The 127,831-nt window shown below is 36.4% G+C and overlaps 6 protein-coding genes, 1 long non-coding RNA gene and 1 other non-coding gene across 8 annotated transcripts; 4 read left to right on the forward strand and 4 right to left on the reverse strand.

Moving 5' to 3' along the window:
* Nucleotides 1-11,469: 11,469 nt before the first annotated feature.
* LOC144552356 (small nucleolar RNA R71) lies at nt 11,470-11,580 on the forward strand. Its single transcript, XR_013511090.1, has one exon. It is a non-coding gene; the product is annotated as a small nucleolar RNA R71 (small nucleolar RNA).
* Nucleotides 11,581-15,565: 3,985 nt separating this feature from the next.
* Nucleotides 15,566-18,295, reverse strand: LOC144551705 (uncharacterized). Its single transcript, XM_078299777.1, has one exon. It carries the CDS (start codon nt 18,135-18,137, stop codon nt 15,702-15,704), a length of 2,436 nt encoding a protein of 811 aa, XP_078155903.1. The 5' UTR covers nt 18,138-18,295; the 3' UTR covers nt 15,566-15,701.
* Nucleotides 18,296-19,372: 1,077 nt separating this feature from the next.
* LOC144551706 (beta-amylase 3, chloroplastic-like) lies at nt 19,373-22,991 on the reverse strand. The gene is made up of 4 exons (XM_078299779.1): nt 22,323-22,991; nt 21,287-21,497; nt 21,067-21,177; nt 19,373-20,697 (listed from the first exon to the last, which is right to left on the reverse strand). The coding sequence occupies exons 1-4, from the start codon at nt 22,847-22,849 to the stop codon at nt 19,903-19,905; spliced, it is 1,644 nt and encodes a 547-aa protein (XP_078155905.1). The 5' UTR covers nt 22,850-22,991; the 3' UTR covers nt 19,373-19,902.
* An 18,517-nt stretch (nt 22,992-41,508) lies between these two features.
* LOC144551710 (pleckstrin homology (PH) domain-containing protein) lies at nt 41,509-76,300 on the reverse strand. The gene is made up of 64 exons (XM_078299782.1): nt 76,018-76,300; nt 75,508-75,611; nt 74,855-74,989; nt 74,424-74,474; nt 74,114-74,208; nt 73,904-74,021; nt 73,449-73,550; nt 72,875-73,063; nt 72,296-72,456; nt 71,637-71,807; nt 71,451-71,543; nt 70,527-70,848; nt 70,035-70,139; nt 69,479-69,574; nt 69,282-69,349; nt 68,621-68,741; nt 67,504-67,707; nt 67,003-67,209; nt 66,645-66,754; nt 66,153-66,250; nt 65,937-66,034; nt 65,325-65,489; nt 64,966-65,040; nt 63,912-64,418; nt 63,367-63,717; nt 62,796-62,927; nt 62,401-62,514; nt 62,124-62,308; nt 61,857-61,965; nt 61,192-61,335; nt 60,405-60,707; nt 59,555-60,217; nt 59,138-59,320; nt 58,516-58,619; nt 57,855-58,144; nt 57,442-57,523; nt 56,794-57,072; nt 56,185-56,550; nt 55,492-55,981; nt 54,621-54,784; nt 53,963-54,125; nt 53,359-53,628; nt 52,794-52,982; nt 52,542-52,584; nt 52,291-52,412; nt 51,384-51,818; nt 50,289-51,005; nt 50,102-50,175; nt 49,640-49,982; nt 49,321-49,419; nt 48,787-48,945; nt 48,445-48,626; nt 47,485-47,967; nt 47,185-47,362; nt 46,573-46,709; nt 46,317-46,443; nt 45,804-46,025; nt 45,118-45,477; nt 44,572-44,730; nt 44,107-44,385; nt 43,732-43,935; nt 42,469-42,518; nt 42,205-42,313; nt 41,509-42,125 (listed from the first exon to the last, which is right to left on the reverse strand). Exons 1-64 carry the CDS (start codon nt 76,112-76,114, stop codon nt 41,790-41,792), a joined length of 12,891 nt encoding a protein of 4,296 aa, XP_078155908.1. The 5' UTR covers nt 76,115-76,300; the 3' UTR covers nt 41,509-41,789.
* A 10,943-nt stretch (nt 76,301-87,243) lies between these two features.
* Nucleotides 87,244-87,965, forward strand: LOC144551877 (protein FAR-RED IMPAIRED RESPONSE 1-like). Its single transcript, XM_078299975.1, has 2 exons — nt 87,244-87,784; nt 87,922-87,965. The coding sequence occupies exons 1-2, from the start codon at nt 87,244-87,246 to the stop codon at nt 87,963-87,965; spliced, it is 585 nt and encodes a 194-aa protein (XP_078156101.1).
* Nucleotides 87,966-88,003: 38 nt separating this feature from the next.
* On the forward strand, nt 88,004-88,522 carry LOC144551818 (uncharacterized). Its single transcript, XR_013510881.1, has 3 exons — nt 88,004-88,136; nt 88,230-88,354; nt 88,438-88,522. It is a non-coding gene; the product is annotated as an uncharacterized LOC144551818 (long non-coding RNA).
* A 13,998-nt stretch (nt 88,523-102,520) lies between these two features.
* On the forward strand, nt 102,521-104,654 carry LOC144551713 (Transcriptional coactivator/pterin dehydratase). The gene is made up of 3 exons (XM_078299785.1): nt 102,521-102,985; nt 103,391-103,583; nt 104,335-104,654. Exons 1-3 carry the CDS (start codon nt 102,524-102,526, stop codon nt 104,424-104,426), a joined length of 747 nt encoding a protein of 248 aa, XP_078155911.1. The 5' UTR covers nt 102,521-102,523; the 3' UTR covers nt 104,427-104,654.
* Nucleotides 104,655-113,488: 8,834 nt separating this feature from the next.
* Nucleotides 113,489-114,601, reverse strand: LOC144551878 (F-box protein At2g05970-like). The gene has a single exon (XM_078299976.1). It carries the CDS (start codon nt 114,599-114,601, stop codon nt 113,489-113,491), a length of 1,113 nt encoding a protein of 370 aa, XP_078156102.1.
* Nucleotides 114,602-127,831: the final 13,230 nt, after the last annotated feature.

Below are 127,831 nucleotides of genomic sequence, written 5' to 3' on the forward strand. Positions count from 1 at the left end.
TTTTGTAGCAGACAAACCAACCCCCGGTCAGCGCGCGATGTTGTCATATATATTATATTCTTCCGGAGACAAAATATAACAGTACCTAGCTAGGTAAGAAATATATCTCGCCCAACGCCCCAACGTTAACAAAACTTTATAAGTTGGAACTGTTATTTTTCAAAACCTAAATATTTTTCATAACATCAATGAATAGTTCTGTAACTAGGAAGGTTAGAAAACTATACTAGCGCTTGCATTGAAGTCTCTAGCTAGTACTGATAAGCGGCATATATATATATTTGGTGCATTTGTCTTAATTTGATAACTTGTTGGATACTAAACCTAGGGCATTATTAATCTGGGATGTCCGTTTGTAATTTGCTTCAGTCAGGTACCTGAGAGGATACGGATTTCTTTCAAAAGGACAATGAAGAATGGACGGCTCAGATTAATCCCAGCTGGGTCAAACTCAATTCGATATATGCCTAGCTATGAAAAATATAGGGAGTCCGATTTGAGATTCGTGCCAGGTTAAAAGAATGGTCTGTTGTGGGGTCAAACAATTACACCTCAGCTAGGGAAATAAATCTGTTGTTACTCCAAATAACATGAACCTGTTATTCCGATCCCAACTGTTCAAGCTTTTCTATGTGCGAATCTCAATGAAATTTTTCATGTGGATCGTATTTAGTTGTGAAGTAAGATGTGAAGTAAGATGTGGAATAAGATGCGAAATAAATCTCCTACTTCACTTTTAAGTTGTTGAGCAATAAATAAAATAGAATGGATAAGGTAGAGTAATAATAAAATAAATTAAATTATTTTTCTAGACAAATTAACTTACTCTATATTTGCTGTTTATGTAGGATCTGTTGTTATAAACATATTTATTTTCTAACATTTTACTGATACCTCTTGTTTCTTTGTGTATTTTTTTCTTTTCGGAATACAAGTACCGGTGCATATGCATAGAGCTAAGGTAAGGCTTCAAACAATTCTCCGATACTTGTTTAAAAAAATCGAATGCTTGTTGGTCATAGCTATAGCCGAAATTTTTATCTATAGCATAAAAAAAAAAAAAATCAAATCAGCTCAGAATTTTAGGAATTTGACTAATATTCAGGCTGCAGGGGCATTCTGCTGCTCCAGTCTGGAGTTCATAAAATGATTCCGCAGCTCCAACTTTTTTATTTTATTTTACAAAACATTTATTAACTAAAAAACAAAAAAGAAACAAAAAACACTTTGGTTTCTATGCCATTGAGGTTTTAGAATTTGACGTTTGGCGGCCAAACGGTTTTAGGATTTGATTTCTAATTTTTCGATTGGTTAATAATTTTTATGTAAGAAAAAAAAAGTTGGGACCGTAGAACTATTTTGCGGACTCAAGGTTGGGGCCACAGGAGTATTCTGTGAACTCCAATCTTTGGGGCCGTGATGTGGTCTTTACTACACAAGTAATAAATCCTAAAATGCGCTCAATTTGGTTGCAAGTGTACAACCTTATCGAGGAGTACTTTGGGATCGTCTCCACAGGGACAATTTGGAATATTAATTATAACCTAGCTATTTAATTTAGTAAAAGTGAATTAAAAAGGTTTGTGTTTGTTTAAGAGGTTTGTTTGTCGGTGATCAAACTGGATTAACTAAATTCTAAGGTCGAAATGTGGTTTTTAAGCAAGAATGAGAAATTAGGGTTTCTTAGGGTTCCTTAGGGTTCCTATCCACTAATGTCACGATTAATTGATTTATTAAAGTTGTTCTTATAATTATGAAGGCACAGTCGAATGTTATAGGTATAAAGTGATATCTCTATATTAATACCATCTTTAAATTAGTGTAAATGTCGCCTCTCGGTACTTGGTTACACTAATCCAAAGTCATTAAGTCCTTAACTGTCCCAATTGGTGTAGAAAGTTATTCGTCACCTCTCGGTACTTGGTACAATTTTCTAACCTATCGGGTTAAGCCCGTATAAGACAAGCGTCGCCTCTCGGTACTTAGCCTACCAAATACCCTATTCTTTATGGTCAGGACTAAATATTCAATCTCTCGATTGCAAATACCAAATCCTAGGGTTTCATGCAATTTCGATTAAGTCATCACAATCAAATAATATAAATAATAGATCATACCAAGGAACAAGTAAATATAATATAAAATCAACTAATTCATGACACAAGTTTCAAGCATAACCCTAATCAACCCTAGAAATGACCTTAGCCGATCATGGCTAAAGCACAAAAGAGAATAAACAAGTAAGAGAGTTCTAAAAGAAAGAAATCAATATAACCGCTCGAAGAATTCGCTATCTTCTTCTCCTTCCTTTTGTCTCCCCTTTTTCTCCCTATTCTCCTCTGCTTTTCTCTCTTTCTAATGTCTAAAATTCGTCCTTAAAAACAGTTATTCTCTTCCAGAAATAAAAACAACTAATAATAGCAAAAAATATCGTTCTGGAACTGTTTATTGCGGGCCGCAATAACCTCCATTGCGGGCCGCAATAATAATACAGAAATATGTTCTGAAAATGCTGTTCTGTCTGAGTTGGTTGCGGCCCGCAATAAAAGAGAAAATTCGCCAGACTTCGTGCTGTCTTGCTCCGTTAAGCTCCAAGCACTTGATTGCCTACAAAATAAACACAACTAGAGCAGTAACTTGAACTTTTAAACATTTCTAACCTAATTAAATTCTAATTTCAACAAAACTCGGCTTAATTTACACAACAAACCCTAGGTTTCAACATATATCATTTCGGCTTATCAAATTCCCCCAAGCCTAGTCCTTGCTTGTCCCAAGCAAGTCTAAACCCTCACGGGAATCCCCGGGTTTTGTTAATGTATTTTAAACCAAGTTATCTAAACTATCCTAATAACAAAGACTTAAAAAATAAAATTGGTCAGTCAAGGCAAATTAGGGTTCAAACAATTTAATTCAAAGCATGAGTGTGTCAAACAATTATGCGGGTTTCTTTCAATGATCTTCTTCACCTCACAAACGCACGTTTTGATTTTAATTAAGCAAGTTTATATCTATATGACACTTCAGAATTAGTTAATCTTAAATTTTTCTCCCCGTTCTACAAGTGACAACCAATTCCAGAAAATCCTTTGAAAAATTGAATTTTTGTTAGGGGTGTAGACTGTGCCTGATGCTTTGACTTTTTTTACTTGTGCATCCGTCTGTTTTTGGCTCACTCATTTTTTTTTTTTTTTTTATTTTTTTGTTTTTTTTTTGTTTTTATCATTATGCGGATGTATCTGTCCTAAGGACTTCAATCCAACATAGCTCACTTTTTTCAGCCTACACCTTTGTTCAATTAAGTTCAATTTGAAAAGGATTTCTGAGTCTCGCGCAAAGTCTCCTACGGGCACCAAGCCTTTCGGAAACTCTTGGCATTGTGCATCTGAGACTTGATTTTCAACATGTAGAGAGGTTCTAATTTAAGACCACAGGTACTAAGGTGTCATAAAACATAATCTCACCAACTATTATGCCAACTTGCGCCATGTGGTTATACCATTGAAATCCCCACTTAGATTTTTATATTTTCTCAAGGCTTCAAATTTAATTGTTTTTCCCCTAAAGAGCACAGAACTTACCATTTTTTTTTCTTTTCTCTTTTTTTTTATGCGAATAAACAAACAAAATAAATAAACTAAGATACAATTCCTACAATTTTACCCCCCCCCCCCAAGCCTAAACATTGGCACCGACTCGGTGCAATAAACAAGCTAATGAAAGGTAAAAAGAGGAGATGAGAAAAACTCACAATGAGAATCAGGCTGGTGGAGGTGGTGGAGCAGTCCCCTGAGAAGATGTACCAGTCGCTGGTGGTGATGGCCGCCTAGGTTGTCGGCGCCGCGGTATCGGGTCAGCGGAAACAAAGCCGGAGTCAGACATATGCCCGTAGATGCGGTCCGTCCGATGGTAAGTACCATGCTGCTGCTCAGCTATCTCATCTACCGTCCCTGCAAGGTTCGTGTACTGGACATGCATACACCCCATCTGTGCGGTGAGCTGAGTCATGTTGGAATGAGAAGTGCCGAACTGACCCGTCATGTAGGTCCGATGCTCAGTAAATTGCCCACTGATGGAAGCACGGAGGTCGGCAATCTGTCGGTCTACAGACTTGAACCGCTCATCTACATAATCTCGCAACTGTGTGTACTGCCGCTCGCTTTGATTGGCCAAATTTGTGATGTTGGTGTTCATGGTCTGCATCAACTCGTACATTTGCTGCGGGGTCACTTGGTCAGGACCGGGAGCCCAAAACGGAGGAGGAGGCTGAGGCTGCTCAGGTGGAGGGATCCCAAATGGATCAACAGCGGCTTGTGCGGCAGGCTGGTGTGGTTGTGCCACATTAAGGGGCAGAATCCAAGTGGAAGGATCTGCCCTATCGATCGGTATTGGCAGAGGTACAGGAATCTGCCGACCGTTGGAAATGAAAAAGAAAGAGTTTCCAATTCGAGAGAAAATACCGGCCATTTGAAGATACGCCATGTCAATGAACTCGGTTTGCTTTTGGAGGCGATGGGCAGGGATTTTGTAAACTGGCCCGTCTGCAGGAATGACCCCATGGTAGATGGCAAGACGGGTCACAAACCCACTGCAAGAGATCATACCTCCCGGAGTGGCATTTGTCCGCACGTTCAAGAGATTGTCAATGAAGAAGCTGCCAACGTGGGGTAATTTCTCGGGACTGGTCAGAGCATGGATCATGGCATAGATGAAGTATGTCTCACACTCGCCCATGGTACCCATCGTCTCACCGCGCGCAAAGATAGTGAAGGCGAGAGCACGCTGGATGTAGCGAAACACCGGGTGGCTGATCTGACTGGCTTTGTATGTCCGCCGAGGACCACCAATCAGCTGGCAGGAGAAGTCGTAGAAACAAATCCGGCTCCCAATTTGGCACTGTCACTGCCTCAGGCTGGTGAGGGAACCCCAGGAGGTTGCTGAGTTCCTCAAGTGTGATCTGGTACTCCGCACCGTCCAAATAGTACTGCAGTAAAGTATTATCCTCCATGTGAAGAGAAGATAAGAACTCATAAGTCAAAGTGCGGTACGCAGGAAATGGTCTGGTACAGTAGTCCCAAATACCAAGGGAAGACATGAGGGACTGGACCTCATCTAAAATGCCCAACTGCTGAAGGGTAGGTATGTGAACGTATTTGGGCTGGACAACCTTTTTGGTCTTAAGAATCTGAAAATTTTCACGTGCTTTTGGATGCACAAACCTAAGACCATAGTCAGGGTCACGGTTTTCAGGCCACTGACTTTGAGGTAAAGTGGTCCAGTCAGGCTGGTCAGACATTTCGATATCACCAGACCCACTAGTGGTACTGGCTCCTCCCCTATATTGTTTGGAACGCTTTGGGGGGATGAAATCATCCTCTGCTACCGCCTTACCCTTGCCCCTAGTTTTTGGTGGCATGGTTGGTGTTCAGTTGGTTCAATTCAAATACAATTCACACTCAATTCAATTACCAATTTGGTCGGTTGAATCACAATTCACAATTTTCTTCAATTGGGGCAATTCACAATTTACCAATTTGATTCAATTCAAGCAATTGAAAATAAAGAGAGTTTGAGATACAACCAAATGTGTGCAATCAAACCAATGTGAAGTGATGGAGTCGAGTAGAGCAACCGAGAAGTCCAAACGCCGAGTCGATGCTCCAAATTCCAGAAAAATCAGCAAGGAAATGCCTTCTGTGAGCTTAATTGCGGGCCGCAATAAACCTGGTTGCGGGCCGCAATAAGGCTGTGGAGATTTCTGAAATTGGCTCTGTCTTCGTCGTTGCGGGCCGCAATAAATGGAATTGCGGGCCGCAATAAGTCTGCGTGAAAGGTGGCTGTTCTGACTGCTGTTTTGCGGGCCGCAATGGTTTCGGTTGCGGGCCGCAGTTAGGGTTGCGGTGGAGAAAAGAGAAAGGGACGGCGGATCGGGTGAGATGGCTACAGTTTGTTGATCGGTGGCGAATCGGGTTAGAGAAAAGTGAGAGAAAGGGATGTAGAGAGAAGTGAGAGAAAGAGATGTAGAGAGAAGAGAGAGAAAGAGATTGAGAGAATATGGCAGGGAAAGAAGAAAGAGAAAGAGAAATGGGGAAGGAGGGGCCGGAGAGAGAGAGAGAGAATTTTGCATAAAAACCCCTCCTTTTATCACAATTTTCGTGCCTGTTGGGCCTCCATTGCGGGCCGCAATAAGTTAATCACGGGCCGTAATGTATTTTTTTTTTTTTTAATTTTTTTTTTTTACGCTCTGACTGCTTGATTGCGGCCCACAATAAATTAATTGCGGACCGCAATTCACCCAGAATTTGCAACTTAAGCTTCAGAAGTCTCTGTTTGCTTCATTTCGGCCCGCAATAAATTAATTGCGGACCGCAAAGAAGGCTGAAATCTTCTGAAACACCTAAATTAACCTATCTAAATGCAAATAAATTTTAAAATACGAAATTTAAAAATGCAAAAAGGTAAATTGCTTGGGTTGCCTCCCAAGAAGCGCTCGTTTAGCGTCTCGAGCTTGACCATCCTCCTCTTCTAGTTCGTTTGTGCATCGGTAAGGGAGATGTTAATCTTCCCTTCAACCGGTTCTCCATAATTGTACACCTTGAGCCGCTGGCCATTCAGTTTAAATGCGCCAGTTCGTTCGCTCCAGATTTCTACCGCCCCATGTTCAAAAACGCGTTTCACCTGAAACGGGCCGCTCCATTTGGATTTAAGTTTTCCTGCAAAAAGTTTAAAACGTGAATTGAACAATAAAACATAATCACCAATATTAAACTCCCTTCGTATGATGTGCTTGTCATGCCATTGTTTCGTTTTCTCCTTGTAAATTTTGGCATTCTCATATGCGCTGAGGCGGATCTCCTCAAGTTCATGCAAGTCGAGGACGCGCTTGTTACCCGCTTGAAGCATGTCAAAGTTGAGAGACTTGATAGCCCAAAACGCCTTGTGCTCCAGTTCAACGGGCAAATGACATGGCTTGCCATAGACAAGCTTGAAAGGAGTCATGCCAATTGGGGTTTTGTAGGCTGTGCGGTACGCCCAAAGTGCGTCATCCAGTCTCAAATTCCAGTCTTTTCGGGTCAAGCCTACAGCGGTTTGGAGGATGTGCTTGATCTCTCGGTTCGATACTTCAACTTGGCCACTTGTTTGCGGATGATACGGAGTCGCGACTTTGTGCCTTACGCCATATTTCTCCATTAGGGTTTGAAAGGAGCGGTTGATGAAGTGAGAAACTCCATCACTGATCACTACCCTTGGAACACCGAATCTTGGAAAAATTATCTTTTGGAAAAGGCGCTTGACAGTCTTTGAGTCGGCTCCTGGACTTGGTATTGCTTCTACCTACTTGGAGACATAGTCCACCGCTACAAGGATGTACTTGTTGTTGCATGAACTTGGAAATGGCCCCATGAAGTCAATGCCCCATACATCGAATAATTCGACTTCCAGAATGCTTTGTTGAGGCATCTCATGTCGCTTAGTTATGCTGCCCATCCTTTGACATTTGTCACAAGAGAGAACAAACAACCTTGTGTCCTTAAAAAGGGTTGGCCAATAGAAACCGGCTTGCAGGACTTTGGCGGCCGTTTTGTTGGTTGAAGCATGTCCGCCATAGGGTGATGAATGACAGTGGTAGAGAATCGATTGTACCTCATCATGTGGAATGCATCTTCTATGAATCCCATCAACACCAAGCTTGAAGAGATATGAGTCGTCCCAATAGTAATGCTTGGCATCCGCATAGAACTTCTTTCGGGATTGGTATGTGAGGTTTGGTGGTAGAGCCCCGCATGCAAGAAAATTGGCAATATCTGCGAACCATGGGTATTCGATCCTACCCACTTGGTAGAGCTGCTCATCGGCAAAAGAGTCATCAATGGGTAAGTCTTCATTTGGTTCAGGTTTGATGCGCGAAAGGTGGTCAGCTACAAGGTTCTCGGTACCCTTCTTGTCTCTAATCTCCAGGTCGAACTCTTGGAGTAAGAGAATCCAACGAATGAGACGGGGTTTGGCATCTTTTTTCGTGAGAAGATAGCGAACCGCGGCGTGATCCGTGTAGACTATCACCTTGGAACCAACTAGGTAAGGTCTAAACTTGTTGATGGCGAAAACCACCGCAAGTAGCTCCTTTTCGGTAGTGGTGTAGTTGACTTGAGCCTCATCTAGAACCTTGCTTGCATAGTAGATGGCGCACGGCTTTTTGTCAATTCGTTGCCCTAGCACTGCTCCAACGGCGTAATCGCTCGCATCGCACATAATCTCGAAAGACTCGTTCCAATTTGGTGGTTGCAGGATGGGAGCGGAGATCAATGCTTCCTTTAACCTATTAAAAGCATCTAGACAATCTTGGGTAAAATCAAATGGAGCATCTTTTAGCAAAAGATTAGTCAAGGGTTTAGCAATTTTAGAAAAGTCCTTAATGAACCTTCTATAGAATCCAGCGTGTCCTAGAATACTTCTAACCCCTTTAACATTTGTTGGTGGAGGCAATTTTTCAATTACCTCAATCTTTGCACGGTCAACCTCTAAACCCTTAGCAGAAATAACATGACCTAAAACAACACCCTCTTGTACCATATAGTGACATTTTTCCCAATTCAAGACAAGATTTACCTCTTCACATCTTCGTAGGACTTTGGATAGGTTTAGCAAACATTCATCAAAAGTGGTACCATAAACCGAGAAGTCATCCATGAAAACTTCCATAGATTTCTCAATTAGGTCAGAAAATATACCCATCATAGCCCTTTGAAATGTTGCAGGTGCATTGCACAAACCAAAGGGCATCCTACGATATGCAAAGGTACCGTATGGACAAGTGAAAGTGGTCTTTTCTTGGTCATCAGGGTGAATTGGTATCTGAAAGAACCTACTATAACCATCAAGATAACAAAAGAAAGAGTGCTTAGCTAGCCGTTCAAGCAATTGATCAATGAACGGAAGAGGGAAGTGATCCTTGCGCGTGCCGATATTCAGCTTTCGATAGTCGATGCACATGCGCCATCCCGTCACGAGTCGTGTTGCAATCGGTTCGCCATTCTCCCCTTCTATCACTGTTGTCCCTCCCTTCTTTGGCACCACATGGATTGGGCTCACCCATTTGCTGTCGGAGATTGAATAGATGATGCCGGCATCAAGAAGTTTCTGAATCTCCTTCCGCACCACCTCACTAAGGTTCGGGTTCAATCTTCGCTGTCCTTCAATGGTTGGCTTGTGTCCTTCCTCCATGAGAATGCGGTGCATGCAGATGGAAGGGTTGATTCCTTTGAGGTCATCGATGGTGTATCCAATGGCCTTTCGGTGCATCCTCAAGATTTGTAGAAGTTGTGAGGTTTGGTCTTGGTTGAGGGATGCGTTGACAATAACGGGATAGGTTTGGTTTGGACCGAGGTATTCATATCGCAGGGTCGAAGGTAATGGCTTTAGTTCAACCTTGGGCGCATTCTTCGAGGTTTCGGCAAAGTTGGGAAAGGTTTCGGCGGTTGAAACCTGAAAAATTGGGCTCAGAATAGGTTTTTTGTCAATCTGGGAAGGGTTATTGCGGGCCGCAATAAATTCTGATTTCTGCAGATTCTCTGTCTGAAGTGGTTGCGGGCCGCAATAACTGTGTGAATTTCTTCCTGCTCTGTCTGGATTGGCTGCGGACCGCAATAACTTTCACTCCGGGCCGCAATAAGGTCTACAGAACTCGTTTGGTTGGATTTTTCGCACTCCTGATCCATCCAATACTCAACGGAACCCTTCTCCAAGTTGTTCATGAGCTCCTCATCTATCAACCTGTCAAGAATCTCAACACTAAAAACACTTTGATCGTTAGATGGATATCTCATGGATCTTTTGATGTCAAATGTTAATTTTTCTTCACCAATGTTCATTGTTATAATTCCATCGTGAACATAAATCACAGCTTTTGCCGTATTGAGAAATGGTCGACCTAACAAGAGTGGAGTGTGAGTGTTCTCATCCATGTCAACCACAACAAAGTCTATTGGAACAAAGAATTTACCAATTTGAATTGGCAAGTCCTCTACCACTCCTAGGGGTAACTTAACCGATTGGTCTGCCAATTGGAGAGAAATTCTAGTTGGCTTAAGTTCCCCAACACCTAACCTATCATAAACCGACTTTGGCATGAGTCTTACACTTGCTCCTAGATCACAGAGTGCACGTTTGAATTGGACATTTCCTATTGAACATGGTATGGAAAATTTACCCGGATCATCCAACTTTTTGGGCAATTCATTCATTACCATGACACTACCATTTGAGTCTAAGGACACCATTTGGACTTCTTCAAGTTTACGCCTATTTGAAAGGATATCCTTGAAAAATTTGGTGTAAACTGGCATTTGGGTCATTACCTCAGTCAATGGTAGGTTCACATGCAATTGTTTCAACAATTCCAGGAATTTGGTAAATTGCTTGTCGGTCTTCTCATTTTTAATTCTACCAGGAAAAGGTGCGTATTTGTGGGGAGGGATGTAGAGAGGTACCTGCTGTGCACTTACCTTTGGCATCTCATCTTGAGAGGGCTTTGCTTGTTCCGCATGGCCGCTTGGTGCAATTGGTGTGTTTTCCTTCGAGGCGAAATCCTCATGTGTGGAGATGTGCTCATCATTGGTTCGTGCCTCTTCTCCTTGCGGTTGTATGAAGTCATGCTTTGGCATAGGTGGATCCTCATATTGCGTACCGCTGCGAAGCATGTGCCTAACCGCCTTGACATCCTTGGGATTGTTCTCGGGTTTTGGCGGGAGGGTGCCCGGTGGGCGAGAGAATTGTGTAGCTTGTTGTGCAACTTGGTTTTCAAGCAATTTGTTTTGGGTTGCCAACATGTCTACCTTTTTGGTCAATTCATCGAATTTTTGATTTTGACTTGTCATGAAAGTCTCCATCATCAATTCAAGACTGGATTTTGGTGGTGCATTAGAACCATACCCTTGGTTACCATAACCTTGATTTGGCCGATTAAAGTTTGAGTTACCTTGGGTTGATTGGTCATTTTGTCTCCACGAAAAGTTTGGGTGATTTCTCCAACCGGGATTGTAAGTATTGGAGTAAGGATTGTTATTTGGTTTGAAATTGCCTTGGTTTATGGCATTAACTTCCTCATGACTAACCTCATTACTTATACCACAATTGAGTGCTAAATGGTCGGTTCCACCACAAATTGAACAAGGAAGAGAAGAAGGATAATTTACCGATTTTACGCTCATTTGATCAATCTTGCGATTTAAAGCGGCAATTTCTGTGGCCATGTTTGAATTCGAATTCACCTCCTTCATTCCCCGTTGCAGGATGATCGGGGTCTCCCTAGGGTTGTGCCATTGGCTTTGGTTGAGAGCCATGTCATCAACCAACTTGTATCCATCAACAGCCCCTTTGTTCATGAGACTACCTCCAGCGGCTGCGTCTAGCATACCCTTGTCTTGTGGCAGAAGACTGTTGTAGAAGATTTGCAATAGGTTCCACCCCTCGATACCATGGTGAGGGCAGCACCTCTGCAGTTCTTGAAATCTTTCCCATGCTTCGCTCATGGTTTCATCTCCTTTTTGTCGGAAATTGTGGATTTGATGGCGCAAGGAGTTTGTTTTGGATGGTGGAAAGAACTTGTTGAGGAAAGCATTCGCCACCTTAGGCCAAGTGTTCATGTTCTCGGGCCGTTGTCCCCTTATCCAACCTTTAGCCTTGTCTGCAAGAGAAAAAGTGAAAGCCATCACTTTAAGATCATCAGGAGAAACAGTTTGTACCTTGATTGTACTGCAGATTTCTTCAAAGTTGGCTAAGTCTTGTGTGGCATCTTCATGAGGCAGACCATGGAAAAGATTACGCTGCACCATGCTAACCCATGCAGGAGGAATTTGGTATTCCTCAGCATTGATAGTAGGTGCAGTGTACCCAAGGTGGATTTCCTCAGCCCTAGGTGCCGTAAAGTCTCTCAAAGGGCGGTTGGCATCGGCTGCTTCAAGATTTTCTCTCTCTAAATTAGCTGCCCTCAAACGTTGAAGTTCATTGGCCATCCGATCCCTTTCTCTTTGAAGATTTTGAAACCTAACATCATCATTTCCGGTCGACATGTCTAACCGGCGTGGATTCAAGGGAAAGAAAGGTCCCCTTGTTGGGTGCTTGTTTCTTCTCTCATAAAAAAGATGAGTTGATCCTCTCCTCGAAAACCACTCAACCAAATTTGTGGCGTCTGGAGTTGGAGGTTCCTCTGCCAGATTTCAACCTAGATCAAAAGAGAAAGGAAATAAAAGAAAATTAAAAACAATTACTAACTAAATTACTTAGGTCTGAAATAATATTCACCGTTGTCCCCGGCAACGGCGCCAAAAACTTGATGTGGTCTTTACTACACAAGTAATAAATCCTAAAATGCGCTCAATTTGGTTGCAAGTGTACAACCTTATCGAGGAGTACTTAGGGATCGTCTCCACAGGGACAATTTGGAATATTAATTCTAACCTAGCTATTTAATTTAGTAAAAGTGAATTAAAAAGGTTTGTGTTTGTTTAAGAGGTTTGTTTGTCGGTGATCAAACTGAATTAACTAAATTCTAAGGTCGAAATGTGGTTTTTAAGCAAGAATGAGAAATTAGGGTTTCTTAGGGTTCCTATCCACTAATGTCACGATTAATTGATTTATTAAAGTTGTTCTTATAATTATGAAGGCACAGTCGAATGTTATAGGTATAAAGTGATATCTCTATATTAATACCATCTTTAAATTAGTGTAAATGTCGCCTCTCGGTACTTGGTTACACTAATCCAAAGTCATTAAGTCCTTAACTGTCCCAATTGGTGTAGAAAGTTATTCGTCACCTCTCGGTACTTGGTACAATTTTCTAACCTATCGGGTTAAGCCCGTATAAGACAAGCGTCGCCTCTCGGTACTTAGCCTACCAAATACCCTATTCTTTATGGTCAGGACTAAATATTTAATCTCTCGATTGCAAATACCAAATCCTAGGGTTTCATGCAATTTCGATTAAGTCATCACAATCAAATAATATAAAGAATAGATCATACCAAGGAACAAGTAAATATAATATAAAATCAACTAATTCATGACACAAGTTTCAAGCATAACCCTAATCAACCCTAGAAATGACCTTAGCCGATCATGGCTAAAGCACAAAAGAGAATAAACAAGTAAGAGAGTTCTAAAAGAAAGAAATCAATATAACCGCTCGAAGAATTCGCTATCTTCTTCTCCTTCCTTTTGTCTCCCCTTTTTCTCCCTATTCTCCTCTGCTTTTCTCTCTTTCTAATGTCTAAAATTCGTCCTTAAAAACAGTTATTCTCTTCCAGAAATAAAAACAACTAATAATAGCAAAAAATATCGTTCTGGAACTGTTTATTGCGGGCCGCAATAACCTCCATTGCGGGCCGCAATAATAATACAGAAATCTGTTCTGAAAATGCTGTTCTGTCTGAGTTGGTTGCGGTCCGCAATAAATTAATTGCGGCCCGCAATAAAAGAGAAAATTCGCCAGACTTCGTGCTGTCTTGCTCCGTTAAGCTCCAAGCACTTGATTGCCTACAAAATAAACACAACTAGAGCAGTAACTTGAACTTTTAAACATTTCTAACCTAATTAAATTCTAATTTCAACAAAACTCGGCTTAATTTACACAACAAACCCTAGGTTTCAACATATATCATTTCGGCTTATCAGGCCGTGAAATGTCCCTGCAGTCTGAGTATTTGTCGAATTATGACCAAACATAAGTATTTTGGACTCTTTTTTTTTTGTTACGGTAGAAATACAAATTTCGGTAGATATAGCGAGCTTTGTTTTCTCCTTTTGTCATTGTAATTCTTAGCAAAAAAAAAATACACTCGAACATACCTCCATTTATTAGTGAAACCTTGCAATACCAGAGTTCGGTTGGCAAGGGACTAAAATTTGACGAACAAGGGAGAAGTCGATCATTACTTACTAGTGAAATCTTGCTCCGAAATCTATAAAAGCGGTAAATGAATATATTATTGCATTATGTTAGGAATAGAAGAGACGAGAAAGATAAATTAGAAAGCTGACAATTTGAAACTGTGACTTTGTGACAATGTGAGAGAGACGCATGTTCAATTCTCAAGAATAACATTTAAGATATATTGAGTGGATCATGACTCTTTAATTAAAAAAAAAAACTTAAATTTTTTTTAATTTTTTCTCACATTCGCCACACGGCCCACACTCCCTTTTCTGAGGTTAAGCAATGCACATGAAAAGAAAGTTGAGATCTGATTCAGCAATCGTATTTGGCAAAGAAGATTCAACTAAAGATTCTTTGCCCTCTATACTTATCAGAAATTTACTGTAACGAAAGTTAAATTTAATATAAAAGAATATATATATTACGTAAAATATATTTTAGAACGAGATATATTTGTTGCTTCAATTAAACAAATGCTTCATAAATAGAGGGACAGATTATGAAACTTTAATTAACAATAATAAAATTACATATATAATTTACGATTTTTTTTTTACCAAAGAAGAAACTTAGCCACTTTCCAGCCCCTGATAGTACATACAAATGTAACGGATTCATGTTAAAAAAACAATTTACCCCTCCTAGTACTAACTTTTGAGCATAGCCTTAATGCTTCATAATCATAAAAATGCACAACTATAATATATCAACTTTTATCGAAGTTAGATGGCATTTCAATTTCTTACACAGGAAATATTATATTAGTTAAAGATCGGAAAGTAGTACTTGTAGATTCTAATTAATGAACAACAAACGACTCGAATTTAGTCTGTCTTCATGTATTAATTATGAAAGCCAATTAAAAATGATTCTGTACCTTTTCTCTCTCAGTACAAATTTCACTTATCCATCAAATCACTTTCTAATAGATTTTCCAATTAGATTAACCGGCATATTCATTAACGAACTCAAAAAGACCCACCAATAAAATTTCAGATTTATGTCATATAATTGAAGTTCAAGTGGGCCTGCTGAATAAATTTCTATGTCAGCCCACTAAACACAGGCTCAATCTTTTTTCTTTTCATTTTCTTTCGGCTGAGAAGAGCCACCACGTAATTCACCTTCGCATTAAAGCAACAGTGACAAGTTCACATCACGAAATATTTGCAATCCCACTCGAAACTCATACAATTCTTCAAATGTACCCTTCAAAAGCTGTAGTCTGATTTCGAATTATTTCCAAGGAAATAGAAACAATTTGTATTCTCGAGGGATGATTACATAATTAGCATGAAAAATCAATATAAATGGGTGAAGTAACCAACCTAATTTTTTTTTTTTTTTTTGGCACAGAAGCACCCTCATACAATATTAAAAAGTTTCTTAACTTCCTGTTACATAATTAGCATGAAAAATCAATATAAATGGGTGAAGTAACCAACCTATTTTTTTTTGGCACAGAAAAACCCGAATACAATATTAAAAATTTTCTTAACTTCCTGTTATTCTTCAAAATGAAAATAAAATTTTCCACTGGATGTACAAACTTCATCTCTCCTGTGAAGCACACACTGTACTGCAATAATGGTGATAAGGTGATGTTGTAACATCCAATGCGGCTCGGTCGAGATACAAACAAGGCCACCATTCATACATTTATTTATACATCTTCACGGGGCTGTGCTTTGGGTCTCCAATTTGACCCTTCCTGTTCATTCCCGGGTTGCTAAACCATCCCATCTCCATACCTATCCTGGCTTATCAATGATCAAATACCTACTCCTAATTGATTTTGCCTAAATAATGAATTATAGGTAATGATCATCAAAAACTCAATAAAATGAGACCGTGCGGAATCCTCCCTCGATCGGTCATTACCATCCCGGACCTCCCTCTGGGCCCAATCAATTACCTTCCATGTAACATCATCAAATCCTAACTCAGCCTCACTAAGCTTCCTTGCCCAAGTTAGGGCTCTATTATACATCCCTAGCTTGCAAAATTGAGAGAGAAGAACATTAACTGTAATAGAATTCGGTACAAATGCCATTTTCAGCAATCGAGCAGTTACAATAACTGCTCGGTCGAGCACATCACGGCAAAGACCATTCACTAAAATGGTGTATGTGACTGAATTTGGTAAGAAACCCATAGATTCCAGCTCGTCTAGCAATTTCATGGCTCTATTCATCATGTGATCCATACATAGACTATGGATCCATATATTGTACGTGTATAAATCTGGTAGACAGCCTTGCGAGAGCATCTTGTTGAGGTAGCCTATCGCATTGGTCATATCATGAGTCCCACAATACATATTTATGAAGGTATTGTAAGTGACAACATCTGGGGTTGGCCCAGAAGAGTACATTTGAGACAGTAATTTATTTGCCGTTTTTACCATTCCACACCGGCAAAAACCGTCGATTAATATGTTGGTGGTATAAATATCAGGTACAAGCCCTTGTTGTCTCATTCTCTCCTCTAGCTGCAGTGCTTGGTCTACATCACCAGTCTTGCAGAGACCGTGAATCAGGGAATTGTAGGTGAAATTGTTTGGCACAAGTCCACTGTGCACCATGTCATTAAAAGCTACAGCCGCCTCCTGCATACAATTAGCTTTGCAAAGGCCATTGATATAGGCCGAAAATGCAACTAAATCAGGGTTCAATCCGTACTGCTTCATATCCTGCCAACATGACATTGCACTAGTACTATCTCCAGCCTTGAAACATGCATCCAAATATATTGTGAAAGCAGAAGTGTTCACACAAAACCCTCTCTTCAGCATATCATCGAGCAAATCACGTGCATCTTTTAACATTCGAGCATTGCATGCTGCCATGATAAGAGCATTGCAAGTGGAGGCCGAAGGACTGAGACCGACATCCAACATGGTTCTGTACAACATGAACGTCTCCTCCTCCAACCCTTCCTTGCTATAACTATATAAAAGAGAATTAAACCCGGTAACACCAACAGGTACCCCATCTTTAATTGCTTGTAACAAGACTTCTCTGGCTTTATCCAGCTGACCCTCCCAACAGAACCTAGAAATCAACAAGTCAACATCAGGTGTTGTTAACTCATCCAAGATATTCTCCTTCTCTCCTACAAGAACCTTCCGAAACTTGTACTGACCTGATAAGAGAATGTTCAACGTACAAAGATCTGGTACCAAACCATTCCTTTTCATTTCCATATAAGCCAAATTAGCCTTTTCTACCTGACCAGCCTTAACATATCCATCTAACAGAACGTTATAAGTTATTGTGTTGTGCTTGATCCCTACCTCTGCCATACTATCAAAAAGCTTTCTAGCTTCTACCATCCTCCCTTCCCGACACAGTTTATCCACTAATATATTGTAAGTCACCACAGTGGGAAAAGAACCACCTTCAAGCATTACAACAAACATCTCAAAGGCGTCATCTAACCTCCCATATGCACAATGTGCTTTGATCAAGATGTTGTAACTACACGAGTCGGGCTCAAGTTGAAACTTTCTCATGACCCTCAACAAACCCTCACCTACTCTGAGAAAGCCTCTTCTACAGAAACCCAGAATTACGATATTAAAAGTTTGGCAACTTGGCAATGGACCTCTTGTGAGCATTTCAACAAACACCTTCCATGCATTACCCATATCACCCTTCTGGTACAGCAACCTCAGCAAAATAGATAGAGCTGTGAGACTCGGTGTACGATGAATGCTCCTAATCCGACATACTACGGCTAAGGCTTCAGAGGCCATTCCAGAAACAAGGAAAGCCCGCAACACGAAGTCAAGTGCGTAGTACCTGATCTCCATATCGAGCGAACAGTAATGATCGGCCCACTGGAAAAGAATGGACGAGGAGGAAGTGGAGGGATTGGTGCGAAGGAGAAGGGTAGAAAGGAGGGACTGTGCGAGGGGGCGTAGGGAAAGAGACGCACGGGAGAGGCAGAAGGCAGCAGTACAGGAGGAGAAGAGCGACTGGAGAGGGCAATCGACGGAGAAGGGGAGGAGGAGGGAATGGAGGGAGTCAAGGGACTGGAGAGAGGAAGGTGAGGTCTTTACGAGGTAAGGGAGGGAAATGAGGGTCTTGTGTCGGAGGGAAACTGGGAGACGAGAAATGAGAAAGGTAAAATCAGGACTGAATGAAGAGGAGATAGGGGAAGGAATGGATGTGGCGGTGGCACGGCGGAGGGAAGAGGAGAGCATCGGAGTGGGTCGGCATGGGTTGGTGGCGCCGCCCAGTGGGAAGCCTTTCAGGTTCAGCACGCTCTCTCTGCTCAGACTTCGACTCTTCAGCCTTCAGGTCAGGTCAGACCATTACCGGGAGGAAACGGGTCGGGTCCTCAACCGGGCCTCCACAATATCCACTAGATTTGCCAAGCATGTAATTTGATAACAACATTGGGCTTTTACTTTCTGAAAACCGAGAAAAGAAGTATATATAGGCCAGGGATTCGAATGACTTTGTAATCTGCATGGAATGGGAGCAAGATGAAGAGGATTTTTTTTTTTTTGTTATAAACTTTGCTTTCTTATGCGGCTAGGCTAAAGTTGCGTAGCCAGGATTTGAGCTAGGAGTGGACAAAAAGCTTCGGATTATCAGTTACTGGGTCAGTGGACAAAATTAGCTTATATATTTAAATCATTTTAATCAATTTCATCAAATTCTAGATCAGATTTAAACAAAAATCAAGAAAAACATTAACACTGAATAATTTTAGTTAATTATCAGTCGCAATTTGCAATTTAATTCATTCGATTGGATTGCAATAATGAATTGTCAAAGAATAGAGATAGATAATCTAATTTCTAGAAGTAGGCAAACTAACATATTTATGCTACTTCATATCTTATTTTAAAATTTCAGAGGTAGACAATTGTCTACCTCTGTTATTAACATGGTGGCTTCGCCACTGCTAGGCTACTGATTGGATACAGTCATACAGATACCGATCGATCATGTAAGAAATCGTATCTGCAATCAGGATTGTTTCAATAATGGCGGAGTTCTTATTGAATTCGTATGGTTAAATTAGATGCGATTTCATCGTAATTATCTGATTATGTAAAATATATAGAACTAATAGTGAATCATTCCATGCATCTTAAGATTATAGATTGATGTATAATCATTATACACCAAAGCCTCTTTTCTTTTCAGGAAAATAAAAGCCATGTCAAATTCGGTTTAAAATGTAGTTGGTTTCATTTAATTTATAAAAAAAACATGCAAACAGGAAAATGTCACACGTCTTTAACTACATATAATGGAATAATTAATTTAATCGTTATTATTTGTGAGCAGAAATTAGCTTCATTATGTAATAAAATTAAATCATTTTTCTCAAAATGATTCTCCAGACAGGGAAGAGAAGGCCTTGAATCAAGCAGATTTATAATCATATTAAATTCAAGACGAGTAATAGAATAAAATGTAGAGGTAAAAGTAAAACGATCGAATATCGTTATGCACAGCAACAAAATAAGCGTGATATTACAAGCAAAAAAAAATAAAAAATAAGCTTAAACATAATTTCTTTCCTTATTCAATTCATATCATATGAGCTTAAAACTGCTCTTGATAAAAAAAAAAATATGAGTTGCACACCTCTCCTCTCTTGCTTGCTCCTCCGTCTCTGCCTTTGTCTCTCTCTCTCCTTTTTTTTTTTTTTTTTTTTTTTTTTACCAATAGAAAGTCATGGGTATCACCATCCCTGTTTTGTGTAGCTGGATCAGACCATTGCAAGGTGAAAATATCAAATCCCCACAAAAATAGTTTGGGAATCAAACAGCAGATATCTCACCGGCGAAGCTGCAGGATCACTTACAGCCAGCCAGATAAAATATAAGCACCTGTGCAATACAACAATGTTGCCTGTGTGTCTCACCTCTACTAGATTACGGCTAGCTATATATATATATATATATATAATTATATATATACACGCACCACCTGTACATATCTGGATCTTTACAAGGCTGCGGCGGCTTCGGCCTCTGGCTTCCCCTCCCCTTTCATCATAAAACCAACATACAAATCTGATTGACTTGAGTCGCACCTAGGCAGAGTATTTTTTCTTCCTCCTTCCCCCATCGCCTTCACGAAAGAAACAAATTGTCTCCAGTTGGCTTCCTCCAACAAATTTTTGTTCAACCTCAGGTACGTGAAGGCACTTAGTCCCGTACCAGTCTCGCTTCTACTGGTTGCCATGACTTGCGCAAATGCTGCCTCATCATACCGCTCAAGAGCATTCTCTCCTGCCAGCTCTATACCTGCTGAACTGACAGCTTTCTTGACTTGTTGTACCAGCAACTCAGGTGCACAACCAGCATGGCCAGGTTGTTGCTCGTCTTTCATTTCCATGCAAGTGAAATTCATGACGACTCCTCGTTCTGCGAGCATCTTGGCAATTGGTACGTAACCATCCCGGTACCTGGTGTTGTAGTACCCAGCAGTGAGCTCCGCTGCATGGGACCGAGAACGGTAGTGCCAGTGGATACCGGCCACCTTTGCTGATAGCTTGGCTCCGGTACTGCTGAATATTGAGTCGGCCGCTTTGAGGATGCGGTCCCCATGTTGCAAGAGCTTGTCAGAATACCAACTGAGGAAGAATTTTCCATAGTCGGTATTCCACGTACCTTCTCTTTTAAAGAAACCGGTTTCTTCAGGGAATTGATTGTATTGGCCAGCATCATGGGGGCCGCCTTTTCCCCATTCACTCTGGCCAGCAGCAATTGCACAGGCTTGTAAAGAGGACTTCATATACTGAAAATTGCAAACAAAATATTATATATTGTTAATCTTGAAAGATAAAACCATGTAAAATCTAAGATTATATCACTAATTCTAATTTTGGTATTGTCAACATGATATATGTCAATCCATACCAAAAACCAAATGATGCATTTATTTTAGTTACAGAAGCCCACTGCAGCTTAACTCCAAGACAAAGGTTCTGAATCACCCATAAAACCCAGTAACATAAGCATCAATGTACTGGTACCATTGGTACAACAATACTCACTTGAAGAAACTAACTTCCCCATGCATGTACTACTGCCATCAATACCCATAATTGCCTTAAGCACCTTCTCCAGATCTATGTACAGAAAATATAAAAAATGTTGGAGGTACCTTATCGTAACACTGAAATTCACCGATACCAGGAAACCTCCAAGTTCCGTTGCTTTCTGGGTATGAAGGATACCTTAGCTCTCCACATGGTCCCAAACCAACTTGAATTTCCTGCAATGAAGTTCCAGGAAAGCATATGAGATTCAAATCCAAACAAATATCAATTACTGGTGCAAGGCAGTTTGTCCTGGTACCACTTGACTGAAACTGTTGTACTTACCACAATAACGTTGCCCAAGTAATTGCTGAAGCGGTCCCTGAAACTGCGCATGTAGTCAGAGTAAACTTGGATAGGGGTTCTGCCACGAAGAACAGGCAATTCGTCGCAACCCAAAGAGATGTATTCTGGATTTCTGCGGCCGGAGCGGTCGGTGTATACAATGTCAGGATCCCTGTTCATTTCCTCTTGCACCCATGGTGGCAGTGGAATGCTGAAAGGGGAAAATTTATTATGTCAAATTTAATATTTTTAGTTTTGCCATACAGAACTTGCTATAACAATAAATAGACATCTAATGATTCTCTGTTTTAAGTTTTAACTAATGGGTATCTAATTTTTCATGAAGGGCTTTCTGGTATTTGAACTTGATGAGATGGTGACTTCAAATTTTAGACACTTCTTTTGATTAATTCGGTCATTTGACAGTCCTTGGACAGTTTTTGAATGATTTATAAAAAATTTCTCAGATGAGATGATCTGCATCAGTTTCAATTCCAAATGTATTTATATCTTTATATTCGGATAGAACGGGAATCTATCCATTGGTTGTGCGATATGAAATAGACGGCCTGAATTTGCATCAGACCTTACAAAGATTTCCATACAATTGGAGAGGAACAGAACTACATACCTAAGAAACCTCGGATCCCTGACTCAGTAAAATAATGTTTTCTTAAAATTAAAAAATGCATGGGAAAGGCCAAAGGAGGGAACAAACAATCATCATGTAATTAAGTCCTTGAAACAAGGTATCTTTTGGAGGGCTATTACGAAAAATTGCCAAACCTTTCGGTGGAAACTGAAATTTCACCCTATAAAGGCAGGAGAGCACTTTAACTTATTTTCTAATACAAGTTTTCACAAGATGAGAGGATAACTGAAAGAAGATAACTTAATTTTGGGGCCCATTCCATAAAATAAGAAAATTACAACCTTTTAATTTAAATCGTCCCGCCCACAAAATAAGAAAATTACAACCTAAGAAATTAGAAATATAAATTAAATAAGAAAATAGCAAAAGATCCCCAATTTGTACCTGCAGGAATCACCGACGTTGCCGCCACACTGGTGGAAGGACATGACCATCTGCATCTTGAGCCCGTTGCGCTCCGCCATGCGTACCAACTCAGCATAGCCTTCCCAGTCATATTTCATCGGCCCGTCTCTTTCGACCAATCCCCACCACACATCTGCCATTATCCCCTCAACCCCTGCGCTTCGAAGAGCCATCATACTCGCATTCAGTGCACGTGCCCGGTTGACGGCCCCCTTTCCGTCGTTCCCTTTATATATTGTGTCAAGAGGGAGCATAACGTAGACCGGCACACGAGCCGATCCGTTATGTGCAGCTTGTGCCGGTTTTATTGCAGGATGCAGCCGTTCAGCAGATACCGGACCGAGGTCATTGGCCGAAGCACGTACCGCTTTGAGGCGGCAGGATGAGGCTATGAAAAGGGGTTTGTGGGGGGAAACAAATGAGACGAGAGATGGTGGTTCGTCGGAAATTGTGGGTTTCAGAGAGGGCTTGAGAGTTGTTGAGATGAATGAGAGCGTTAGCGCCATTTTTAGGGGCGCTTATGGTTTATGAATTGTGGATTAGGCTCTAGGAGGCTAGGCAAGAAGGTAAAAATAACAGGGATGATAGAGAAAACAAAAAGTGAGAACGAGATTAAAAGCAGGGACTTGGAGGATTTTAATGAGGGCAGGGGGTCTATATTTATAGAAACAGGGGCGCAAAAATGGTGTTTTAAGAACAAAATCCAAGGAACTGGTCTATTATTTAATGAATGAACAATTAACAAAGTCATTTATTTTTTGGGATAGAGATTCAATGTAAAAAATATTTTATATTTTTAAATTGAAATTTCAAAGGTGGATATACATTGTGTAAATTATATATGAATTATGCTAAAATTTCCTGCAAATTTTATAACTTATCAAATGATTTAAAAGTTGCAGCCATCTATATTTAACGTACGGTCTTCAATGAAATTTCAAACGATACTTAAATTATATGAAATTTTATACAAAATAAATTATAATCTATATACATTTTGTTATATTTTAATAGTTTATAAATATATATTTTTGAAAAATATTGTTAAGGTTGTTAAAGTAAATGTTATTAGTATCACTATTTTTCTTTAGATTCAGTTAATTTTTTCGACATAAATTTCTTATTTATTTAATTCACCGTATGCTAAAAGTTGTTTCTAAGTTCTTCATCAAACAAAACTTGAGAAGTAATCAACATTATATTCAAAAATTTCATTTCAATTGATCCATATTTAACAAAATCTTTCTACAATCGAAAGACAACTGTACTGAAAAGTGTTTATCAGAATAGAAGAGAGAATTTAAAAAAATGTTTTAAAATATAAATTGTATATGTTATGAGGAGAAAACCAAGCATTAAATTTGAGCTGGATGCAGCAGAAAATTGGTGAGTGAGAAACTGAGAATAGTTGGGAATGGACAAAAGGGAAGGTGGACCCCTTCCAATGGAAAGGTCGACGAAATGCTGCCTTCCTGGTAATAGTTGGGATTTCTTTGAACGATCTAATCCGGTACTCATGCCAAACAAACTTTTTTATCCGTACAAATTATTAAAATAAGACGTATGAAAATAAAAAAAAATTGTATTGTTTTCAATAAATGATCGGACTCAATGATTCAGATTTTTTTTTCTTTTTTGAGTTTGGATCTTGATTGTCTGATTAGAGGAAAATCAAACTCTGGTCAACAGATGATTTAAAAAAAAAAATTTGAATATAGATCATTGAGTCAAATTCATATATTTTGAATCAGAGTTAATGAGTTAGATCTTTCTATATTTGTTAGAAACAAGACACTCTTTTTATTTTTGTACGTCTGAATTTAATAATTTCTATGAATAAAAATTTCCCATGTGAAATGCTATTTTAATAATTTCCTAATTTTATTACTTCCTTGGTAATGAGTAATAAGTAATAACTAATAACGTGTAACGGTAAGAAACTTAGAATGCCTTTGCAATTGAGACATAGTCATAGCCTCGTAGGCTTGCGACGAGTGGTGTGTCTTGTGACCGTTGGTTATGCACAACAATCAGGTGTTGGATTGAGGGACCCACGTGTCAATCTATCTGTTGTGGCAGGCTTAGACCAGCATAACGTGTGACAGGTCACACACTTTTTCTATGTGGATTGTTGACTGTTGAGTTATGATGATGCATCATATAACATGGTTGATCCATTTCAAGATAATTAGATTTAAATTTTGCTTATTGAAGAATGAATTTTTATGTTAATATATCTCATTCTTGGGAATTGTTTTTTGCGTATAGGAGGTTGTAACTTGTAAGTCTGAAATCCAACTATGACAAAAGTTCAAAAAGTAGAGTGATGCTTCTATGGACATAAGGACCTATTTGTAAAATGAACATATTTTTATTTTCAAAGTTCAAACAGTCGATTCAAACCGTTCATCTTGTTTTCCATATTAATATGTGCTTGGAGACCAAATTTTACATTTTTCTGAATTTGTTTACTATTTATTAAGATGGGTACAAAAAATATCAAATTCAGACCATTGAATTTTGTACCCATCTTCAAGCATGTGACGTGACATTAATTTCCTAGCACATCATTTTGACAAGATGAGCATTTATGTAGATTGAACAAGGGTAAAGTTTGCCTCATAATTCTCTTTTTTTTTTTTTCAAATTTTTGTGCAATTATGCATTATTTTCTATATAATTTATAGTAAGATGCTCTAAGAACTGTAAAATTATAGCGCAAGCTTTTTCACAAAATTAACTCTGAATCACCTTGATCTAATCTTGTATAAAAGAATTATAGCCACATTACTGGAGACCTGGAGTGTGTGCGTCCACCTAAAGCATTTGTAGCCATTGTAACTTTACAGCTGGACTCGTGCTTTATGTGTCATTCAGGTCCGTTGAAATGTCTGGGACGTTGCTAAGATATGTTGAGGCATCTCAGATGGTATCGTAGTCCGTCATCGAAACGATCTGACTTATCCAGCAGCAGCTTAGAAGCCTGTTGTAAGCGTGCCGCATAAGATCAGGCCGACGAGCTATAGCATTCGGTAGGTAGGGTAGTCCGATAAAGATGTTTAAGAGGAGAGATGTCACCTAAGCATAGGATTTAGTTAAATGGATAAGAATTTGATCTTTTGGAAGATTGAAAATGGATGTTCATGGTCTTCTATGCACATAGACCTTGAACTAATCAAACCAGTTGGCTGAGAGCTTTGTATTTGAAGTTTTGAACCCTCTTTTGTCCTCCATGCCGGCCAGAGCATATATAGTTTTAACTTTGCATTAACAATTTAACATCCTTCTTTGAATTTTATATTACTTGTTCAAGGCGCAATAGATACCTAAATTAGTAAGCTAACAGAGCATCTTTTACTCCATGCAGCGCGGGCAATAGATCTAAAACAGTACTGCATATGGCTTTGCGCTGTATGAAGCAAAAATTGCTCTGTCACGGAACTGAAGCATATTTACCCCTGTAATATATTGACAGAGTAATTCTTAGAAATGGTCGACGGAACCATGATATCTAGTAGTGGAACGGGTCTAGCTGACTAATTCTATATTCAAAATATTACTCGTGGCTTTCAAAATTGTACGACGTGGCAAAACTTAGGAAAGAGGGAAAGGAGAGGGGACCAGGGTGAAATTGCGGTTGCGAGCAAATACAGTGACTGGGTGCGTATATGTATTGTTTTATGTGTCAAAAAGTGTTATATGGCTGCCCCACCGGGAGCGAGAGACGAATTCGTGTGCCAATACGGGATCGACTAACTGACTGATCGAAGGGAAGGGAAGGTACCTCCTCGATATTTATGTTTTGTTAATTGTTAACGTGTCATCAAAACTTCTAGTTCCGACATACTATGCCGCGTTTCCATGGAATATAAAACCTCTAAAGTAACGCAAAATCTTATTTTTGATCCGTACCGTCCAAGCTATTCTAACACGAATATTGAAAGCCCCCAGCGTTCCACCACGGGCCGGATTGGGCCGAATTTATGATTGGACGGTACAGATCAAAACTCAAAAATTGAGTTACTTTGGGGGATACATACTCGCGTCCGTGTCGATAATTTCACCGTGCATCATCTAAAATTTCCAAAGGGCAGCGTAAATTGATGTCTGATCGGTAGTATAACGCGTCGTCCGTCATTTATACGTCATAAATATTATTTTTGATTCAATTTTAAAAAAAAATTATAGATAGAAAAAATCATTGAAATTTTAATTGATAGACAAACGATTTCTGATTGGTAAAATTTGATACACATCTTATAATTTCAATTTGAAAAATTGGCCAAAAAATTTAAATTGATGTATATAAAAAATAAATCTCATTTCAAATATTCACTAATGAAAAATAAAAAAATTCCCATCTTTCACATTTTGTACCGGAAATCAATAAATTGATTTATGCAATGATTAAGAGAGTACTGTTATGATGTTCACCGTTAATTTTGGGTTTACTTTTGCAGCATATTGTAAACCCAAAATTTTGACTGTAAAATTTTGTCACAATTGTTAATCTGCTTAACTCTTCAATTTCTGGTCAAAAAGCTTCTGCACAATAGGACTACAAGTCACATCCTTTGTAATGAGGCGACTATGGAAATTCAACGGTGGGCGAGTCACTGCTGAATTACATATTGCAGTTTAATAACTGCTCCTTTTTACTTCTATACAATAGGACGGTTACAGTGATTGTAATTAATCTATATAATTCTAGTACTACAAGTCCGCTTGGACTCCTGTAAAAAACTTTCTTATTAATAAAAAAAAAGTAGGATGGCAAGTTGCCCCCTACCCTCAAAAAGCTTCTCCACAAGGAGATATTAAAAAAGGAGCACACATGCCACAAAAATATTTAATAAATGCTCAAAGGCTAACAAGAAAAACAAAAAAGAAAAGAGTCAATAAAAGTGAAAACAAATTACATAATTGATGATGACGTGGCAAACCATTATTTTCAATCTTCTTTCAATAAACGCGTCATTGATTTAAGCACAAGTATGTTTACAAGTGAATCGCATACTCATTAACCTTGTAAATCGCATACTCATTACCTGATACTCTTTAAATAGACGAGGGATCTAAGTTAAAACAATTTTTGAGTTACAACAAATTATAATAACTATTTTCTACATTTTTAAAGTCCAAATCGTCGATCCAAACCGTTAGATGTGATCTTTACAATAAAATGTAATTGGAGACCAAATTTTACATTTTTTGAAATTTTTTTACTATTTATTAAGATTGGTACAAAATTTAATGGTCTGAATTTGACTAGTTTTTGTACCCATCTTAATAAATAGTAAAAAATTCTAAAAATTGTAAAATTTGGTCTCCAAGCACATTTTATTGTAGAGATCACATTTAACGGTTTCGATTGACGATTTAAAAATTTGAAAATGTAAAAAATAGTTATTGTAACTTGTTGTAACTTGAATCCCTCCTCTTTTAAATATTACACTAATTTCATTTTTGGGATACATAACCTTTAGTAATAAAATGTTCTATATAAAGATAATTTATTTGGCTAGTGGAATAATCTGAACAAGATCATAAGTTTAAAATTACAACACGACGTAGCACAGAAAACGGCATAATTTTTTTCTAATATTAATTTTTCATTTTAATATTTCAATGAATTGTTCCATATTCTTTTTGAATACTGATAAGTATAAATTATATACACATTCGATCTAATTTTTATCATAAAATAACATCAAATATAATGTATTTTGAATATAAATTGAATAGAATACATCTAGAATCAAGTTATTGCGGTTGTTTGACTTTAAAATGCAGGAAAAGATGAAAACTGAAGAAAATAAACCTCAATGCGGACCTATGTTACCCCGATACGCCAGTTTAGGTCCCGTATCTATATCACACGCGTATCGGATATGCCAGCTGGCGTATCTCTACTCAGCAGATATGGTCATCGATACGTGTTGACACAGCATCGATACGCCACAGCTGAACCGGATACGCTGCAGGATACGAGGAAAGTGCACCAGAACCAAACTTGTGGACCGCGCATGCACCGGTCGACCTATGAACCGCGATACACCAAGAGCTAAAAATCAATTATTTTTGCTTCACGCAGGAATCGAACCCGCCCCCTCCTACGTAGGGCCAACTATCATTACCACTGCATCGACTTCGGATTGATGTTAGAAACCAGTTAGTATAATATTTAATATTACTTCTTTATTTATAGTCTCCCGTCCGAGATTTTTGAAATTTAACAAGTATTAAATTAATAATATAATAAAAATAATATATTTAATAGGCGTATTGTATCCGGAATTTTTTAAAATTACCGTATCGCCGTATCCGTATCGTATCAAATACGATACCCATATCCGTATCGTATCAAATACGATACCCATATCCGTATCCATGCAACATAGGTGCGGACGCACTCAGCACTTAGCCGAATTTTCAGCATCTCAGACCTGCAGAAGAAAAAGTCCGAGCGTAATGCGTCCGCATTCATCAGCCAGTGCGGGTCATCCATCCGCACTCAATACTTAACCAATTTCAAAAACTTCGGAACAACACAGAAAATTCACGAGTGCGGGTCATCCATCCGCACTCACATCCAGTGCGGACGCACTCAGGTTATTTATGCAGAAATTCAGAAAGTTAAATAAGGAATGTTGGAGCCAGTGCGGGCCACCCATCCGCACTCACCACCAATGCGTACGCACTGGACCCGCGGACAACCAGAATTACATGGTTTGACAGTTTTTCTATTTCTGGCGCACCAAAGACGTGTTTTGACAGCCAAATGTGGACAAGACAATCTGGGAAACAATACAAAGATAGCGCACACTAACCCCACTTTCTAGCCTCTTAATTGGGCATAGCCAAATGCGGACAAGACAATATGGGAAACAATACAAAGATAGCATACACTAACCCCACTTTCTAGCCTCTTAATTGGGCATAGTCTTTGGCTATAAGAGAGGAGGTTCATTCCCATTCAAAGACACAACTCTCATCTCTCTCTTTCCCCCTTGGTGCATGTCCATTTCCATAAAATACAACGATAAATTTGCAGCAATTTTCGGAGTTCCAGAGGCTTTTCTAGGAAGGAGAATGAGAAGATCTTCCCAAGATTTCGGTAAGATTGGGGTTTTTAATTTGATAAAGGGTGCAATCATTTCTTTATTATATTTCTTCTTATTTTTGCCAATTTTTGTAATGGATCTCTCCAAGAGAGAGTAGATCTTTGCATGAACTTGTTTAATTCTATTTTATTTGGATATTTGTTTTTATTATGATTGTTTTATGGGATTTGATTGTTAATTTCTGTGATTTATTATTTGTGTTGATTACATAGTTTAGTACTTATAATCGAAGTAGTCCCACTTTGGAATTTATTTGTAATGCAAAGAATCCAAAGAAGTTAGGATTAGAGGACAGTACCAAATTATGAACACAAATAACTTAGGATTTGTATTAGAAGCGACCGTACTTTGATATTCATATCCAGAATTATAAAAATTAAAGGTTAGGGTTTGGTGAAGAACGACCGTGAAGTCAAACCCCTTACTTAGGACACCTAGATTGACTAAGTATTGGTATGTGTTTTGTGTGCAAAATATTGTTAAATATCCCTTTAGGATGGTGACAGCACCTAAAATTCGAGGAACATTAATCCACCGCACCAAAATACTTGTATCAATAATTAGTTGAAATAGGCTAACAAGAGCTTAATGGGTCTAGATAGCTAGGGTGAAGAACGACCGTGAAGTCTGAAACTATCTAGACACGTTATTAATTCACGACCGTGACCCTTTTTAACACTTTAGATTAGAAACCTCATCAAATCATACATGAATTTAAACAATACCGAATAGATAGAATTAGCAAGGGATTGTAGACCGAATACCCCTAGATCTCCTCAACTTGAAAGCAAACCAATCTTTCTTTTCTTTATTTTATTTTCATTTATTGTTTAAAATTCCTTTCTTTCAGGTATTGAACCCAAACTTTGCTAGGGTAGTAATCTAGAAGTCAATCATTTTGTTCATGAATTGGATGATTAATATATATTTCATTTTGTTCCATGAGTTTTATTGCTTTTATGAATCATGATAGGTTAAGAATTGAAATTGTGAAACTTCATGATACAGATGATAAATACTCTAAATAGTCATTAACCGAGGTAATTAGCATGAACACTAATTTACCATTATAAGGTTAGTATGTGAATTAAATGATGGTTATGTTTCACAGACCATAGACAAAGAGTTGTCATTCAATCACATAGATACATGTTAAGTGTTAGTTTGTAATAATCTAGAAGTCAATAATACGATAAATTATCATAAAACTTTGTTCATGAATTGGATGATTTATATATCATTTTGTTGCCTTGAGTATTATTGAATTTATGGATCATTTCGAGTTCATGACTGAAATTGTGAAACTCCATAATATAGATGATATATACTCTTAAAAAGTCACTGACCAAGGTAATTAGCAGGAACACTAATTACCGCGATAAGGTTAGTATGTGGATTAAAAGATGGTTAAGTTTTACAAACCACCTGACACGAGATGTCATTTTAATCACATAGATACATGTTCTAGGAACATGGTATTTGACAGACCCCGAATGAAACATTAAATAGAATTGTGTTCGTGTCATTTATGTTTTCATTCAGTGTCACGTTCTACAGTATGAGGTATTTATCGTTCCCACTGAGAAATATGTATGTGTGATTGTTATCCACCGCTGTCCGTAAAAAGCAGTCATAACGGTAGCTTTTCCATATGTATAGCTTAGCTGAGGAAGTGATAGTTTACCAAGAATACTATTTGTCCCTCGTATCTCTATACGAGCTATAGCATCACTGGGCCCCTTGATAGAGTTAGATTATCTGCTAGCGGTATAATTACAAGAGTAATTATATTTGATAATCTGCTCAAGATCAAGAAAAGATTCAGTTAGCAAGGATGACACACATCTACCTTGAAACTGATCTGATAGCTATGAGACAGAAGAACAGACACAAGTAAATTGTTTACTGGACCGTGATATTGTACAGTACAATCGTGATATTGTACAGTACAACATCATCTGTGTAATTGGATGGTCATGATGTGTTGCCAGATGCCACCCATGATTATAGAAGTTAAAACAATTTTAACTCTATTTACCAACATAACACAGATCCTATTGGGTCACACCATATAGGAGTTAATCGGATAATCTTATTGTGATTGATTATAAATTGGTTATGATCAATAGTAAGATGGTTATAATTAATTATACGTGTTATAATTAAATTATAAATGTTATGTAAAAATAACAAGCAAAAACATTGGTTAATTTATAAACGTGTGTGACACGTTGTATAAAAGTTAACCGGTTAATTTATAAATGTGCAGGACACGTTGTATAAATTACCGAAATAACAAACCGCAAGAAAAATATATATAATTGTTCAGAATAATTATACGAATATTATTTGTATTCGGGCCGAGGGCATTCGGGTCTTTTCAGATTCGTCTTATCCGCATGACATGTCATCGATCCTATCAAGATGACACGTCATCGATACCGAAACAAACAACCGCAGAAAAATATATATAATTGTTCAGAATAATTATACAAACATTATTTGTGTTCGGGCCGAGGGCATTCGGGTCTTTTCAGATTCGTGCTTATCCGCATGACGTGTCATCGATCCTATCCAGATGACACGTCATCGATCTTATCCACATGTCATCATCCTTGTCCATTCGATGACATATCTTGTAAATAGGCCAAACTTGGAGGGCATTTTGGTCATTTGGCAACCGACCCTAAACCCTATAAATAGGGGTGGAGGGGTAGAGAGAAAAATCACTAATTCACTTGTATCGTTTCGTGCAGAATCGAATCGATATTTTCTCTCTTTCTCGGTTTCTCTCCCAAATAGTGTTTCGGTTGAGAAAAGAAAGTTATACGTACTTGACGTATAATCTTGCGGGTTGTTGTGAAGTATATTTACGGGATCGATGAATAGTGTTTTACCGAATTTCGCGGTATGTCAGTTTTGCATATTGATGAAACTGAGCAACCAAAAATTTGTGTTTACGGGTTTTCGTCTTTTCCCCGTGAATAGTGTTTTTGCAGAATTTCGCGGTTTACGGTATTTCTGGCAGAAGAAATAAACCGCTCTCCGGTTAGTCCTGGTGGATAACCGATAGAGGCATCAGACGTCTGATGCTCCGTTCCGAGTCGATTCCTTCCCTGGTGAGGCTCTACTCGCTCGGTCTGCATTATAACTGTGATTTGGAAACAAGGTATAAATATGTTATATTAATCTATTTAATTTGTAAGTAGATTAAAGTTTTAGAAATCAATCATGGAGTAGATCTGTAAAAGGATTAAATTGGGTTTTGATGCCAAAGGAATACTGAAGGTGGACCGCCTTGGAAAGTTTCCTGACATACCCAGTTTAATCCTGAGCTTAAGTTGGCCATAGAAATTTTTGTTCTACGGTCATTCCGCACCTTAAGCCTAAACGGTTTCCGGTTAGCACCGCGTGAACCCCAACATTAAGAACATGGTATTTGACTGACCCAGAATGAAACGATATATGGTAATGTGTTTGTGTCATTAACAGTTTCATTCGTGTTAAGTTCTACAGTATGATGTGTGGTCTTTCCTACATGAGAAATGTGGATTTGTAAGTTTTATCAAACGCTATACGTAAAAAAGAGTTATAAAGGTAGCATTTCAATATGCATGACTTGTGCGGAGGAAGAGATGCTCACCAAAAGTACTATCGTCCATCGTATTATTATACGAGTGATAGCAACACTGGGCCCCTTGATAGGAGTGAGATTATACGTATACGGTATGATTAATAGAGATTAATCATATAAAATAATATACTCAAGATCAAGAAAAGATTTGGTTTGCAGGGATGACACATACCTACCCTGAACCTGATTTATTGCTATGAGACGAAAGAATTAACACAAGTAAATTAATAAGTTTACTGCAGGGTCATGATATTGTACTAGACAACATCATCTGTGTAATTGGGGGTCACAGTGCACTGCCAGGTGCCAACTATGATTTGTAGAAGTTTTAACTCTATTGCCAACATAACACAGATCCTATCGGATCAAACCGCATAGGAACGGGATCAGAGAATCTTATTATTAATTATAAATAGTTATAATTAATAAATAAGATGGCAAGATATTAATTATAAATGTTATAATTAAATATAGAAATATCATAGAGATGATAGGCTTAAACAGATTAAAATTATGAGCGTGTATGACACGTTGTGTAATTATTGTTACAACCGCAAATGAAATATAATTGTTTAGAACAATTATAAATATGGAATAGTATATTTGGGCCTTAATTATATTTAGAATATGATTATAAAAGCCCAAGAGTTGAAGCCAAAAAGCCCAAGTCTGATACTATTCATACTGGGCCTTTCTGGGCCAGTGTACTATTCACACTAGGCCCAAATCAAAGCCCAATAACCATCTATACTGGGCTTTACTGGATCTTTCTGGACCTTTATGGGCCTTTTCGGGCCAAAACTATTTATTCTGGACCTCTGTAAATAGTTTATTGGGCCAGGGGCATTTTGGTCTTTTCACCAAAGGCCAAAACTGACTTTATCACCCCAAAACCGACCTGCTACTCCTATAAATAGGGGTGGAGGGTTGGAGTAAAGGCATACCATTTTTCCATTTCTAAGTTTGAGTTTGAAAGGCTGACTGAACGCCGGAAGCCAGATTCCTCTGATTCTTGGAATTCCTCTCAAATAGTATTTGGGTTAGGATAAATATATATACGTATAGACATATATGTATAGTATTTCTGGCAGGAGAAATACTTGCTCTCTGATCATTCCTGGTGGATTATTGATAGAGGCACTAGACGTCTGGTGCTGTTGTCCGAGGAGGAGGAGCAGCGAGACAAAGCCGTCAGCAGTTCCAATTCGAATTTGGAACCAAGGTATAATGTTATATTAATTTATTTAATTGTTATATAAATTTAGTTTTAGAAATCAATTATGGAGATAGATCCTCGGCTTAGGTTAGACGTAAAAATTTTTGTTTTACGCCTTTTTTCCGCACCTAAGTCAGCACGGTTTTTCCACCTAAAACCCAACAAACATAGAATTGTTAGAACAACCCCCCCCCCCCCCCCCCCCCCCCCCGCCCCCCCCCCCCCCCCCCCCCCAATTTACTTTATTTGCACTTTACTTTCCTTTTATTTTATGAAATTAATTGTTAAAGTTTAAGCTAAATATTTACCATACTCTATGTGGTTCGACACCTAGATACTACAAGGGTAGGTTGTGTGTTTGCAACTAACATTTCTTTGAGTGTTGAGGCTAATAAATTTAAAGACATAAATAGTATAAAATAATCACAATTCCCTATCTCCAAAATACTCATAAAATACTTTTGTCATTTTTTTTCCAATAAACAATTTTAAATTATGAAAAAAATAGTCAGGTGTGATAAAACATGACTAATGTGACCTTACAGCATGTGTTAGTCACGGCTATATTTTTTTTCTTTGGATATTCAAAAGTGAGAGGCTCGACTTCATTTTTATCTCAAAAAAAATATTTGGATTAATTATTAAGCAATAATAAGCATCGTATAAAATCATCAAACAGAACTCCTCATTTGAATGAAAAATGATTTTTTTTCTTCTCACATAGCATATAAAATCGAATAAAAATTTAATTAATGGTAATTGGTAAGTAAAGTTTAATTAAATCGAATAAAAATAATTATTCTGAAGTATTGACGGATATTATTGAATAAAAAGACTAATTAATTATTCTCATGTATTATATTTGCGAGTTAAAAAAAACTATCAATGTATTTAAAAAATTACTTTATTCCACTAGAGGCACCTTAAATTTCAGTTTATTACCTTTCAAATACCTAAAATCACAGCACAAGATCTTCAAATTTGATCTTGCAACAAAAATAGCTGAACCTTTTTGGTCTGTTTGGAAGTTTATACAGGTGTATTTTGTTTTTTTGCTTTTCTTAGGGGAGAAACCATTATTTAATTTGTATCTTTGATTACAGAAGACAAACGTGTTCAACAAGGTTTTTTTTTTTTACAGAAAGAAAACAAGGTTTGAAAAGTAAATTTTCTTCTAGCTGCAAATAATTTTTCTCAAAACTGAAATAAAGCTAAGCAAGTCACCACACGTCACATGATTCTACAGAAATGGATCTAACTATCAAGTCAAAGCTGCATAATCACTCCCGTAATTTTAAACTTTCTTTTTTATCATCTATATTAAAATTTAGTTGATTTTTTTTTTATAAAGTTCAGTATATCTCATAAAAGGGAAAATTAGTTATTTGTCACTCAAAAACCTTCAAATTGTAAAAATATCATTTCGAAATTTGAAATTGTAAAAATACCATCTCAAACTTCATTAATTTATAATTTTGCCACTTTAAATAATTAATGACTAAAATATCCTCCCTTCTTCTCTTCTTCTTCAGCCTCCTTTTCTTCTCTATACAAAACAAAAGCGAAAGAGAATTTGCTCCTAAATATAATCAGCATAAAGAGCACAAAAACATGGCATAGTTTATCTAAAATACATAACTCGATTCATCAAAAATACAAAAAAAGAGAGCAATGGGATCCTAAATCTTATCTGATATTTAAACATTATATTGAAATTGTTATAGAAGGATGTGGATAGTCAAATTCCAGATCTACTTATATATTAAAATAAAAAACAACAATTGGCAGCTACGAGATGATGGAATATAGTAAGATATAATACAGCTAAATTCTTGGCCACCAAAGCTTCACCAAAACCAAAACCAAATCAACAAACTCACATTATAACAGAGCAGTAAGCTCATCCAAAACATCGAATCGCGAGATCTCACGAAAACTGAACCTGAATCATCAACTCGGCAGATCCTATGAATGGATTAGCGAGGTAAGAAGAAACAGTGAATACATCGGAGATAAAAAGATTGTAAAGAGATGTAACGGTGAATCAGGTTCAGCTTTTGAGAGTCTGAGACCATAGGATCGAATAGGCCTTTCGCCATGGCATGAGAAAAAGAGGAGGAGAAGAAAGGAGGGTATTTTAGTCATTAATTATTTGGAGTGACAAGATTACAAATTAATGAAATTTGGAGTGACATTTTTACAATTTTAAATTTTGGGATGACAATTTTACAATTTGAAGATTTTGAAGTGACAAATAACCAATTTTTTCCTCATAAAATGTTGAATGCGCATACTGATTAGAATTTCACTTTGTAATTATAATTATCTCCACATCTTTATCCCCCGTTTATCTCCACACTTCCATTAAAGAAAAATTATACTATGGTTCCCACTAATTATATGGTTTCTATTTTTCGGTTGTCACACTCGTCCTGCGTTAACCTTTATAAATATAAATACTAAATATAAGAAATTAATACTAGCTTGCAAAATAAGATATTAATACTTACATGCGTAACTTGATATGACCATCCTTTTTTCAGCCCTCAATGGTCCCTGCGTTAACCTTCATCAAATAAAATAGTGGGGACCCCGCATCCCTGTATCAACCTTCCTCAATCGTCCCTGCATTAACCTTTTTCTAACAAAACAGTTGACCACATAGGTATAAATATAGGTATAAATACTTGTAATACTTGATATTAATATTTTCATATGTCAGTCAGTGTCATATGTAAAAAGTACTTACAAGTATAAGTATAAGTACTTGCACGACGAGGTATAAATATTTGTGTAACGATGAGCCCGAAAGTATGTCATCATGGATCTCATTTGAAAGATTTGCAAAATTTCACATAGATCGTTAGAAATATGGATGAGATTGAATGAAGAAAAAAAAATTTCATGTAGTTTGAGATTTGGTTGGAGAGACAATTATTTATGTAAAAATTATATAAATAAAAATGATTCACTTTATAGATATAAGTACTTCTGTTCTTATGTATAAATACTTTCATGCATGGAGATTAATAGTTTAGAACAAAAAAAAAGTGTTGGAGCTTTTCTGGTTCGAAGATAGTTATGAAAGTTAAATGTAGAGATAAATGAAATGATAGAGATAGGGGAACAATCATCAGAATTCAAATTTTTTAATTTAAATTCTAGATGACACACATGTTGGAATTTCACTTTCTTTTGATGTTGAAAATAAATGGTACGATTGATGAAAACAGAAAAAAACAAAATGCAACATGTTGTAAATTAAATTATTTTCAATAAATCAGTAGATGGTAGATATTAACAGTAAAGATAGCTAGCAAGTCTTCGTCATTAGCCAACGCTTTTGGTGTGATATTTGTGGTGTAATTTTTTTTTTTTTTTTTTTTTTTTTTTTTGAGGAGATTTGTGGTGTAATTTTGCTATGCTCAGTGGAGATCATGAGAGACAAAAATGAGGTGGTGTTGACACAGCCTACTCTTCTCTCTACCAAGTGCCAAGAGATAGGTTTGTGGTTACACATGGAGGCCTTATCCACAATTTCCCTCCCACGGTCCCACGCCTGCCTTTTTATTCTCCACCTCATCTTCATTTTAAATGCTTCTCTTTCCCAACTTACCTCCCAATTTTTTTATTTCTAGCATTTTTAAATCAATAAAATTCTACAAATAGCCTGCAGTTGGAGAAAACTCAAAACATAGCAGGATGAAACTCATACATAATCTGTGTTTCACTCTGAGTTTTTTTTTTTTTTTTTTTTCCTTTTTTTAGCATTTTGTTTCAATTTAGTTAGATACACTACAGTTTATATATTAATCCATTTGTGAATACAATAATATCAACATGTTCAGACATTGCGAATCTTTTTGTAAAATTTTGAGACATATATAGTATACATTATTCAACATTTGAATTACCATTAATTTGACTACTAATCGTCATGATATTTTGTAAATTGGTAATATTTTTTGTGAGAAATAATGACTTCCTTAAAGGAAAGACGGCGATCTAAAAGTAATATGAAATTATTTGAAGTGGTGATTTTATTAATTTATTCTTTAATAAACTTTCTTGATAATTTTATCTTTCTATTTGAAATTCTGCATCTATAGTAGTCTCTACCAAGCATTTTTTTTTAAAAAAAAAAAAATCTTGTTTCTACCTAAATTTTGTTACTCTAGTCGGCCTCGTTGATTATAACCTGTACAAATTTTGGGTAGCAAAAGAGTTCCTTGCTAAATTTTGTGGTTTCAGTTTCTCTCTGTTTTTTTTTTAAGACAAGCGCGTGGCCTATTTTAGATCATTAAATTAAGGCAACCAATAGATTCCAAACCAAAGAACACTTTTGCTGGGCCAGTGACAGTGTTGTCTAAATGGCGCCTTTGTAGTCCTTTTGTTGTTGCTTTTCCAGCGGTGTCGCTCTGTTGGACTGCCACTGTGTCTGTAGTGAGCTATAAACGGTCGAATACGGATTGAATAGTGGACTTATTGTATTCGTATTCATTATAATTTTTTGAATACGGATATGGATCGGATATTAAACATTACGGATACGGATTGGATATCGGACGGACACGGATATTTTTTTATAATTAACTTGTTGGTTACAAAACATCTATTATATTATTAAAATATTAGTCATTAATTATATCATAATATTACATTGTTCATCAAAATATATATATCTATATGCAATTTAATAAATTATTGGTACAATATATAATTTAATACATCAATTTGAGAACATATAGCACATTTGTTGTGATTTAAAAAGTGTAAACGGTTGGATACAGATAGTTAAAAATCTTACCGTATCCTTATCTGTTATAATTTTTCAAATACAGATACAGATACAGATACAGATACAAATCGGATAATTTAAGTAATTTTCCCAATTCGGATCCGGATAAAATCAAATAATATTTGGATACAGCGAGAATAGAGAGAACAGCGAGAATAGCGCTGTTCCGATCCATCCAAACATGGAACAGCGAGAATAGCGCTGTTCTTGCTATTCCTACAAAAACATGGAATAGCAAATGAACTCTCTCAAAGCCTCAATCCCTACAGTAGCTATTCTAAATGTTCAATCCAAACAACTTCCGAATAGCTTTGAGTTAGCGCTATTCTTAAATAATAGCTGTTCTCGCTATTCTTAATTTACTATTCTCAACAGTAGCTATTCTCGCTATTCTCTAGTGCATCCAAACGCACCCTAGGGATATGTTTGGATGCCCTGAGAATAGCGTTATTTTTAGAATAGCAGTGCTATTCTATTCTAGAGTCACCAAATAACATCAAACGCTATTTCGAACAACCATAATAGCCTTGTTCCACTAATCCAACAAATACTTGGAATAACGTGAATGAGTTCTTCAATAGTAGCTATTTCAAAGAATATATCCAAACAACTTTTTAGCTATTCCGAATAGCTTTGAGTTAGCATCATTATCAAATAGTAGCTATTCTATTCTAGTTATTCTGCTAAAATTTAAATTCTAATTTGTGCAGAAATATCTAAAATATCTCTCGTTTTTTCTCTAAAACCACCTGTGTTCAACGAAATATATTTTGTTTTTTTTTTTGTTTTTAAGCAAAATATCTGTGGCTTCCTTCACGAACAGGAAGGATACAATGCGCCTACTAATGATCCCCAGTGGACTCATTTGAATAAGTCGTTATCCGTGTTAAGTCCAAGTTCTTATCCTCTCATATTTCCAAGACTATTATTGACCAATATAATTCTGATGTTGATAGTATATATACAAAATGGAAGATTTAATTTCTTAAAACAAGTTCGAATCACGTACATATTTTGCGGATATATTATTCTGTGAAGAACATATTGTAGTATTTTTTTAGTTATGATATCAAGTTCATATTTTTCCTCATTATACGAAGAGAAAGATAAATTTGAATATGCTTTTTTTATTTTTTTATTTATAAACAAGTTGGCTCAAATTGTCAATTTTTTGAAGATCATATGTGACAACAAAAACATGCTTTATTTTTATTCTAAATATGACCATTCAATAAACAAAAATTTGAGAGTAAGGTGATAACTTGTCAATTTTCATTGATAAAAAAAAATATTTATAATGATGATAAGTAGAGGTGTTTATTGGAGTTGGTATTGCACAAATATAATTGTAGTCAACTACACGGCCGACGAGTATGTACAACCATTCAATAAAATTAACCAGAATTGATTTAGTGCACTAATTTGATCATTCATATATATGATTATGCTATATTATTAAAGGTTTTACCCTCAATTTTGTACTAGAGCATCCCTCCTCCTATTCGAACTTGAAAAAAATTTATGTGTTGCTGCGATTGATTGGATATTTGGATTGGATGAAATAAGAGAGGAGAAGTCAATACCGACTTGAGTGTATTTCACTCTCTTTCAGTGCCAGTGCCAAGGAAGCAATGGGGTTCGTTCGTTGAGAAAACCAGATTCATTACAATTTACAAGTGTTCGATTCGAAGCGTGTCATCTGGCATGGGCCTCCGCCTCCGCCTCCGCCTCCGGACCTATGTTTTTATTTAGGAAATAAATCTGCTGTTATTTTTTCTCAACTGTCAGTCTTCGCTCAGATGCGTGCATGAAATCTTTCAAAACATCAAGCAGAAGTGCTGGCACGCAATCACTCGTTGTTAAGGTTTGCAAAACGTAATTCCGTACAACGTGGCATGAGTTCATTGAACAACAAATTTGGCATAATATAACTGAAAACTAGCATGCCAATTGGGTGAAGAAATAGACCGTATTCAAACATCAAGCAGAAAGTGCTAGCACGCAATCAATCAAATTATTGGTGCCTAGGTTGTTTTTTCTTCCGATATTTTATTAAAAATACACCTTCTGGATATAATTTTTCTTGTCGTTACGGGATATACCCCCGACCCCGAGGAATGAGGAATGCTTGTGGTGTTGTGAAAGCTTTCCCTTTAACGGGAAAAATGCTTATAACGCAAGCAATGTGATGGTTTTCCTCTGTCGATCTAATATTAGAAATGCCAATAATACAAGTAACACGTTGAGTTGAAGTAAGAGATTAATTGGCCGCTCATCTTCCATTCCAGTTGATATTCCAAATGGAACACTATTGTGCGCAAAATCAACTACTATGCTATTTGATATCCTTCGAGTCTGAAAATAGAATTTTCAAAAGAAGAACACCCTGAGAAAGTGTAAAACAAATAGCATTGCTATGGAAAATCAAGGCACATCTTAAGTGTAAAACAATCTAGGCATACTCCTGTACTTTCAAACCTTCTCCTTTATCAAACAAAACAAATAATTTTATACCCCCCCAAAAAAAATCTAGTCTAGTATCAACCAACACTATAGGCTCATCCGTATTTAACATAGCCGCACATGTACAGGAAAATGGATATACAATTCTGCTAAAGTAGAAAAACCCTTGTCTTCAAATCTTGTATCATACGTTCATTTGGTGCCATGTGCTTCACGCACTAGTGGAACCAACTAAATGGTCCGAAACCCGCATGGCTCTCCATTCACGCTCCTCTTTCCTCAATCTCAGTGCTACAAACTGGAGAGACTCGCTCTGCACCTGGTATAAGTAGCAGGACCAAGGGAAAGAGTCCGGTGCGGCCCACACCGGCTGTTCTATGAAAGATGTTTCTTCAGTTAGTCTTGCACTAACACAGTACACTGAGTCTGGTGCAGGTTCCTCAAAAGCAGCAACAGCCACACACCCAATTGCCACATACCCATCCGGAGCACGTGGTAGCCAGATAGTTAGGGGGGCATTGTAATCCTCTGCACAGTTTCTCCATACCTGATTTTAAGTCACAAGTATAACAATTAACTCCATGCAAAGAAAATAAGATGAGTATTTTTGCAGCCTCGTATCTTACCAGGTCAAAACCAATAGGAAGCGCAAAATTGTTGTCAGAATTCCTGTAAATAGCAGCCACACTCGGTGCGTGGGTTCCGACATGTACTATATCTCCAACCGATACATACCTACAAGAAAGTAAACTAGAGAAGATTAATTTTAAGTTTGTAGCCATACTATTTGCTGTTTTCATGGCATAAGAATTACATAATTCAATTCACAATATGCTTTATCAGTGTGTTTTGTTTAATTTACGCAAAATGTTATGATAGAGAGATCATACCCATTATGACGAGGCCTCCAAATGCTACATATGGAGCTAACATCCATAACCTGAACAAGCATGATTTCAACTAATTAACCAGCAAAAGATTTAAATTAAGAGAAAATTTCACGGCAGCCAATTAAAATTGGTTGTGGGACTTCTTACCAATTATATTCGAGAAGTCCCTTAATAAGCCATAATATCAAACTACACTTGTCCGATTTGACACGTAACGCAACCCAAGGTTAATTTCTATTAACCCTAAATTTATACAATGAAGTTTCGGGAAACCAATTTGAGCTCAAATGCTTACTCTCCTCGACTAAACCCAATGTTACTTCAAGTAACCCTCAATTGTGCAATTAAGTTTTCACTTTCAAAACAGTTAATTTGGACTAAATTGTTTCCAACGGAATTAAGCACCACAAAGGTCAAGAGTAGGGCAGAACCGATTTTTTTATTATTTGAAACTAAATAAATAAAATATCAGAAATGGGTGGTGTTTTGATTGGAAATCGAAATATAGGTAAAACGGGACCTTTTATCCCGTCCCACATATAGTACAAAAGTTCCTGTCCGGATTAATCACCGCTAATCCAAACCATACCCCCACTAAGCAAAAAAAAGAACTGCATGGTAAAATCCATCCCGTCCCAGATGTGGAAAAAAAAAAAAAAAAAAAATTCCAGACGGTACACCGTAGCCTCACATTTCAGTTATAATTACAAATCGGCGTTTTACTTTAGTAACCAGGAACAAGAAACTCTTACTGCCTTGGACCAAGTAGGTCATAAAAAGTTAAACCAATCAGAAGCCTTTTAAAAAGGCTAATATGGAGTTCTGTCAGGCACTTGCATGATGAGAAGTAATATCATGCTGTACATACTAGTACCTTATCTCTCACAAGATAAATTTTTATACCGTTTGAGATGGGATGGATTATACCCAGGAATTTTTAATTTTTTTTCTCTGCGTATGATGGGACGGAATATCCAGGCCAGATATTATTTATTTCCTTTTTCCGTGTCTGAGACGGGATCTATTATCCCGGCCGGTTTTTTTTTTCCTTCTTAGTGGGGTTATGGCTGTGGATTAGCGGTGATTAATTCGGATGGGAATTTTTGTACCTATATTTCAATTTCCAATCGAAACACCACCCTTTCCTGATATATATTTTTTTTTTCGATTAATAAACAAATCAGAGGCAGAACAGTGAACAAAGAAATAATGTAAAGGAACAAAATTTATGAAATCTAGCAGTTCAATGTTGACTAAATTAACCTGCTTCTTGAATAGTGTGCATCTACTACGAATTTCCCGTTCACTGCTCCAAATTTTTTGAAAATTAACAGTGTGCTTCAGGAATCTGCGGTCATCAGGACTAGGGCTTCTTTTGAGCATTAGCATAGGCCGAGAAATGCTATTTGATTCTCTCCCATCAAATTCATCTGATACAAATTTCACATGCCGACGACTTGAAGGAACCTGTTCATCGACAAATTATTTTAAAGAAAAAAAAGTGAGACTCCTTTCTTACAGATTATATCCCAATTAGCTTCTACCACTTGCTGCTTAAACTTTGAAATATTTTTTTAACTAATTTTGCACTAATTCAGGTATAGAAAGTCAATATGGTCAACAAATGTGGAAAGTCACCTTTAATAGAATAACTCTCTTGTTGGCCTGGTAAGCCTTCCATATTCTTCTAATGGTACTACATATCACAACGGCCTGAGGTTCATGGTCACTTTCTTCAACTTTGCACCTTATGTACCGAGAAAAATTTCCAGATTTCGTGCAACTTTTGAGGTGGATGATTAACATTGAAGGCTTCGGCTGGCCACGCTTGGCCAGCTCCAGAGCAAGCACCTCCTCCCAAGGTATATTCCAAAGTATTTTTGAGGGTCGTTTGTCCATGTTTTCCAAATCCTGGCACTGATTTAAGAATTAAAGAAAGATGTCAGAGGCAATAGTAGAAAACTCTTACTGGTGGAACATCCAATTGTTACCTAGTGGAGACAAAAACTAATAATGACAATAACAATAACACTGATGTATTAATAAAAACTAGTACGGATAAGGAGAAACACAGAAAAGGTGAAATTTTTTTTACTAAATGACCTGAAGAAGCATGACACGCTTATTTGTTACTAGCACAATCCTCTGAGATGGCACAATGAAATGGTCTTCATAATAGTCCGACCATGCATATTTGGAAGGTTCTCTAAATAAATCTGTGCATGCAAGACGCCGACTTGCTTCAGCCAGATAAAGGACCATCTGAAAAGAAGTGAACAACAACTGAGAAGAGAACTAAAATCACCAACCCAATCTATATATACTCAAATTTTACCATATGATGATCCCTCCCCTCCACACTTCACACATTAGCCATTTAGAACTGAAGTATAGTTCCAATAAGAAAAAGTTTAACATCAGCAAACTGACAGACTCAATCAGTAGTGTACTGACTAATGCGAAGGAACAACACATACTGATAAACCCTCACAAAACTTCCAAAAATACACAAACCAAACTCCACTGTACAAGTACCAAGCAGTGTGATGCCAAAACCAGAAGAAGTCCAACCCTGGTTCTACAGATCTCAAGGACATCCTAATGTCAACTAGAGAAAGAGACAGATAGACAAAGGGAGGGAAAGAGAACCTGGCCACTAGCTTCCCACTGGCTGTACTCTTTAACAACACCATCAGAACGAATGGCACGTGGATTTCGGATCCGCTGAGCTTTAGACTTGTTATTCAGAATCTCCAAGCACCTTATGAAGCTAGCCCCAATTCCATCCACAGTTATTGAGCCAAAATCAAGGAGACCACTGAGAGGCTGAACTATGAAGCCTATAAATGCACGGCCAAGCCCGTGTGCTAATCCAAGAAGCCCGTATTGCCTTGCGCTCTCCACAGGCTTTGTTAGAACACCAGATACACCAAAAGCAACCCCTTGAGCAAATGCTTCAGTGCCTTGTGCTAACCCGTCTCCTATGCCGGTGATTTTTCTGGATGAAACCTGAGAGAGAGAGTACTAACTTATGTGTCTCTAAAAAAGTCAAGGGTGATCTATAGACAGCATGCATGTATATTTATGGGCTTAGGCTTTGCTAAAACACTTTATATTCATTCCATAAAAACTTCATAAACTATAGGAATCCCGAGTCGTACACCATTCCCAACACAAACCCAACCCAAAATTTTCATTAGGGTCATTGATCCAACTAAATGAAATGAGGACCTCACTTATAATTGAACAAACACTTGATTAAACCTGAACTCAACACAAATCCAAAGAAGACTAGTAACTGATCCTATCTGACAGAAAAGCACAGAGCATCTTACTTGCTGAGAGCGCAACTGGACAAATTGGCCATCAATGGAGAGCTCAGCAAATCCCTTGCTGAGAGAAGCAAGGGTCGATTTGGTCATACTCAACACATCAAGAGAGAAAATAAGGTGTAAAGGGTTGTGCACAAGGTCTCTCTTGATGCGGTTTGTTACAGCAGTTAAAACTTGGCTCTTCTTCATGTACTTGTTCTCTTGCTCCACCTTTCTAAGATGCACCTGGTAAATTATTGCAAAAACACTAAATTATTATCTATCCTCTTATTATTTACCCTTATTTGTAACTAAATTCAACTATTTAAGAAAATTATAACTAGTAATGCAATACTTGACTAGGAAATAATAATACAAAAACAAATATGTGCTAACCATGAACCTAATGAGAAGGAACTGACTAACTAAATCTATTGATTCCCACAAGCTTCCATATTTCTAGTATGATACAAAAATGTTCATGTCACAAAAAAAAAAAAAAAAAAAAAAAAAAAAAAAAAAAAACAGGAGGAGGACCTGTATCTTTAAGGCACTACCAAGAGCAGAGAAAATGGGGCTCCAGATACCAAGCACACCACGTGGCCTTTGAGTAGGTGCTGTTTCCAGTGATATCTTCAGCCTCACTTCCGAAATGTCGATCACTCTGAAAAGAGAAACTCAAATTTAAGTAATCCATTTCCTAAAACATGACACATCAAGTACCCTGAAAAGAATTAAGCTTGGACCTAGTTGATCAAACTACTTTCTTTCTCAAAATAAGGAAGTATCTTACTCTATGCGTATTTCAGGATCCACTTCAGTGACACTCGAGCTGCTTGGCGTACTACCAAAATGAAGATTACTATAGAAATCTACCAAAGCCCATATTATTGGTTCATGAACATTAAGCCTCCAAAGGCTTTTAGTAACCTGGAAGATGTATGAAACATCAGATTTTAGTAACCTGGAAGATATTAAAACCTTTCAAAAAGAATATTAGTTTCCCGAGTATCTTCAGTTTTGGCTCAACATACTGTATTAAGATTAGCCTTGAGTATTCATAAATAAACCCAACTTGATGCTCAGTTTTATGCAATTGAACATTTTATAAACCCTTATGCCTTAATGTTATGGTTCATGAACATTAAACCTCCAAAGGCTTTTAGTAACGTCAAAGATGTACAAAACGCCAGAAAACTTTCAGCACAAATATTAGTTTCCTGTGGACAGTGTGGCACCAGCTTTTAGTTCATAATAAGTACAATTGAACCCTTTATTATACCATTATGCCTTATTATATCGACGAGTAGCATATTCGGCTTTAAATGCTCGTTCTCTTACAGAATCTAGCGTCGGTGAAACAGAAAACCCAATGTCAAAAGCAAGGACTGAAAGAAATATTTACCCGAATATACACAAAGGGGTACACTTCAGTACCATCAGCTGATTCATTTCTTATGGCAATATTCGACTTGAACACAGGATGATTAAGATCTTGTGCTTCCTCAGGTGCAAACAGAACAGGCATGACGGTTAAAGGCAGCTCATTATCTAACTGTAAGTAACCAATAAGGAGCTTAAACCTGACAAAAGCAAGCAAGCACATTACAAATTACAAAAAGAAAAACACATATAGTACTCGTCTCATAACAATGTCCATAGGTACATGAACGCATAGAAACATAAATTGGCTGTTTCTCCTTGCCTGCTAATTGTTCCAGTCAGGTAAGAGATGAAAACTCTCTGAAGATGGAGGTACAGCAGTTCTCTAGGCCTATGATCAATCAAAGAAACACCAACAACTCCCAACTCAACAATGACTTCAAACTGCATAGTTATTCTTCTAAATGCCGTTTGCATGGTTGTTGAGGGATTGCACCTCCCCATTTGCATTTCATTCCTTTCATCCATAAAAGTCACAACCTTAAGGTCTCCTACATCAATTATATGCAACTCAATGCCATGCTTCTCCCTCAGATCGACTGAGCTCTCACTTGGTTCCTCTAAATTTATAGAATGGATAGAAATATTCTCCCCTGATTGTACGCCTACTTCAAGAACCTTCATCCCGTAAGGGTTCTCTAAAGAATACTTCTTAGTGGTACAAGGCTCTAGATGGATCCAGGCCTCTTCGATTACGCCAGACTGCTGTACCTGTATAGTTTTGCCTCGAGTTCTGTTTTCAATTCTGCAGAACAGATTAAACATAATTTTTGTTAACATATTTTATTTGGACAACCAAGCTGTTGTAGAAATGAATAACAGTATTCTACAGGTAACCAGCCTGACTGGAACTGTCAAACTAGTACTGTAACTATTCTACTTGTTTCTTTCCCCAATTTCCGCAATTTTTATGAGATCAAGAATTTTAACATTACCCAATTGCACCCCAAAAGCAATCTATTCAACTCGCATCTCTCCATAAGTAATGTGCTCAAGCTTTTCAGCCTGAACCAATTGAACCCAGAAAGCAAAATGGAAAGACCCAAAAGATAAAAAAAGGACAAGATCAAACTGCCAATAACTGGTAACATTAAAGTTCCAGACAGGATCATACTGCTACTACAACCAGACCCTGCTAGTAAGATGCTGGTCATCATCATGGAAATCTGATAACACTATTAAGCATCAGAGACTTCAAAAATAAAGCACTGAGCTTAGGTACCTGATGGGGCCTTCTGCAGGCCCCGGGCGGAACACAATGAGGAAGCGAGAGCCTTCCTCGTAAGCGCGAACCTCAGATCTAATAAATTCTCTACCGTCATCTGCCTTTCTCATTACTAGAACAATAGAGTCTTCTTTTGAGATTTGCACTGGACACGACCAATTCGTGTTGCTTAATCGGACCTGCCATATAAGCTAGTCAAAATAAACTCACAGATAGTCAGGAAGACTTCTATCAGCCTCATTCAACAACACCCGAGAACTCTAAATCCAATCAAACAGGAAAATGAGAGAAAATAAAAGGTCATTATAATAAGAGGAAGAGAAATAAAAAAGCAATTACTTGGAATATATCGGGCCCACCATCGTTCTCAGAGTATGGAAAGGAAACTTTCCAATCTGAAGCAAACAGAGTTTGTGGCTGTTCTCCATCATTCAACTTCAAAAACACATCTTGACCAACCATGTTAATGAATGTCATGAAAGGTCGCAGAATTATCGCCTGTATAAATCAATATATATTTAAGAATATTCTCTAGAAAAGCCAGAACATGTCAACTGTAGGAAGAAAAAAGGCCACCCGATATGCTGAACAGTTGGTAATTATGATAAACTTCTAAGTTACTGGACCTGACCAGTTACCACCAGTGAAGTACTGATTCTCCAAAATCCTCAGTTAAGCTTATAACCCTATGATATGTTAATTCAAATCAAATCAATGTACTTAAGTTTATCCCTACATATGTGGAAGAAGTCCAAGTAAAAGCAAGAAACAGTCAATAAAGCGAGAAACAAGTGAGCCCAATACAAGCAGAAAGGATGGCCTATTCCTGTTAAGTATCAAAACTTCGGAATTTCCATGTAGCAAGTTCGTTACCTTAGTAGGAACTGCTTGAAAAGAGGAGGGCTTAGAGGAAACAAGAATTTTCATGCAATTTCCATCAACATCTCTAGCCAGAAGATCGATTGAACCATCCTAGAACAAAAAAGCATATCATAAACATAAGAGCCCTTAGATGCATCACCAAATATGGAATGCAGGCAGATTTGATCACAATGTTTTATTTTTGGCTTAATAGAACATAACAAACAGATAAATATGTGTACCAGTACCAGATCCTAATCTTTTAATAAAAACACCCAATTTGCTGGCAGATTTTCCATAGCTTCCTAAGAAAAAGAGAAAAGAGAATTACCATGTCGCCTAGGGGCATAATCTCTTTGACCGGCCCAAAAGTTTCTTGCCCTTGAGTAACAATTGATGCTGACATTCCCAATCCCTTGAAACCCAACACAGAAGCAATAGTGTAACCGTCAACCATCTCATCTGGTGTTACTTTCCAATTATTTTTCTCAGTATTTTTCGCAGATTGAGACATCCGCGGAAAACGAGTTTTCTCCTTCCCAGTTATATCCATCACACGCAGGCTTAGCGGTGGTAGTCCTGCGCATGATATCCAATATGGTACATATATTCGTGTCACCTTCGCTACAGGGCAATCCTTGTCGTAGTTGTGTTCCAGCGTGATTTGAACGGTCCTGGGATGGTGTTTTAAAGAAAAGATTGAAACAAGAGATTTGAAAATTGGAGCATTGGAAAATTTACGAATAAACTCCGCTGCTTGTGAAAACAACAACAAAGTATTTAAGTTGCTTGCCTTTGGGAAAATGTATTTCTGAGATTGATAAATTTAGAAGGTGCTTTGGTTGGATGTGAAATTGTGACAGGCTCCTTCAAACAAAAAATCATATTAGTAATCAGTTCATATTTCAAACAAAACAACACAACGATAATTATTAAAAATATCACAAGGAATTTCAAAAAAGACTGCAAAACAAACTTACATGCAATGGCTCCCACCCTCCTTGGGGAAGAAGAGATAAGTAAAGAGGATCATTTGGTCCTGCATTGTGAATACTGACCATTGCACCAGGAGCAATTGTACCATTCACGGAAATACCATGTTCCCTATTAAGCTCATTACCAACAAGAACATTATATTGAGATGGAAAAGGGAGGAAATAAGCCAAAGATACAGGAGGCTTGAAAACAATGTTCCAATCATGTATCGGATCTGAATGAATATCTTTGCCAATCTCTTTTGCATCGATGCTCGCACAAAACCAAACACAACTCAACCCGTCCGATGATGAACGTGACCCCTCTAGTAGAGAACTGAACAAGAGCTTGTCAGACTCAACCAAATTTGATACACAAATCTCATCAGGTTCATTCTCACTTCCCTCTTTGACAATACTCCATGCATAATTCATCAAATCATCAGTGCTCGTTGGTCTAATTTCAAGAGAGTAAGACAGAGAAGGATTGATCAGACTTGGTAAAGGCAGTGGAATGGTAGCTCCTGGCTTGACCTCTCCAATTGATACATATTGGTGTCCATCATGTGAGTTATATTTACGGTGCCTTATCCACTTTCTTTGCCGTCTATTATCTTTGCCTTCTGTGTAGATCCATCCATCATCTGTCGAGCCTGATTGTGTTTCAAGGTGCCAGTCATCCGTCCATTGCCAGCCACTTGGCAACTCAACACTCTGTCGATCCTACCAGTAAAATAACAAGATAAAAAAGGATTGTGTCAGCTTAAGCTTTTAAAAATTGGTTGGTTAGTATCATGTTCAGGCATGAGGTCACGACTTTATATGACAGGCTCCTAATTTTACTGCATATTAATATCCAAGTGTTGGGCCAGGGAACCACGTACTCACAGAAGATATCTCTACAATAAAAGTTCAAAAATATAAAGCAGCTGCTTTGTCAGAAGAAAAGAAAAAAATTTATTCAAGGATCAACCAAAGTGAAATTAATACTTCACCAACAACATATGACCAGGTAGGTCCAGCTCCACCATATAAGTGCACAATTCTAGTTCTTGCCAATCAGACTCCTTGACTAAAAGCAAAACAGGAATAACAATTTACCTGATTCTGGTCATCTGCCCATCCATTCGGAGGCAAGTACTTCTGTGACTCGACCAACTCATCACTTTCTATCCTGACATCATCAACTCCCAAATCACCAGATTCAATCATTTTCCCCTTCAATCGAACCTCTATAACAAAATTGGTGTTATTAGTTACGGATACAAGTGACCGCAATGTAACATAGCGGTCACTGTCTCTGACAGTCATTTCGCTGGCAATGACATCTTTCCCAAGCCTCCAGCATGTGGCTGTCGTGGCATAGTTTAGCTTCACTGTTGTCCATGGACCATCCCTTGATGGGCTTATTTGGAGTCCAGGTATGGTGCTGATGCTCTGAGGCAGTTTGTCTACTTGTTGCGTTTTTGGTCTGCCTGATCTCATTACAGCAAACTTTATTCTTGCATGCGTCTCAACAGTGTTATTGCAATTTCCCTACATACAATCAAAAACAAATTAAATTACCAAGCTACCAACTAGATGATTGCATATATGTCGGTACATGATGACCAATGACACAAGATTCTCTCTCTTTTTATTTTGTGAAGCAGCAACAACACGAGATTTTCAATTGCAACTTTTGGTCCACCATCATCACGCCCATATACAGTAATTTATCAAGCTGCACGAACAATGTAAACATGATACAGCTATTTGGCAGTTGCCAAAAGTATACCTGCTTTTACACTCTTCCTCTATATTGAACCTTAACATTTTTGCCTGGTTCTAATTTACAACACTTGAATGTTTTTTGAGTTGTTTCTGTCTGTTTTTCTTTTTTGTGACAGCAAGTATTTCATATTACCAATGTTCCTTTAACCATTTTTTAAGTCAGCTTATAACAAACAAGAGTAAAAAATCAAAGTAGCCAATACGGATCTAATATAATAGACAAATGAGAGCATACATGCAATTTTGTCGAGACAAGATCCCTCCATATTATTTCGAAATTTGTGCCATGGGAGTCCCCAGTAGACAGGTCAAACACCAAATCCTTTAAAGGAGAAGAAAAGAAGCTCACAGTTTCCCCTGCATATAGAATATTTACTTACACGTCCCAAGTAGCAAAGCTATAACTTTAGATCAGAAGAAACTGAGAAAATAGTGGAACTTTTTGACAGAATAGTAAAACAATTGAAAATCCAATAAAAGCAATACCTCTTCCCACATCTGTTATAGCAATTTCAAGCCTATAATCGTCCTGTGAAAAGGTTTCAAAATTGAGAGATATATCAATATAGAAACAAAAAAGATATCAAAACTTGTTAATTTAGTTTTCTCATTAAGCTAAAACTTTGCACTTGAAATTTTACAGTTGAGACTTGGACATCAAGCCTTTAAGAAAACCTCATTAACACTTAATGTCAATACACCAGCTAAAAATTCAAAAACTAGTGCAAGATGACATACTGTTCCCAAAACATTAAAGAAGAACATCTCATTCCAGTTAACTGTGGCTAACCCCTCCGACAAATGCTCTGCAAGGGCTGCACAGGTACGAGCAATCTGCTTCTGAGCAGGTGTCTCTGATGCATGGCTAGAATAAAGCTGCACTACTGCCATGTACTCACTTACTGACAACCCTTTCGGTACTTCGATCTGAGAGGTACATAAAATTATACTATTTAACAGACTACAAACGGAAAAAAGTCAATGGCGAGAAGTAAAGGAAAACACTACAGTTCAAATATCCAATCTGGCTTGCTAAACCATAATTGTAATTATTTAACAGAAATAAACCCAAAAATGAAGGACTGCTAAGTACCAGATACCACGGTACTGCTCAGTACAGTCTTGAAATGGTCATCAGGGATACCCAACTGTACCCCAACAATTATCAATCAAGATTGATATGGGCATGCATGGTAATCCTCTTTGCTTCAAGTTACCAATAGAAAGAGAGGGAATCATCTGCCAAGTTTCTCAGAGAGAGAGAGAGAGAGAGAGAGAGAGAGAGGAAGAAAGATATTATCACCTCCGCTTCAGCAACAACAACAGTTATCATTGACCGAGAGACCTCATGATCATTCTGCTTTGGGTGAGAATGCAGCGAGTTCTTTGGGATTGGGACTCTAATAGGGTGCTCATTTCCTGAAGGAAGCTTTATGATACTAGGGAAACCCTTCAATTCAGCACCCCGTATATAAATTTCCTGTCCGAGGTAGTTCTGAGGGACAATATAGTAACTTTTCCTATGATGCACATCTAGAACTCTTCTCTCACCATTAGCTGGAGAAGACACCTCCTGATACATTTTATAAATAAATTGATCATAGGAAAAATAACTTGTACTTACTGAATTTATTTTAAATTTTTTCTCTTTATTTACTTGAATTATTAATTTTTCATTTGTTAACTCAGTTCATTTGAGAGCTCACATCATGCCCAAAATAGATTAGCTTAACCAGCATTATATCATACACAGATGGTTAACTGTAAATGGCTAAATAAACATAATAATAACAATATCAACTGATAAAAATTGCAAAACATGTACCAGAGATAATAAAGCATTTCGTTAAACCAAAACTTAAAATCTAATTATATAGAGATTAGAGAAAAGTGGCTTGAGACTCAACTGTCTGCTTGTATGTTTCTTCAACTCGGCTCAGATTATACCAGCTAGAGTAGGCTTGAAATATCATATTCACATTTGAGACAGATAAATTCAAATTGAGATCCCTTGTTGATGTCATTCGGAGCTGAGTAGGAGTTCCTGGTGTGTTCATATCATACTGGTACCTGAAATCCATTGTCAGAAGTATAGGTTTGATAGTCAAGAATACAAGAATGTATACAAGTATACAACTATACATAATTCAACCACATATACATCTGATTAACAGGTTCAAGTTGTTCAGACTCCATCTTAAAATGAAGATGTTTTAATAAAAGATTGCAGTTCCCAACACCAGAAAAGCTTATCAATCTGACCATAAATTAAAGATTGCAGTTCCCAAATCTGAAATGTACAATTGAACATCCATCTAATCCAATGTTTCCTCAGTTAAATTAACCAGCTTAACAATGACAAACAGCAACTGAACGCCAAATAACAACACGGTCTTCAATTAACCTTAAAGTTTCTCCAGTTGAGTGACTGAACCTCAAAATAACCCCACCAAAGAGCAAAGGAAATAGTCAAAATAGATAGTTTACACTAAAGCATGGTATAGATATCCATGACATTAATCCAATACAAAAGCATAACTCGGAGAGACGGAGACGATGCCATACCTTAGAAACCCATCTGTTGGTTCAAGTAGGGGCTCCCAAGAATCACTCTTGTCATTAAAGGACCTAGCAACAAGACAAAAACTGGCAGTTGCATTCATGTAGTCTGGCCTCCCTTGATAGCTAAATCCAATACTATCCAATGATACACCAAACAATGGCATCATCTGTATAGAAATTTAACTCAGCACAAACATATATCTCACAATGAGTTGGCACTCTGTAGAGGTGGCAAAATCTGACCTGACCCGACCCTACCCACCCTGAACCAAATTTTTGGAAGGTCAAACTGATCCAAACCCGACCCAACCTGAGACCCGAACATGATCCAGACTTGGAACGACCTCAAGCCCGACTCAACCCAATCCGAACATAATCTGGGCTGTCTTATTCTTACTTTATACACAAGTCTCACTCACCCGAAAAACCCGCCCAATCTACCCCGAAACGACCCCCACCTGACCCGAAATTTTGGGAAGTCAAACTGAACGAATCCGACCCGACCGCCCGAAACCCAGACGTGACCCAAAACTGGACAACCCCAAACCTGACCCTCCCCATGACCCAACAATTCTCAAAAGTCATACTGACCCGACCTGAACCCAGCACGACCCAAACAATTGCCACCTCTAGTCAGTACACAGGACTAGACTCCACAAAGCACAATAGACTAGTTACATCATTCCAATACAAACTCGTTTTAATTCTGTTTTGATGTTTTTTTGGGCATTGTTCTTTTCAAATACACTTTGTTGCTCATCTGTTAATTACTTTTTCTCTCTTCAATTGATATCCTATCTAGTGCAATTCATTGCCTGCAGTGACATGCGCGTGTGTGTGTGACAATTGAAATTCCAGTCTAGAATAGCCTTACCAGGCCCCCATAATCATCAAAAGCTGCCGCAGAGAAAGCCTTGAGCTCGGCCTCAATAACCATGCTGGCAGATCCACCTGACTCTGGCGGGCCCAACAGCTTAAGTGCAAGCCTTCTCTGAGGCCTCTTCAACCCATTTCTCACAATGAAAGTTTCAAGTGAATCCCCTTCCACACTCCAAAGGCTAAAAGGCTCTGAAACCTTAGCATCAGTTGAGTCCCAGATGCTTTCTTCAGGAAAGTTGCCACTGGTCAGCATATCACTCCTAATGCATCGTAGAGAGGGGAAATCATCAGGCCTGGGTACATTTTTTGATGCAATACAGCCCAGAGATGTGTATCCAGTTGGAGGTTCGGGGTACCAAAAAGAAATGCCATCAGTGCCCCGTTGCTTCTTGATACGACCAACAAGCTGGAAGGAGACGGGGGGTTTGAGTAAGGCCTCGTCTCCTGTATCACGAAGAACAATTGCAGAATTTGGCTGTTCATACCTACAGTTGAGCATTATTCCATTGATCAGATTAAAGAAGACGGGATCTGTTATATATTATACAAGAGAATATAGTAATGACCAATATCATTGGCCATCATCATCACTATCAGTAAAAAATGATAAATACATGACGGTAGCATGATATATGCCTTTGCATTGACTGCATTATCCAAAATCCTGACCACAGCAAATAAAGCTTACCCTTGTACAGCAATATCCCCAAGGAAAACCGTCCCAGATGGGACATCTGGACGCCAAATAGAGAGCCTCTTCCTGGAAGACGTGCCATTGTTCCACCATACCAGCTTGGGGCTTTCTACCACCTCCAGAAATCTGCCAGATGAAAATGATGCATCTCCTTCTATTCGAGCAGAACTGCTAAATCTTTGAGAATTTTGATGATGTGTTCCTGAAGAAGCATTTCTGGATGGATCTGAGCTAAACTTGAAAAGCATGTGGCGCAGGTCGTAAGCTTTGCCAACTAAATGCAGATTTTCAGAGTCTTCTAGTATGAAGGATCCGAAACAGTTGTCCACTCGCCAGAATGCCATACTGGAAGCACTTCTCCTATATATAAAATCACAATAATCCATAAAGGAAAAACAGAGTATAAGGACATTTACTTGTAGCTTGGCTTCTAACCCCTGAAATATGATAACCACTCTACACAGAATCAAGATGTTCGACTTAACAAATAGAAGTTCCAATGCAAAAAAAAGCAATAAAAAATAATCTTCCATTCTTACAGGAGACTGCCATTGCTGTCAGAGCTGCTGGCCCTTGTATATGCACGAGAGGTTTAAAGCTTACCCATTGGTTTTGAGCACAATACAATCTTTCAATGCTGAACAAGATACGTAGGAGGCTAATATGCACAGAGCTGAAGACAGAGGTGGTTCACTGCTTCCAGCTGAAGCAACACAACCAACTGCCACGTAACCCTTTGGTGCAACAGGATACCAAATGGAACACCCATCATTTTCTCCAACAAGGGGCCTATCTTGCCACACAAGTTTGTACGCAACAGGCCTCTTGACCCTTACAAGACTTGTGTTCAAAGCAACAACTCCTTTTGTTGGCCGCTCGTTCCTTAACATAGGAAAATAATAAAAAGTAAGTGAATGTAACCAAAGTGAAAAATGTTCATCTATTTTCTTATACCAAACAAAAACAACATTTTATTTGAGCTCATGGTGGTAAAAGGACCACAATCTACTCTATAAGTTCAGCATATTAAACTTTAAGCTATTTTTCAACAAACACCTTGTTTTGGTGCTTCATGTGGTGTATGGTTAAATTGTGCTTAAGAGTAGGCTTTTCATACAAATTTTGAAAGAATCAGAATAAAACCCAAAACAAATGCCGAATTATGCTGGTACTAACATGTGAGCCTATGTATCAGAGGCATTGGCCAAATACAGAAAAAACTATTGAAATCTCCTAAAAGAATGCACATACAGTGATGTGAGGCAATCCCCAAGAACTGCAAATCCAGATGGAGCTCGTGGTCGCCAAAAAGCATACACTCGGTCACCATGGCCTGATAGTTAATTTTTGCTTTCACACAGTTAAAAAAAAGACTAAATAAATAAACTCTTTGGAGAAAGATATATGTTTTTCCAATATGCTACCTCTAAGCTTGACACTGGTAAATGTATTCAAGGATTTCAACCTGTACCAGTCAAAAGCAGTATTGATGCAAAGGACTCAGATGTGCCAAATCAACCTAAATGATTTCCAATTCTAGTACATACTAGCTGGTTGCATAAGTGACAACATCCTTATATGTACTTTTTGTTTCAGTGTACTGCTATCCAAAAGGTCACAGGGTCAAATAAAAAAAAAAATGTGGATAGCAATGGAAGCTATACCATGAATAGTAGCAACATTGTCAAACTGGGAACAGAGCTCAGTTGCTTTTTTCGATGAAGCTCGCATAAATGACAATATGTCATCCTGGATAGCAAGGAACAACCTAAGTATACTAAAGGAGAAGTTCATATATATTTCAGAGACACCAAGGTTGATGTTTGTTCTTCCAGAGGCACTCGAGTAGTTTAGGGACGCATCAAAAGGCTCCAGAACCCTAATCCCATTGCTCTCCATCTTCAGGCCAAGAATGTCCCCTCTCATCTCCAAGCTGTCTCCCTTCATTACTATCCTGGAAATAACAACAACCAACCTCAGGTCTTTTCATGCCCGGGATAGCAGCCATAACGAAAATAACGGCTACGTGCAAATTTAACATTAACCTCAATAAATCCAAATTTAACTCAAGCAGCTTCAAACATGCAAACCCAAGATAGATAAAAGATTGACCGACCTGAAGGCCAAAAAGCTAAAAATCTACAGGTCCACCTTCATCAAACCAAAATTCAGTGATCTGAACAAACTAATGATTTCAACAAATTAGAAGTATCCACCTAACGGACTTCTTATTTTACATAGTTCAAATATCGCAATAAAAAAAAGTTCCTGTAAGCCACACAAAGTAATAGGTACATTAAAGGAAACATGAACAAAAATACAAACCTGCAAAATGCATCTGTATTAGCATGAATAACTTTGGCAGAGAGTGCAGATTGCTCATTGATATTCTTTGATGAGCTAAAGAAGGTTAGTTCTGGCCCAATTGCCTATGAAGCAGAACAAGGAAGAAGTATGTTATTCATCTCATTTTCAGTGTCAGTGAAGTACTATGGTGATGATCAACAAAAACCTTACCAGTAGGAGACACCTTTCCTTAATATCAGTATTAGAAATTAAATGACCATATCAATGCCTATTTTTTTTAACTCCTTGGGCCTTGTTTCCTCATCGCACAGTAATAATTTGGCAAAGGACGTTGAGAGGTACTACACAAAGGAGAGGTTTGAATCTCAGCATGTCAAGATAAACGGGAAATGATTTTTGACAGTTTCTTCTAAAAAAATGCAAGTCAAAGGGTACAACTGTCGCTTTTTTAAATTGAACTAATCACAATGTACAGTGAATTTAACAGGCCATGGGTAAAGAATCAACGAACATGAAGTTTTCATGAGTGTATATTTGGTTCCAAAGTTTCGATTGGAAAATATCTAGTTAAGAGAAGAATTGATGGATGTTCCCTCAAGTTAACCTAACTATATCCTAGTTATAAACTAGCCAACACTACCTGTATCTGTACTATAGTCTCTGTTGGAGCATTAGATTGTTGAACAGTTACACGCCTTCTGTCTACACTAGCACCACGCTCGGTATCTCTCTGCGCTCTGTCTAAATAAACGCCATCGGCTTCTGATGCTGAATATGAGCTATCACTTCCAAGGGATATGCATGAGTCTAAGTATTCCCCATCCTAACATAATAAGCAAACAAAATAAACAAAACTACAATAAAATAGATTAGAAAACATTCAAACAAAATCAGATCTGTGGAACTTCCAGTCAGACAAAAAGCAAACTTAAAAATTAAACCAAAAGGCAAAACACTAGTGCTGGCTTATAAAAGCAATTATTCTCCGACTTGTACAGTAATGTTACCAGTCAGTGCAAGTGCTGAACATGTAGAACATGAAAAGGTAGTAAATTACCACTATGGTGACATTTCTAAATCTGAGCCTTTTTCCACTGCCCACAAAGATGAAGGTCTCAGGGCTTGGTCCTGAAAGAAGCTCCCCATTTCTGTCCTGAAGTAACAACTTTCCACCTTTTCCATCATATATAAAATGGCTGAATCCCTCACCATCAGCAATTAACGGTTTCTGAGCTGAGATGGAAAGAACAGAACACTCTTGCATGTATATCTCATCTACAAAGATTATGGCAGGGACAACCTCTGGTAGATCGTTATCATCCTCTTTAGATAGCACTGCACCAAATGAAGGGACAAAGAACTCGATAATAGCCACTAAGAAATCAAGAGCAACCAGAAATTTGGGCCTTTGGACACACAGAGACACGTCAGTTGAATCCCTTTTAAATGTGGCATCCAGAATAAGCATGGAAGGGATCGGCTTGAAACCAAGCTGCTTATGGAAAGACTTTTCCTGATAGACTGGAGATGGTATGGGTTCGCTGTAATTTCCAATCTCATAACTAGAGGAAGAACTGACATTCTTCGACTTTCCTATGGCAAGCCTGAATTCTTCTCTTGTGCCTTCACGGTCATCTAAAACAGAAAAACCTTTGAGCGTTGCATAAAGGAAGCCTTGTTCAAGTGTATTTGACTTGTATAGGAGCCACGCTCCAGTAGCCTGAATATAAAAATTGCATCATTGAATGAGAAAGGATAAAAATAACCAGAGTTAACAAAATGACAAATAGAAAATATAGAAAACCTGCACATCTACGCACACCAAAAAAAAAAAACTTACTGTTCATACTCCTAATTTGATGTATGAATAGAAAATTAGATACAGAAGTAATAATTAATTAACGTACTTGTATAGTAGCCAGAGGAGAATCTCCTGATGAGCCTGAATGCAATGAAAGCTCAATCAGCTTGACCATAACCGAACACTTTATAGTTATCCATGGCACTACCACATCTTCCTGATTGGGTCCTTCCACAGCAGCTTCAGGAATAGCAAGTGAAGAGGGCGCAACTGCAACAGTGCTTGTGGTAGGAGACAATTCATCGTAAAGGGAAGGCACAATATTTGGAGTCTCAGAGAAGTTGGATGATGCACACTCAGTTATGATTTCATACTCCCGGTTGGATAATGATGCTTTTAAAACTTCCATCTGCATAGAGATGAGGAAAATGAATCCAAAACTAAGCAGTGCTTTTCAGATGGAAGATTGTCTCCATTTTTTTAACTGAAGAGAGGATAAATCTAACGGGTTTTTTGTGCTTATCACACGCTAGGTTTTGATTTCCAAAAAAAACATATACATTTGGAATAAGCTGAAATTTAAGCAAAATAGTTTATCACATGGTTTTAGACTAGTCTGACATTATTTATCCTTTTGGAGGAAATATATTATTTATCTTTGGGAGACATAATTCAAACATGAAGATTGCTTCTGTTCAAAACATAAGAAACCAAACTTCACCAATAAAAGAGTTCTACAAGGTTGCATTGTTAAATAGATATGCTATAACTAAACAGATTGCTGCTGTTCAAAACATAAGAAACCAAACTTCACCAATAAAAGAGTTCTACAAGGTTGCATTGTTAAATAGATATGCTATAACTAAACAGTGAAGCAAAATAATTATAGGTACTTTAATAGAAGCCTCAACAGCTGGCATCAAGTGACTCAAGTCACGGAGAGACCGCCTTATTTCAACAGAGAGGCCATGCACATCTTGAATTATACTTTCTCCACGCTCCATGTCGATGCCAATACTCAGGTTAATGTCCTTCACCTGAAAGGAAAACAACACAAACAACTTGGATCACATGATGTTACAAAATGGCACACTATGTACGCTACCAAGCCAGAACAAACCACTGTTCAAAAGAATTAAAATCTGACCAATTTGTATACATTAAGATGCCACAAAATAGATTAAACTGGGAAATGCTCATTCACATGAGGTAAACCAAGTTATCTTTTTCTTGTCTGATATGAGGCCATTAGAGGGGCAAGGCCCTGCATCCTAATGCTCCCTATCTCCTCTCTAATCTCTCTTGTGAAATTTCCTAAATTCCCAGCACCCCTTAGTCCTTACACCTGGCAGGATTTGAACCCCCATTCCCTTGTAGGAAAACAGCAGTGTCAACACCTTGTCCAAAGCCAAGTTAACTTTTTTTTTTAAAAGAAGTGGAATCATCCACCGATTTCCATTAAAATGAAAACCCCATACATTGTATACCAGTACCAACAGACTGGTACCAGATACCAAAGCCAAGTTAACTTAATGATATTAACAGCTGCAAAAGTCACCTTTATGGTCATTACATCTAGATGGACAGCATTGACATCATTCTTATCACCACCAAGCCACTGAAAGGTATTCTCAACAGTTATAGTGACTACATCCAGCTCTAAGAAGCTGCATTTCAAAATCACTCACATCAGTTGACAAGAAGTATTACATACCATATTGCCTTTCATCAGAATATGCCTATTTGTTTGGCAAACAGAACTAAGTGAAACAGAAAAAACAATCTCTTACAATAACATAAATAGTAATTATTTTAAAAATCTTACTCAAGGCTGTTAGTGCTCCGAGGCATCACAATTATAGGTCGACTCAGAGAGAGGTCAAGTTTAAAAGCAGGGCTTCCTTCTATATCGGTCTTACTAATCCACTTCTCTGAGTCTGTCACATTATCATTAAGCTTGACAATACTGTCTACATTTCTTGGTACCAGCCCCATAAAATAACCTATCATCTGATGCAGAAGAAAAGAGAAAAAAATTCCCAACTCAGTCATAAATAAAAAAAAAAAATCTAAAAAGATAGATACAAAGAATTAAATTCTACCTCCTGAACAAAACGATTCAAGTACACAATCCTAACTTCTGAGAGCTCTCCTGTGAGGCTATAGTCATAACCACAATAGTCTTCATCGTCAACACTGAATGACGTGAAATCAATCTACAAAAGGAATAACAGTAACAAAACTATCATCAATTAGCACTCTAACACAGTTCAACAGAAAGTTTTAAGTTTACACAAAGAGTGGCATGGCCTATCGTGTGGATTGATTCTACCCCTCACTTGATCCACCCAACATAACTAAAACAAGAAATATTAACATTCCAAATACAGTTCTATAAATAAGATATCTCATTTCATCTAGGGTTATTTCTGAAACAGTCTACTTCAGGAATAAGTTCCAAACTATGTTAACCAAAAAGAAGAGGATAACAGCTGACCTCAACAAAAGAAGTGCCTTCTGGATTTCTCATGTCACAGACCCAATAGTATGGATGGTTTTTCTTAAGAGTGTCATCACTTATCTTCAGGTTTCCAAGTGCAGCCTTTATGCTAAATGAAGATGGGAAGACCTTCAAACAAAACAAATTGAGTTAAATTGAAGTCTAGAGAAGTAGCGTATTGCAGCCATCTACTGGTGTGAAATTGTGATGGTAGTGATCTCTCAATTCCTAGAATAGTGCTGCTTTTGCAAGTCAAAGACAGAACTGAAACAGACGTCATCTAATCCGAAATCTGTATAATTTAATAGATACCGAAAATAAAATAACTTTTCTCCTGAAAGCAAGGAATAACTTCTTTTTCCAGATTTGTTCCCAAACAAATAGGTTACTTTGCTCTCAAAAGAAGTGGGTTTCAATCCACTATTGGGGCTAAAGTTTTTCACGTTCGATAGATATCCTTGAAACACCAACTTTTAGGCCCCATATTTCATACCAAGATATTCCCGTTTCCTAGCATTACAATCAAAACACAACTTTTACACTCTCTATTCCAGTAAGAATAACAAACCTTTATATCAGTGAGTAGATTATTCTGTGACAAAGTAGCAATAGAAAAACAAGTCTCATTCATCAAATAAATTGCAGCCTTGGCCATGTTCAATGTCAGATGGAAAATGACTCTGCTCTTGCCTTTGCCAAGCAAACCCCTCATGGCAGGTTCTTGCACAGCAGTTGAACTGGACTGTTCTTCAGCCTCTGATTCCTTGGTTATTGGGCCTGAAAAATTACCCGACCCAGTGCCATTGACAGATTCAGTTTCCTTTGCTTCTGTGTAGTTGATGGCATTTGCAAACTCCATTATCGCTATTATTGTTGGCCGCTGGCAGAAGAACGACAGCGTGGCAAGTGTGACTATAACCTGTAAATTAAGGTAAATGAGAAAAATGTACCTAATAAACACGAATTACCAAACCAGATTGTGTGACCTCTACCGGTTGTTATGACTTTCCCAAGTGATTCTCAACATTCTCAGCTGATTATAAGAATTTAGTCCCAGATCTCAATCCTGTACAGGTACATTTCCTGACTTTGGAAAAAAAATAAACAACTCACTCTGTTATCCAAGTTCTTGTACTGAGGAGAGCTCTGATCATAGACCACAATCTGTGCTTTAACAAAGCTACTCGAAGAATCCCAATCGTCCTTGTTATCCACATTCTCTTCCCCAGATTCAGATTCCGGATCAGGGATCAAACCAGGAATTCGGGAAAAGCCAGGGGGCTTTAACGAAAATACCTCGGAGCTTGTCTGATGCTGATCAGGATGAGGAGTTTCGTACACCTCATCAAAGTCATCCGTCGCCTCAAAGAAGTTCTCGTCACTTTCAGTCTTTTTCAGTGAATTTCTGCTTCTGGCCCTCTCTAGGGATGCTGATGCTGATGCTGATGCTGATGCTGATGTATCGTGTATGAACATGTCATTGGAGCTATTAATAAAGGATCTTGCAAGGTATCGAGGCATGGATGTTAATGCCCCCGACGAAGAGTGCTGATCTTCTATTTCGAGAGATCTGAGTATAGTTCCTATAAGAATGTTTCCAGCCTTCATTGAGAGTTCTACCTACACATAGATGCAGAGGATTATCATGCAGGCCTAGTATTATGCTTCCAGGTCCAGTATTATGTTTGGAAATTCAAATTTGGAATAGCAAAGATGCCCTTCTAAAAGGAAAGATTATTCCTGATGCTTGTAAGAAACAAAGATTTTCATTTTCATTTTGGTGGGATTGGTCACAAATTAGGTTCTTTGTGTTGTTTAGTCGTAGAAACATGTGGGCTCACTTTAGTCTCTTTTGTTAAGTAGTTGGCAATATAAACTCTTTCTCTACAGCTTACTGAGGCATTTATAGTGCCAGATTTTGTAATACGACACTTTATTGTTGTTTCGTAATGAAACAGGTGGGACAACCACTTTTATCAGAAAAAAAAAAAAAAAATTGGTGGGATTGGCAGTGGAATATGGTTCTTGATTGCATACTCCGTGTGTTTCAGTGAAGGTGACTTGGGATTGAGCTTAAGCAGGTATAATAAACCGAGACTCTGTCCAACTGCATTATTTCTACAGACTCATTGAAGGATATTCAAATTAACTTCAATAGTAATAGTACCTGGCCACCAACTGCCCTGAACATAAACAAACTTTTCTCATTGCTCAGCAGTATCTTCTTGAAATCTTGTTTGCTCTATTTCAAAACAAAAGGTAACAATTAATTAACAAGGCTCATCAACACATCAAAAGAGATGATAACAGAAGGAACAAAATATCACACAAACATCACACGTGTGCGGATATCTTGTATTCCACAATATAATCTACAATTAATAATGCATACAAAAAGGGACTCAAAGAATATTATTTGTATAAAATAATTTATTTTTAGAGAGAATTATTTGCAGACCATCATCAAGGTTCACACAAATAATTCCATTACTTAAGAATTGAAGAGATACATGTACAAGAAAGTACCTCATAAGTACAGCTAAAGCAAACCCTTAGCTCATCAAGAACACCTGCAAGAAATAGTTTCTCAATGATTGCACCCTTGGCCATGTTATCGAATCCAAATGATTTACTGCTTGTGGATCCATCTGGGGAGGGGATTTCAGAAATTGTAGTAATAGAGGGAGCTCCCTGCACATTTCCAAATAACATGACCAAAGGGGAAAAACTGGATAGATTCTACAGCAACATCTAAAGGCATGTATAGAGTCAATGAGATATAAAGAGGTGGTGTCATCTTTCTGACCGTACTTCAGGCACAGCATTAATTCCGTTTTGTGCACAACTCCTCAAATAACACAAAAGGAAAATATAAATGTTCAGTTAATCAGTTTTGGACCAAAAGGATAACACCAAACTTTTGTGTTCAGTTCCATGATAATTTCGAAGTTCCGAAATCAATGTTACTTAACCAACTATGTTCCCCATCTTCTGAAATTGCCAATCAGTTATCAGATATAAACTTCAGAAAAAGAAATTAGACACTATGAAGTTTATCATCTATCTTCATAAACTAAAACAGTAGTCTGCTCCAATCAGGCTTAGCAATGGAAAATAAAAGGGTAATAGATAGGCTACCGATGCACGATATGTAGCTCCTTGTAGATGCTTATGCCATGTTCTCCTTACTTCATCACTTTCGGACAATAAAATCAAAGCATTCCCATCTTCCAGCACCTGATAACCCCAAAAGAGATGACAAAAAACAGCATTGTTAATTATTCTCAGAAAATGTTCTATTCAGTAACTAATTTACACGAAGATTAATGACTATGATCAAAGTAAGAAAACATTCCTTAGGATTGAACTGTCCAGAATCATACAAAGCTAGTATGTTTTCTACACCACCTGCAAGCTCGCTATCGACTCCGCGAACTTGTTTTCCTCGTAAACTGAAATGATTATAACCAAACAGTGGCAATCAATCAAGAACCAAAGTTCGTCTAAATGGCTTTGGACAGGAACCAAAGTTCTTTCTGAACCGTTTGAAAAATCAACCAGAAAGGATCAGGATCCTTCCTAATTGATAATAACATATTATTAACTCCATCCATAAGAAAAATTAGGAAAACACTTATCGCTTCATATTCTTTTTTAATCCCACAAATCAGATAGGCATTGCCGACTAAACAAAGAAAAATGAAACTAGAAACCCCTACAGAGAGTTGAAAATTTTATACACCGTGCACTAACGACTACAACACTACTGGTACAGAAATTATACCACGAAAATTCCTCTAGTAAGCACACTTATGCCATTGAAGTACTTATGAAAAGAATCTGAACCTGATCCATTGCTTGTATACTGGAGAAGTAGGGCTTTCAAAAATATAAAGAAACGGCCCCACCAGGCGTAGGTACCTCCGTTGCCAAACAGGTTCCCTGTTCCCTACACCCTGTTATGCGGAATAAAGTGTCAATGCTAAGCAGAATCTACTATTCCCAACATGATTGGATGGTCCAAAATAGGGCAGACTAATTACTGTGCTTTTTTGGCATCCTTTGGCTCCGTCAAAGTGTCTTCACATGAACCAAACATCAATGATAAAGATAACATAACTTATTTTTTTCTCTTTTTGCTTAACCTAAAGAAAAAGTATACTTCTAAGGGAATCCATTTCAGAAAATAAATCAATAGGACAACCTTCCAAGATAGAACAGACAGCCATCCCTCGAGATTAGCCTGATCCTGTAATTGCAATATACTTTGGTCTGTGCCAGTGTTATCCGCTTGAAAGACCTTTGAAACAGCCATTAACCGATGGTACCGAGCCGGGGAAAAGTGGAAACCTAGAGAAGGCAACCTAACCGCGAGTCTTGTAGATGGGTAGAGAGGATTCTCCAATTGGATCTATAAAAGAAAAATCAGGAGAAGATTGTCCAAGGAACAACAATTATTGTAATACTTGCGGCCAGATGAAATTAGACAAACAGGGTATAAGATCTGCTGAGCACAATTTCTTGAGAATTATATAAAGAAGTGTAAAAAGATTAAGTTCAAAAAAATTGGAACCGTTATGTCAAATATTTAAACAACCATACTTGCAACAGTCTGGTTTCCAGATTCATTCTTTCAATGCTACTTGTTTCTGTCTATTTGATATTTTTTTTAATTTGCATATCAATAAATGTAGAAGACAGATACCTGCTGAAGTTTCACAATGATCCCGCATTTATCAATAACTGGCAAGAGCATATTACTACCCGATTGATGGGGACCTGTTCCAGATGGCGATAAGCTCCACTGGTACTCACCATCAACAAGAAATGCTGAGACATCACTCAAGTCAAGGTTAAATTGTAGATACATATCTTTCTCCCCTTCTTCAGAGTCATAGTCCCACATCTCCTGGATTTCAAAGCAAAAACTTTGTTAGTGGCACAATTGTATCAGGATTATATTAACATTTACCACAACTTAAGAATAAAAATACAAATTTCACCAAAACCCCAACCAGAGTTCCTCCACTGGTTCTATTCCTGTTCTTATTTTTCTTCTTCCTTTCTGCTTTATTTTGTTCTTTTTTCATTTTACTTTCCTTTCTTTCTTTCTTTCTTTGTTTCTTCCTTCTTCCCTTTCCTTTATTTCATGCACTTGAGAGTTTATTAAAAAAATATAAAAGAAAATGGCCACCTACTCTATCAGACTGCTTCTAGAGCAACTAGCTGTTTAACTCTGTATGAGACCCAGGCCTTGAGTTAAATTGCATGCCTTTATTACAACCAAAAAAGGTTCTTCCCATAAATTATTGTGCACGTAATGTGGCTGTGAAGCGTGAACAAACCACCACCCATGGCACAGGGGGCAGATAGGATATTAAATTATTGACAGCTAGCAATTATTGTATGACTACTTGCTCTATAACTTCTATCAACTTAAGTTTTTAGTAATTGATTGGTTGACAGAACTAAAGCAGAAGCCATAAATTTGAGATCTGGATGATACTCAAATCCGCATAAGAGCAGGTTATCCAGGAATAATGGAAAAAACTTGACCAGATCAGTTTACATGTAAAAAACCTGCTCCTAACTTTTAATATCTATTCTGTATACATTCTTTTTTTTTTCTTTTTTTTCATTTACTGGTAAGAGATGATCAGAACAGAATTGATGCTCTTTGATTTTGTATGATGAACCTTGTAAGAGTGCCTTTTGTGCATTATGTTAAATGCAACAACACCTGACAGATTGTCTCAACCCAAGCTAAACTTATTTTTCAAGAATGTAAAAAATTAATTTCCCCAAAAAGGCAAATAAAAGACCTGTGTGCGTAGAATTAGGTTTCCGAGGTCAAGCAGAAGTTTGGTTTCATGTACACCATCTGGGCAAAACTTGGTGGGGATGGTGATCTTTGGAGCAGCAATATCGAGGTCCATAGAAAACCTATAAGAACCCAATTTAACCTCAGAGTTAATGTAAGTATTAAGTAAGAATGTTGAATCCCAACTAACATGAAACAAATGCCTATTTACGAGCCTCGACCCAGTATAGCAAAAGATGCGGTGATGACACAAGGCAGTCTACCCTGAAGGACCCCTCATGTTTGAAGAAGGATACCAATCTTCTGGATTATTTCTTCTTTTTCTTTTGGATTGTCATTTTTTATTTTTTTCTTGAGAATCCTCCTTCTAGTTTGAAGTTCTAGAATATATGAACTCTTACATATACCATGTACTTGAGCTGATGATATAATTCGTTCATAAAATATCACACAAGCACCTTTTACAAAAATGCACAAATAAATAATTAACTAAATCCTCCAACTTGGCAGAAAATTAGTCAGTATAGAAAAAAAGATAGAAAATGTCATGCACACTTATTGAGGAAATGGGTAAATCTCTCCCAAATCTCATTTTAAGTATCAATTATCATTCTAAGCAAAAAAGAAAAAAATAATACTGACAAAGTTAGAAAAGAAGTGACCTGGCTTTCTCCTTTAGTGCTCTTGTCACTTGTTGTTGAGCTGTACGCTTAACTTCATCGATAGTTGTCTTTGCATAGTCATAAAATATAAAACACACTATTTAGTCTCCCACATGTTGTGGCGAAGTAAATAAAGTTTCTCTCTTCTTTTCTCTTTTCTTTTGAGGTCATCTAACTAAAGATTCCAAATATCAAACCTGAACAGCTGCTGCAGCCTCCAATGCTAGGGTTTGACTAATTGTTGGGCTGCTCTTGAAGAAAGTCACTATTAGATCAACTGACTCCTTGAGATACTGTAAAAACAGCTCTATTAATAATAAGGACTATTAACATAGGGGCAGCACTCTGTTCTGATTTCAAGAGTCGACCAGCATCAATGGTGCCAGAAATTGCTAGAGGGGACCTACCTAACTCGAGCTTAGGTCTAGGAAGGAATTTGCAAGTTTATTTTGTTCTTTGTTGGCTGTTCTCTTCACTATATAGTGAGATTGTGTTGCACAGCATAATTGTAAACTTTTTTCCTTGTTAATGAAAATTGTTAGTGGGCATTTCGCCCACTGACCTTAAAAAAAAGCATCCTGCTTTGATTTGTGCTCATCAAGCTTGTCTTCTTTGGTTAAAATTACAATAAAGATCTCAACTTGATTTTCCTTCAACTAATTGTGTAGGATAATCTTCTACCTCCGATTACCAAACTGATACAGGTAGTTAAAATTTAGTTAAAAGTAACCTTCAATATGAGAGGATTATTACCGTGACATAACAAGGCTTAGCTTTGGCTGTGAAGCTCCAGTCTATGGGCTCCTTGAAGGGCTTATAGCAGAAGACGCCACCAAAAGAATCAGATATCGTGGCACTCTGTCATCAACTTGGTACATCAGTACACAAGACCAGGACAAATTGAAAATTCAAGGACCAAATATTTTGAACCGAGTTTTATGCCCTAAAAACTCATTATATACACAATAAATTATAAGTCATAAAATTCTGACACATGGTAAATTGTAATCATGGTTTCTTCTCTCCCAACCTCTTCACAAACAAGCAATCTCTCCTCTATATTTCCAAATTCTTGCAAAGAAAGATCGAAGAATGATTGTTTAGGGACCTTAGCAAAACAATACCATCTCTGGTGTTTGATAGGATGCCATGATATATCTCAATTTGATGATACCAAATCCAAACACTTTTAAGGCTTTTAGCAAGACTACAACAATTCGCCCTTAAAAGTCAAGAGAGATTAACCTCAGCAAGTAGGCCATATGGAGATGACAATTTATACGACCCCAGCTTCAAGTCAAAGATCTTGGTTTCTGGGTACATCTGGAGATTACAGAGAAGCTCATCACATGATAAGTCAGCCAGGCATACATCTTTATCCGTAAGCCTTGATGCATTGTGTTTCATGCGTACTTTGACCGAGAACTGAATCAGATTCTTATCCTGAATGCTCAGCATGAACTCGTCAGAGTTCTCTTTGTTATAGCCAATTATCTTGTTCAGTTTCTCCCAGTCTTCATCAATTAAACCCTTGAATTCGGGCTCCTCCTCCTTGGTGTACCCGGACCTATATAGAGAAGGAATTGTATCATCTTTTATCAAGAATAACTACATGTACAAATACAGTATTACAATCAAATATTCAAATCTCCTAGTTTACCTCAGTTTTAGTTTAGTTAGGGGATCATTTAACAGAGTTCTAGACAATTTTTACAATTCTTTTCAAATTGAGTCAAAAAAAATTCAAACTTCATAAGTTTACCAAGGTGATGTTAGGTAAATACATTAGTTAACTATCAAACTTTAGCAATCTGAGTACCCCAGTTGATATTCCATTCCATATCACTACATATTGACAGTTGCAAATTTAAAATCCCCCTACCAACAGTAAAAAATAAGTCAAATGTCAACATTTTTTCGTCAGGCACCAAACAATCACATCTAACATGTCCAAATTTGTAATTTATTTGTCCATTGCAAGATAGTCAATCAGTTGTACAGTCAAGTGATTCCAACTCCAGTTTTATATACTTTTAACTGATTTGGACTACTAGAAATTATTTTTGCCAACTACTATTTCAGATTTTCCTTCTGTAGTCATGTGGGAAGAACTAATCAAGGCTGCAATAATGGACTAAACTAAAGTCTTTAAAAAAGAGAGAAGATAACCCAAATGGCCACCAAGAAGATTGCTTGGCCTTCTGTTTGCTAGAATTTATCTCGTTTCTTGTTGACTCTTCTACAAGTTTATGTGCCAACATCCTGAAAGAAACCAAACAAATTAAGATTGAAAATCAAACAATAAAATAAAACCAAGCGAGACTCTTGTTTCTGTTGTTATTAAGCAATATGCACCTCCACTGGAGAATAATATCAATATCAAGCTGGCGGTCCAACTTTTTTATCTCCTCGTCATCATCTATAACCATACGGCTTGAGTCAGCTTTGAGCAGAGATGCATAAAGAGAGACATAATTTTTGCGAAGCTTCGAGTTTCTCAAAACTTGATCCCAGGCTAGCCTTCCACTGTTTTCATAAAAATTGAAAAAAAAAAAAAAAAAAAAATACTATGATGCAATTATATTGCAAGTAAAAATGTATAGAAGTACTAATATCGGAATCAGTTATTGCACTTTGACCGAGTCAAGACAAAAATATATTAAAGTAAGAAACCATTGCAGAAAACGTGACATAATAATGTAATGATAAAAAATATGAAATTTGTGGTTTTAGTTGAAGCTGTTAGAGAGAAATACTTCAAATGCCATGTTACATGTCATAATAATTATGGGATGTTAATCCTGCGTTTTCCATAATCCAAACTGACAAACTCCATTCTGGCATAACAAGTCCCCAGTGTTCTTTCATAATTCAGTATTATTCTTCTTTTTTAAGTATAGGGGGAAAAGTCACACCAAATCATACTTAAGACAAATTTAGAACTAATTCAGAAGATATCAAGATATTATATGAAACAAGGTAAAAGTACATAATGTACCATGAGAACAACTCACCTTGCCATTTTGGTCTCCTCGGTAACTACTCTATAAGCATACTTCCACCATGATTTTGGATCTATTTTTACCGGCAAAAGAGGTCGATAATGAGCATACTTGAGTCGTTGGTTAAAAGCCGAGAAATTATCCGCCATGAATATTATGTCCCTGTAACCATCCTAGAACCAACAAAAAATGGAATTGGAACTAAGTTGCTCAAACTCAATTAGATCATGGCAATAACTACTATAATAATGCCCCGGCATTATCTATACCCAAGCTAGCTTTTAATCTGACATTAAACCCAATTAGACCTCAGCAAATCATGTTCCCGAGCCTCTTTTACCCTAAGTTTTCCATATATTTAGTAATTCGGAATGAACATAACCTCAGTACAGCTCTAAGTGCAATTAAACAAAAAACAAGACAAGTTAATTATACAAGGTCTGAATTTTTGTAACACAGATAGCCAAATCAGCAGTTACATGTCCAAATTATAAAAACATGCTGACCAGAAAAGGATTGCTGGTCATCAATAGAAATGGAACTGAACTCCCAACAATTGTAATAACAGACTTGTAATAGCATGAATAAAACCTTTGACAGTGCCAGTGTAACATCATCCAAGTCTACAGCAGCCTTCTGCAATGCCTGGTTTGTTCTTCTAGCCTCCAGTAGCCGCAGTTTTGTATACTTTCCAGTACCAGTTATCGGATGTAGAATATAACAATGTTTAAATGAAGCTTTTTCACCTTTACTATCATCCTTCTCCCCGAATTCAAATTTCTGGAACCAAAACTAGCAGTTAGCATCATGGAGAACCATTTTATACTTAGCAATACCATCTGGTAGGATTATTACTGTTCACAAGTGCAGGGAACGAGACAAACACAAGTCTCGCACAAGTTCTTCTCATTCTTCTATTAGTTCTATTTTCCATGTTTACTTTTGCTCTATTTCTTAGCAATTAAATTTAGGGCTCGTTCAGGGAATAAAAATCAAATTTTGGCTGAAAATCCCTTACACATTATTGATGTCATAGTATTATACCAAGATCAAAGTCAGGTACAATAACAATATAAGCCGATTGAAGTGCCAAAGAAACCTACAGCCATTCCCCATAGTGGGGCTGTTACTATGCCTAACAATGTTTTGGCAAAATAAAAAATACCTGGCTCCATTCTGAAGGAAGCAAATCTTCCCACGGCTTGTCAACAACCCATGGATTGCTATCCGAGTCAAAATAGAAAGCTAAGCTCTCAAGCACCACAGACTGCAGTAAATTTGAGCAATTGATAAAACTAACAAAAATATATATATATATATATATATATATATATATATCCTGATGAATGAAGAAATGCATTGACACAAGCCAATGTGTATGCACCGAAATAACTCAAGCTAGTTAGATCATCTTAGAATTCTGATTTGACAAGTGAACCCAGCTCAACCAGCTAGCAGGTATGAGGAAGAGACACGTTAATGTTTCTTGATCCACTAGTTGATCGGACCCAAACTAACAAAAGCATGTTAACTCGTGTTACTGACAGGAATAAGCCAGTCTCAAGGGAATATGGTAATGTGGTAATAATAAATTGTCAACTGAGCAGTATGTAAACAAACCTTTTGAATACGGTCCAAGTTTACTCCTGTGGCAAAAGTTTCATTCCCTTTATCATCAACTGTGACAGCAAAAAGCTTCCCAAGTGTCAATCCAGCTGCAAATGGATGCCCAGGATTGCTAGAAAATAGAATAAGCAATGCCTTTCAGAGTTTCATTGGTGAAAAACAGAAAGAAATGAAAAAAGATAAAAATAAGAGGGAAGCATATACCTCTCAGTATCCTCGTATCTTATATGGATATTGCTGACAGAAAGCTTGAGATTTCCTACTATAGTGTTTATGACAGAGCTTAACCACGATGTGTTCTTCAAAAAAACCAACCATACATGTTAGATAAATGAATTAAAGAACAAATAAGTTTCCTAAATAAATGCAGATTCATTTATGAATAATAATGAGGCATATACCGGAAAAAAAAAACATGGAAATAAAATCTTAACGATTTAACTCTAACATGTTTAAAAGCATATTACATTTAAGAAAAAAAATCAATTATTATGATAATTCAGATAGCTCTTACTGCTTCAAGTTTTAGCTCATCTTTTGCCTCCATTAACTTTATCTCCATCTCCTTCAGAAAAGAAAACAAGTGTGAAGTGTTAAACAAGGTCGATTAGGGGCAGATGATTATATTAAAGCTATCTTGTTAGCAATGGCAAAGCACATTCGCTTTGTTTCTGGTTCCTTCTCAAATAAAGACAATACCTAAAATATCAAGTATGGGTATATGCTTTCTGTCAAGGTGATATACTCGGCTAACAAAAAGGTATCTGATGTTGTTACCAAATAATAAGTGAATAAATGAAAGTTTTTCTGTATTGCTTACAAACCAATCCCCCCTGTTATGTCACCATGAAGTAGGAAGAATATCTATAACAGTCCCAAAACCCAGATCTGAAATCCTGGTTTTAGGAATATTATTTTATGAGCTGAAAAGAGTAGGGAAAGCACCTTGACCAGATTCCTCTTGGCCTCTTGAAGAGCTTCTTCGCTAGAGCCCTCAACTTGCAATGCCGGCTCAGCTAAAATGAAGATTCGGTCGAGAAAGACCACAACTGGCTCCTGACCTAATTTTGTCCAAGGAACCTGACAATAAGCACAAATCCATCAGATAAAATACAAGAAGACACTATGGAAAGAGTTCTCCCAACTGTTCAGTAAAGCCCCAGCTTAATCCAACTACTCCTTGGAGTGGAACGAAGACACATTTTATACTATGGCAAATTATCCAACCCACAAAGACCCGATTGACCTAGATCAGCAACAAGAAACTCAATATTAAAAGATAAGATCAAATAATAACATGAAAACTTCAGTCTCGACAGTAGTCAATATTGCACAACCTTTAAATATGATCATATTCAAACTAATTGAGTGTCATGTCGCAATTGAACTTTGCCTATTAGCTTAAATTAGCTTTCAGTGCCAGTAAGAACTCAATTGGACTCGTATTATACTCAAGTCTTTGATATCCCAATTCACCTTATTTGTGCAGTTCTAAACCAAAAAAACTTTTTGTCAGACCGGTGATCAACCCAGCAGCAACTATATTGGTACTAAAACAGTTTGTACACCAAGCATTTAAACAAATTAATTTCACCAACTTTGAGTCTAACAGAGCCGAGAAATCCAGCTTTGACTTTCACCGGTAACTTCAATGCATTAAGTGCTTCTGGCCTCAGTTGCATGTTCTTCAGTTCCACATCACCTGAAAAAAAATATATATAAGCGTTCATGCTTGAACTAATAATAAAGATGATAATAACAACAAATAAATAATAAACTGAATTATGAACAATAGGAATAACATTTTGAAGCTTTAATTTAGTAAGATTCATCTGGGACAGCTCAGTGGCAAGTTCACTCGATTGACACTAATCACTATCACTATTACTATATTCTGTTCTCTAATCCAAGAAACCCTTCGCTAGACTGCTCAATCAACCTCGCTGCAAGTAGTTCCGCAGTCAACCATAACATATACTGATAACGCTCTTAAAAACGACAAAAAGAACAAATGCTTCCTTCGTCACAAGCAGACCACTGCATCTATTTCTCTCACAAACAAGTAAAACGGCGATCAAGCGCCGAGAACTAGTAAAATTACGGAGTACCTTGCCAGGCGCTGATCTTGAGCGCCTCTTTGTTGATACCCTTCACATAGTTGCCGAGGAACCTCTGGACAAGGATCGCTGCGTATTCCTCCAACATTTGTTCTAGTCCACTTATCTCCGGCAATCGCCGGAGAGAGAGAAAAGGCGAAAAAGAAACAGTGAGGGTTTGCGGTGTTTTTTCTCCAGAAAGAAAATGATCAACAATGTAATAAATCGCTTCTGCTAGAAGCGAAAAGACTCAGCGAGGGGTGCGATGAGATTTTCTCTCTCTTTTTCTCATCTCTTTTCACCCAACTTGTTTTGTTTCTCTCCTCGACAATTGAAATATACTCCTCAAACCGAACCGGATGCCTTAGTGTTGACACGTGTTCTTCATTGAGAGATCGAACGACCCTGATTATTTTTTGTACGAGGGGAGTGATTCGAAATAGCCACATCTCTACATAAGAATTTGTAACGGTTATCTGAAAGCGCGAATTTAATCCAAAAGACGCTATGAAATGAAAGTGGGAACAAACTGTGTCATGAACTACTGTATAAAAAGATGCTCGAGAGAAGTAGACAGGAGGAGCTCTCGCTGGAAGAGATATTTCCCAAAAGTGTAGTATTCTAATATTTAATGTCCTTTTTTAAGGGTGTCCATGTAATAGAGAAGCCGACATTAGTTTGAGGAGCCTGCATCGTCTGCACTAACTCAAAAGATGCTCTTTTGAGTTAACCCATCTAGACCGTCTGATTTTAAACGGAGTCAATCCGATCACTGCCTATAATTCAGGATCCCTTTAATATTAGTGTGGATCTAGTCCGCACGGATCTTACAATGAATTGAACGGTTCAGATTTATTAACTCAAAAGATTCTTCTTTGAGTTAATGCAGAGGATACGAGCTCTATTTTGAGAAGACAGTTATTATCTGGGTTTCAGATACCCTTTTTTATTAGTAAAGAATGTCACGGGTCGTTCAGAGAGAGGCTTTTCGCCTATGTTATGGATGAAATCCAGCAGCAATGGCTGAACCTGCCCCACGGTGGTTCTCAACATTTAATCCACAGAAATACAGACAGAGCGCAGAAAAGCGCGGAGTGCCAGAGTCATTTCTCCCTCCGAAGCACGCTAACTATTTTTTATTTTTTATTCATCAAGATCCACGTGGGTGATCCAGGAAGAACCGCGGCCACCTGGCTAGCTTACTCAGCGAGTTCGTCTGCTAGAGAATTTTGTATTATTGCCATCCGAATTCAAAATGTTTAAAAATAAATTCTGCTTTAAAATTTTAACAACTGAAAATTTAAAACTTAAATGTTAAAGTAAAATTTATTAAAGATAATATGTATAATTTGTTTTGCATACGTAAATTTTTTATGATATTTCGACTTTATTTTAAGTGATGCCAAAAGCGCATGTAAATATTTTTTTAATAGTTAATTTTTTAAATTTATTGAATCGTTTTAAAAAATAAAATTAAAAGTATATATTCGAACGTTTAAATAATGATATTTTTTTTTAATATCAAAACAGCTGATATAACATATATGTTCAGATTAAATTATAAATGCATACATTTTTCTGAGTGCATACATTCAGATTGATTGTTTTGGTACTTCAAATTTTTTTCGATAGTCTAAATACATAAATACACAATAAGTTGTGATCGCGCGTGTTCATAAAATAGATAGATATAACATTGTCACATTACGAAACAAAAATATTATTGTCAAACTTTATAAAAACCAGCATATAAAAGAATCTCAATTCAACTTACGGATGGATTCAACGAAGGTAGGTTCCGTTTAAATTTATGCAGAGTTTATACTTGTCCGAGTTTACAATAAAGTTAAGGTTTTGTACATGAACTAATATTTAGTAAAGTGACAAAAGTACATGATTACTGTGTAGAAAATCATGGGTTCAAAATCTGAATAAAAGAAATCATTTATTGTATTACAGAGATATTAAATAGTTGTTTATCTTGACATTCAACTTTTACTAAAAAAATTAAGATTTAGTTCAAATAATTCGTCAAGGATAAATTTACAGCATTATATTATATTGGCTTGAACTATTTAAACAAAATACATCTACGTAGCGTTACTCCGTAGCAGTGAGTCTTAGATAAAATTGCTCCCAGCTGTAATTAGCTAGCCATTTCTCTTTATCCGAGCATAGATTAGAAACATCACAATTTAAAAATTGAGTAATTATATTGTCCCCCCAGCTCCCGTCCCCTAAGTGTCCCCCTGTTTCTAACTAACAAAAGTAGTTAGCAATCATTGACAATAATTAAGAATCAGTTATCTTGGACTAACTGTCATTATGGACTGGCGGCGCCAGTTCATTTATTAACCTTTCTTTTTTTGAAATTTCGAAATTTCCTTTTCCTCCGAGCTTTCCTTCTCGAGGCGATTTCATCGCGCGCTCCACTGGCGATCCATCGCGCGCTCCTCTGTCGATCCGAGGTGATTTCTCAGGCGATCCATCGCGCGCTCCTCTGTCAATCCATCGCGCGCTCCTCTCTCGATCCATCGCGTGATCCTCTCTCTGGCGACATCGTTCATTGATCTCTCCGACGTTGTTGTACATGACTCAGACGGTCTTGCACATGTTTTCTCAGGAGGCTATTGGAAGCGTTTTCCATTGATATCAAATAAATCTATTAAGACGTTTTGAATTGTCAGGTAATGTTTTTGTTTTTTTTTTCCAATTTTGCTGTATTGTGCGATTTGTGTTTGATTTAGGTTATTAAATTCATTTCTGAATACTTTATGGTAATTCTATTGTTACTCTGAATATTTGTTCATTCATTGTTAATAATGATAATAGTAACAGTTTTATATGTTTACCAGTGAATTTGTTTATATGTGTATATGTCAAATGTTTTCAATTAATATTTGTTATTGTTTATATGAATACTTCATGAGGTATTTTTAATCCCATTGTAGTTTTTATGTTATATGAACATTTAACCCTTGTACAGTGTTCGTTTATTAATACTTGAATAGTTTGATATGAATACTTGTTGTTATTGTTTCTTTATACGAATATTGTACATTGCACAATTTTAAATATGTAGGTACATAGATATGAATACTTTATATTATTGTGTATGTATACTTTCAAATAATAAGTATTCTTTTATGAATACTGTACATATACATGTTACTATTCATTTATTAATACTTGAATAGTTTGATATGAATACTTCTTGTTATTGTTTAGAGTGTAATGTTCGCTTACAAAAGTACGCTACAAAGTTTCAGGTACAACAAGTTGTACCAGTTTAAACCTTGAATTTACTCTCGTCTAAGGTTGCAAGTGCACAACCCTATCCGTGTAGTATATTAAGGTATCGATCCTCAGGGACGGTTTAATTCGATTCTAAATTTCTACAAATCCGAGTTAGGTACTAGAAGTTTGAAGAATTGGGTTTGATTTGTTTCAATTTCTAAATTTCAAAAGACAATTCAATTAAAGGTAAATGAAAGCGATTAAAAGATTTGGTTTTGAATCAATTATAAAATGTGTTCTTAGGGTTTCAGACTTCATCTCCAAACTTTTCCTTCTCTGGACCTATCATACAACTCGCATCATCTCTGATGCGGGTCGCATGGCCCTCGAGCAGAGCTGACATGAGTTCGTATCTAAGTTGATTTCTTGTGCGAGGCTTCGACCTGTGGCTCTCGCCTACTGGTATCTAACCTAGATTGATTGTCTGGTTAACTAGAAGTATCTATAACCTCTCGATAATAGAAATTTCACCTCTCGGTTACTATTGATCTTAGATCTACTTCAAGTGCTCAATTACAATTGCAAGATACATCAAGGCCTAATTACTAGAAGAGATGCTATAGACATCTAACAGTAGACAATCAAGAATCAATCAAGAAATCACAATCAAGCAAACAATGAATATTCAAACAACAATCACACAAGTTCAACATTAGATCAAAACATCATTCAACTCAAAGAAAAGGTTTGGAGATTACATCTTAACCCTAAGAAACAGGGATCTACTCAAGCATAACAAAAGTAAACATGAAAGAGAGAGAGAATAGGCAGATCATAATGGAGCTCGAAGATCCAAGGTGGATTGGAGAGGATCTTGCAATCTTCTCTTCTTCTCCTCTTCTTCAAGCAAGCTCCAATCTCCTTCTTCTCTCTTGATCTTCGCTCTTTTTGTGTTCTGGAATGTAGAGGGGGAAAAAGCCTCCCGAATTCTGGCATAGGACCTCCTTATATAGGCAACAGAGTTGACTTTGGGCTTGTCAGATTTAATTTGAACTGGGCGGCAACAGTTGATGCGACTCGCATCAGGTGGATGCGACTCGCATCAGATGGTCTTCAAGAGAGAGCAGTGAGGGTCGCATCGCAGGTCGCTTTGGGCTTGGATGCGACTCGCACCAGATGAATGCGACTCGCATCAGAGCTTCCTGAAGTCTGCCAATTGCCTGATTTTGCCCAATTTCGCTTGATTCCTGCAAAGTAAGAACCAAAACTTAGCAGTACCACATTCTATGGATGTTCAATGTAAAAGGCACCTTTTATTGGTTCAAAACATAGATTTTCATATGGAAACAAGTCGAAATGATAGGTCTAATAATGTGATAACAAATTCCCCCAAGCTTAACCTTTGCTTGTCCTCAAGCAGAAATCTAAAAATTGGTACCGGTTTGGACTCTAAATGCAAATTTCCTAAATGCAAGAATTTATATGAGTTGTTTCAATTGGGAACTTTAAAAATCATGTTGGTATAACTTGGACTTTCCTAATTAACCTTGATTCTCCACACAAATCGACCAACCAAACTTCAAATTCTGAAATATTTGAATACTTGTAAAGCTGAGCACTTGAATCAATCAAGTTATCATTTATCTATTTAACTATTGTCCTCATTTGTGGAGATTTTCCCTTTTTAACCCCCCCAAGCTTGGAACAAGCTTAGGTCAGAAAGTTGCAGACTTCGCGTGTTGATATGTGCAAAATTTTCTTCTCTTTTTTTTTTCTAAGTGGGAGACGAGCTCAAAGGCGCCCTAAAAGGACTTATTGCCAGTACTCTTATGTTCTCCGTCTTTTCGTTTCTTCTCTTTTTTTTTTTATATATATTTTTTTTTGTTTTATTTAGGAGATGAGCTCAAAGGCGCCCTAAAAAGGACTTATTGCCAGTACTCTTGGTTTCTCCATCTATTATTATATTTTTATTCTTTTGCACATATCATGAATACACACATCCTTTGATATTCATTCATACCAAATGATATCCCAAACTTTCTTTATCAATAACCCCATTTCCCTATTTAAAAGGCACAGTTCAGTTTCAAAAATTGATTTTCGATACAATTCAAGTTTTCATCCTTTCAAGTTCTCAAAACATCCATTCCTAATCAGTTCTTTGATCAATTATGAGGTTAGTTCTAATTTTTCAAAGTCATCCAAATCACAACCAAAATTGTTCAAACAAGTCCTTAACCCAAGCAATCACACAAATTTATCACCTAAAAATGCAAATTTTGGAAAAATAAACATGACCTAAATGCAGATACAGTTTTCTTCTATTCACCCCCCCCCCCCAAGCTTGAATGAAGCATTGTCCTCAATGCTTGAATTCACACAAGAAAAGGCAAATAGAAGAAAATATGGAAACTAACCAGACATGGAGTGGGGGGTGAGGCGGGGGCGTCTCACTGATTGGTGGGAGGTGGATTGGGTGGTTTTTGGTGGAGCGCCTTGTCGAATGTGTCGGAGGGATACACCATTCTTTCCTCATAAGGGTCGGGTGGTTTTTTCTTTCTAACACACCAAGGAACATAATGCATCGACCAGGTTGGTTGTGCATGGCCCGTATGATGGTCTGCATGGTCCGTGTGTCTGTGATCATCCGCTGGTAAGGTCTTGTGCATGCATGTGGCTAGGTTCGTGCCCATCAGCTTCTCGATAAAGTTCGCGATCACATTTTGCTGAGTTTGGAAATCCTCAAAGTGTCCAGCAGTGCAATACGGTGGCAAATCTGAGTGGAGCGTCGTGTTCTCAAACATTTGCAAAAGAAAAATCCACCCCATATCTTTCAAATCTTTGATCGACCACCCGATCGCGCTTATGTGAGCTTTCAATTTCCCCAAGAGTGTGGCAGTCCGATCAGGGTTGAGATCTGCATTTAAGATCACAGGACAACTTTTATCTGGATCTAGGAACTCATACCTGAAATTTACTGGAAGAGGCTTGAGTTCAGGAGTGAGTTTCTCTGTCTGGTCCTTGACGCGGGTCGCATCATGGTCTAAGCGGGTCGCATCGGGTGGACTCGACTCGCATTCTGACCTTGCATCTGCTCCATCCGACTCGCTTCGACCAGCTTCAAGGCCTTCAGACCATGGCATGCGACTCGCATGAGGTTGATGCGGGTCGCATCCAAGTTCTCCCAGGTCAGCTGCTTTCACATCTGCTCCATACACTGATTCCAACTCGCTTGTTTTAACCTGCAACTCAGATAGATAATCAGGGTAATTTTTAATTGAGCTCCCGTATCCCTCGCGAAGTTGTCCCTTAGCCAATTGATCCTCCATGTTGATTGTGCAGCATGCTTCTGGTTCAGCTAATCGTCGGGGAAAGGGTACCGGTGGTCTGTAATGTGCAGGTTTCTCAACCCCTTTCCCTTTCTCTTTGTCAGACTCTTTTGATGCGGGTCGCGTGATACCATTGCGGGTCGCGTCCACAGGTTCTTCAGGTGGTGTTGCTGGTCGCATTGGCTCGATGCGACCAGGATTCACAGGTTCCTCCGAGGTTGATGCGGGTCGCATGGTGGTGGTGCGGGTCGCATCAGTTGGGATCTGATCAGTTGGGAAAGCTGGTTCATCGTACTGGGTCCCACTCCTCAGTGTGATCGCCTTAGCTTCTCCTCTGGGGTTTGGTTCTGGCTGCGTGGGCAGCTTTCCAAGTTGTGGTTGGCTCGAGGTGACGATGTGACTCAGTTGCTCCAACAATTTGCTTTGGGCGGCCATTTGAGTTGCCATCGATTGCATTTGCTCCCACATCATTTGGTTCATCTTCCCTTGCTCATGTGTGAAGTTGCTCACAACGGGATCAATGTACGGCTCAGGTGGATCGGATTGGAATGAGCAGTTGTTTGAGTTGTCGAATGGTGCATTGTTGTAGAAGTTGACCTGTTCGGGTTCCTCATCCCATTCCGCCAGTGGGCAATACTCGTAAGAGTGCCTCCTATCCCCACATATGACACATGGCTGTGGTTGATGGTTACCGACTGCCTTCATGCTCATTTTGATTAAAGCCTCCTCCAGCTCGGCAGCTCTAGCAGATAGAGCTACGATCTGATCAACCCTGTATCGACCGCCTCCTCCTCCTCGAGAATTGTCGTGGCCGGACCACTGTTGGTATGTTGCCATAGCGTCTTGAACTTCTCTGTCTCTTCCACGCGAGTCGCGTCGGTCGTGATGCGGGGCGCGTCGAGAGGTGGTTGTGCAGGAAGAGCTGTGTTCCTGTGGTAAGAGAAAAAATAAAAGAAAAAGATACAAATTAAAATCTAGATTAACTTGGATAAGCAAAAATCTAGAAAAGAATTGATAGCCGTCCCCGGCAACGGCGCCAAAAACTTGTTCGCTTATAAAAGTACGCTACAAAGTTTCAGGTACAACAAGTTGTACCAGTTTAAACCTTGAATTTACTCTCGTCTAAGGTTGCAAGTGCACAACCCTATCCGTGTAGTATATTAAGGTATCGATCCTCAGGGACGGTTTAATTCGATTCTAAATTTCTACAAATCCGAGTTAGGTACTAGAAGTTTGAAGAATTGGGTTTGATTTGTTTCAATTTCTAAATTTCAAAAGACAATTCAATTAAAGGTAAATGAAAGCGATTAAAAGATTTGGTTTTGAATCAATTATAAAATGTGTTCTTAGGGTTTCAGACTTCATCTCCAAACTTTTCCTTCTCTGGACCTATCATACAACTCGCATCATCTCTGATGCGACCTGTGTGATGCGACTCGCATCATCTCTGATGCGGGTCGCATGGCCCTCGAGCAGAGCTGACATGAGTTCGTATCTAAGTTGATTTCTTGTGCGAGGCTTCGACCTGTGGCTCTCGCCTACTGGTATCTAACCTAGATTGATTGTCTGGTTAACTAGAAGTATCTATAACCTCTCGATAATAGAAATTTCACCTCTCGGTTACTATTGATCTTAGATCTACTTCAAGTGCTCAATTACAATTGCAAGATACATCAAGGCCTAATTACTAGAAGAGATGCTATAGACATCTAACAGTAGACAATCAAGAATCAATCAAGAAATCACAATCAAGCAAACAATGAATATTCAAACAACAATCACACAAGTTCAACATTAGATCAAAACATCATTCAACTCAAAGAAAAGGTTTGGAGATTACATCTTAACCCTAAGAAACAGGGATCTACTCAAGCATAACAAAAGTAAACATGAAAGAGAGAGAGAATAGGCAGATCATAATGGAGCTCGAAGATCCAAGGTGGATTGGAGAGGATCTTGCAATCTTCTCTTCTTCTCCTCTTCTTCAAGCAAGCTCCAATCTCCTTCTTCTCTCTTGATCTTCGCTCTTTTTGTGTTCTGGAATGTAGAGGGGGAAAAAGCCTCCCGAATTCTGGCATAGGACCTCCTTATATAGGCAACAGAGTTGACTTTGGGCTTGTCAGATTTAATTTGAACTGGGCGGCAACAGTTGATGCGACTCGCATCAGGTGGATGCGACTCGCATCAGATGGTCTTCAAGAGAGAGCAGTGAGGGTCGCATCGCAGGTCGCTTTGGGCTTGGATGCGACTCGCACCAGATGAATGCGACTCGCATCAGAGCTTCCTGAAGTCTGCCAATTGCCTGATTTTGCCCAATTTCGCTTGATTCCTGCAAAGTAAGAACCAAAACTTAGCAGTACCACATTCTATGGATGTTCAATGTAAAAGGCACCTTTTATTGGTTCAAAACATAGATTTTCATATGGAAACAAGTCGAAATGATAGGTCTAATAATGTGATAACATGTAAGATATGAATACTTCATTTATAATAGTAACAGTTGTGTATATTTACCAGTGAATTTGTTTATATGTGTATATGTCAAATGTTATCAATTAATATTTGTTATTGTTTATATGAATACTTCATGAGGTATTCTTAATCCCATTGTAATTTTTATGTTATATGAACATTTAACCCTTGTACAGTGTTCATTTATTAATACTTGAATAGTTTGATATGAACACTTGTTGTTATTGTTTCTTTATACGAATATTGTACATTGCACAATTTTAAATATGTAGGTACATAGATATGAATACTTTATATTATTGTGTATGTATACTTTCAAATAATAAGTATTCTTTTATGAATACTGTACATATACATGTTACTATTCATTTATTAATACTTGAATAGTTTGATATGAATACTTCTTGTTATTGTTTAGAGTGTAAGATATGAATACTTCATTTATATTGGTACTACATTATTGTTTTTATAGTATTAGATATGAATACTTCAATGTTATTGTTATTAATACTAATTTCTTAATAGTTGAATAATTTCATATGAATACCTGATGTTTTCATTATGTTGTACTCATTTGTTTCTTCTTTTTTGAAATAAAATAACATAATGGATTTTGATCTTAATGAAAAGGCTGGTGATGATTTGTGGTTAGAAAATTCAAATGGAGAAATGGATGAGGTTGATATATATCGTCATTTTGAAGAGCAGTATCGTGCTAATGAAGTGTTGAATGATGATGTTGGTGTGAGAGAGAATATATATGGTTGGGATTTGAATGTTGAAGCTATTGAGGAACTGAATGGTTTAGAAGATCAAGTTGAAACAGATGTTAATGGTAGCGTAGATGATCAGGTTGAAACAGATGATGTTATAAGTGATGGGGATGATCGAATTCATAATTTAAGCCCACCTGCTGTGGATGATTTGTTTGAAACATTGGAAGAAGCATGCAAGTACTATGAATTATTTGGAAAGCAGTCTGGTTTTGGTGTTTTCAAAAGGTCAAATCATAAGAATAAAGACCTAAGCCAGCACTATACTTTAGCATGCAGCAAGTCTAAAAAGCCGAAAACAAGTAATGAGGGTCGTATACCAAAGAGGAGGAGGGCTGTTGTGGGGACAGGTTGTAAGGCTTGTATAAAGTTGAAAAATACTGACATTACTGGATCATGGGTTGTAGTAGAAGTTTGTCTTGAGCATAACCATATTTTACAGCCCGAATCATCATTTCTAATTTCGGGTTATCGTTATATCCCAAAGAGATTACAAGATTTGTTGAATTTTCATGAAGAACAAGGGTTGTCTGTGGCGGCTAATATAAATCTGGTAATAAAAGGTGCAGGTGGATACCTAAGGTGTCCATTTACAAAGAAAGATGCTCGAAACCATATAGATAAATACAGGAGGAACAAATTACAAGCACTTGGAGGAGATGATTGTCATCTCATTTTTGAGTACTTTCAAAACAAGCAAACGATTGATCGCAACTTTTTTTATACCTACAGTTGTACAAGTGATAGTCGTTTATGGAACATTTTTTGGTCTGATGGTCGAAGTCGAGCTGCCTACAAATATTTTCACGATGTTGTTGTTGTGGATGCAACATACTTGACCAATAGGTAATGATCTTATAATTTAATCTCTTTTTGTAATATAGTTCACCATTTATTTAAATCATGGTGTGAATACTAACAAAAGTATTTGTTTGCAGGTATGACATGCCACTAGTATTATTTGTCGGTGTTAATCACCATGGACAAACAATTATCTTTGCTTGCGCTTTGCTTGGAAGGGAAAGTGAAGATGATTATATATGGTGCATGAGCAGGTAAAAACTTTTTCATTTTATAATATGAATTCATAGTTCATTTGGTATGAATACTACATCATTGTTGGTACTGAATTAATAAATATGTATGTTAACACTGTCATGTGATAATATGAATACATATGTTTTTAGCTATGCATACTATATATTGTATCTATAAACTGTTTAATTGTAGGTTTGTATAATATGAATTCATAATTAATTGGGTATGAATACTACATCAGTGTGGTACTCAATTAATAAGTATGTCTGTTAACTTGGTCATGTGATAATATGAATACATATTTTTTTAGGTATGAATACTTTATATTGTTTGTTGCATCTCAATTAATAAGTATTTATTAATTGTTTTATTGTAGGTTTTTGCAATGTATGAACAATGTGAAACCAGCTGGTGTACTGACAGATCAATGTCCAAGTATTGAGTTAGGTGTCAAGCATGTTTTTGGTGAGGAAACTGTCCATAGATATTGCTCGTGGCATATATTACACAAATTACCAACAAAATGGGAGAATGTAGGTAATAAGAGTGAGAAAACTAAATGGGTAAAGTCTGTTGTATATGATTCACAGACTAGACAGGAGTTTGAGCAAAAATGGTTAAGCCTAATGGTTAAAGTAGGCAAGCAGAATGATGCATGGTTCAAAGGAATTTATGCAATGAGAGAAAGATGGGTTCCTGCTTTTTTGAGTACGCAATTTTGGGCTGGTATGACAACTACACAACGGGTGGAGAGTATGAATGCATTCTTAAATGCATACTTGACAAGGAGAGAGAGTCTTAAGCATTTTGTTTCAAGTTTTGAAGAAGCTTTAGGGAATATATGGCAGAGAGAGAATACTGCTGATCACGATTCAAAGTTTCGAGCCCATAAAGTGAACTCTGAGCTACCAATGGAGTATCAGTACCGAAGTACATATACAAATGAAATTTTCCTCAAAGTTCAAGATCAATTCACTTTATGTATGAATTTATCTTGCAATTTTGTCAACGAACAAGATGGAGATGTACTGTATGTTGTTTCTGATTGTTGGCAGAACAATTTCCAGGTTTTATACAAGAGAACATCAAAAGAATTGTTTTGTATTTGTAGACTTTTTGAGGTGTTGGGGGTGCTGTGTTTTCATTCCATTCAGGTTCTAAAACATGAAAATATTTTTATTATTGATGAAAAATACATTGTGGATCGGTGGAGGAAAGATATTCATCGTGAAAATCTGACGATAATAGATTCGACACATCCTACTTTACCAGAACAGAACAGGTATAATTTGTTTGTATGAATACTTATTTGTCAGTTTTATGAATACTTGTTATTACAACTGCCCAACATTTATGTTAATTTTGTTATGTCTAGGCTCTATCAATTGACAATGTCAACAAATGGAATCATTCAAAATTTGCTCAATATGGGCAGTATTAATGAAGACTTGCATAATGAAGTTTATCAAGGTTTACAAGATTTGAGAAACAAAATATCAGGTATATTATAAGTTATATTTTGCATTTTTATTCATATTTTATTGCACTTAAAATTAAATTATTATTTTTTTTTTTAAATTTAGCAAAAATTGGTGGCCAACAAAATGATAATGTCAATGTTAATCCTGGAATTGATGAAAGTGCTCCTAGAGTGATAAAGAAAAGAAAATCTACAACAACAAAACAGAAGAACAAAGATGTTTCAAAACAAGGAGGTACATATATAATAATTACCTATTTGATATATGAATACTTGGTTATGTAGGTAATCAATTTTTTCTTTTTAAATTAATTAATGTATGTTAACTGAGTTGTAGGTGTCATGATTGAAACTGTAACAGTAGGCCAAAGCAGTACGGCATCTCAAAATGAAACAATTGGTACCAATATAATTAATTTTTATTTCATATATGAATACTAGATTATGTTAATAACCAAAAATTTTTTGGCTATTAAATAATATTTTGTTTAATGAATTTATAGGTGCTATGAATGGAACTGTAATTGAAGACAAAATTAATATGGCATTTGAGAATCAAACAAGAGGCAAACATATAGTAACTTTATATCTTCACATATTATTACTATATGTTTACAATGAATATTTTTGAATTTATTAGTACACTTTAAATTTGGCGTAGATGGCATGAATGGAAGTGTAACAGCAGACGGCACTAATATGGCATTTCAAGATGGAAGAAGAGGTACAAATATAATAACTTTCTATTTCATACATGAATAATAGTTCTTGGAGTTCAAAGTTGTAAGGCATGTAAAAACGAAATAATAGGTACAACTATAGTTAGTTTTCTATTGTTTGTATGAATACTAGTTTTGGTACATAATTAATAAATTTGAAATTAAATATTGATTGTTTAATGAACAGTTGGTGGCATTAATATTGATTGTTTAATTAAATATTGATTGTTTATGGAACTGTAATTAAAATTGTAGTAACTTTATATTTTTACATATGTTCTCTAAGTCTATGTTTAACAATCATTAATTTGTTAATCAATTAATGCAACTTAACTATGTTGTAGGTGGCATGAATGGAAGTGTAACAGGATCCCATAGTAGTATGGCAATTCAAAATGGAACAAGAGGTAAAAATATAATAACTTTATATTTCATGTATGAATACTGGTTTATATATATAATCAACAGTTTGTGATTTTGTAGACCAAAGTATTATGGCTTTTCAAAATGAAACAAGAGGTCTAATATATGTATTGATTACTACATAACTGTGAATATTTGACATAATAGATGTCAATACTTCTTTATTAATTAGATGCTAATTTCCTTATAGATTTGGAGGCCATACGTGATGCACTTTTTGAAGGTAGTCGGAGCTCTACATTTCTGGATGAACAACGCAGTAGAACTGTCGATCAATTTGTGAACTGTCCACCAATTGTAACAATATTACCACCTAAGAAATCGAAGCGAAGGGGGCGTCCAAGAAAGAAAACCATTAAGAATGCAATGGATGTTGCCATAAAAAAGATAATCGAGAAACATAAAAAGATGAAGAAGGAAATCATAGCACAGAATGAGAATATTTCTGACAAGGTGAATGGAATTCAGAATGTGAAGAATAATAAAGGGGAGAAGAAAATTTCAAAGGAGAAAAAATCTCACAATGAGAATATCATCCAAAGTGATAACCAAAATTAGGAAGTTACTTAATTGAATTAAAAAAAATTTATCATTTTGTGTATATGTCAGAATATCATTCAATCAGAATTTTATTAATATTTTTTTTATAGGTCAGAATACTTACTTTTAATCAATTAGGAAATTTTATACACATCATATGTTATAACAAAAGGAATATTTCGTTTTTTATATATATATATACTTGTGTTGCTTCTGATGGGAATTGATTATAATTAATAATATTTGTTCGTATGTAAACTTATTTAGATTTAAAGAAATTTTTTTTGGTATTCAAGTATTTACTTTATTACAAATGAATACTTGTAATGACTGCGTGGACACTATCGAATGGGTTCTTCCAAGGTGTACCCAAAGGTTGTCTGAAAACACTATAAAACACTATCCAATGTATGGCATGATTGTAATTATTTTTAGAAGCATCCCAATGTCATATTAATTTTATTTTTAGTAGTTATGAATACCTTGTTATGTAATTATTACGTAAAAAAATAATAATAAATAAACATTTTTTTAATGTTTGGAAACATAAATAAACATTTTTTTAATGTTTGGAAACATATATTTCATGAGATATTTCAATTTTGTGGAAATTGTCAATATTATTTTTATTATGTATGAATACTTTAATATTTATTAGATGATTTTTTTTAATGTTTATTATGTTAATCAAATGGAGATGATTTTGTACTCAAATGGAGACGTTTTGTTAATTATATGGTCCCCACTTAATTGTTTGAAATTTAACAATTTAGGTAGCGCCATTTTTATGATTTTTTTCGCATAAACATAGGTGCGCTATGTGTCGCGTCGGTTCAATCGAAACTCATTCCGACTAAAGTCTCACTCTCTTCACTTACTCTACTCTTTTTCTTCGCTCCGTCTCTTCTAAGAACTCATTCGCGCCTAGGGTTTTCCGACGGGTGAATTTTTTGTTCAATTTCATTCGTTTTTCTTCAATTTCAAGTGCTATTTTACTTCGCCTAGGTTTTAGCGTTCGTTATTTTCTTCCTCTCATCCGTTTATTTTTCTATTATTTTCCAGTTTCTTCTATTTTCGTTCATCAGTAATGGTAGTTGAAATCCACAGCTTGCCTAGTTCAAATCAAGACGATCAAGCATCAGGGGACGAAGTACTTCGAATTATTTCAGCCGAGAATCCAGTGATGGAAGAAGAAGTGGATAAAAATGAAGGTGTGATACTTTTTTTGTTTATATTGTCACGGAATTTTATAGATTAAGTAGATCTGAATACTTATAAGAAGTAGGATTGAATGAAATAAGGGTAAATAATGCATGAATTTAAGTTATACAAAGCAGATTTTGTTCAATAGGAACTCTCAATCTTAAATGGAACATATTTTATGTTTCTACTTAATTTAAGTATAGAGCAATCCAGATTCTCTGATATCTTAAACAATTCAGTAGGAATTTTCAATCTTATGTTTTTTATTGTTTTACTTTTTGCAGAATTAGTTATGTCTACCAATCCAGATGCTTTGATATTGACAGCTTCTGAGGATATGCAAACACCTTCTCACGATAAAGCCCTATCATTGAAACGACGTAGGGGAGGCCAACCAGGTCGCAAGAAAGGTAAGATGTGCATGGTAATATTTAGTATCAATATTAGGTTTGAATGAAAATTTGCATGTTATTGTTTAGTATGAATATTATATTATAATATTAGTTTTGCATGTTTATAATATCATGCTGAACTGTTTATTTGCATGGATACTTTACACAGTTATAATGAATACTTTGTTATAATCAGTAGGTAACAATTGTTGATTTGTTTTAGTATTGATTTTTTTTAGTATGAATACTAATTTATAATATTAGATTTGCATGTTTTTAGTATCATGCTGAACAATTTATTTGCATGGATACTTTACACAGTTATAATTAATACTTTGGTATCATTTGTAAGTAACAATTGTTGATCTGTTGTTGTATGAATACTTTACCACTGATATGAAGATGTGTTTTATTTACTTTAATTTTGACTCATAAGAAAAATGTGTTCAAATTTTTAGATCAATATATGACTAAGGTTGTATGAATATTTTCAGACATTTGTTATGAGTACCTTTATGACAAAGTTGTGATTTATTTAACATAGTAAGGTATCCATGTAAGATGTGCCTGTAAATCTTTATTATTAATATTATGCTGTGAATGAATATTACTAAGTTGTGGTTTATTTTCAACAATTGTTTGTTGTTTGAATTTTTATATTGGTTTGTATGAATACTTTTATGACTAATATTATTTTATTTTATTTTTTTCTTTAGGTGATCCTCGAATAAACAAACCAAGAACAGCAGACTCTTGTATCAAGAACAGATGCGTCGTTGAGTTGGCAATGTTTTTCTTTCATTCCGAAGTGATGCCTCTATTAAATCATGAACAAATTCAGGTTTTATCGACAACCCCGTTCATGCATTTATTTGCATTCCCCAACAAAACTCAAGCGAACAATGCTATATTGCATTCTATTTTACTTATGTGGGATAGTGTTAAAGGTGGCTTCTGGTACAGCAATAAGCTTCTGAAGTTTACACCTGATGAGGTTGCACTTGTTATGGGTTTGGGATTTGAAGGGGAAGTGGTAGTATACAAGAGGGAGTCTCTTACAAATTCAAATTTGCGTCACAAGTTCTTTGAAAGAAGGAATGAGAAGATAACTCGGAAGGAGCTTGAGGACACAATAATTGCTGCAATCCTCAACAACAATTCAACAGCACAAGAAATTGTTGGACTGCTGGTGATGTACATTTTCACCACGATTCTATTTCCTCAAACTTCTGGTAATGTACCAATCCATCTTTTCCCGTATGTGGAGAATATTGACCGGTTAAAGAAGTATAATTGGGGTGAAGGAGTATACAGAATGCTGATGGAAAATATTCCCAACAATGCTCTTTGGTGCCAGTTGAAAAGAGATGAGCTAAGGGCAGGAAAAGCAGTAGTAGATAGTCCTGAAAGTGTAGTTGGTGCAAATCCGGGGAATCAAGAAAAAGTGTCAAGGACCCTACCAGGATGTGCAATAGCCCTAATTGTAAGTTGTATTTTTAGTAATTATCTTTTTTATGTAAGGTTGAATACTATATCATGTAGGATTTGAATACTATATGCAACTGATTTGTATTTTTTTTTTATTCATTTTTTAGGCATGGTTCTTTGAACATGTTGAGGTTCCAAGGATAAGAATTTATAGAGGGCACATTCCAAGATTTTTCAACTGGAAGTTGCACATAGGGTGGAGGCGAGATTCGTTCAATCGAAAACTTGATCTTGTAAAGACTTCAGATGTCAAGGCAGATGCCTTAGAGTGGAGTTCGTCTGAATTACTTTTCAAGATGGAAGGTCTCGTGTTCAACTTTTATGTGAGTTGTCTCAATAGGGCTGAGCAACTGCTGAAGACTCAGAATCTGCATCTGTACAAGTTGGTTCTTGAAATGACACCAATTTATATGCTCTTCAAATATCAAATTTGCAATGAGCTTGCCGGTAGTTGTGCACCTCATATGATTGAAGATCTCAAGTATGTGGAAGAATGCTCAACAGATCTTCCCAAATTATCTCCGTCATCAGAGCAGAAGGTGATTGCTCAAGTTGCTCATGAAGAATGGAAGCATGAAATTAAGAAGAAGTCAATTCAGCGACGTAAGTCTTTTCTAATCAATGCAAATTAGTTGAATTTATGTTACAATTAATTGTTGTAATTATAATTATGAATACTTGAGATTTCATTTTTTTTTAGTTATGAGTATAATATAATCATTACTCTTCATTCATATTTAGTGGCTGGAGCTTCTGAAGATAAGCAGAAATCACCTGACAAAGGTAAAAAATCAGGTATTGCCTTTGATGTTTAGTGGTAAATATATCTAGTTGTAGTTGTCAATACTTTTATTGAATCATTGTATAGTTTTTTATTAAGTAATATTATGTATAATATTGTGTATAAAACATGTACTATTGAATCATTGTTTTAAATTAATTTAATTATAGTTCTTTAATTGAAGTTTATATTTATAGCTAAATTAATTTAATTCATATGTAAATTGAAGGTTTGAAGAAGGAGACTGGAGCTTCTCAAGATAAGAAGAAACCTCCTAGCAAAGCAAAAATTCTAGGTATTGACTATGTTTTATAGGTGTACACCCAATATAAGTATAGATATGAATACATTGTTTGTATAAGTCTGAATACTTCGTATGATAGGAATTAATAGTACAATTATTATTTAATTTTTTTGAGCTAGTGTATATAAAACATATAGATTTGAATACTACAAAGCCCTAATGGTAATACTTGAAAACACAATAACTTGTACTTTTTAATAAATAATTCCAAGTATGGATATGAATACATTGTTTGTTAGGAATTAATAGTTTAATTATTGTGTTTTATCAATAATTCCAACTACATAAACCAAATTTGTAAATGTTTTTTTGAAAAGGTCATTTTATTTAGGTATAAGTCTGAATACTTCTTATGTTAAGAAGTAATAGTACAATTGTTATTTAATTTTTTTGATATAGTGTGTAGAAGACATATAGATTTGAATACTACAAAGCCCTAATGTTAATACTTGAAATCACGATAATTTATATATTTTTTTTGCACAAGGTTTACCTCCAATCAAAGATGAAAAGAAACATCTGAAAAATAAACCTGATGCTCCAAAGGCTGTTTATACGAGGCGTGCTGCGAAATTGATAGATGAAACTCCTGAGAGCCCACTCAAAAGCAGGGTGTTATATAATTTGACATCAACACCAGATATTGGTAAAGATGCTCATGTGAAAAAAAGGAAGATGGAAGCAAAAGATGAAGATGGGGATGATGAAAGAACTCAATCTGATGGGGAAGTTGGCTTTGTACAGTCACGTTCTGATGAAGAATATTGTGAGCCAGATGATGATGTGCAGCTCACACAAGATGTAAGAGGAATAAAATATGTGAAAAAACCGTTAGAACCACAACTGGGAATGCCTTCTGGTGGAGTTATTCCTACGAATACAAATGAAATGTGTGGCAAAGATGCGGATGATGTTGTAAAAAATGTTTTAGATGATATAAAAAAAGTTGAGGAAAAGAAAGGGGTAGGCAAGGAAGCATTTCTCAAAACAGGAGGACAGGAAGAATTAGAGGAACAAGTTGACCAACAGACTGGAGGAGGAGAAGCAGTCTTGCAGACACCAGAAGAGAATATCGGAGTAGATATACAAGGTGACAAAGGTGGTATTGCTGGAGGGGAAGGGAAAGGTGAACAAGGATTTGATTCAGCAATGAATACTTCTCCTATTAATCTTGGTGAAGAACACCCACATTTTAGTCTAGGTATTGGTTTAACCCCTCCACCCCCCAAACTAGACAAAGAAAGAGTAGCAGCCAAAGAACAACAGATTTTACCCATGATGCCAAGTAAATTTAAGGGGCGACCAAAGCTGCATATTAAGAGAGCTGGCTTGAAAGGTGTTACACAAGAAGCCTCCAATCTCACCAGTAATATAATTGAGATAAGTTCCCAAGAGCAAGAGAGCCCAGCACGGAAAAAAGCTGTAATACTGAAAAGAATTGTGAAGCGAAGAGTTCAGCCAAAAAGGAACCAAGTTGATAAAGATCCATTTGTTGGTGAAGTTTTTATTCATGATGATGCCAAGGAAATTTTGTGTTTTAAAGATTGGATTCAGGCTTGCTTCTTTCATTATGAAATTGATGAGATTGAAGGAGTGCCATTTAGATATCTTGAGGATCATCCCAATTGGGACTTTTGCAATGACAGTTTGTTCATTGATCCTGACTTTGTCCAATTAACTGAGAAAGTTCCATTGCCGAGAAAAATGTGGGAGTATGAAAACAGGGATTTGGTGAGTGATACAGTGAGTAATATCTTGGACAATTGGGTGGTTCGATATTTTAAAGGAAGTATTATGGATGATGACTATCCTTTTAGGAACAATGCTGCTGACTTGTTTATGCTTCCAGATCATTTCAAAGATTTGTTGTTCTCCTGCAACGATATTGGTCCTGAGGTATGCATTTCCTTTTTAAGGTTTGTTTTGAAGGATTGTGTACTACATTTATACCAATATTTTAGATGATTTATATGAATACTTTTATAGTTTAGTTAATTAGGGTTTTTTATTATTAATAACTATTTTGGTAATACTTAGTTATGAATATTTATACAAGTACAAATGATTTAAAATTCTTTCATATGATATTCCTTTATATATATATTAATATTTTGACATGATAGATTTCATAAGATATTCCTTTTAATATGTACGTATTTAACATTATAGGTTGTCGAGATTGCAACATTTCTCCTTCAAAGGGACACACCTGTCAAAAATGACGAGGAATGGTTTTATTTGACTGGAAAAGCATTGGTAAATTGTTTATAATTTTTTTTAAATTTTTTTACTATGATCATATGAATATTTTTGAAATCATTACGGATTGTTTCTATAATTTTTGTAGGATATTGGACCTGTAAATCCAATGATGAAGCTATTTCCTGCACAGAGGAATTTATTTTCTGAGCAATTTGAAAGGGCAAAGTGGTTGTTTGTCCCATTGTGTGCACAAAAACATTGGATTCTTGCAGCCATTGATCTGCCTAACAAAAAGATTTTTCTGTACAACTCATTGAAAGATCAGAGTTTAAATCAGTATTACTTTGGTCCACACATAAATACAATGCATTGGGTCAAATATTTCTTGTCTTGGAGGCTAGGTACTTCATTTTTCTCGTATGAATTTTAATCTTTCTCTCTATGAATACTTCATCATTCTCATAGGATTTGTTTTTTTTTTTTTTGTTGTTAATCAGGAGATGAAGAGTGGAATAATGTGGATTATACTTGGGTGGATTGTCCAACTCAAAAAGATTCAAATGACTGTGCAATTTTTTTGATTCGAATAATGGACTGCCTTAGCAGAAATGTGCCTTTTGATTTTGATCAGGTTTATTTTTGTTCCCTTTACCTTTTCAGATAATTATATGATTTCATTCTGTTTATTTTTTTTTTTATACTAATTACATGTTTATGTCAAAAAATTTAGGCCATGATATGCAAAGAGCGTCTACTACTAGCGTTTCGTATTCTTGTTGATGATAGGAATGATTTAAAATTTGTTCCAAATATGTGAGTTGTAAACTGTCTGTTATTTTTGTCTGATGATGGGTTAAGCTGACTTTTGTTTTGTGGTTAACTTGTAGCAAATTGTTAATTTTTGGTTAACTGGTACTAAGACTTGTGTTTTGTGTTTACTTTGTGGCAATAGTTTGGTAGAAAAAGTTCAGATGTGTAAAGCAAATTGTTTAGTTTAAAAAGATTTTTCATGTGTAATGAAATTTGATATTTTGTGGCTATATATTTCTGTTTCTTTATATGAATACTGTACATTGCACAATTTGAATTATGTAGGTACATAGATATGAATACTTTATAAGATTGTGTATGTATACTTTCAAATAATAAGTATTCTTTTATATAGTTAACACTATAGGAATACATAATTTGTTAGATATGAATACTTCTGACCTTAAAATAATATATGAGTACTTCCTCAGTTAACTTTTGAAATTCCTTGTATATTGTCTAAATATGAATAAATAACTGATTAGGGATGAATACTTCATGTTTATATGAATACCCACACATTAGGTTATCAATATTTATATTGTTGGATATGAATACTTAGAGTATATTGACAGCATATGAATATTTCATGAGATACATATGAATGCTTCATATGTACTTTCAATATATGATAATTCATTTATATTGACTATTTATTCCTATTGATGTTAACTTTTAACATATTAACTATTCATATATCATTAGGTAGAAATGAATATTTTCATACATAAACATGCATATCTATAGAAGTATTCATATCTGTACAATTATTAATATTTTCTAAATATGGATGTAGATTTTAGTAGCAGATCATATATCAGTAGGTACAAGTGAATATTATATGGATTAGATATGAATACTTAACAATTAGTATATGCATTCGCTTTCAAAAAACGTCACTTTCAAAAAAAGTTGCTTTCAAAATTAGCAATTTCCGAAAACGTCGCTTTCAAAAAACGGTTACAGATCCAGCCTGTGTTTGTCTCCAGCAGCCTGTGTTGGTCCCCAACAGTTATTGTTTATGTTTGACCAATAATATTGATAAAAAACAATACTTAATTCCATTGGTATGAATACTATACCTGTCAACACATAATATAATCATAATCAGCCCTGCTGGTTGCCAGTTGTCCAAGTCAGTTAGTGTCTCTGTCACAACTTTTTTGTCTGTTAGTAGGGGGGACGTTTAGGGGACTGATATAGGGGGACTGTTAGTCGATCCCTAAAAATTAAGCATGGTGTGAGAAGAATATTGCTAATTGACGCTCCGAACAGCTTCACACACATTTGACCGACTTACCAATCTCGACATGCTGCATCTTTGTCTGTCACTTCAAATTATGTACGGATTCCAATTTGTATAGAGTTATACATTTATTCAGAATTTATTTTCTTACTATATTTATATTTAATTCATTGGAGTTGGTTGGCAAACTCGGAAAGACACTATTTTTGCTGAAATTATTTTGAAATCTCTATTTTTATATTAAGCATGTTGATGTTCCGATCCGTCAACGGCTACAATTGAAAGATAAAATTTGAATTTAATATCAGTCATCCAATCAAATAATATGTCTTCTTTTGATTAAATGCATCTTTTTTTACGTGTAAAAATCTAAATTTAGTTAAAAACACACTCGTCATACATACAATCACAATATGTTATAAACTTATAATTAAAATTGAATAGTCTTTCAACGATTTATTTTCTTTATTTTCTTATTTCCTATACAGATTATCACGATAGAATGGAAAAAAAAATGTTTCCTTATTTCTATTTGTTTGTTCCTATATAGATTTGGTGCAGCTAATTTCTATATTATCATACAATGATAATGGAAATATGTTCAGCCGTTTTGACAAGAAATTAACCTTCAAATATATAGACCAATTAATGAGAAGAACCATCCGTTTTGACAAGGAATTAACGTTCAAATATATAGACCAATTAATGAGAAGAATCATGCATATTAATGAGAGAAATCCTCATATATCTTGCTAGATATTTTATCATATTTCCAAACTTCCATGATAACTAGTCATTAGATTTTTTATTATAAATAAACCCAAAGTTACTGATGTGTTGCGTATTCCTATTTTTTGTGATGATTTGATTACACAGGAAGAGGAGTTGGATGGGAGAGTGCAGGAGCACAGGGTCCCTCTGCTTACAGATGGGTCCGACACACGGGAGGATGATGAAATTTGATACTATTGTGCAGACATTTTGTTTTTAATTTTGAGGCTGTTTCTTTTATTAGTGTTTGCTAATTGGTTGGTTATTATCTTTGCCTCTTGGATTCTGGGTTTCTTCGCTTTGATATGCTATAGGTTAGTTTACATGCATTCTACTGTAATTGATTGGAATAAGGAAGGACTGGTACCACTGGTACCAGTACTTGCCTAACATTGTATGGTTTCGATTTATGAAATCGGTGGAGTAGTCCACTATTATCAAAAAAAATAAACCCAAAGTTAGAGAAGAGGGGAGATGAGAGTTATTTCGTTTTGTTTTAGTGTGATGCTAAGTTTAGGGTGAGTGAGTTCTAAGGTTATAAATAGCGTTTGTAGCGGCATAGCGGGGAGACTAAAAAAAAAGCTTCAGCGAATAGCGCAGCTATAGCGAAAGCTATCATAAATAGCATTTTTTTTATTTCAAAAATTATATTTTATATTTCTACTACTAGTAAACATGTCTCATCAAAAAAAAAAACACCGAAGTTCTAATATTCATATTGAACCAATACAAAGTTCAAATTGTCATTCAAAATATCCATAATTAAAAAACTATCGATATATTTTATATTCAAAATATACCACTACCATATATTAATGCATGATACAAAATTTAATTGATATAGCGGTATAGCCCGCACATGTTCTATTGTATTGATATAGCTTGATAAAGTAAAAAAAAAAAACCATCTAGACATTAAGGCCCATTAAAATTGCAAAATCATAAGCCCATGTAGCATAGCGGACCGCTATTGTCGCTACGCGCTGTAGCGGCCGTAGCTCGATCGGGGCAATTTTACCCCGTAGCTTAGCTTTCTAGGTCCAAAACCGCTATAGCTAGCTATTTATAACACTGGTGAGTTCCCTTTCGGGTCTTCTTTGGGTGAGTGAGTCCTTATTGGATAAGTGTTGGATGAGTAAGTCCCTTGAGGATTGAGTGAGTTCTCTTTGGTTGATTGGCCCTAAAAAAATATCTTGTTTTGTTACTATTTTATCAATATAATTTGTTTTAAAGTTTTCACAATCTCCATTATATTTGCAATATTTTATGTTATCAAGATTCCCATGCTAGAATTGAAAAAAATCTAAAATATATTTGATTGGAATTGTTTCTATAGAAATCACCCCACCGCCTGGATTGAAAAAATCAAGAATAAAATGTTTGAATTTCAAATTAACTTGTTTTCTTTATTATATATCTTGTAATATGTTCGATCTTCTCAGTTTTAATTTTTACCCCTGAAAATTTGCTGAATTTGTAATTTGGCCCGTATCCTTTTTATGTGCACAAGTTCTCAAGTTCTTCTCTTTGACCTCCGTCGAACCTGATGATCAACGTGTATCTTCTCTACCTCTCGAAATCATATAAAATACAAAATCATATAAATTATATATTTGCAAGTCTCTCAAATTTTTGTATAATATTTTTTTTATTGGTATATTTTTTATGAAAATTATTTATTCTCTTATAATATATATTTTCGTTGCAACGCATGAGAACAATACTAGTAAATAGCTAAAGAAATAAAGAAACATAGAACTCGATAGACACTTTGCAGATATTTAAGTATCAACATTAAGAAACTTGCACGCCACAAATGAAGAAAGAAATCATATGTTCTTGTAGATTTAGTCGATTAGAAGATCGAAAACTTATTTTATGCAAACTATATATTTTTTTTCCATTTTTAATAAGGTTAAAATGTGAAATTTATAAATTTAAAACAAGTTCTTAAAAAAAGAATAATTGAATAAATTTGTGAACTTTTAAATTTAAAAGGACAAAAAAAAAACTAAAGTTCATATCTCCTATCTAGAGATTGAATGTTTTAAAAGCTCCATAGGGCATGTGAGTTGTGAGGCAAGAAAAAATTAGCGCTTAATTAAAAATATATATATATATATCCATTTTTTCTTTTGAATAAGCCCGTAATCCAATTCTGTTTAATTGTTAAATATCATACTGGGACTGGGGCGTTCCTCCGAGCCTGGGAGAATGCTTAGACTCCAATTGGCTCAATGAGTTATCAACGGCCCATCTTCCAATAGAACTCATAAACGATAAACGAATCCATCATCTGTGGAGTCCATATCCTCCTAAAAGTAACATAATATCGCTGTTTAGACTTGATTAGAATTTAGACTAATTCATTCTACGATAAAAATGCAAGTAAATTATTTAATATTCTTATAAATTTTAATCAGGCGGTCTGCATCTAAATTACATGATCAGTAAATTATTTAATATTCTACGATAATATCTGATCCGTATTTGATCAGTATTCAAAAATTTAGATGTCAATATATGATATTCAAATATCTGTGTAAATAAAAATATTGATATGGTTTTATGTTTCAATTATCCATATTCGAATAGTATATTTATATCATATGTTTTAATATATATTATAAATTTTTTTATGTTATTCACTGTTATAATTAGATAAATATAACAATTTTAATATTTTTTAATATATTTTTATATTATTTTGATAAATATTTGATTTAATCCGGATTCGTATCAGTATCCTCTGATATATGTTCCGTATCTGTATCCCAAAAATGAAAAAAAAAAAATATGAATATGGTTTTTACCACTGTCCGCTCCCTTTTCACCCCTATCTGCATCTAAGAAGAAATATTATGCTTACATGATATGAATTCTTCAGAACTTTATCTCGAATTTGGATCATGTAATTCAAACTTTGAGTTTAGATCCAGACTGTCCGATCAGTAAGTATCCTTACAAATATTAGAGATCAGTAAATTCTAATCTAAACCAAATTGGACCGATTTTAATCGTACGGTTCGAATCCAAGCTCAAAGTTTGAGTTACCTCAGAGGATCCGGAGTCCTTATCAACTTCCCCTACTTGCACTCTTCCCGCGCTCCTCCGCCTACTAACTGCTCTTCTCCAACTACTGTATAATAGATCAGAGAGCACAAATACTTACTACCGTTTGATTTAAATTGAACAGTCATAATGAAAACAGGAGCCATTTATATTGAACCGATCATACCAAATCTTATTTTCCGGATCTTTATCAAACGGTCAATAATTTTTATGGTCTCCAACGAATGGTGTTTACTGAATGGAACTGAAGAGAACCCCATCCATAACCGCAAATCCTCTTTCACTCTTAGCCTCTCGATCTTCTCAAGCTTCAGTTGCTCCTTTCTCTTCACCAATGGCGTCATCTCTACTCTCCTCTCTCTCCAGCCAAACCCTGCTCTACAGAGTTCACTTGATTCCCCACCGTACAAATCTCGCCACTTTCTCCTTCCCCTCACCAAAAGCTCCCCGGACAAGAACAAGCCTAGTTCGGCCCATAGCGGCGAGCTCAGACTTGCTGGGAGAAATTGGGGCGCGGGATCCATTTCCGGAGGAGATCGAGAGCAATTTTTGCGATAACGTGCTTGGCAACACCGACACGCTGCACCGAATCCTCATTCCTAACATCTCTGCTCTCTGTCTTTCCCAGATGAAGATTGAACCAGCCGAATCATTGAAGCAACCCTTGTCAGCTGAAGATTCCTTGAGACTCTTGAAGAAGGTAAAATTTTCTGTTTGATGTTTCTTCTCTTGTTCCATTATTAATTGCACAATTGGGTTGCCTGGCGTTTAATTGGGTTGAAATTGATGCTTAGTTGCATCAATTTAGTGTAAGTCCTCTGCAGGCTGTTGGATAGAGTACAGTTTTGAGTCTTAATTGGTTTGATTGGTACTGATTCAGTAATGTCCCAGTCTGGTCCTCTACAGTAAGCAGTATTTTATACTTGTTTTGAACTAATGTAGTTCCTCAACTCGACTTTTTTGGGGAAAAAAAAAACAATAAATTTATGTGCTTCTCCAAAGAATGCAGTTAATCGAAATATAGTAAAATATGAATTTTCAAGTAAACAATTTGACACCATTCTTCATATATATGCATGCATTTCATTTATCTTTTCTTTGGTAGGTTGTTGGATGGAGGCTAGTGGAGGTTGAAGGTTTTACACGGTTACAGTGTGAATGGAAACTGCGAGATGCTTCGTGTGGTGAAGAGCTAATAAGTAGGATTAACAAAGTATTGGACGGCTTAGGGCATTATCCCAATCTCTCATTAGAGCAACCCAATATTGTCAAAGCCGACCTCTATACTCCTACAGCAGGTATGCTTAATCTATAGATATAGCTAATAAGAGCAACTTTTCTTTCACTTAAAGCTTGCAAGCATCTGGTTTGATTTGTATTAGATTAGATTCTGCGTCCAAATTATGCCTGGTCTCTAGTACCTACTATTTTTCAACAAATACTGACGTAATCAGCAATTGTTAAGGAGCACTATCAGCTGAATTGTTTAGAACAAATAGTTGTACAGTATGTCAAATGAGGCCCCTTAAGTTCAAATCTTATGGCACTTTCATTACAAGTTAAATTTTTATAAAGATATTCTATGAATGTCAGTTGAGAGTCAAGAGTTTAACTGTTGGTAGAATGGGACTTATATTTGGATAAGCACGAGCAATCTAATATTTGATAAGTAAAGATTAAAGAGTAAATTTGTCCCCTTTTTTGTTAAAGGAAAAATGGCCGGTCACTGGCTTTAATTAATCAGAAGAAGTTTTTCTATTCATTTGTTTGATTCACTTTTCAGAATAATGATTACCAGCCCTCGCTTTTGGTTTTCAGAATATAGTTCAATCCTTGCTTCAGTGTCTAAGCACTCTTGTCGCTGCCAGTATGTGTGAAAACTGAAATTTCAGCCCTATCATACCAATTGCTTTAGCTTCTGTTTATTATGTTTTTCTTTGGAGAGCTTAATTGAAGCTATAACTCATTTAGAGCACAAGCTATCAAAGATGAGACTGTCTTCTAAGTATTCACTTTTACAATCCTTGATACCTTTCTCTGCCTTTTCAGGTGGTTTGAGTATAAATGATTTCATAATAGCAGCAAAGATAGACAAAATCAAAACACAAGACTTGCTTCCAAGAAAACGTGTATGGGCGTGACTTGCTGCATGGATACATTACATAATTTTGGACACTCTTGCCTTGCTTTGGGGAAACAAATTATAGTTCAAACTTCTTTTTTCAATAAAATTTGTTAATCTGAAATTTTTCTTTTGTTTTTTTCTATCCAATTCATCGGATTTATCTTAATTAGTTGGCTTGAATTAACAGAAATGCCTTACTCTATAAAAGTATGCTTGATGAAATTCTAATGATTGCATTACCAAATACTGATGCCATAGCAGTCAGGTGTGCTGCTAGTAGATAACAACCCGTTTTGGTACCAGCCCAGCCACAAAAGGGTTAAAAGAGTAAGGACTTAAAAGCAAACTCCAAAAGCACTGGATTTTGTAGATAAATTAATGATTGCAATACCATGTACTAAAACCATACCAGTCGGGGGTGCTGTAGTAAAGCTTGCCTAGTTAGCAGTCAATCGACAAATTTCCTCGCTTATATTTGGTTGAGATGGGTTATGAGATAGAAACAAGGTTGGGCTGTGTTCCATTCCTTTTGGGTTGGTTTGGTAACAAGTGCTTGCATTCCTAAGGAGCAACAAAGGATTTGGTATCAATGACTTAATTAGACTGGTGCTTACTGATTTCTGTGATCGACCAATAATAGGCGAAAATATTTGCTATATAGAAAGGAAGAGCTTTTAGCTTGTAAATTTTGTTTTTATATTTGAATCACATGACAGTGGAAAAATATTTATAGTCTCTCTCTCTCTCCCCCCTTGTGCTTGTTTTTTCTCTTGAGATTTTTTTAATTTTTTTATTTCACAAGGGTACTGATAATGCTCAAAGAAATTAACAACAAATTCTTCTTGATAGGTGTCGTGATTCATTTTTTTGTTTTCCTTTTCACGAAATCAATAGTTGCATCCCTAATTGCGAATCTCTGTACTTGTCGAGCGTGGCTATTGTTGGAGGTGCAATTTGTTGATGTACTTGTCAAGCGTGGCTATAGTTGAATTATTTTACCAGGTTTTTCTCCTGTACAGATTTAGTGCTTTCAACTGTTGTCAATTGTTGCGACACAATGACAGCTTGTTGTTTTTTAGCATGAAATTGTTGCGACACAATGACCAATTGTTTTGCTGATTTGTGTCCACTTTCACCATGTAGAATAACAGTTGTCAAATGTATACCTATCAGTCTATCACCAACGGTTCTTTTATATAAACCATTAGTGAAAGTGGATCATCTTTCAACGATTGTTTCTTAGAAATGAACCGTTCATAATAAGTTCAACTAATTTATCAATTTGACAAAGAGTATACTAACTGTTTATTACAAAAATCGCCAATGACCGTTGGTGATTAGACATTAGAACAAGCTATTCGGTGTTTGGTTGGATTAAAATAGCTAGAATAGGAAATTCAACTTATTTGTTTTATTAGAACAAGCTATTCTTAAAAAAAATTGGAACAAGCAATTCAAATAAGACAAACGCCAATTTTACTATTCTAGTTATTCTAATATTACAACCAAACATACCTGTATTGTGTTGTAGTAGTGACAGGATCGTCTCTTAACTTTAATTTTGTTTAATTATATTGTACGAATTTAATATTAATTACACACTTTTGATTTACATAATTTCTATATAATGTTTTAAGCTGTCGGTAAGAAATTAATTATCAAATATAGTTCTCACGCTTCGTTCCCCTACAATGAAATTACTTCTATTTATCCAAGTAAATGCAAATAATGAAAAGATAATTACTCCTGAATCTCCTGATATAGCCCTATATATCCCACAACAGTACAGCACACGAGACATTTACCAAAACCACTTGTACCAATTCCGAAAGTTTGGTAGAAAGAAGAATTTTATTTGCTATTATTGAAGGAAAACATTAAGTAGAAACTTATAATAATTGATATTATATCTTTGTAAAGTGCATGAATTAATGTTTAGGTAATGGTGAAAAGCACGGTACTGTTTTTAAATAGGCAGTTGTAAAGCATAATTAGCTCAAATTTCGGCAGATGTAACCAGTTTGGAACTTCTGTTTTGTCCGCAAAATTTCTTGTCGAATGAAAACAAACTGAAGAAATTCAGCAAATGATTTAGGTTCCTTGGATCTTTTCTGTTATGCTAGCAAAATATTTTGGGGGTCTCAAATCTAGTTATTTGTATTTTTTTTCCGAGATATATTTTCTTTTTGTATTTAGTTAATTAGTGATATTTTCTGTACTAATTTATTTCCTTCGATAATATATAATTCCAGAAAATAAATAGTGCCAGTTGCGATTAATATGTAATTCCAGCAAATTAATAGTGCCCGTTGCGATAAGCCTTCTGTCAACATCAAAAACCACTTACGGGGATGAATGTTTCGTGCCATTGACAAATCATGAAGTGATGCATCGACTTTACGGCAATTCAAAATTTAAATTTTTGTGTATTTCTTATCACGTCGGAAAAATTATGCTTATATTACCAACATATATAGATTTGCTAGAATTTCCACAACATTTAATCCAAGAAAAAAAGAAGGATATTGCAAAGCACACAATAAACAAGTTGAGTGAGGCTATGATTTATATAGATCGTCCTGTACTATAGATTCATATCTCTATTTTTAAAGATCAAACAACGGATTCAAATATTAAACGTAATTCTATATGAAAATGTACTTGGAGACCAAATTTTATTAAAAAAATATATATTTTTTTCTATTTTTTATATAGGTAGAAAATCATTCGATCAAAATATTCTGGACTATCAGAAAGTATAATTTCTACCTATCTAAAAAACAATAAAAACATTTAAAACAAATGTAAAATTTGATTTCCGAGTACGTTTCAATATAATAATTATGTTTAATGATTCAGGTCGATTGTTTGAAGTTTTAGAACAGAGATATGGATTCATAACACGAGTCAATTCATAATATACATACTGTCATAGCCTTACTCTTTGATAAGTAAAAGTCTACAACTTTTTTTAAAAAAAAAAAAAAAAAATTGGTAGCAATAGCATAATATATATTCATAAGTCTACAACCTATTAAAACTTAACTGATGATAGTATGATACAATTCAATGAAGAAATAATATAATTAGAATCTACACCATGGTATGGAGATTTGTGAAGCAAAAGCAAAGCACAACATAGCTGGCCCCTGTTCTCTTTGTCGCTTCACCATCTTTTACTCTCTCTCTCTCTTTTTCCCTTTTTGCTTGAAAGCTTCACCAGCTTTTTTATTTTTACCAGACAAAAAAATGAAAAAAACAAAAATTACTAAAACTTTCCCTGTAGTTTAAAAATGTTGTAAATATTTTTTGACAAATTAAATGGGATCTAGCCCTCATTTTTATTAACCATAATCGGTTACAGTGGTTGAGTTTCTGAGAAAAAACTCTGTGAAATGTTTGTAAATTTTATGTGTAATTTTTATGTTACTATAATTTGTCTCTCTGTTAATGAAGCATATGTCCCATTAAAGTAACAAATATATCTTGTTGTATATTACTTTTTACTAATTTCATTATGTTATAATAAATTTCTGATTCTATCCTGAACTTGCAGCCTGTAAGGTTAATAAACAAAATGAAAAAAAAAAATGACTTGTATGTGTTGGCTGCTGGGCTTGAGCTGTGAGGAAAGGTAGATATTGACTGCCTCTAATATATATGCAATTTTAATTTAGACAATGGTTTATCACATTCACGTGAGTTGTTATACTACTACTAATTATTATTGTTTCAACTTTCAACAGCTTTCCTGCTTAGCAAAGACACCTGTAAATAAAAGCATATTTGGGGTGTGATTCATTGTATAAAAAGTAATAATAAAGAGAGATAAAATCTGAAACATCATTCATAGGCAGTGATTCATTGTATAAAAAGTAATAATAAAGAGAGATAAAATCTGAAACATCATTCATAGGCAGCGATGTTGGTGCCTGATTAATTAATTTTGCCATCTTTCTTTTTCTCTCTTGGAGAAAAATCTGTAATAGCAATTTTGATGTGGCCCGCCGGCCTGGTAATGCAATTTCTGGTTCAAGATAACCACGGAAACAACTAGCTAGATCGTTATGCGCATAATAATTAATTAATCAGACACCAACATCTCTACTTAGGAAATATGTCTAAAAATGACTTCTATATTTTATTTATAAAAATAAATGAAGGAGAGGGGTATTTTAGTCATTTCAGAGTTTGGCTGAAACTTGAACATATTTAATTATGATTTAGAAGTATAGAGAATTTAATTTGGGTTCATTTGGAACTGATTTGAGTCGATTTGAACTTGAAATGAAGAAGTTATGATAAATAAGGACTTGAAAGGGCTTTTCTGTGAAGTTTTTATACTTCTCGGGACCTATTTGTAAATTCTGAGGGATTTGGGAATGTGATTTAGCTTTTGTAAGGGTCTTTTGAAGAGATTTCATGCTGCCAGGGGCCTATTTGTAAACTTCCAAGGACTTCTCTGCAAATTTTATATAATCAGTGTTTAAATTGCAAAAGGGGTTCATTTAATCATTTCTGGGCTTTAAGATTGGTGCTGGGCCTTTGAGATTTGGATTTTTGGGCTTTGAGATGTGCACTGGCCATTGAATTTGATCATTGGGCCTTGAGATTTGGATATTGGGCTTTAAAATGTGTGCAGAGCTTTGATTTAGACCAAGGTTCTAAATAGCGATTATAACGACATAGCGGGGAGACCAGAAAAAAAAGCTATTGCGAATAGCGTAGCTATAGCGGAAGCTATCACACATAGCGATTTTCCCTTTTCAAATTTTATATTCTATATTTCTACTAATTATCAACATAATCAATATTAGAGAATTGATGTAACAACTAAATGACAACTAATCTAAGTTTATACTTTTTATCAATTACGCAAATAAGAAGGAAAAAAATATAAAAAGTAACATTATTTAATAGTTTATACTTCATGGTATTACATATTATAATAGACAAAGAGCAATTAATTTTATAAGGTAAATGAAGTCAATATACATATTTAAACATTTTATAATTATAATAATAATCAAAATCAGCTTTCAATTGAAACGAACGATAATAATTTTACAAATGAATACTATAAAAAGAGTAATCAAAATGAAGAATTAGTATTTGAATATTTCTCGATATAGAATGATAGAATAAATCACAAATAAAAATAGAAGCATATAGTTTGGTTTAGTATACTTATCGTAGAAGACCATGTAGCATTAGAAATAAGAATAGAAGTACAGAAGTCCATATAAATTGCAAAAAAAAAAATCATGTAGCATAGCGGTAGCTATAACGGGTCTCATATAGTGGTAATAGCGTTCGTAGCTGAGTTAGCGCAATTTTATCTCATAGCTTAGCGTTTATGGTCCGGAAAAGCTATAGCTAGCTATTTAGAACCCTGATTTAGACATCTGGGCTTTGAGATTTGGGCTTTTAGCATTAATGAATGTGCTGGGCCTTTAATCAGTGCACTAGGCTTTGGATATTGACATGTGGGCTTTGAGATTCGCACTGGATCCTTTTAAATCGTTTGAATGACTGACAAGGGGGTCCACATGTAAGGAACCGTTGGATTTAGCTTGAATCTGAGCTATCTGATTAAATGGGTGCATCAAAACTCATGCAAACCCGATAGAGGCTAGGGTTCATCTCTGACAAGGTAGGGGCTTGAGGTGCCGGCCACGGCGGCGCCGACCAAGGGCACCACTGTGATCGTCTTGATATCAGGAGTCCAATGAGCCTATTGTCAGCTGCCGGCGGCCCGAGGCTGAGCGAGTGGTTATCGGTACTGATAGGGGTTTGATCCGATTTTCTTGCGATTTTCTTCAATCAATTGATCACTTGACATCGTGTGAAGGCATAAAGGCCATTTGAAGCATCAATTTGGGATTTAATCATTGTTTTTTTGAAACATAGGTAGCAGCTACCAAATTACAAGAAATAAGATGTGTTTAAGACTACAACAGCCAACTAAAAAATTCCAAAAAAACTACATAGTATTTCCTATTCCAGTATGCCTCCGACCAACTCCTTGAGCACTGTCTCGTCTACAACAGGATAGCCACAGCTCGGTCTCTTCTCAGATACTGTCTGCGAGTACCATCGGAGGCATTCTCTTCCCTCGGAATATGGTCTCGTTCCGCTGCTTCCAAATATTCCACAGTACCGCCATCAATCGCGTTGACCAGATCCTCTTACTCTCTTTCACAACTCGCTTATATCTGCTCCATGATTTATCCCATGTTTCAAGCATCGATTCCGCATGAGTAATGATCAGTCCCATACATTCCCAAACTCGCGATGCATACCGGCACTGGGGGTACTCTTGACATACTGCACACTCAAGTTGGCAATTCATACCTCTTGTATGCATTATATTATGGGTCAAAATTTTCTGATGAAGGCACAAGAAAATAAAAAATTTAACCTTTGGTGGTGCATAGGATCGCCAAATATCCTTGTATCTCCATCTAATCAACCCCCCTGCATAGGATTTAATCATTGTTTGAGCATGAATTAGGTGTTTGGTATCTGGAATGAGCATTGATTTGGTAGCAATGACAGGTACAGAAGCTTTGGAGTTGATTCAAGCATTGAAGGAAGTCAATTGGATCATTTTAAAGGGATTTGAACATTGCAGAAGGTTCAATTTGGTTTGGATTGGGTTCTGATCAATATATAGCATAAGAACATGTATTTTCAGACCCTTTTAATCCTTTTTCTTGTGAATTTTGTACATAAGTGGTGAAATTTCTTTTACAGAGTTATAAAGAAGTATATGAAAGATGCTTGTACTAATTTTTACTATTTTTTGAAATTTATTTACATATTTAAAGATTTAATCAAAGGCAGGGGCATGAAAAGGTCATTTTGTCAGTTTTATTTAGCATTTTTCACATTTTAAAAGTTAACTTTAGAAATTCATAGAAAATTGTAGAAAAATCAGAAAATATGAAATTTGTGTCTATTTCATGTATTTTTGAATGTTATCAGTCCAGACTTGTTGTTTTATTAGCAGAGGTCAAATCAATGGTTTTCAATGCATTGTATTGTACCAGTAACCTTTGATAGGCACTTGGCTACTGAGTTTGGACTTGGTACCATACCAGAGGTCACCAGAGAGGGTTATTTGCATAGGTATAGGTCTGATTTGTCATTTGAAACAGTTTAAACATGCTTTAAAGGCTTTTAATCACTGTTTATGTACTAGTAATCAAATAAAAGAGATTGAAAGCTCCAAGATCAATGATTTCAACATTTTAAAACATCAAAGGACTGTCAAAGCCTGTATTTGAGCACAGAAGTTGCTGAACTTGTTAAAAATCATGTTTTATGTGTTTCTTTTCACTTGAATTGGACAAAATCACTAAGGAATCATGGATCAAAAAGTACAAATGATATTTCTCAGCATAACTGATGTCTATTTGCATTTTAACCTCTTCCTTTCACTATTTTGCAAAGAAAGACTTGAAAGAAGTGTTATTTTGCAAATTTCAGCAGCATAACACTTCTTTTAGCTTGATTTTTTTCACAAAACATGTCCATTTTAGAAGAAATTGATGAATGATACCAGCTGGCTCAACTTCATCAACCCTTATGCATTTTAAACATCATTTTTGACCTTTTTAAACCCTTTAATATTTTCATCATTTGATCATTTTAAAATGATTTAAAAAGGCATATTTAAGAAAGGTTCAATAAAAGGAAAAAAGAGGTTTTTTTATGCATTTTTATATGTTTAGATTAAGTTCTTAATTATATATGTTATTAATATGTTTTCATTTATTCATGCAGTGTCGTCTGTCCAAAATGCCGTACAAAGAACATGAATTACATGACATTCATATCCAATGGTGTAAGTTCTTCTTGAAATTATCATCAGTTTAATTGACGTGTAGGTATTTGACGGTGGGGGGATTTGACATATTATTGTCTGTGGTTTAAAACAGTTTTTGTTTTCGGATTCTTGTGTTCAGACACTTAATTTGTTATTGGTTAATTTTAATAATTTTGTGGTAAGAACAATTGTTAGTTTTCTGGTACAATGAACTATTATTGTATTTAGTGGTTGTATGTGTGATATTGTTAGCTTGTTGGTTAAAAATTGTTGTGAACTTCATATATATTGTTTGTGGCATGGATTAATATATGTTATATGTTGGAGTACTTGTATATGTATATATATATTGTTGATGCCTATATTAATTGTTGGTTCAAAGATGGGTATAGAATGAGCGCATGGATAGGCTAGTCCGTAATACAAGAATTAATAATAAAAAATTATAATAATTACATATACATCATTATCGGCTCAAAAATTAATAACCTGCTAGAAAACTAAGATCTGCCAACGCCAACTCAAACAAAATAGATGGTGTATGACACTATTACAATTGGCTATTGAAATTCAATAGACAGCGTTAATCATATTTGTCGTCGACGGCGAAACAAAAGCGATGGCATTGGATTCGTCAAATCCGATGACCGAACGTGCGTTGCCGATGGTATATTGACTAATGCCATCTGTTTTGAGCAGATAGCACATTTGTATATATTTCCTATCAAAGCGATAAGCAATGGTTCAGAACCTGATAACGGAATGCGATTTCAACCAATATATATAGAAGTGCTTTTCCCTAGTGGTGAGAAGAAACAAAAATGTCACACATATAAACATACACAAAAAGCAATTGTGGCGGAGCCGCAACAAAGTAAATTTGAAAATAATTCAACCTATCTATATCGTAGTCATTAACACCCACAGCATAAATGATTTTATGCTGTTCGTTAACTTAAAATACAAAACAAATTACACAAGTTAACGGACGACTTGGGCACTTGGCCTGGCCAGCCGACCAATTTTGTGACCCACACAATTATTCAATACGCAAAAAAAAAAAGGATTACATAGAAATAAAAATCATCGCAATGAAAATATTGTTTAAAAAAAATTAACAAAACAGTTCATCGATCAAAATTCTAATAGGATGTCCTTGTAAAATTTAAAAAGTTGAATAAATTCATTTCCAATTTTACTCAAAAAAAGAAAGAAACATAACGATGAAACTCGACCAGCATGACATTCTAACGCAGATTGGGCACTATCCAGGGACCATCAGCCCATGTCTCAACATTAAATGGAAATACTTCTGTTGTGCCGTCGCTTATATCATACCTACATAGGAATTTAGATAAACCATTGCACCAATGGAAGGGTTTGATAAAATAGATGCTATTTCCTTTCATGCCAGGAGCGTCTCTGCATACCAGAGAAAGTCCATGCGCCGCATCAAGAAATAACATGCGGTCACCGATGTTGTCGACAATAACCCATTGGGGACACCCACCGGCATAATCCAACCGATAAATTTCAAAGTACTCATTCCCCAAGATCATGTAGTCGTTCCAAACACGAAAAACTCTTAGAAGCTCTCCACTCGACATGACCAAGTAGTCGTAGCTCAATAGCTCTATCCAAGAACCTTTCAGATTGTTACACCGGCGATCCGGAGCTGGGACAAAAAATACAAATCCACCCGTCATAGCATCAATTATCGTTGTTTTGCCCATCTCGGACTCAATATTAACAAAATACATGCCTTTGTAGTATGATATCCCCCCAATCTTACTATCAACTTGGTGTTCCACTGTCACCCATTTGTCGTCTCCTGATCGACAAGATGCCAGTAGAAGGATCCCCTGTGATGTGAGCCCTGAGATTGCCACAACCTCACCAGCACAGATAAGTTCTGGTAGAAAGTATGAACAAAGAGGGCTCCATTTGAGTTGTAGAGATGGCAGAGGGAATTCCTTGTATGTGAACGGGTTAAGGAGCGATAACGTGAAGTTTCTGGTGTCAAAGGCAAGAAAAAAGCCATCCGAAGGCCCTTTAAAAAACTTGTCGGATGCTCCTGGTACATTTATGGTATGAAATTTTCTGGAGGCAAGCGAGTATAATTCGAGATATGCGCCCAAAGTAATAAGACGGTGATTGAAGATCCATGGCACGCGAGGTGAATCAGAGAGGGAAATCAAGGAATGCCACCGTTTGCATGTGGCTCGTATGCGGATGAAATCAGAGATGTCTACGAGCTTCCCTATTATGAAAAAGAACAGATCATGAGGGAGGTCGATCAAACTGGTTTTCGCCTTGACAATGGTGCAATCAGAGTCGAGCTCATGAATAGATTTCTCCATTGTTCGTTTAATTGGGAGAGACCGATGGAAATCTATATGTGATGAGCCGTAATTCTATTTCTCGCGTTCTTTGCATTTCAAAGCACATAAATATATGTAATAATTGCTGAGGTGCTTAATGAGGCGTCTCAAATTAAAAGAAACTAATTTGAACTTCTGAATTTCTAAGTTTATAACAACTCTGCCTTTATTTGAACTCTGGGACTATATTTATTTATTAATTTTATTGTTGATAATAGCCGACTAATGATAGTAATTGAGAGGGGCTCATTTGGCTTATATATATTTCGTGGTCATTTCTAATTTCGGCTGGAGAGCCTCTTTCGCCGCACATAATACGACAAGTCGTTTTGATGAGAGGCGGTCCATTAATTACTAGATTATAGCTGATCAGTATTGGACCGAATTTCAATCGAGCAAGTTGCTTAATGTTCAATCTTCCTTTAGCTAAAAAAAATTGTTTATAATGTATCTTTATTTTTGCTTGAAGCGCGCGAACGATTGGTTGCTGTTGGCTCTGCAGGTTTCATACTTCTCTTACTGCATTTTTTTTTATGGTAAATTTAGATATATATTTATCGTAACTTCTTCAATTAATTTTTTTTCTATCAATATTTCAAAATGAACTATATGATCTATTTCCGCATCTAAACTTACACATATATTAATTTAAAAAATAACTTACACATATTATTAATTTTCCCATTTTCTGATTTAATCACTAAAAAGTAAATATTAATATTAATAAAAAATTATGTAGACAATTTTGCTCTTAAAATTAAACTGTGTTACTACTTGCTAGCCATTGCAACCTGTCAGTACACAGGTAGAACTCTCTCAACTCTTATCTTTGATCTGGAGGTCTCAGTATCGGTCGATCCGTAGTCATATTCTCTCTCCTCGAAGTCATGGCTTGTAGAGGGAGAAATTGGCTTGATGTCATTAAAATAAAACATTTATCGTGAAAATTGTTGAAAGTTGAGTTCTAAAAATTCAAAATTGTTAAAATATCTGTTTGTAATATTTTGCAAAGTTAGGGACTAAACTGAAATTTTGATATATAATTAAGGCAAATTCTGAAATGGATCAAAAAACAAAAGTGAACCGTTCATTTATTCACCATCACACGGTTCATATATTTCGTAAAGAGAAAACCCAATCAGCTCTCTGTAAAGAGAACCTGTGTGATGGGGCCTAAAGGTAAAAATAGGTCTGGTGGCTCATCTGTTGCTGCCAGACTGAAACAAAGACCACCTAGGGGGGCTGGCTCTTCCCCTGCTAAGCCCATCCATCTGGAAGAATCTGACACAAAAATCTCCACCCCTCAACCTACAAACCCAGCTCCTACTAGACCTACCATCCCCAAACCTCCTCCAAGAAGAAGTCTCAGGGTGTCTCAGGATGACAATGAGACTATTCTGGACAAGGCCCAAAAGAGGAAACATGCCAGGACTACAGATGCCAGTTCCTCAGGTAACTCATTAATATCTAGATTTCCATACAGTAGATTAACAGTAGATGAAATTCAATCTCTCTTCTAGGTATATCAAATACGATTAGGCTCAACTGTAGAGGATTGTAGAAATATTATAGACAGCATTAGACAAATGGATAGGGCACATTTTGAATCTCTAATTAAGGCCAAACTTAGCAATCCTAGACAGGACCATGAAGTAGTTGCTTTAGAATTAGATCATATCCTAGGTTTTACTCCAGAGAACTCCATTGTGCTTACATGAATATCCTCACTTGGAATTATAGAGGACTTAATTCTAGTAGTAAGAGACATAGACTTAGAGATATTGTTGTAGCTAATCACATAGATATACTTACCATCCAAGAGACTAAAAAAGAACATTTTACCAAGAGGCATTTAAAAAGCATATCCTCCAAGTTAGATATTTGGTTTTGGCTTCCTTCTACAGGCTGATCTGGAGGGATTCTTTTTGGAGGAGATAGTAATAAGATTTCAATTCTTAACCATACTGCCCATAGATTTTGTCTTAACATTACTTTTGTATGTAAAAAAGTTAATACTCCTTGGCAACTGACTATAGTCTATGGACCAGTGCTTAGATCTTATAAACAATCCTTTTGAGAGGAACTGAACCAACTCAAAGATAACTCCATTTCTCATTGGGTTGTTTGTGGTGATTTTAATGCTATTAGGAAAAAATCAGAAAAATCTGGCTCCAATTTTGATGTTTCTCTTAGTTTACAGTTTAATACTTTTATTCAGGATAATCTGTTAGTTGAACACCACTTGCATAGTAGGAAGTTTACCTGGTCTAATGGTACTCAATTTGCATTGTTAGATAGATTCTTTACTTCCTTAGAATGGGACCAATCATATCCATATAGCTATACTACCGACCTTCATAAAAAATCATCAGATCACTGCCATCTTGTCCTACACACAAACCCCCATGTTCATACACAACCTTTCATGTTTAAGTTTGACCCTTATTGGCTAGAACAAGAGGACTTCCTCCATTTGTTACCCAAATGGTGGCAAGAGCATCCCCTTTCCCTCCCTGACATTGGTTTATCTTGGAAGAACAAACTTAAACATGTTAGGTAAAAGATCAAAGGGTGGGCTAGGAATTTTTATGGAGCTCAGAAAAAGGAAAAAAATCTGAACTGATGACATTACTTCATGATTTAGAAATCATTCATGAATCTAGACCATTTACACCTTCAGAATCAGATCATTGGAATACTTACACTGCTAGGTTACAAGAACTGTATACTCAGGAAGAGGAATCATGGAAAATTAAATCTAAACAAAAGTGGTTAGAAGCTGGAGATTACAACACCAAATTCTTTCATACCATTGCTACACACAGATAAAAAAAAAAATAGGATTAATTCATTAGAAATAGATGGCCACGTTACCAATAATCCTTCTGAGATCAGAAACCATGTAGTTCAGTTTTACACAGATTTGTTAGGCACTCAGGGTACCAAATTTGGACAATTAGAACCTGATTTTTGGGATTTACCTGATATCCTTACACCTTCAAAACAATGGTCCTTAGAGAGACCTTTCACAGAAGAAGAGGTGAAAAAAGCCCTTTTTGCATCTGAGGCTAATGGGGCCCCTGGTCCAGATGGTTTTACCTTTAAGTTTTACCAATATTTTTGGGAGGTGGTTGTTCGCACAAAAGCGTGCACACAAAGTTTCAGGTACATCTAGCTGTACCCTTTTAAACAGTGATTGAGCTTTCGTATTAGGTTGCAAGTGCACAACCTTTGTCTAATAGTACAATCAGGTATCGATCCTCAGGGACGGTACAATTCGAGTCTAGATCACTACTTATCCTAGTTAGGTACTAGAAGTGAAGAGTTTGGTTTGGATTCGTTTCAATTTTCTAAATTCGATAACAGAAGATAAAAGAAAGATAAAAGTTGGTTCAAATCGATTTAAAATGAAGTTTCCAGGGTTTTAGATTTCATCCTCAACCTTGCCTCTCTGGACCTTCACGCGACTCGCATGCTCTCGTATGCGACCCTTGTGACGCGACCCGCGTGGTCTTCGAGTGAATGCAGCATAGAACCCGTTTATGAGTTATTGACTTGTGTAAGGATCTATTGACCGTACCTAAAGTTCCTGGACCTCAACTCTCGTTTATTGGCTTAGTGAACCTAGTAAGGAATTGCAATTTCACCTTCTTTGATCTACAACCTCAAACTTTCGTTTACAAGTGTTCAATCTAAGTCATTTGATCGGTTTGCTAAAGGTATCCACTGCTAAAGGTATCCACTATCTCTCAATAAATAGAAATCTCACCTCTCGGCTCAATTGATCTATCTTTTCAGATCTTAGATCTACCTCAAGTACTTGATTCAATTGCAAGAAAGATCAAGGTCAAGATATTAGAAGAGATGCAAGAAACATTCAACAATAGACATCAAGATTCAATCAAACAATCACAATCTAGCAATGGAAGAATAATACTCAATCAAATGAACACAAGAACAACTCAAATTCGAATTCAATGCATTACAATCAAGGTTTTAGATTACATCAACCATAGAAACAAGATAGATCTACTCAAGCATCATGAGAGAAGAGAGAAGAGATAAGAGAAGAAATCATGATAAAACCGAAGGTGGAGATGGATCTATGAATGATCTTCCAAAATCTTCCCTCCTCAACTTCCTTTCTTGATCCCTACTCCATAAGGGAGTAGAAGCTTGTGGAAGAATCTCCAAATTCGGAACCCCCCCTCTGGTGGCAGGGGTGGTCTATTTATAGACTTTTCAAAACGAGCACTTCAATTCTGGGCCTTTATTGGGCCTTCATTGTCTGCTCTGGAGACTCGCGATGCGACCAGCGTCAGGTCTAATGCTACCCGCATCGACTCTGATGCTACCCGCATCGACTCTGATGAGGGTCGCGTCAGATGTGATGAGGGTCGCGTGCAGAGTCTCAGAATTCAGTAACTTCCCTGATTTCTCCCGTTTTCTGCAAAATAAGAATGAAATCGCAGCAGTACCACATTTTATGGATATTCAATGTAAAATACGCGATTTGGTGGTTTAAAACGCAGATTTTGGTACAGGAATTGGTCGGAACAATAGATCAAATATGAAGATATCAGTGGTTAAATCAGACTTAATGCTTTTAGCTCATTATTTTTATGAACATAATCTAGCCTTGCATCATATTAATAAATCTACTATTTGTCTCATTCCTAAGGAGAAGGATGCCATCAATATTAAAAAATACAGACCTATTAGCTTAGTTAATTGTAGTTTTAAAGTTCTGTCCAAACTACTAACTAATAGGCTAGAACCTATCATGTTTAGAATTATAGATAACAGTCCATTTAACTAACAATCCATTTAACTAACAGTCCATTTAAATACATTCTCACGTAACACAAACTAACAGTCTATTTAAACAGTCCATTTAAATACCTAGTCAAAAGTGAACAAGTCTAGTGCTTGGTGCTCTCGTTGTGGGTATCTTCATTCTGGTCTAGCTTCTTGTTTATCCACTCTCTTACGTCTGACGTAAACATTATTGTACGATGGAAATAAGTCATTCACTACTTGTGTACGTGGCGTAACGACCGGACTAGGTCCTATGTTGTCTTCTGCACCAGTAACATCTAGTGGGGCCAGCCCGATATGATCTGAATCCTACAACAATCATTTTAGTATTTAATAAACATGATCGACTACTATTTAAATAAAACTTAAAATTTTGAAATTATTACCTGATAGATCGAACTATGTCCTGTGTCACCCGTGTATTGCGCATCCTGATGATAGGCCTGATCGTATGTCTGGTCCTGTGTGATAAACTGGGGCTTGCTGGTACACCGAGCTGCCTAACAACTCTGGCATGAACTGCCCAACGTCATTCGTTCTCTATAAAAATAATGTAGTATTGTAATAAACGTCAATGGTGGTCATCGCGCCATTGTCTTCAATCGGATCGACGGTATTAAAGACAAGGTCTCCGATCTCTTCTCTTCTTTCAATTTTTGTTACGAAATCGGTGTCGGTAGAGTCAAAATAGTGAATGAACTCTTAAGAGGTGTTAGGTTTTTGATTAATAGAGTAGTAGATATACAATCTTCACCCGCTATGCTTTCGAATGCAACATAATTTTTAGGGTAATTATAAAATCCCCCGTCCAACAATCCCCTATCTATCCCCCGATCAATCTAACCAGTTCAACTAAAATCATTAACGACTTAAACTGTCGTTGTCGGTCTCACTTTCTCGATCCCCCGCCTCCCTCTTTCTTTTCCTCCAAACCTCCTCCCTCTCGTTTTCTTCTCTTCCGGCCAGATTGCCTCATCTCTGCTCGGTCTTTCTCTGGACGGTGACGCGATACGGCTCCGTCGTTTCTGCGCTCAGACTCTCTCCGCTCAACCTCCGCCCCTTTCACGAATTGGTTGTTGTTTTCGAGAAAAGGCGCAGTCAACTCCGTTGCTACCTCCGCCGCCTCAGACTCCGGATTGCCAGGATGTCTCCGCCAGGTGCCTCCGTCGACGGTCTCCATCCCCAACCACGCTAAGCCCTGCTCCAAATTTGCCTCCATCACAGATGAAGATCTTGACGATTTTGATCCAGATCTAGACATCTCCAGGTACTCCGTGACATTCTTATGTTCATTCCCTTTTATCCAGTAGATCTATTGCTTTACGTTGATTTATTTGGATTTTATCATTTTTGCTTCAATTGCTTCATGTATACCAAGTGTTTGTTAAAATGCCTCAACAAGTTATCAAGTATACAGTGGTTCGTATTTTGTCTCAACAATTCCTCTTTTCATAGAAATATGTACAGATGACAATACAATTCACAATTATTTTCTAAAACTCAGGTCGATACATTCAGTGGTGAGGTTTTCAAAGGAAACCGTGTATGTTGGAAGAGAATGCTGAGGTGGACAAAAAATGGATGCTATCCGAGTTCGACACTCTTGTCACTGCCTTCCTTTCGCGACATGTTTTCAATTCACATGATGCGAAAAGTAATGATGATGATGCTCCTCGGTTTCGTATATGGTGGTTTACCGCAACTGTTGAGGTGTATCATATATGTCAGTAAAATATTATGCAAATTCATAAAGTCCCATTAGTGCTTCTTTATTCAAATAGCAAGCACTCATATGCATAAGGTTTCTTTGTTTTTAAATTATACAATTTATTTTTAAGTACTAGAAGAAGAAGAATTATCGAAGAAAATTGGTCACCGCCAGATAACTTATTACTTGCCATGAATTAAGGATGTATGATTTTGAATGTACATGTACAGTAAAAACTCGTGGTTTTCTCTTTTATCCATTGTTTTCTTTTATCATAAACACAAATATAGAAGAGGTGCTGATGCATTTAACTTGGAGCTTAATCAATTGGAGAATTGAATGAAGTCAGAGGTGCTGATGCATTTAACTTGGTGAGTGGATCTCTCTCAATATCTGAAATTTTGCATGAGAATTTAAATTGTATTTCTGTTCTAGCTAGCTTTATTTTTCTATTAAAAAATTTAATATAATTTGTTAAATACAAACACTTGATGCATGAACTGTTTACATTTGTTTGACGATGTATGAATACTTGCAATACTTGAAATTAATACTATCAAACATCATCCAGTGCCATATAAAAAAAATTAATATAATTTATTAGATACAAACACTTGATGCATGGAGTATTCACCTTTCGTGTCTATATTCCTCTTGCTCATGCAGTAGCGAGTTATTTGAAAAAAACAAATATTCATTAATGGTGAATTAGATCAATGCGTACTAAGTACTAAGAAATGAAAGAAAGACAAATTTTGAAAAAATAGATGTGTATGGTGAATACTTGATGTCTTAGATATGAATACTTCAACGTATATGAATGAATACTTGATATCTTAGGTTTGAATATTTCAACGTATATGTATGAATACTTGATATCTTATGTGTGAATACTTCAATGTATATGTATTAATACTTCAATGAAGTATGTTTTGTTTCTTTTAAATATTGTTTTTGTTTGTAACATTTCAATTACATAATATGTAAAATTTGATATATTATTTTTGTTTCGACAGTAAAACATATGACAACTATTTTTTATTTTCAAAAAATAAAATTGAACTAGAAAGCAATAAAGCAATGTTCAATACTATTTGGCTACTCTTGTAAAATTAATCAAGGTATGCACATATGCTTGTAATACTCGTAATACATGAACTATTTACACTTGCAAGACGGGGATGAATACTTTCTCGATGAGATATGAATACTTGAGTGACGAGATATGAATACTTTTGCAACGGACAACTCGAAAGTATGTCATCATCTCATTGGAAAGATAAAATTGTGTAGAAGGCGTTCGTGGTTTTAGATTTTCAAAATTTCTCACAAATCGTCAGAAATATTGGTTAGATTGAACGGAGAAAAAAAACTCACCTCTAAAAACGTGTAAAAGATGGATGAGTAATGTGTCCAGCTTTTATATTTACACTTGCACGATGAGAATGAAAACTTTCTTGATGAGTGATGAATATTTTTGCCACAGACAACTCGAAAGTATGTCATCATAGATCTCATTTGAAAGATAAAATTGTGTAGAAAACGCTTGTGATTTTAGATTTGCAAAATTCCTCACAGATCATCAAAAATATTGGTTAGATTGAATTGACAAAAAAAATTTCACCTCTAAAAATGTGTAAAATATGGATGAGTAATGTGTCCAGTTTTTATATTTGCACTTGCACGACGAGATGAATACTTTCTCGATGAGGATGAATACTTGTGCAACGAACAACTCGAAAGTATGCCATTATGGATCTCATTTGAAAGATAAGATTATGTAGAAAACATTCGTGGTTTTAGATTTGTAAAATTTCTCACCGATCGTCAGAAATATTGATTAGATTAAACGAAGAAAAAAAGCTCACCTCTGAAAACGTGTAAAAGATGGATGAGTGATGTGTCCAGTTTTTATATTTGTATTTGCACAACGAGATGAATATTTTCTCGATGAGGATGAATACTTGTGCAACGAACAACTCGAAAGTATGTTATCATGGATCTCATTTGAAAGATAAAATTATGTAGAAAACATTCATGGTTTTAGATTTACAAAATTCCTCACCGATTGTCAGAAATATTGATTAGATTGAACGAGAAAAAAAAATCACCTCTAAAAACGTGTCTAGTTTTTTTTTTTTTAAATACTTGATATATTAGGGATGAATACTTGATGTGTTATAGATGAATACTTGATACATTATACATGAATACTTGCGCGCGCCAGTTTTAAAATCTTTCAAATATTAGATGGTCCACAAATAGTAAGTGGTCCCCCTAGGTAGTTAATGACTGGGGGATAAATGAGGAATTGTTACGGGAGATAGCTAGGTTCTCCCTTTAAATTATATATTGCTGATCCGTACCTTTTAGTCCAAAGAGACAAGAGAGATACAAGGCCTTTGATTTTAGTAGGCATCAAGGTTTACACTCTTAATACATTAACTATTTACACTTGTAATACTCTTAATACATTAACTATTTACACTTGCACGACGGGGATGAATACTTTCTCGATGAGGTATGAATATTTGTGCAAGAGACAACTCGAAAGTATGTCATTATGGAATGACATAAAAATAATTTTTTTAAAAAAATAGAGATATACGAATGAATACTTGCGTGACAAGATATGAATACTTGTGCAACGGACAACTCGAAAGTATGTTATCATGGATCGCATTTGAAAGATAAAATTGAGTAGAAAACATTCGTAGTTTTAGATTTGCAAAATTCCTCACATATCGTCAGAAATATTGTTTAGATTGAACGGAGAAGAAAAAATCACCTCTCAAAAAGTGTAAAAGATGGATGAGTGGTATGTCTAGTTTTTTGTATTTACACTTGCACGATGATGATGAATACTTTCTCAATGAGTGATGAATATTTGCGTGACGAGATATGAATACTTGTGCAACGGGCAACTCAAAAGTATGTCATCATGGATCTCGTTTGAAAGATAAAATTATGTAGAAAATATTCGTGATTTTAGATTTGCAAAATTCCTCACAGATTGTCAGAAATATTGGTTAGATTGAACGAAGAAAAAAAAACACCTCTAAAAATGTGTAAAGGATGGATGAGTGATATGTCCAGTTTTTATATTTGCACATGTACGACGTGGATAAATACTTTCTCGATGAGGATGAATACTTGTGCTACGGACAACTCAAAAGTATGTCATCATGGATCTCATTTGAAAGATAAAATTATGTAGAAAATGCTCGTGATTTTAGATTTGCAAAATTCCTCACCGATCGTCAGAAATATTGATTAGATTGAACGGGGAAAAAAAACAACTCTAAAAACGTGTCCAGTTTTTTTTTTTAAATACTTGATATATTAGATATGAATACTTGATGTGTTACATATGAATACTTGATACATTATACATGAATACTTGCGCGCGCCAGTTTTAAAATCTTTCAAATACTAGATGGTCCCCAAATAGTAAGTGGTCCCTGTTCGCTTACAAAAGTATGCTACAAAGTTTCAGGTACAGCTAGCTGTACCAGTTTAAAACCTTGAGTTACTCTCGATTAAGGCTGCAAGTGCACAGCCCTGCTCGTATAGTAAAATCAGGTATCGATCCTCAGGGACGGTATAATTCGAGTCTAGATCACTACTAATCCGAGTTAGGTACTAGAAGTGTGAAAAGTTGGGTTTGGTTTGTTTATGTTTCCTAATTTCGGGTGTCAATTCAATTAACAGTAAATGAAAACAATTAAAGGTTTTGGTTTTGAACAATGATAAAAGGCGCTCCCAGGGTTTCAGATTTCATCCCAAACTTTGTCTTCTCTGGACCTATCATGCGACTCGCATCATCTCTGATGCGACCCGTATGATGCGACTCGCATCATCTCTGATGCGGGTCGCATGGCCCTCGAGCAGAGCTGACATGTGTTCGTATCTAAGTTGATTTCTTGTGCGAGGCTTCAACCTGTAGCTCTCACCTACTGGTATCTAACCTAAATTGATTGTCTGGTTTGCTAGAAGTATCCACAACCTTTCGATAATGGAAAGTTCACCTCTCGGCTACTATTGATCTTAGATCTACTTCAAATACTCAATCACAATTGCAAGAAACATCAAGGCCAAATTACTAGAAGAGATGCTATAGACATCTAACAGTAGACAATCAAGAATCAATCAAGCAATCAAAATCAAGCAATCAATGAATACTCAAGCAAAGAATCACACAAGTTCAAACTTAGATCAAAACAACATGCAACTCAAAGACAAAGTTTAGAGACTACATCCTAACCCTAGGAACTAGGGATCTACTCAAGCATGATAAAAGAAAGCATAAAAGAGAGAGAAAATAGGCAGATCATGATGAAGCTCGAAGATCCAAGGTGGATTGGAGAGGATCTTGCAATCTTCTCTTCTTCTCCTCTTCTTCAAGCAAGCTCCAATCTCCTTCTTCTCTCTTGATCTCTGCTCTCTAAGTGATCTGGAATGTAAAGGGGGAAAAAGCCCTCGAAATTCTGGCATAGGACCTGCTTATATAGGCAACGGATCTGACTTGAGGCTTATCGGGTTGAATTTGAATTGGGCGGCAACAGTTGATGCGACTTGTATCAGGTGGATGCGACTCGCATCATCTGGTCTTCAAGTGAGGAGTGAGGGTCGCATCGCAGGTCGCCTTGGCTTTTGATGCGACTCGCATCAGGTGAATGCGACTCGCATCAGATCTTCCTGAAGTCTGCCATTTGCTTGCTTTTACCCGATTTCGCCTGATTCCTGCAAAGTAAGAACCAAAACATAGCAGTACCACATTCTATGGATATTCAATGTAAAAGGCACTATTTGTTGGTTCAAAACATAGATTTTTGTATGGAAACAGGTCGAAATAATAGGTCTAATAATGTGATATCAAATTCCCCCAAACTTAACCTTTGCTTGTCCTCAAGCAGAGATCTAAACATTGGTACCGGTTTGGACTCTAAATGCAAGTTTTCCTAAATGTAAGAATTTACATGAGCTGTTTTAATTAGGAACCTCAAGAATCATGTTGGTATAACTTGGATTTTCCTATTTAACCTTGATTCTCCACACGAACTGACCAACCAAACTTCAAATTCTGAAATATTTGAATACTTGTAAGACTGAGTACTTGAATTGATCAAGTTGTCATGTATCAATTTAACCATTGCCCTCTTTTGTGGAGATTTTCTCTTTTTTTACCCCCCCCCAAGCTTGGAACAAACTTAGGTCAGAAAGTTGCGGACTTCGCGTGTTGATATGTGCAAAAATTCCTTTCTTTTCTAAGTGGGAGACGAGCTCAAAGGCGCCCTAAAAGGACTTATTGCCAGTACTCTTATGTTCTCCGTCTTTTCAATTCTTTTTTTCTAAGTGGGAGACGAGCTCAAAGGCGCCCTAAAAGGACTTATTGCCAGTACTCTTATGTTCTCCGTCTTTTCAATTATCTTCTTTCTTTCTTTTTTTCTTTTTTTATTTGTTTGCACATATCATGAATACACACACCCATTGGTATTCCTTCATACCAATAAGTATCCCAAATCTTTCTTTATCAATAATCCCCATTTCTTTGTTTGGAAAGGCACAAGTCAATTTCTAAATGAGTTTCTCAATAAATTTCAAGTTTTCATTGTTACAAACGTTCAAAAATTTCGTCCTTATCGGTTCGTTGGTCAATTATGGGATAGTTCTAATCTCCTAGGGTCATCCTAATCAACACCAACAATTTTTCAAGAAGTTTCCAATCTAAACAATCACACAAATTCCTACCTAAAAATGCAATAAACAAGTAAACATGGCCTAAGTAGAAGCAAATAAATCCTAAAGGTCACCCCCCCAAGCTTAGTCTGAGCATTGTCCTCAATGCTTCAAGACTCTAAGATAAAGCAAAGGAAAGGGGAAAAGAAAAACAAACCTGCTCAGTCATCGGAGGGATCGAACCTCCAATCGCGCAAAACATCCTCAATGTCACCCACTCTGCGCTGTAGATCATAGAGAATGGCACCCTGCTCACGCCTCATGTCATAGACGAGGCTGTAGACATCCTGGATGGTGGGTGAGGGAATGGGAGGTGGATAGGCGGTGCCAGCGTAAGAGGTGGATGGGCCAGCATAGAAGGTGGATGTGGCATGAGGGTGTGCAGGAGATACATAAGCATCTGGCATGGGCACATCATCATGGGCGGGAGAGTGGTGCTGCATAGGAGGAGAAGGTGGTGCTGGCATGTCTGGCAGAGGCTGGGTGAAGAACCAGGTGCTCTCATCATCAAAAGACAGGGGCGCAAGATGGAGGGGCATCAGATGCGAGCCATGACCCTTCAAAGCCCAGAAGTAGCGAGGACGGTGGTTGGCAGGGCCGCGCTCGATCTTGAGGAAAGTCGCCCGCTCGTACGCCTTGGCATCCAGGGTGAGATGGCCAGTAGAGAGAGTGAGGCCTGCTGTCGAGACGCCAAGCCGGTCAGCGATCAGGGTGACGTAGGCGCCAATGCGAACAGCGCCACCTACTTTTGTGTTGCGCTGGATATCCAGCCAGTGACGGACCATGAACAGCATCAGGTCTGGTCGTGCCAACTCAGCCTCAGGACGGAGCATGTGGTCCAGCAGACAGAGATCGTCCTCATTGACACGGGCTGCAGTCTCGCCGCGTGCGAAGATGGTACAGCCGAGGGTACGCTGGATGCACCGCAGTACCGGGTGAGAAAT

This window comes from Carex rostrata, chromosome 3 (assembly GCF_964058835.1).
Source record: "Carex rostrata chromosome 3, lpCarRost1.2, whole genome shotgun sequence".
Lineage (NCBI taxonomy): Eukaryota > Viridiplantae > Streptophyta > Magnoliopsida > Poales > Cyperaceae > Carex > Carex rostrata.

Excerpts from the sequence above, each read along its gene's own strand:
- LOC144551878 (XM_078299976.1), bottom strand. The coding sequence starts at position 114,601 with ATGGAGAAATCTATTCATGAGCTCGACTCTGATTGCACCATTGTCAAG.
- LOC144551877 (XM_078299975.1), top strand. The coding sequence starts at position 87,244 with ATGAACAATGTGAAACCAGCTGGTGTACTGACAGATCAATGTCCAAGT. Across the intron at positions 87,785-87,921 it reads AATGGAGTATCAGTACCGAA|GTTTTATACAAGAGAACATC; the intron begins GTACATATACAA and ends AACAATTTCCAG.
- LOC144551713 (XM_078299785.1), top strand. The coding sequence starts at position 102,524 with ATGGAACTGAAGAGAACCCCATCCATAACCGCAAATCCTCTTTCACTC. Across the intron at positions 102,986-103,390 it reads CCTTGAGACTCTTGAAGAAG|GTTGTTGGATGGAGGCTAGT; the intron begins GTAAAATTTTCT and ends TTTCTTTGGTAG. Across the intron at positions 103,584-104,334 it reads CCTCTATACTCCTACAGCAG|GTGGTTTGAGTATAAATGAT; the intron begins GTATGCTTAATC and ends CTGCCTTTTCAG.
- LOC144551710 (XM_078299782.1), bottom strand. The coding sequence starts at position 76,114 with ATGTTGGAGGAATACGCAGCGATCCTTGTCCAGAGGTTCCTCGGCAAC. Across the intron at positions 70,140-70,526 it reads CATATGGCCTACTTGCTGAG|AGTGCCACGATATCTGATTC; the intron begins GTTAATCTCTCT and ends AGTTGATGACAG. Across the intron at positions 66,251-66,644 it reads GTATACAAGCAATGGATCAG|TTTACGAGGAAAACAAGTTC; the intron begins GTTCAGATTCTT and ends TAATCATTTCAG.
- LOC144551706 (XM_078299779.1), bottom strand. The coding sequence starts at position 22,849 with ATGGCGCTAACGCTCTCATTCATCTCAACAACTCTCAAGCCCTCTCTG. Across the intron at positions 21,498-22,322 it reads AACGTCGGTGATTCCTGCAG|CATTCCACTGCCACCATGGG; the intron begins GTACAAATTGGG and ends TTCCCCTTTCAG. Across the intron at positions 21,178-21,286 it reads ACTTGGGCAACGTTATTGTG|GAAATTCAAGTTGGTTTGGG; the intron begins GTAAGTACAACA and ends ACTTCATTGCAG.
- LOC144551705 (XM_078299777.1), bottom strand. The coding sequence starts at position 18,137 with ATGCTCTCCTCTTCCCTCCGCCGTGCCACCGCCACATCCATTCCTTCC.